The 144,179-nt window shown below is 39.2% G+C and overlaps 2 protein-coding genes and 1 pseudogene across 2 annotated transcripts; 1 reads left to right on the top strand and 2 right to left on the bottom strand.

Moving 5' to 3' along the window:
* Positions 1-1,024: 1,024 nt before the first annotated feature.
* On the bottom strand, positions 1,025-12,811 carry Nxt2 (nuclear transport factor 2 like export factor 2). The gene is made up of 5 exons (XM_090326307.1): positions 12,684-12,811; positions 10,582-10,666; positions 9,343-9,429; positions 5,296-5,440; positions 1,025-2,954 (listed from the first exon to the last, which is right to left on the bottom strand). Exons 1-5 carry the CDS (start codon positions 12,779-12,781, stop codon positions 2,767-2,769), a joined length of 603 nt encoding a protein of 200 aa, XP_090182433.1. The 5' UTR covers positions 12,782-12,811; the 3' UTR covers positions 1,025-2,766.
* A 22,157-nt stretch (positions 12,812-34,968) lies between these two features.
* Gucy2f (guanylate cyclase 2F, retinal) lies at positions 34,969-141,174 on the top strand. The gene is made up of 18 exons (XM_090326943.1): positions 34,969-35,698; positions 55,359-55,660; positions 79,429-79,783; positions 81,125-81,209; positions 84,391-84,487; positions 93,855-93,986; positions 106,152-106,241; positions 107,134-107,310; positions 110,767-110,923; positions 117,255-117,404; positions 121,354-121,502; positions 123,652-123,815; positions 124,863-125,055; positions 128,755-128,929; positions 131,903-132,001; positions 136,320-136,414; positions 140,909-140,997; positions 141,087-141,174. Exons 1-18 carry the CDS (start codon positions 34,969-34,971, stop codon positions 141,172-141,174), a joined length of 3,327 nt encoding a protein of 1,108 aa, XP_090183069.1.
* LOC150041329 (mesoderm-specific transcript homolog protein pseudogene) lies at positions 61,185-62,335 on the bottom strand (annotated as a pseudogene).
* Positions 141,175-144,179: the final 3,005 nt, after the last annotated feature.

The raw sequence follows: 144,179 nt of genomic DNA, 5'->3' as shown, positions 1-144,179 counted from the left end.
AGAGGTCCCTGATTGCCCTTATCAGCTAGGTACCTCATTTTTTGGGGGGGGGGGTCATAGGGCTTGAACTCTGGGTCTGGGTGCTGTCTGGGTCCTTGAGCCACAGCCCCACTTCCCATTTTCTAGAGGTTAATTGCAGAAAAGAGTCTCATGGACTTTAGGACCCAGGCTGGCTTTGAACCGTGATCTTCAGATCTCAGCCTCCTGAGTAGCTAGTATTACAAGCGTGAACCACTGTGCCCGGCTGTGTTCTACCTCTTTAAGGGTGCTGGCAGGATGGCTTGAGTCAGGGAGGCATGAGTACAGCACATGTGCCATGAGTACAGCAAAATGATGTGGTTGCTCTGGCTGAAACTAGATCAGGTGGAACTGATCCTGCCACCAGTGACTCTCGCCTGTAATCCTAGCTACCGAGAAAACTAAGTTAGACTTTAGCCATTGTACAGAACTCCACAATGGGATCAAATCCCATTGTGGTCACTAGAGTTCCTCTGAAAGAAGTTGGCGGAATTGCCATTGACAAGTGAGATGCAGTAGTGGCAGAGGTCTGTCTGAGCTGAGTTTGAAATGTAAGGAATGGGGGAAAAGCGCTATTGGGAACTAGGCATGAGGTAGTATACTCCACTCATTCTTTTTCTGGTTTTGTTTCACTGACTTGAGAATGACAAAGCTAAGTATCTTTTTGGATTTTATTTTACCTTTCCCCCCAATATTGTCCTTACCCTTGAACCTCACTGGGCTTTACTTCTTACAGAATATAGCATGCATATTGCCTAGTTTCTCAAGGCTAAGATTTTCAACTACTCACCAAAACTGGCGCTGGTACATCAAACAACTTATTCTTAGCAATAAGAATACTTGGGAGGAAAAAGAAAAAATAGGGTAGGTTACAGTGAGAATAAAGTCTAAGTTGTCCACTATTGTTTTCAACATCTTCATATGATGGTTTAAGTAGAAAAACACTTACATTTTAATAAATCAAATATCTTTTGAACTCTTAAAAACCAAAACACCCTAGAACACATGAGAAACAACAGTAAAATTTATTTTTAAGTTATAAAAATATATGAACATGTCAAAAATACAGTAATTTACAAGTTATACAGAGTTTGGAGAAAGTTAATTTACAAGGATGCACATCAGTTCTTTATATGCAGCTTTTGACTGTTCTCCACAAGGAAAAGGACAGTATATAGGCATTTTGATTGTTGTTGCTAAAATGTGGCTTTAAAAACACAAAACAATACATTTTTGAATAAAAATTTGAGTACAATATCTGCACAACTTTCAGTGTGACAAGGTGTACTTTGTCAGGTCCACCCCCTTCTTTTATTTAAAAACAATTTTAATAGTATATCAGAATTGGTGTAGTTTGGAACAAAACAGTATTACTGATTTTAAAATTAGTTGGTATAAAACATTAATAAAATATAAAGGCTTTTACAGTTTAACCAAACACTAGTTAAGATTTTTTCCATTTCTTTTCAGAAGTTGACATATAATGATAAAATTGTTTTTTTAAAGTTTACATGAAAATCTACTGTTTTTTACCTTTAGCAAACAGTAGCCACACAACAGGAATATTTTTCAAAATGTATCTATTTGCCCAATGTCACATGGAAGAACAAATAATTTTAAATTTAAATGATATATAATATAGTTGAGAGTACAAAACCTGGGGACATTCACTCTCTTCATGGGTGGGTAATAGAGTATTTTGGCCTAAAGTTCACATGGAAGACTTAGAAGTGTATGGTGTCAAAGAGGAATGGCTTTGTTTCCAACTTTCCTATTATGCCCTGTCATACGGTTAGGTTTATTGCTGATATTTATCCCTACACATCGTGGAATAAATTGACATATGTTGGTGACAACATGTTGGGGCAAAAATGACATTCATGACTACTTGGCAAGGTAATAACAATTTAAGTTCTAAAAATAGGCTAACATTTTAGGAGGTAGGAAACAAATTACAAAACTGTACCATTTGGTCAACCCCCTGCAATCCCTTACTTTTGGCTTCAACCTTGGATTTCTATATTTGCCATTACCCATTCTCTCATTAAAGCTATTATTCCTACTATCACTCATTTACCTAAATTTGTAGACTTGAAGCTGCCAAGAAAAGTGGATTTAAGAAATTTTGCTTTTAAGTCACTAAATATACCAAATATTCAAGGTATCAACTACTAACATTTTGCACATCTCTAGTCAACACAAGAAAATATGAAAAGACTACCAAATAGATCTACATGCAACTCAAATATGTCAGTTCTTATACAAACCTATACTGACTTGATCTTTAAAAAAAGTATATTATATATTAACTCTCTTACCAGTGTTAACTGAAAATAAGTATATATTTCCCTGTCAAATTAAGATAGTAACAAAAAATTCCACTTTTTCCCCAGAGATCTATGTTGTGCTGATATTCTATTACAAAAAGATTCCATTTTTGAAATAGGCTGGATTCACAGTGAATATGTTAGTACCAAGATCATGTTTAATACTACCTGTAAGGATGTCATTAGTGGAATGTGCATATAAGGCATGTAAAAAACTAGCATTAAAGCTCTGGAGGGCAACAATGCAAACTGGCAGCTGCATCAAAAAGTGCTGCTAAAAATACAAAAATATTAAAGAAATTTAGTTAAAGAACATATTCCTAGTGCTTTTACAAGTAAGATTTTTTAATAAAATGTATTATTTTGGATACAAACTTCTGTTACTTGAATGAATGGACTCAATAAAGCATGAACTTGAACTCTAACGACTATTAGACCAATCTTGAAAACGGAAGCAATCACTGGCAATCTTCCACACAGTGTTATTATTAGAAGTGGTCTGAGCTGTCAGCAGGAAATTCTGGTTAAAGTAGTGTTGTTTGTTCCCATCAAACTTCACGGTTCCACTGGTCACAACAAGAACTGTAGAGTGGCACTGTGAAGCATGCTCTTTATCCATAGAAAAAGCAATGAAAGAGGATCAGTTTATATTTCTAAATAAGCATATTTTAGGCTGTACTGCCTTTGATCTAACACAAGAAATTCACAAACATTCTTTACCTTGAACATATACACCCAAAGCTAGAAAACTACTCCTTTCGAAAATATCAACATTATTTTCCATTCAAAAAGCTTGAGGGTGGGGGAGGGAGTTTGGCCTAGAGGTCGAGTGCTCACCTAGCATACACGCAACCATGGTTTCGATTCCTTGGTATCATATACACAGAAAAAGCTGGAAGCAGCACTGTGGCTCAAGTGTCAGGGTACTAGCCTTGAGCAAAAAGTGTCTAAGGACAGTGCCCAGGCTCTGAGTTCAAGCACCAGGACTGGCAAAAAAAAGCCTGGGGGTATTCTAAAGTTTCAAAATAACTTACACATCTATTATTTCATTAATTTCTAACAGTTTTTCCACATTTTGCATGTTTTACATGTTATTTTTAAAATTGCTTTGTTATTATAAAGATAACATACAGAGTGGTTATAAGGTATGTAAGTCAGGTCATGAGTGTATTTCTTTTTTGACCTTATCACCCTTCTTTCACTCTCTCCTGGCATCTTTTGTTTAAGCTATCTTTCCAGAACTAAAAAGGAAAAAAAAATAACACTGAAAATTGACTTTAGGCACTCAGGACTACACCTAGAGTTAAATTTTGTAATTTTACTGAATTCTGAACCAATTTCTTCCATCCCCAAAATGAATCCTTCACATAGCAGGGAAAATTCCTGTGAAATTCTAACCAGTTTGAGATACTATAAAACATTAATAGTGATATGGTACAATTTTTTTTCTGGAGATGCTCTCCTCTCCTTTCAATTAACAAAAATCAAATTTAGTCTCATACAATCTTTTTTTTTTTCAAAATCAAGGGATTGAATGAGGCCTGTGCCAGTAATCCTAGCTACTCAGGAAACAAGAAACAGATCTGTGGATCAGTTCGAAGGCAGTTTGGCATGAATGCCCATGAAACTTTTTAAAAAATTTATTTTATTGGTATTATAAAGGTGATATACAAAGGGCTTACAGTATGAAGGCAGATAGGGAGTATATTTCTTTTTGAGCCATGTCATCCCTTCCCTTGCTCTCTCCCAGGTTCTCCTTCCTGTCCTCACCCACCAGTTGTACAATTCATTTTCCACATAATGTCTAGTAAGTACCACCACAGTACTTGTTCACTTTTTGTCCCACCTTTTCCCAAAGACAAATAAAACATTCAGAAAAGGAAAAGAACATAAACAACAGCAACAACAAAACATCCCTTGTTTTCATTTCTTGGAGTTTCTTTCTTTTTTTTGTGGGTCATGGGGCTTAAACTCAGCCTGGACGCTGTCCCTGAGCTTTTCAGCACAAGGCTACCCTTGAGCCTCAGCTCCACTTCCGGTTTTCTAGAGGGTTCTTGGAGATAAGAGTCTTAGGTTCTTTTGTGCCCGGGCATACTTGGAACCTTGATCCTTAGATCTCACCCTCCTGAGTAGCTAAGATTACAGATATGAGCCACCACACCTGGCTAGAGTTTATGTCTTAAAATATTGTTTTACATGATGATTACACATAGCTACTGAGCCTTTGTATTCCACTGCTATGAATATCCTCCTTTGGTCCCATTGTGTGAATGTCATGATAAACCTTACAGGCCTGTGAGACTCTGATCTCAGATTCACTAGCAAAAAGCCAGAAGTGGAGATGTGGCTCAAATAGTAGAGCTCCAGTCTTGAGTAAAAAAGCTCAGGGACAGAACCCAGGCTCTGAGTTTAAGGCCCAAGACCGGTACCAAAAGTACACACATACATATATGCATAAAAATTGGGGATTGAACCTAGGGTCTTGCATATGCTAGACAGGTGTGCTACCATTTTAGCTACATTCTTTCCACTTTTAGTCATTTATGTCACATTTATGTGGTCTTGACCATGACCTTCTTATTTATGCTTCCTTTGTAGCTGAGATGATAGATAGCCTCCACCATGCCCAGCTTTTTAGTTGTTCTAATAGGGTCTCTTTAACTTTTGGACTGCATTGGCTTCAAATGCAATCCTTCCAGTCTTTGCCTACTGAGTAGTTAGTTAGGATTACAAGTGTGAGCCATCAAATCTAACTCAAACCATTTTTTTATTAAACCATAATCACACTTGCACCAAAATTTACTACTGGTTCTGTGAAGTGATAGGCAACAAAAGGAGTTCATTTGGACACATGAATTTTACAACTAAAAGTTTCTTGCTGCTTTTGGTGTCAAACTCACTGATCACAAAAAATAAAATAAATGAAGCATCTTAAAGAACATAATCTTACCATGAACTGGTTGACAATCTAACATATTAACCTGGAAATGACTAGATGGCAACATTTCGAAGAAATGTCTTAGCTCACTCTGCCCGGTAACAACATTTCCATTCCAAATTAAAGTGGCCCTGTCCAGATACAGTCGGATAAGTGCCTACAAGAAAAAATACAAGTTTTAAAAGATTTTTTTTTCTGGATAAGCACTTTCTAGAAAGTCAGCCAAAGGTTAAAATGGTATATACATATTTCCAGGTCCTATATCTATTACTACTTCCTTTACCCCCAAAAGTGAATACAGTATCTGTAATAATCTTGGCCTTAAAAAGACATGATCCAGGGACTTGGCCTAGTGATAGAGTGCTTGCCTACCATGGACGAAGACACAGGTTCGATTCCTTGGTACCACATATATAGAAAAAGCCAGAATTGGTGCTGTGAATCAAGTGGTAGACCTCTAGCCTTGAGAAAACCCAAAGACAGTGCTCCGGCCCTGAGGTCAAGCCCCAGGACTGGCAAAAGATATGATCTTTTATACACAGTGCAATTGATACCTTTTCATATTTCCATTTTAGCTAAAACATAAATTTGCATACAAAACAGAAAGGGGCCAAGAGTTTGGCTTAGTGGTAGAGTGCTTGCCTAGCATGCATGAAGACCCGGGTTCAATTCCTTGGTACCACATACATACAAAAAGAGCTGGAAGTAGTGCTGTGGCTCAACTGGTAGAGCTCTAGCCTTGAGAGAAGTCCAAGGACAGTGCTCAGGCCCTGAGTTCAAGCACTACAACTGGCCAAAAAAAAAACCAGAAAGGGTTTTAAAGTTTTGCCTTCTGTTGTACAGTAAATTAAAATGATCTCAAATTCTAAGTAGAGACAAGTTCTAATTTTTAGGAAGTAGGTTGCTTTTGGGGGCCAGTAACGCCATTCTAATAACTTTCTGCTGAGACCTGTAGTAGGGGTAAACAAGTGGACCTCCTTATCCTGCCCACCTGTTGTGCTGATAGGCTCCCGCACCCAATATAAGGAGGGGAGTTTTAGAGAGAGAGAGATTCCTGCCTTGATGAAGCTGCGTGGCGTTTCTGTTCGTGCTCCAGAGAAGCAAGGCTGAGTGCGGGAGGACAGTGGGCCCTCTCCTCTCGCGACTTGGACTGGTTGGTGTGTACTTTTCCCCATCCTTCCTCAAGAGGGACTGGGGATGAAGGACCCCGACAGGTTGCCAATTAAGCTCTACTATGTTTTAAGACAAGTGGGTACATATATGTAAATCATTTGATGTTTGTATTTGTTAGGATGAAACTGTTTGTTTCTATTTTTTTCTTCTTTCTTTGTCAGTCATGGGGCTTGAACTCAGAGGCTAGGTGCTGTCTCTGAGATTTGCACTCAAGGCTAGTACTCTATCACTTGGAGCTACAGCACCACTTCCTGAAATTGTTTATTTCTAAATATCAGCAAATTTCATTATAAAGAATTATGAGCACTTGCAACGTCTTTAAAAAAGTGATATAACTAATATCCAAAGGAAGCAAAATTCAACAATTCACTCTACAGAGTTAAGGAAGACTTTAATTTGCATTATTCTGAAATTTATCTTTAAAAATATGAGAAGGGGTATCAATGTGTGAGAAGTAATGCACCTACTATTGGCGAATGTAACTACAACTCCTCTATACATTACCCCAACAATAAAAAATAAAATTAAAACAGGTCAAAGCATACTTTGATACTGCTAGTAAAATGTGTTTTATTTGATAGTGTTTTATTTATTTGTAGAATTGTGTTCAAACCCAAGTCTTCATGCTTGCTAGGCTGATGCCATATCCCAGAGCTGTAACACTAGCCCTGTTTTCTCTTGTTTCTAGGATAGAGTCTTGCTACATTTTCCAGACTTGAGTGGCAACTCATCTGCTTACAGGCTTTCCATTGCTAGGGTCACAGGCAACACACAGTCTATTTTCCCTCTATGGGGCAAGTGAAGATTTTTTGCCTGTGCTGGCTTGGAACTGTGATCCTCCCAATCTATATAACTTAGGATGACAGGAGTGCACCAGTGCACCAAGCTATGGGTTAAGAAAGGGTCTTAGCTCTGTATGACACCTTTGTAACAACGAAAAAGTTTAAAAAATTCAACTAAGAAAAAAAAGTGTCTTAGGAACTATTCTGTCTGGGCTTGCCTCACATCTTGGTCCATCTATTATCAACTGCCCAAGTTAGCTAAGACTACAGGTACAGCCAGAAATACACACGTTGTTACTTCACTTTTGAAAGTAATGAAGTATAATAAAATTCAATACTCTTCTAGCCCATTCTCTTACATCATCAAATACTGGTTGCATTTTAACTTCTGCTTTAAAAAATAGGTTACAGCCAGGCACGGTGGCTCATGCCTGTAATCCTAGCTACTCAGGAGGCTGAGATCTGAGGACCCAGGTTCAAAGCCAGGACGGGCACAAAAGGACTTGAGACTCTTGTCTCCAATTAACTACTAGAAAATGGGAAGTGGGGCTGTGGCTCAAGGGTAGGGTGGTAGCCTTGAGCTGAAGAGCTCAGGGATAGCACCCAGGATGAGTTCAAGCCCCATTACCCTCCTCCTACTTCCCCCCAAAAAACCAACAGGATTTTAGCTTCCTGGGTGCTACTCTGCAGGCTGAGATGTGAGAATTCAGATACAAAACCAGCTTGGACAGAAAAGTCTGTAAGATTCTTATCGCCAATTAGCTATCAAAAAGCTAGAAGTAGAGCTGTAGCTCAAGTGGGTAAGTTCTCACCTTGAGCAAATTAGCTCTGGGAAATTACCCAGGCCTTGAATTCAATCCCCAGGACTAGCACAAAAAAGTATAAGTAAAACAAGCCAGGCAATGTTGGCTCACATTTGTAATCCCACATACTCAGCAGACTGAGGTCTGAGGATCACGGTTTGAAGACTTACAGGGTAGGAACATCTGTGTGACACTTATAACCAAAAAATCAGAAGTAGATCTATAGTTCAAGTGGTAAGGCACTATACATGAGCAAGAAAGCTCAGAGTGCACAGGGCTTGAGTTCAATCTCCAGTGGCTGTAACCATAGCTATACTGGGTGCTGAGATTTAAGGATCATGGTTCAAAGCCAGCCCAGTGAGAAAAGTCCATGAGATTCGGGGTTTTTGTTTTGTTTTTGTGGATCATGGGGCTTGAATTCTGGGCCTGAGTGCTGTCGCTGAGCTCTTCAGATGAAGGCTATGGCCCTACCCCTGGAACCAGAGGCCACTTCCTATTTTCTGGTGGTTAATTGGAGATAAGAGTCATAAGGACTTTAGTGCCTGGGCTGGCTTTGAACCTCAATCCTCAGATCTCTGCCTCCTGAATAGCTAGGATTACAAGTGTGAGCCACCGTGCACAGTTCCATGAAATTCTTATTTCCAATAAATGACCAAAAAAGCTATAAATACAGCTATGGCTCCAGAGCTAGAGTGATATATCCTTGAGGAAAAGAAGCTCAGGTGATTGCACCTAGGCCTTGAGTTCAAGCCCCAGGACTAGCAAAAAAAAAAGTTTGAAAGAAGCTAACAATTCACCTAAGTCTATACAAGTAAGTAGAGGCAAACCTACAGCAAGATTTCAGAGCTAAAACTCCCCTTAATACCATAGTAATCTCCTATAAGCAAGTTGCTTTTCCTTCTTTTTTGGTGGGGATTGGACTCCGAGCCTTGTGTTTGCTATATAGTTGCTCTGACACTTAAGCCACTCCTAGCCTTTTTGTTTCACTTTGTAAAGATGTTTTAAGTAATAGTCAAAGGGAATACAATGCAAAGTTTTGCCTACTGGCAAAGCTTTGCTGACAGGTACACACCAGTTAGCTTAGCTTTTTATTTGCTGACATGTGTTTCACAAACTTCTTGCCAAAGATGGGCTCAAACTCTGATCCTCTGTAGTAACTAGGATTATAGGCAGAAGCCACTGTGCCATGTAGCAAGTTTGTTTAAAAACATAAGGCCATAGTTATCACATATGCCAACAAGCTAAATGTCTTAATAAAAATGAATTGTACTTGAGAAATAGTAGAGATCACATTAACTTACCCTTCTTCTTTTGTCCATTGTATCATAGTAAATACTGACAAATTCCTCAGCAGCTCTACATGCTTGATCCGCGTAAGTTTTAAAATCCTATGAGAAAAATTTCAGAAATGAGTATTACCATTCTATTGATAAGATAGAAAATAATTTACTTGTGTCACTATATTCTATATACGCAGCACAGTACATGCTTCCATGTAAGTTTGGATATGTTAAGACATGTTAAGTAATATCAGGGCTCCTAAGCTTCCAAGTTAATTTTTTTTTTACTATTTCTACGTGCATGTCTTTAGGAAATACGTCTTTCATTAAAGTACTTATTTTTCTGTGCCGGTTTTGGAGCTTCAACTGAGAGCTTTCAGGCCACATGTCTATTTCCTTGATTTTTATTTTCTTTCCCTTTGGACTTGAACTCTGGGCCAGGGTGCTGTCCCTGAGCTCTTCAGATCAAGGCTAGTGCTCTACCACTTGATCCACAGCACCACTTCCTTCCTTGATGTTTTTCACATATCATCTTATTATTTTCGTTAGCATCTAAATAAAGAGATCTTTCAATATTTTACAATACAATGACCTCAAAACTACGCGGTATGAAAAAAATCATACGGTGGAATGGAATTTTCAGTGGGTAAGGTTAAAATGCTGGGTGCTCCTTTTGGATCTAGAGGTTATGAATTAGCACAAAAGTTTAAGAAAAAATGAAAACCACCAAGTTAACAAGCAATTTCAATGGACTTCCTGTAGCTTCGCTTTAGCAAAGTTAAATTCTATAAATTGAAATTGAGTAAGGTTAGTAAAACGCTAAACAGAAAATGGAAAAGCCAAGCTGATAAAATTCGGGCAAGCATGCAAGATTAAGTTCACTCGTCCAAAGCCGTTCAGAGAGCCAAGGATATTAGAGGACTTAAACACAATGAATGGCCACTGTTCATTTCTTTGTGATGTTATCGAAATTGACTTTGCCAGCATGAGAAAAGTGGAGCTTGTAAGCCATTAAAATGCAGATACCCAACTCGACCTCCGACCTTGCTCCAGGTACTTACGCTCTCTAGCGTTGAGGACAACTGGACAGCAGCAACTGGTGGGCGTGTAGCAAAATGGAGCCGGCCTCAGAGGCCGGCGGGACAGACCCTGATTCGCCGCTTTTTCACGTGACTAACAGCAAGCCCGGCTTGCCGCGCCTCCCGGGTTCCCAAGGTTTAGCGTCCTGGAGCTCAACCGTGGCGCCAACCAAACACTTACCACAGACATTCCTGATGGCGGTCCGGAATCACACTTTTTCAATCGTGGGTGCTTGCTTTCTCTCCTATTCGACCCGTTCTTCGGGCTGAGTGAAGACAAGATATTCACCAAGAAAGCGAAACCCGCCAAACACACGTATTGGCCCCGCCCATTCTTATCCGGAAGTAGCTCGGAGCGAGAGGGATTAATACGCTGAGTTCCCAGCCGGAAGTAACATTTCCCCTCAGTTCCGGCCGATGTGTCACTTCGTGTTTTATTTTTTTACGTAGTATAAAACAACTGTGACTTTTGGGAAACGGACACTATATAAAATCTCCTACTTCATGACTCTACTAATAACCCTATTCCCAATCCAGACCCTTCCCCGTGTCCTTAGGCTGAAACGCCTTGCCCTCCCTAGGCGGAAGCTCAAAAGCCTGAGTGCCAGTCCCGCCCTCTTTTGGTGAAAGGATCTGGTCACGCTCCTCCCACTCCTCGCTCACGCCCCAGAGCCCAGGCTGAAACGCCCAGTTCCCAGCCATCTGGTTTCCTCACGCCTAGGGCTGCCTCCTCCCCCTCCCCCAATTCTTTTTCCAGTTCCCCAAGCTGAAGTTGAAAAGCCGGGATCCCCATCCCACCCTTCTCGGGTGTAAGGCTCCTTCCTGGCTCCGCCTCTCCAGCGCCTGAGTCGACCAGCCAACATTCGAACTGAAATGCTCTAATATCCGCCCCGCGATACTTAGTTGAAAAGGCCCACCTCCACTGCGACCCCAGCCGTGGAACCCAGGGTGAAACACACAGTTCCCCGCCCCGCACTTGTCCCCCTTCCCACCCCCCCTAGTGTTTACACAGTCGTCAGAACTACGAAGACTCGCTCCTCATCTGGTCCCCCACTAACTGAAACTGGTCTCCCTCGTCCCTCCCCCTGAAATGCCCAGCTTCCCCACTCGCCTCCGTCCCGCCCCTCCTGCTCCTTGCTCAATCCTGGGAACCAAAAGTGAGATGCCCGCCTCTTCCCTTCCCAATCTCCTTACACCTCACGTAAAACGCCCCTGCCCCGCTTCCTTAGCCCCATTCCCCCGTACTTCGCACAGTTCCCAGAGCCAAACTTAAAAATTTCGGCTCCCCTCCTGCCCTGTACGGGTATAAAAACTTGGCCCCGACCCTCTAGCTCCTCGCCCAGGATCCGAAGCCGAAGTTGAAATGCCTCGCTCCACGTTCCCCAGTCTCATCAACTTCCACCCCCCCTCCACTGAAACGCCCTCTACCCCGCCCCCTCTATTAACCCTGCCCCTCAAGCCCAAGCGGAAAACCCTGGCTCCTAGCCCCGCCCTCTTCATAAAACGACCCGCCCATATCCCACCCACTTCTCGATCCATCCCTGAGCCTAAGCTGAAATGCCGCACTCCTCGCCCCGCCCTCTTCTCCACGTAGTCCTCAGCGCTGAAAGTTACTCACAGGAGACTGCTTACTCCAAAGGAGGGGGAGGGGTCCAAAACACCCGTTAACAGCTAATGGCGAAATTCCCTTAAGCCACTAACGGAGATGGAGCTAGAGCTTCAGGAAAGGCACAGAATCTTCAGGAAAGTACTTAAGGCTCCGCGAAAGCGCTGAGAGAAACCGTTTAGAGTTCCACAGTCTCCTCAGATAATACCCACTTAAACTCCTAGCATATGATCACAACGTCTAAAATTATTCACCATTTAATTTTTACCCTTTTCAAGAATAAACCCGACCCCCCTCAAACCAGTCCCTCTTTTCTGAGATAACCTCCATCACCCTCCCAGTTATACAAATCTTTCCCCTTCACTGATTTTAGAAAAGAACTTAAGGATACTTTAGTTTCCTTAAAAACGCTGTAGCTTAGTTTACCTCACAAAAACGATTTGAGAAGTATTTTCTAAATATTTCATTCCACATTCAGTTGCTAAGACAAATATTTTATCGCTACCAAATTAACCTCAGACAATGATTACCCTCCCAAATCACAGAGATTCATAATCAAGAAATGAATAATCAAAACTAGGCTCACTTCCCTCCGTATGCAATACCTCTCAAACATCGCTTATCTGAAAGCAACGAACAACATTTGGCCCTTTCATTCAAAGTTCCTGTAAACGTACCACTCGTACGTGACTTCTCTTTCCTTCCGGAATCTGCTATACCTTTCTTCTTTTTCTCCCTCCCAATCATCTCTTGACATTTTCCCCCTTCCACTCATGCTTCCGCTCCAACTTATACGCAGCTCTAACCTGCCTTCTCACCAACCCTCTTTCAACGTTCTCTGCCCCCCTTATATAGGCATTAAAGTCTGACATCACTTCCGACGACCTTCCAAAGGTCGCGAGATCTCAGTTGTTATTCTGATCTTCTGTACTCGACTCCTTTCAGAGCCGCAGTTGCGCATATAAAATTTCATCCAAGTATATAATACGCTTCTTAAACTATTACGCCCCAAAAGTAAACTCATTATTTATGCTTTACCTCGAATCGATATTTTCTCATACACTCTAAATAAATCTTTGGAATTTTTTTTTGCCAGTCCTGGGCTTGAGCTCAGGGCCTGAGCACTGTCCTTGGTCTTTCTCAAGCCTAGAGCTCCACCACTTGAGCCTCACCACCACTTCCGGCTTTTTTCTATGTATGTGGTACCGAGGAATCGAACCTGGGTCTTTATGCATGCTAGGCAAGCACTTTAACCACTAGGCCAAACTCCCAGTCCCATCATTGGGATCTTTAATTTCGATTACTTCTCTGCATTACCCTAATTCATTCAATAGATATTTACCAAATATTAACTATATGCTAGGCATTGTGCAGGATTTTAGATATTTGATATCACAGTAACCAAAATCGACATGATCTACATATTCATGAAGCTCACAATGTCTCAGCAATAGCAGACAATATACAAAATATGAATGACTTTCAAAGATATTCTAAGTATTTAATTCTGAATAACTTACTTAATTACATATAGTTTGAATATGTGAATATGTTTTGAAGTTTTTGTTTATTTCTTTAAATATATTAAGCAGGATTATTTATGATCTGATAACCTCAAGATTTCAAGTTTTGTTAGTCTAATAGTGTATTCTTTCTCATCCACAACGTATTTTCCTTGAGCTGCTCATAAATATTACGAAATGATTTATTTTGTGCCGGTTCTGGAGCTTAAACTCAGACGCTAGCTGCTGTCCTTGTTAGCATTGTACTACTTCAGCACTAACCCCACTTCCTGCTTTTGGATGGTTTATTCACATAAAAGTCTCAATGTTCCATGCCTGCCCTGGCTGCTATCTTCAGGCCCCAGCCTCTTGGGTAAGATTACACTGCTGGAAAATGTTCTTGTGCTTTTAGTTAAAGATGTGTTTTTCCTAGGATTAGTCTGCCAGATGCCTGAGAATACTACTTTCCCGGTTTATGCAGTAATATAAATTGTGGGCAATCAGCCAAACTAGTCCACTGGCTACTAAGGGTATATGCATACTTTCACAGAAATGGTCCTCCTCCTCCTCCTCCTCCTCCTCCTCCTCCTCCTCCTCCTCCTCCTCCTCCTCCTCCTCCTCCTCCTCCTCCTCCTCCACATAGCTGTGACAGACAACCAAACAATAATTATTTCATTTACTTAGATGTTTAGCTCTTGCCCACTTTCTTTTGGATACTAGATTATGAGTGTAGGGGCTTCCATTATACATTTCTTATTTGGAATAGTTATTCACTTCATTTCTACTTGTCCTTCATAGGTCTGGGTAGATGGCTGTAGACCATTCTGGGTCTCCTATTGTATTCTATTGGTCCTTGGGGCTATTTTTGTGATACCATGCTATTTTCATTACTCTAGTTCTATAGTCAATAAATATGAGAAAACAAGGAAATACAACACTCATAGAAAGCAACTACCACACAACTGTATTACTATTTCTTAACACCCTTTCCCCCCCAATCCCATTAAAAAATCTAGTGGGATTCATTATGCTATTCTTATACATACACATGATTTACTTCTATTGTATTTACTCCTATTACCCTCTCATTTTTCCCTCTAACATCCTGCTGGTTTTTATCTTCTCCTGGCATACAGTGCCCTTTTAAAATCATGTTGTATTTTTTTCCAGTCCTGGAGCTTGAATTGAGTACCTCAGCACTGTCCTTGAGCTTTCTTTATGTTAGGGCTCTACCATGTGAACCACAACACCACTTCCAGCTTTTTCTATGTATGTGGTATCAAGGAATCAAACCCGGGTCTTCATGCATGCTGGGCAAGAACTTTACCACTAGGCCAAACTCCCAGTCCTCATGTATTTTTTAAGGACTGGATTGTGCATTAGTATAAACATGCAATATTTATTTCCTGAGCTTGGCCTAATACTGCACACTTATTTGTGTATGTGAATGTGTGTGTGTGCATGCACATGTGTATGTGTATGTTGCTGGGGCTTGAACCCAAGGAAAGTGCTCTATGAATTTTTAAACTATACCCCAACATCTCTTGAGTACATTCCTAAAAATATATTATTATAAACAATACTGCAGTGAACATAAATGGTTTTATGAGGCACTATCCTTTGGTATATAGCAGCATTATGCATAATAACCAAGTAATGGAAGCACAGATGTCCATAAAGGGGTGAATGGATAAACTGGTGCATATATAAAATTCAATATTCCATAGCCTTAAAACATACCCTGATCCAGGCACTGGTAGCTCATTCCTGTAAATCCTGGCTATCCAGGAGGAGGAGATTTGAGGAAGATGGTTTGAATGGGAAGGGAAGTCCATGAGATTCTTACCTCCAATTAACTACCAAAAATCAAAAGTGAACCTGTAGCTCAAGTGGTAGTATCAAACATAAACTCAAAAGCTACAGGACAGTGCCCTAACCCTGAGCTCCACCTCCAGTACTGATACACATAAGAATGAAGATAGTACTATTTACGCAACATGAGTGATCCTGGAGGTTATTGTGCCAAGAGGAATCAACCAAATTCAAGCAGACAATATTGTATGTAACTTTTATGTGGAATCTGTAAAAAAGGTCAAATTTACAGAGAGATGTAAATACTGGGTAGAAAAATGTCAGGAGATGTAAAGTAGAAGATATGTGGGATGAATAAGTCTAGAGATTTAAAGTAATTAAGAATCTAGTGTGTTATATTAGAGATTGTTTGCTAAATGAGTAGCAAAATTTTTGCTACAGGAGAAAAAAAAAGGTAATCTTGTGAGATTATGGCTGTGTTAATTTCATGTGTATGTGTATGTGTGTATATGTCTAAACACATATATAGCCTATTATAGCATGCTCTATATGTAAAGTATACACAATAACATTTACTTTAGAAAGACCACTGTTAGATTGGAGGTGTGGCTCAAATGCCTAGCAAGTACAAGGCCTTGAGCTCAAGCCCTAGTGCTGCCAACAAAAAAGGCACTGCTATGGTCTGCCTCTCATTATTTATGTGCTTTAATTTTATTTTGACTAGGTTTGAAGTTCCCAGGAATAACATTATGTAATTTTTATGCACTAAATACTTATGGAAACCACTGAAATGGGATAAAAACCATGCAAAATAGGTAGTTAAAATGAGTGACTATGTCCAATTTCCTTCTTCTTGTAGCTTACCTAGGTACCCATTCTAAATCCATTCTGAAGCAAGTGAAGGTGTGAATTAATTTCCTATAAAGGAAAGTTTTTTTTCCCTGTGACTCAAAAGTGAGAGCATACTCCATTTTCACCCTATTACATTTCAATTGCCTCCTCTATGGGGTATTCACAAGTCTTATCTTCAAGGGAGAGCAATTCCCTCAACTCCCTGCTGGAAACTTTTCTTCAAGTAATTATTTTCAGAATCAAAACACGTCGTAATAAGACTTTTGTATTGGTTGAGCTTTCTAGTTTCAGAAAGTCCCACTAAGACTCTGGTGAATCCAGTTTGCAAATTTCTTTAAAAAATGATTATGGATATGAAGACATTTTAATGTCAGTTTATAGCAGAGACATACATTTAATTAACAAGAAGAGGAAGAAAAATTGTCAAGTTTCTCCTTGTCTTAATTGGTTCTACTTCATATTAAATACCAATCTGTCTCTTAGTGGCTACCTCCCATTTAGGCCTAAACTTCATCCTCTTCCAAGAACAGAACAAAACAGAAAAAAAAGAAAAGTTTATAACCCCTACACCACCCCGTAAAAGAAATAAAATAGTGTACTTTATATGTAGTGACTCAGTTTACCTCTGTTAACCTAACCATTCTTCTAATTCAAACATAGACCTATTAGCATTTGTAGTTAGTATGTGTCTAACATAACTATTCAATCATTTTCCCTTCAGTCTTTTTTAGTCCTTACATTAACTTGTTTGGCTTATACAAATTGCATACAGTTTAATTTTCTTTGGCCATAAATTATTTTTTTTCCGTTATTATGGGGCTTGAACTTAGGGCCTGGGAATGAGTTCTTCAGTGCAAGGCTACCACTCTACCACGTTGAGCCACAGCACCACTTCTGGTTTTCTGGTGGTTAATTGGCAGTAAGAGTCTCTTATACTTTCCTGCCTTGGCTATCTTTGAACCATTCTTCAGATCTTAGCCTCCTAAGTAGCTAGGATTATAGGCGTGAAACACTAGCAGCTGGCTTTTTTTTTTTTTTACAAAAAATGTCATGGATAGATATTTGAGCTCCACAAGTGTTCACAAAGTTGCAATGTATAATTTGAACCCATATAACAATTAACTATATCAAAAGAGAATAATTTCAGTGTACTAGAGTTCTTCCTGTTCTGCCCCAGTCAGTATCCTCAAAGTCAACCAGTGATAACTATATTCTCTAAATACAGCAAAACTTTTGCCTGTTACTGAAATTCATGTTATTAAATAGTATGTACATCTGGACTTCCAATTCAATTTTTAATCAACAAATTAAATACACATATGATATATAATATAAGATTTTTATTGTAGGGATAATGTATAGAGGGGTTACAGTTATATTCATCAGGTAGTAGGTGCATTACTTCTTGCACATTGATACCCCTTCTCATGTTTTGGTACCTGTTTCCCTCCCATAATACAATATTTTAATGTCTGTACACATTGTAGAATGATTATATTAAGCTAATGAACATATCTATCACCTCACATGCTTCTTGTTTTTATAGTGCAAACATTTATTATCTTCTTTTAGTTATTTTGAACTATACAATATATTGTTTCAACATGCTGTGTAACTGATCTTTACAAATATCTGAGTATTTTTACTCAAAAGCAATGTAACATTCTCCCATTTTATTGGTTAACTACTTTTTATTGTTACCATGCCTTTATTTATATGAATATAGCATAGTCTATTTGTCTATTTCCCATTGATTATTTGCATGTTTTTGGTTTTGGATATTTTAAATGAAGATGTCATGAATACTTGGTGTGTGTGTGTGTGTGTGTGTGTGTGTGTGTGTGTGTGTGTGTGTGTGTGTGTGTGCATGTTGGGGCTTGAACTCAAGGGCCTGAACATTGTCCCTGAGCTTTATTGTTCAAGGCTATGCCTCTACCACTTAAGCCACAGCTTTACTTCTGGCTTTTTGGTGGCTAATTGGATATTAGGGTCTTACAGATTTTCTTGGCCAAGCTGGATTTGAACCACAAGCCTCATATCAGTTCCTGAGTAGCTAGGAGGATTACAGGTGTGAGTTAACAGTGCTTGGCTCCAGATTTCCTTTTGACAAATTTCCTTTTGACAGATTTGCTAATTCTGGTGCTTATACTCAGGGCCTAGATACTGTCCTTGAGCTTTTTGCTCAATTCTAGTGCTCTGCTACTGGAACCACAGCTCAATTCCAGGCTTTTGGTGGACAATTGGACATAAGGGTCTCACAAACTTTCTTGCCTGGACTGGCTTCAAATAGCAATGCTCAAGCTGGGCACCGTGGCTCATGCCTATAATCCTAGCTACTCAGGAGGCCAAGATCTGAGGATCAACGTTCAAAGCCTCACAGACACAAAAGGACCTGAGACTCATCTCCAATTAACCTCTAGAAAATGGGAAGTGAGGCTTGACTTAAGGGTAGGGTGGTAACCTTGAGATGAAGAGCTTGGGGACAGTGCCCAGGCCCAGCGTTCAAGCCACATGACGGAAAAAAAAGGGTCTTGCTAACTATTTGTTGCATTGGCCTCAAATCACTATCCCCTTGATTTCTGTTACCCTGCTTGCTAGGATTACAAATTTGAGCCACTGTCCAGTTTTATTTTATTTCTGTGAATAATAGCATAGCTATTTTGATAAGGGTTGCATTGGAATTATAGATTACCTTAGGTAATATGGGAATTTAAAGAATATTATTTTTCCTAACTCATAACATATCATGACTTTCCATATATTTGTGTCTTCTTGCTTCTTTTGCCAATATTTTGTACTCTGCCGTGTTGATATCATCTACCTCATTAGCTAAATTTATTTGTAAACATTTTTATTTATAAATGGGATCCTATCATCTGCAAATGAGGACAGTTTGAGTTTCTTCTTTCCAATTTTGAGGCTTCTCATTTATTTTTCTTGCTTAAATGCATTGGGTAGTATTCTCTGCAATGTTGAAGAAAAGAAGTAAAAGTGAAAATCCTTGTCTTGTTCATTATCTTTGAGGAAAAACTTTTCCTCATTCAGGATGACATTGTCTGTGTATGTAATTTATGGTCTTTATTGTGCTGAGATAATTTCCTTTTATACCTGATTGCTTGAGAGTTTCTTTTGTTTTTAGTAGGTCATTGGGGCTTTAACTCTGGGCCTGGGTGATGTCCCTGAGCTCTGCAGCTCTACGCTACCGCCCTACCCCTTGAGTCACAGCCCCGCTTCCTGTTTTCTAGTGGTTAATTGGAAATAAGAGTCTCATGCACTTTAGTGCCTAGGCTAGCTTTGAACTATAATCCTCAGATCTCAGCTTCCTGAGTAGCTGGAATTACAGGTGAGAGCCACCGCGTGTGTTTGGCTCCCGGAATAGCTTACATTTCCAAAGGTTTTGTAAAATAAGGCACTGCCAGCACTTAGGTCTTCTGTTTCCATGAAAAGGGGACTGGGAAAGTACAGAACTTGTCCCAATCTGAAATACAAAGCATCTTAATTTTCTGATCCAAATAATTCATACCTTTCTGTAGAAATATGGTTGTTTATTCTTGCTTGCATAACATTGCAAAAAGTTAGAGGTTATTTCTCACCTGCACAGGAAAGTAAGATACATTATGAATAATGACATCACAACGTTCCACACATAAGCTGCTACTAATGCCAAGTACAAGTTGAATTCTAGAGGTGATACTTTTTATAAAGGTAAATCAATGTTCCTTTAGGCTCCTTGTGTGAAGCTAGTCATATGGCACATGCTTTAGCTTCCCATTCTCTCAAAAAATGAAAAAAGAAGCTGAGAACTGATGGCTCATACTTATTATCCTTGCTAATTCAGAAGCTCAGATCTGAGGACTATGGTTTAAAGTCAGCCCAGGAAAGAAAGTCCATGAGACCCTTATCTCCAATTAACTGCCCCAAAAGCTGCAAATAGAGGTATGACTCAAGTGCTAAAGTGCTAGCATTGAGCACAAAAGTTCAGGGATAGTGTCTAGACTGAGTTCAAGCTCCAGGACCAGCGTGTACGTGTGCGCGCACACGCGCGCGCGCGCGCGCACACACACACACACACACACACACACACACACACACATTGAGAGAGGGGGGGACATGCATGTAAGAGAAAACGCTCAGGGACAGGACCCAGCTCAAACTCCAGTACCAGCCCTCAAATAAAATAAAATTAAAATTAAAACAGAGGTGGTTGTATATCTTTACTTGGTTCCAGAGCTATTTCAGCTGTCCAGTTCTTTATAATAGTATGGTTTATGGGGAACTTGACAGTCTTGATAGCCCATAGAACATCACTCCTGTATATTATAGTGACGATATCAAAGTAGGAAGAGGATAATTAGAGAGTAAAAATAAAACTAGCTACAAATGTATGGCAGAATATTGTACATATAATAGAGATTATTCAGGATCCTGGAATGTAGATGAAGTTTCTAGGGGTCCAATATGGAGTTTCTTGAAATGTCTTTGCAAAAGGAAAGAAAAATTGTTTTCTGCCTTGAAGAAAAAGGCATAATTCCTGGTGTCTTTTGATTTTGGGAGCAATACACACTACATTTGAACTTGTTTAATTAGATGATTGTGTGTGTGTGTGTGTGTGTGTGTGTGTGTGTGTGTGTGTAGCATGTTTCAGGAATAGATAGGAGTTCAGACTGTAGGGCAAACTCTACAACCACGTTTGCTTCATGATGGGTAGAAGAGTCATGGCAGATAAAACTGCTGAATGGAGTTCATGGAAAATTCCCACAAGAAAATCTTATTACACTTGTGCCTGATGGTTAACATCTTTAATCCCAATTATTTAGAAGGCAGAGATTGTGAAGATAGAAGTTTGAGGCTAGCCTGGAGGGGAGGGAAGTAAAATATTGGGTATTTGGGCATATGGCTACAATTCCTGCTTCACAGGAAATGTAAGTAGGAGGAACTTATTGTAGGTTGGCCTAGATTTAAATGTGAGATTCTGTCTAAAAGAACAGAAAGACCTACAGGTATGCTTCTAGTAGTTAAGAAAACATACCTAGCAATCACAGGTCCTTGAGTTTAATCTGCAGTACTGCCTGTTTTTTTTTTTTTTTATCACATTACAGATTCTAAATTTGAATTAATTCCATAATTTTCTCTTTTTCTTTCCTTTTGAGACAGTATTGGGGGCTTGAATCCAATACTTTGAAGATTTGCTTGACTTTTGGTTAGGATTTGAAGATATGTCATTGTGCCTCCAAAGCCTGTGCCCTTAAATAGAACTTGTGCACATTGTAATGTTAAATTGGGGGGGGGGATGTTTACAAACTTTTATACCTATTTGAATTATAATTTTGGAAAGTTACAGTAGTCAAAGGAAAGACTTTTTGATTTGCACTGTTCTTCGTTTCAAAATTTTTTTACAATGATTTTGCCATATTTTAATTAATTAAAAAAATTGATAGGTAGGAATGTCAATACTTAATGGTATAATAGTGACATCCTGTGGTTATGTGTGGTCATTATAGCCTGTACCTTAATTTCATTTTCAGAGGTGATCACTAGAGGGAAGCACTGAGCTTGATTTTGGCCTAAATATGGGAGATACCTGGATGAATAGTTCATGCAACTACTTGAAAGCACAGACAAGTAAACCTATTATAATATAAATACACATATATAAATAAAATACCATCTAATACATTTTTACAACCTGAAGGAAAATGGAAATGTTAATAAATGCCAACCTCTGTAGCCATGCTGAGTTTGAGTCATGATTATACATTTTTTTTTGCCAGTCCTGGGCTTGAGCTCAGGGCCTGAGCACTTTCCTTGGGCTTTCTCAAGGCTAACCCTCTACCACTTGAGCCTCAGCACCATTTCCGGCTTTTTTCTATGTATGTGGTACCAAGGAATCGAACCCAGGTCTTCGTGCATGCTAGGCAAGCACTTTAACCACTAGGCCAAACTCCCGGCCCATTGTTATACAATTTACCAATTATTGAATCATGGCTAAGTAACATAAACTCCTTGGGATTTATCTTTTTCTTTGTATGCAAAGTGAGGATAAAAATTGTTCCTGCTTCTAAGGGTTTCTGTGAGAAATAAAGAAAACAGTATACTTGCAGTACTAGTTTTCTGTTTCCTCAAACTATACTAGTTTTAAGAACTGATATATCTTTGGAGGTACTGAGGTGTGAACTCAAGACTTCATGTTTGCTGATGTGATACACTGTCCCATACTTGTAGTCATGGTTTTTACTAGTTATTTTGAAGATTCAGTCTTGCTTCTTGTCCCAGAGCATGACTGGAGAAATGTCTTCTATTGGTTTCCCATAGCTGTTGGGTCACAGGCTTTTATCAAAGCATCCAGCTTTCATTCTGTATAGAGTAACGTTTGTGAACATTTCTGTGTGAAATAGTCTGGCTCCCCAATGCTCCTAATCTCCAACCTTCTATGTAGCTCCAAATGACAGGTCTGTAACACTGGACCCAGATATGAGTTGTGAAAGTCTCCAGGATGTTAGAGCCTGGGCTGCTCTAGAACACTGATCTTCATATTCTCAGCCTCTCAAGTGGCTAGCATTGCAGCTGTGAACCTAGATGGAGACATTAAACTTATCAAGAGGGCGAGTGATCTCCTAGCTAAACCCACAGGCTGGTGGCCCTCTCAGGCCACATTGGTCTCTACCCGTGGCTCCTTCAATTCCTCACTTTCAAGCATGACTAGGAGGACCCAGAGCCTAACAGCAGCCTTGGTGGAACTCTTGTGCATCACTTGGCATTAGGGACTCAGCCTGTGCCTCTCCTTCTAGCTACTGAGCCACCTCTTGAGTAATCACCACAGAGCCCATTCCAAGTCTTGAACTACATGAAAATAAACCATATATTGTTTTTCCTTTTCAGAAAAGAAAAACATCCAAACAAAACAAACCCACCAAAAATCCCTTTGCATTATCATGAGTCAATACATATAATCACCTAATTATCTTAATTCTCATTTAAAAGATGGGGAAAATAAAGCCTACCTTCATAGTTGTTATGGATATAAAAATTTAAAAACTGGGGCCAGGAGTTTGGCCTAGTGGTAGAGTGCTTGCCTAGCATGCAGGAAGACCTGGGTTCGATTCCTCGGTACCACATATATAGAAAAAAACAAGAAGTGATGCTTTGGCTCAAGTGGTAGAGTTCCAGCCTTGAGAAAGACCAAGGACAGTGCTCAGGCCCTGAGCTCAAGCCCAGGACTGGCAAAAAAAATTGAAACCTAAAATAAGAAGTGATAACTGTCATGAAGGATTTAAAGAAACATGTACCCTTATATATTGCTGACCGAAATATAAAATAATGTACACTTTGGAAAACAGTTTATCAACTCTAAAACTTCAAATACAGAGTGACCATATATCCAGCGATTTTGTATATGTATGTCCAAGTGAAATGGGAACAATGTATCATACAAAATCATTTACATAAACAGAAGCACTATTCAATAGCCAAAGAGTGAAAAGATCTCAACTGATAAAACAGATATGCAATAAAGTGAAATACTATTTGGGCACAAAAAGACTGAAGTGCTAATGAATAGCAAAAGCCACATAAATTTTGAAGATATTGTTATGCTAAGTGAAAGAAGCCATTTGCACAAAATATATTGAATGATTTGGTTTATATGAAAGGTCTAGAGTAGGTAATTCCTACACATAAGACAAATGGTTGCTTGGGGCTAGGAGAGGGGTAATAGAATGAAAAATTTTTCTTTTTTCTTTTTTTTTGGTAAGCACAATTTTTTTTATTTTTTATTTTTTTATTTTTTTATTGTAATTAGTAAAAGGGTTACATGATATTTGCCAGATAGAAGGTGCATTAATTCATATACATTGATACCCTTTCACATGTCTTGGTAGCCATTTCCCTCCCCCCCCACACTCCCCACTCGTCTTGGTTTTCCCCCCTTCCCTATCAAATTTCAAATATCCAAATACAAATAAATTCAATATATCAGATAACAAAGTGAGATACTATACCAATATGAGATAACCAAGGGACAGCAAAGGAGATGAGAGACAACATAGTACATTAAGGACAACAATCATTCATTATAATGAATGGTAAGCACAATTTTTAAAATCAATTTTTTGTTAAATATTGTTGAAGTGTGGTTACTGATACACTTTTGTTGTAAGCACCCACAAAAGGTACTTTGTCAAAAGAAGACTAGCTTCCAGAATCATTGCTTGAGAAAGGATGGGGAGGGGAGGAGGGACTTTAGCACAACAGAAGACCAAAAGACCCATGATTGGCACAAACATTTTTCATTTGCATAACGGGCTATAGCATAACTGAGACAAATTAAAGGAGATTTTTGATTAATGCAAACATCCTTCTTCCTTACTCTTCAGGTTATATGTTCAGGCTTTCCTATCTTGCTTTCTGAGCAGTTGTGAAATACCTTCCTTGTAGACTTCCTGATGTTCTAACAGCAGGTTTCCATGAACACTTTCTCTTTAGTGGTGGTGCCCCTTTTGTGAGCTGGTAACACAGAGAGGAGACAGAAAGGAAGTGCATTTTGCAACAGGGCAGCACTAACGTTTGCATGCTGGCAAAACTGACAGCAGCAATGGGGCAGATCATGCCTATCAGCAAAGATTACCAGCAGGCAGTGGAGAGCTGTAACACTTACAGGCTCATAGCTCCTGAGGTACAGGATCAGTTGTCAGAGAGAGCTTACTAGCCACAGGAGCTGTAACACTTAGGGTCCTGATCCTTGTGTTGTCACTCTAACTGCCAGGAAATCTTAGGCCCCAACCTAGAGGCCCCAAATCCTGCAGGCCCAGAGTGTGCTTGGGAGAATAATGAGAATGTTTTGGGATAGGAAAATGATGATGGTTGAACAACCTTGTATATATATTAGACATCTCTCAAATGAATACTTTAAACGGATGAATATGGTAACATAATTATATCTCAACTTGGTTATTATAAAAATATTTCTCATATAGTAACCCTTACTTATAGAAGCTATTTTTAGCCACTAACATCTCAACTTTTAATCTCAGCCATGTAGAACAGGGTTTTGAATGAATAGGACCCAGGAAACAGAACAAGAGAAAAGAGATAGATCTGAAGTGCAGTAAGAAATCTTGTGTGGAGAAGTTGGGTGCACTTCCACTTTTTCTTTCTTTTTTTTGGTTGGTTGTGAGACTTGAACTCTGGGCCTGGCATTGTCCCTTAGCTCTTTGGTTCAAGGGTACTGACCTACCCACTTGAGCCACAGCTCCACTTCTGGTTTTCTGGTTGTTTACTGATGATAAGTGTCTCAGGTTCTTTAGTGGCCAGGGTGGCTTTGAATCAAGATCATCTGATCTCAGCTTCCTGAGTAGCTAGGAGTACAGGTGAGAGCCACCACACCCAACAGTGGGTTCACTCCTTTTTTATCATATATTTTTATTATAATTAATAGAAGAAGGGTTACATTATATCCACCAGATAGAAAGTGCATTACTTCAAATACATTGATACCCCTACTCCCCTCCCCCCCCCCCCCCCCCCCCCCCCCCCCCCCCCCCCCCCCCCCCCCCCCCCCCCCCCCCCCCGCCACTGGGTTCACTTCTTTTTTTTTTTTTTTTTGGCCAGTCCTGGGCTTAAGCTCAGGGCATGAACCTGGTCCTTGGATTTTCTCAAGGCTAGAGCTCTGCCACTTGAGCCTCAGCACCACTTCCGGCTTTTTTTCTATGTATGTGGTACCGAGGAATTGAACCCAGGTCTTCGTGCATTCTAGGCAAGCACTCTACCACTAGGCCAAACTCCCGGCCCTGGGGTTCAATTCTTGAAAGGATAAAAAGGCAAATGCTCACAGGGAATCAAAGAGGGAAAAAAATTGCACCTATTTGGAATTTTGCAGAGTGACATCCCAGATCATCATTCATATCTTAGGTCAGAATCATAGCTGATGAATATTCTGGCATTGAGAGCTGTCCCAGAGAAAGTGCAATTTTTAGTTACTAGACAAAAAGGAAATAGGAAGAACATAGGAGCTAAAGGCAAATTCCAATGCTGTGTGAATCTGATCTGCAAGTTACAAAAAAGGAATTTTCTGGGAGGTGAAATGGAATCTCAGTATTCTTTCATTTTTCAATTATTTTATGATTCATGACATTGAACATTTCTTCATGTATTTTTTTGTAAGTTATGGGCCTTGAACTCTTAGACCTGGGCGCTGTCCCTGAGCTCTTCAGCTCAAGGCTACCGCCCTACCCCTTGAGCAACAGCCCCATTTCTTGTTTTCTAGAAGTTAATGGGAGATGAGTCTCAGGGGCTTTGGTGCCTCGGCTGGCTTTGAACCTTGATCCTCAGATCTCAGTCTCCTGGGTAGCTAGGATTACTGGCGTGAGCCACCGTGCTCAGCTTCTTTATGTATTTTGTTTCCATTTGTAATTCTGAGAACTGTCCAGTTCATTTGCCAATTTATTAATTGGACTGTTTATTTTGTTGCTTAATTTTGGAACTCTTGTTACCCCAGGTATAATGACTATTATTAAAAACTAAACAATAATAGATGCTGGTGAGAATGTGGAGACAAAGGATCCTAATACTCCGTTGGTGTGAATGTAATCTATGGGATAATTATGGGAAGAAACCAAAAGTAGAAAAATTATATAATCCAGCTGTACTGTTTCTGAGCATATTTTCAAAAGATTGTGAATTAACATACAATAGACATACTGCATACCCATGTTTATAGTAACAATAATCACAGTAGCCAAAAATGTGGAACCAGCCTAAATATCCAAGAACCAATGATTAGATAAAGAAAAAGTGATACATGCAGGCAATAGAGTATTATTCAGCCATTAAGAATGGAATTATTTTGCTAAACAGAAAGTGGGCCAGGTGCTAGTGGACTCATGCTTGTAATCCTAGCTATTTAGGAGGCTGAGATGTGAGGATCAAGGTTCAAAGACCAGCCTGAGCATTAAAGTCCTTGACATTCTTTTTTTATTTCTTTTTTTCTTTTTTTCATATATTTTTATTGTAATTAATAGAAGGGTTACATTATATTCACCAGATGGAAGGTGCATTACTTCACAAACATTGTTACCCTTTTTCATGTCATGGTCTCCATTTCCCTCCCTCCTCCCCCACTCATCTTGATTTCCCCCCTTCCCTATCCAATTTCAAATAACCAATTAAGCATATATAGAATATATCAGATAACAAGGTGAAATATTGTAACAATATGAGATAACCAAAGGATAGCAAAAGAGATGAGAAATAACATAGTACATTAACGACAACATTCACTCATTATATAAGTCCTTGACATTCTTATCTCCATATAACCACCAGAAAACCAGAAGTGGTGCTGTGGCTCAAGTGGTAGAGCAGTAGCCTTGAGCTGAAGCCATGAGGGACAACACCCAGGCCCAAAGTTCAAGCCCCACAACCGTCAAAAAAAGTAGATGATCATGTTAAATGAGATGTGTCAAGCTCAGAAAAACAAATACCATGTTTTCATTCATATGTGGGATCTAGACCTAAAACAAAATAAAGCATACCATCATTGTGAAAAGGGACATCAGCAGGATGAGAGAAGATGCAAGAAGGGCAATGGCATGAGGTGAATATTATAGAAATAAACAATGTATATGCACATGATCTATAAGTATATATGCACATATATGTTCAACATACATACATACATAAAAATAACATTAAATCCATGAAAATCTCTTAGAAGGAGGGGAGATGAGGAAGGTTGGTAAAATAACAATGGATGAATTTGAAGAAAGTATATATGTAACAGTAAAAATCTTAAAACAGGAGGGAGGCGGCCATCGAGGGTTAAGTTAAGCAAACATTAATACAGAGAGAGTAATTTGATTATAGTAACTTGTATATAGGTATATATATATATATATCTCACAATAAAACCTCTTTGTACAATGAATTTATACTACTAAAATAAGAAAATAAATATTATTTTTAAAAGAAGATAGCATTGTCTGTGGAGGATTCTAATGTTAATCTCTAGGTCAATGCATTTAGGTCAGCTCTATCTCAGCTACAGGTAGGATCAATTTAAAGGATTAGAAGTGTCTATCTAAATCCTAATCCAGGGCTTGGTTTGGAGACACTGGAGTGATTTTTTTTAAAGGATCTGATCACCCTCTTTATTATTTACACCTTGATGAAATTTCTCAATAGACTGGAGTCCTTGCAAGATCACAATTGTACAGTGGATGCAGAAACGCACAACCAAGGCAGCTATGAAAGAGATTTGCATGTACAGGTGGGAAACTGAAGATATTTTAGCGAGTGCCGAGTCCTAAGCACTAGACCACCAGGAAGCATGCCAACTGAAAACATTTGAGTGGTGAATTATATGGTGAGTAGTTGACAGCTTTTGTTTTTAAGAATGATTGTCCTATGAGACTAAATGAAATTAACTCTAATATATGGAAGCAAGAGGTTTATCTTTGTGATTATTGTTCTTAATATACTGTGTGAAGTTATTTCTTTTCCCTCATGTTGTCACTGTATCTGACTTTGTTACCTGGTATATTGTATATATGTTTATTTGTTTATTTGAAATAAGGAAGGGAAGGGGCAAAACAAAATGATAGGAGGTGGAGGGAGAGAAAGGGGGACAAAACATGAGAAGGGTATCAATGTTCAAGAAGTAATGTACCCACACTTCCTGATGAATGTAACTGTAACCCATCTTTACGTTACCCTGACAATAAAATACAATAAATAGAAAAAGAATGATGGTCCTATGAGCAAACAGAGCTCACCCTTGAGCTCAAACTCTACCTGAGATACTTTTTTTTTTACTACCCTATATATTTTTTTAAATGAAAGAATGAAAGGGAAAGAAGTAAAGAAGGGGAGAAAAAGGCTGGAAGACAGTTTTAAATCAAGAGTTGGGCTTCAAGCTTTTCTTTTTCCTTCTTTCATTTTTTCCTTATGCTCTTTTACACTGTTAACTTGATTCGGGCTGTAACAGTAAAGGTCAATCACTCATAGAAGTCAAGTTAGAATGAGGAGCCATTTCTCTGAGAGCCATTTGTCATGGACTTTCTTGGTATATGCTTAAAGAATAGAGCTTTCCTTGTGAAATCAGGCTTTTTTACTAGATTGTAAAAGTTACCTGAAATGAAATGATGCATCTCTGCTCGCCCACTACTGCCCATGGAAGCTTGATCCTAGGCAGCTGTTTGTACCCATGTTACCTAGGCAACAGCTTCTGAATAACTGAGGGTCAATGGTATTCTATTCCCCAAATTTCATACTTTTCACATTTTATTTATGTCCATGTTTTCAATTAACCCGAAGGAAGCCTTCGACTAGCTTCCTTTGAAGTCAATAGACAATGTCTTTTATATAAAAGCTTTATCATTTTATCTTGAAATACAAACCAGCAGATGAAGGCTTAGGACATCCTTTTACTTTTCCTTCTGTTTTCTACCCTTTCCTTCTTCTCCTTCCCTTTCCCATTCCTCTTTTCCTTCCCCTTCCCTTTCTCCATCTTTTCCTTCCTTTTCCCTTTTCATTCATCTTTTCCTTTCCTTTACCTTCCTTTCCTTTTCCATTCCCCTCTCCTCCCACCCCCTGCTCTGCCTTGTCTTGCCATCTGTCTTCCTATCTTTTCTGTTTTCCCGAAAGGATAAGTTTTTTTTCTATAAAATTGCTCCCTTTCTATTAAAAAACACTGTCAATTGGGAAAAGCCATGAAAAGTGTTAAATAATATTATTTATTTACGAAACAGTACAGATTATTTAAGAGTGCTTTTTTTTCTACAGATGTTTTTCTCTCTAGTAATGGAGAGGGCAGAGAAAATTAGGATAGAACTTTGAAAGCAAACTTTACTGACTGAACAATTTTGCCAAGTGAGTTCTGATCAAGGTCTAAAACAGCCTTGTCAAGAACATAGTATTTTAACACATTCATCTGTGTTCCAAGCTTCGTTTTCACCACTTGTTCAACAAATGCTTATTGAGCACATATTATGTGCCAAGTAGAATGCAAAAGCACCAGAGGCAGAATCATAAGCAAAAGCAAACAAGGAACATACAAATTTCACCTTACACACAAACGTGTGTTGATTCTCCCTTCCTCCTGAAGTAGATGATTGATTTTCCTGTTGATACTTCTTGGACAAGTCACTCTATTCCTCTCCTTGTAGTTACTGTCCTAGCACAGATCACATTCTCAATATGTAGTTCATGAACAATGAAAACTTCAGGTATACAGGCTTTCAGTATGTCGTAGTTCCATGATTGAAGGAGAAAGTGGGCCTTCTATCATAGGGTCTTTACAGAAGATTATAGGTCAAAATTGCAATCAGAACTAAGTCGATCAGAGAGAAATAAGTGGAAATGACTTGGGCATTTCTAACTCTAGTAAGAAGCTAATTAGAGGAGAAAGACCAGGGAATGTTGAATGAACTTGGAAAGTAGTTAAGAGGGCAAAGGTTTTCAAAAGTAATTTCCTGGAAGAAGTTAGAAGTCCTAGATCATGATATATCTGAGAAGGAGGAGATTTATAGCTCTTAGCATAGATTTTAGGGGAAAGAAAAGACAGACCTTATGGTGGAGGGACCTATGAAGTGAAGTCCTATGATGTGACCTAATAGAAGGGGATTCAGGACCCTCACTTTCTTTCTTTTTTTTGTCAGTTGTTGGGCTTGAACTCTGGGCCTCGGTGCTGACCCTGAGTACTTCAGCTCGAGGCTACCATCCTACCCCTTGAGCCATAGCACCACTTCTGGTTTTCTAGTGGTTAATTGGAAATAAGAGTCTCAGGTTCTTTAGTGCTCAGGTTTGAACCGAGATTCTCTGATTTCAGCTTCCTGTGTAGTTAGGATTACAAGTGTGAGCCACAGTGCCCAGCTTAGAACCCTCACTTTCTGATTCCCAGTGCAATCCAATCAATTTCCAAAGAGCAGGGAAGAACCAGAAAGACAATTGTGTACTTAGCATTATAACTTCTATAATCCCCTCTCTCCAAAGGATCACATTTACCTCCATTTTACAAAAGAAAGAGAAATGGAGAATTGGAGGATGTCCTCCAAAGACTGTCATTCTCCAAACTGTATTTACCATTGTATTGAACAATCTTCATTTTGCTGTGCATAGGGGTCTGTTCCTCTCATGGGGTTATCCTCCCTCTAGCCCATTTTAGTGGCTTCTAGGACCTTATAAGGACAGATATAATACAGCTCAATACCTTCAGTACTTTTGTTACAGTATACGTTGGGAACAGAGACCTCTCCTATTGTGGCTACCAACTTTGGTCTTAACAGAGAAATGACTGCTGCTGGAGAAAGCTGGGAAGAGAAGAGTGTGGCTCTTCACTAGAGCTCAGCTTGTGGTCCCCACCATCCATGTTATCTTGTATCTCACTTACATGCTCTCAACCCTGCATACAGGTCTGATCTGTTGGGGTTTGTTTGTTTTTTGTTGGTCCTAGGGCTTGAACTCAGGATCTGTGCACTATCCCTGAGCCTCTTTGTGCTCAAGGCTAGCCCTCTACCACTTGAGCTACAGCACCACTTTTGGCTTTTTCTGATTAGTTTATTGGAGATAAGAGTCTCATGGACTTTCCTGCTTGGTGTAGAACTCATCCTTCTGAGTAGTTGGGTGGTGGTGGCTCATCCCTGTAATTCTAGCCACTCAGATCTGTTTTGGGGAAGAATAGTTACATTACCTTTTACACCACAGTTTTCTTTGAGTAAAGTGGAAAGTTATCATTCCAGTCCACACAGCCATTAGTCTCTGGGTTATATTATTTTTGTGGGGTTGTTTCCTCCTCAAAAATTTTGTTGTGTCTCATTAAAACCAGCATTTACTTGTATGTAAATGTTGGGCATCTTATTGTGATGAATCTCTAAGATTTCACAGATGTATTCAGGATTGGTTTTTGAGAAAGAGTTTCTTACAAAATTAGGGATGATAATCAAGATAAGATCCAACAGGACTTAGGACAGGATAGAATTGTTGTTGACAACAACCAGATTGGGTCTTGACTAGTGTGTACGTGTGCTATCAACCCTGAAGGGAGAACTGCAGTTATTTGGGTATTTGATTAGAATTAAGTATTTACTAAGGATTTTTGTCACTAACATCTCTCTGAAGCAATTGTTTCTTATTATACCTACTGAGGTTATTTGTAACCTTGGGTCGAGTTAAAGTGTGTTATTCATTTCACCTACAATCTGCAGGGCATTTTGCTAGTCATTAGGGCTATAAATAGACTCTCTAGAAATTCCTACTCTAGCGAGCTCTGTTCTCCCAGAGTTCCCCCTCATTGTTGGTCACTCTTGTGGCTGGAAACATGACAACCTAGAACTTCAGAGCTATTAAATCATTTTGTAGCCTTGAAACAACCTATTCTAGAAATACAATTTATTATCAGGGAAACATACTCTAATGATCTTATGTATAAAACAAAGATAAAGACCCAAAGAACTCATTGTAGAGAAGCTAACTAAGGCAGCTAAAAGCAGGCAAAACCTCATTTGGGTCTTTAGGGTCGAGTTTATCAAGAGAATGTGGAAGCAGAGCAAGAGAAAAGGAAGGAGTGAATTCCAAACAACAGAAACAACACTTTCCAAGTAATAGAGTCAATACATAATAAGTAATATGTATGTCTGACAAACTAAATTAATTTTATTGTATCATAAGAAAAGTGGAGTTGCAAAAAAAAGTGGAGTTGCAAAGTAAAGCAAGGGGGGCAGGAGCAGGGACTAGTGGTAGAGGGCTTGCCTAGCATGTGCAAAGCCTGGGGTTCAATTCCTCGGTACCACATACATAGAAAAAGCTGGAAGTGGGGGTGTAGCCTAGTGGTAGAGTGCTTGCCTAGCATGTATGAATCCCTGGGTTCAATTCTTCAATAGCACATACTCAGAAAAAGCTGGAAGTGGCAGTGTGGCTCAAATGGCAGATCACTAGCCTTGAGCAACCTGTGTCCAAGAACAGTGCGCAGGCCCTGAGTTCAAGCTCTAGGCCTTGCAAAAAACAAAACAATACAAAACAAAAAGGAAAACAGAAAAAGAAAAGGGTGGAAGTTGAACTGTGGCATAAGTTTTAGAGCTCTAGCCTTGAGAAAGCTCAAAGGACAGTGCCCCGGTCCCGAGATCAAGCCCCAGGACTGGCAAAAAAGAAGGAAGGAAGGAAGGAAGAAAGGAAGGAAGGAAGGAAGGAAGGAAGGAAAGGAAGGAAGGAAGGAAGGAAGGAAGGAAGGAAGGAAGGAAGGAAGGGAGGAAGGAAGGAAGAAAAGTAAGAGTTAGACAAAGGATATCATAGGTTACCTAAAGAAGTCTCTTCACTGCTGACTTCATCAATTCCCATTTATTCTTTTGGTTATTGTGATATTATAATCCATGAACTTCTAGCTTTGTACTTTCTGAGAATTTACAGTTCAGCTTACTTGCCTTCTAAGTAGAATTTGTTGTTGATCATTTACCATCCTTAAAGTTTCTTTCTTTTTTTTTTTTGCCAGTCCTGGGCTTCAGCTCAGGGCCTGGGCATTGTCTTTGGGCTTTCTCAAGGCTAGAGCTCTACCACTCCCGGCTTTTTCCTATGTATGTGGTACCGAGGAACTGAATCCAGGTCTTCGTGCATGCTAGGCAAGCACTTTACCACTAGGCCAAACTCCCTGTCTAAGTTTCATCTTTTAATTGTAAAAGATTCTTGTCTCTTGGATATTTTTATTTTTCTGAACTCATTATAACCTCTTATATTGCTGACTGACCTTTAGGTATGGTGGGTTCTCAGCATTTTCTCTTTTACATAATTAATTCTGGAGAAATTTATCTTAATTCCTCTGGGTCTCTCATCATTTTACTGTTGTGCCTCCAAACGTGTCATCTTGCTTTTAGTCTTGCCTTATTCCAGTACATTCTCCACATTGTTCCTAGAATGATCCTTTAAAATTGAAATCAAATAATACTTTCTCTTTTCTTATAATTGCCATCTATAGGATTAAATGCTGATATCATGGCAGATATCATTGACTTAAGCAAAATGAATGATCTGCAATTCTGAGGATCTAACCTTGCACATATATCTTAAGCTCTGGTCTTTTTTTCACACATATTATTCTTTTTGTCTGGAAGCCTTTTAGTGCTCCTGTCTCCTCTCCCCTCTCCCCTCTCCCCTCTCATTTCTCCTCTCTCCCCTCTCCACTTCTCTCCCCTCCTGTCTCCTCCTCTCCCCTCCTCTCCTCTCCTCTTGGATCTGGATTTAGGTAATCTTTCCTGCCTGCCTCTGTCTGGGCTACCTCTGTCATAGCTATTCTTATTCAGCATTGCCATTATCTGTTTTCAGCCCTCTCTTGCTAATAGGACAGTACAGGGGAGAGAATGGGCATATTGAAAACTATAATAATGATCATAATATGACTACTACAATGCTCACATAGTCTTCCCAACACTATGAAGTGGGTGGATATTACTAACATTGAATCAGCATGATTTGTGGTGAATTGGATATGGGGAGCAGAGAAGGAGTTTCAATTTCAAGACTTCTTACTGAAGCAAGGGTACAAACAATGGATGGAGGTGACATGTATTGAGAGGTTTTAGCTGGGGAAAACTTTCAGTTCAGGAAAATGTCATTCTTTCATAAGTTCTATTTCTCGAAGCTTCGGAAACAGCATGATTAGCATCTAATCTTGCAGTTAGTATGCAGCACTTACAGAAAGTACTGTAACAAACTTTTTTCTCTGATTGACAGGCATTTGGAAACACCATTATTCACATCAACAGAGCAGAACAACTTTCCAGTATCTCAATATTAGCTTGCTGAAAGCAGGAGGGTTATGTTCCTGGGACCCTGGCTTTTGCCTCGCCTTATGTTCTGGTTTGTGGTTCCCAGAAGATTGTCGGGAAACTATGGCTTTACATCTTCCAGTCTCCAGGGATTCTTGTGCCTCCTGGTCCTTCCATCTCTCTTGCAGCAGGTGTGGGCACTGCCCTACAAGATAGGAATAGTGGGCCCTTGGACCTGTGATCCTTTGTTCTCCAAGGCCTTGCCTGAGGTTGCTGCTGCATTGGCAATTGAGAGAATCAACCGGGACCAACTGTTTGACCAGAGTCCCTCATTTGAATATGTGATTCTCAGTGAAGACTGCCAGACATCGAGGGCTCTCTCCAGTTTCATTTCCTACCACCAGATGGCCTCAGGATTTATTGGACCTGCCAATCCTGGCTACTGTGAAGCAGCCTCGCTCCTAGGAAACAGCTGGGACAAAGGGATTTTCTCCTGGGCTTGTGTGAATTATGAATTAGACAATAAGAATAACTACCCGACCTTTTCTAGGATACTCCCTTCTCCGATCCGAGTGCTTGTAACTGTCATGAAGTATTTCCAGTGGGCTCATGCTGGGGTCATTTCGTCGGATGAAGACATTTGGGTGCATACAGCCAATCAAGTGGCAAGTGCTCTTCGGAGCCGTGGCCTACCTGTAGGGGTCGTCCTGACTACAGGACAAGACAGCCAAAGCATTCAGAAGGCTCTTCAGGGGATTCGCCAGGCAGACGAAATTCGCAGTGAGTGTTTGCTCCTGACAGGGGTTTTAAATGCCACTTTGGTGGAAAATATGGCCATCCCAAAAGGTTTTCTGCATTCATGTTCGAGGTTAATACATGATTCCTTAATTCCTTATGCATTTATTCTCTTTCACACACAGTTAGACCCTAAAGCCCTGATTTCCATAGAGTATTTTAGAGATTCAATAGAGGTACAAAGCACTCAGAGGCAAAGGTAAGCCCTCGGTTGCTAGTTCTTCCTGTAAGTATCTAGGTGTGGAAGAATGGCATTAAAACTAGGTTAGCCACACATCCTGCCTGCTCTGAAGACCTCAGTGGTTTCGGGCTAGCCAAAGAGGGCCACTATCCTTGTGAGTTTTTCCTCTGTCCTGGTCAGTGAAAAGAGATTACCCTTCCCTGTCTTCTCAATACTTTCCTTTGTAGGTGCCCAGTGCTGTTGTGTAGTCACATCTCACTTGGATCCTGTCTTCTTTGGGAATCCCAAATGCCTCCTGTTTCATCCCTCTCCACAAAGCAGGGGTTTTCTCTCTGTAACATGTGCCTAATTGACATGGAGGGTACCTAGGTGATAAATGAAATCATACCAAAATCATAAGACTGACTAGACATTAGGGTATTTAGGGTATTTCCCTTTCCATGGAAGGTTTTATATTCAAAGAAGATTCTTGCATAAGGCATCTGGTTACACAAAAATATTTAATTTTCTAAAATAAATATCTCCAATGAAAGTTTGGTGGATGTGAGAGAGCAGTGTCCTTCCTGATTCTCTAGAAGGAGAGATTTTTTTTTTACTTACATCTATGGCAAGCCCATGTGACACTTTTTTTGGGTCAGTTGTGGGGCTTGCACTCTGGGTCTAGGCACTGTCCCTGAGTTCTGCAGCTCAAGGGTACTGCTCTACCCCTTGAGCCACAATGGACACTTCTGGTTTTCTGGTGGTTAATTAGAGAGAAGAGTCTCATGAACTTTACTTACCCAGCTGGCTTTAAACCATGATTCTCAGATCTCAGCCTGCTAAGTAACAAGGATTATAGGTGTGAGCCACAGCACCCAGCTTACACTTGCTTTTAATTATGTTTCTCTTAATTTTTATCTTTGTACCAGTACTGGGACCTGAACTTAGGGCCTGGGTGCTAAGCTTTTTGTCTCAAGTTTAGTGCTCTACCACTTTAAGCAGAAGCTCTACTTCTAGGTTTTTTTTGTACTTAATTAGAGATATGACTCTTAGGGACTTTCCTACTGCATGAGCTGGCTTTGAACCACAATCCTCAGATCTCAGCTTCCTAAGTAGCTAGGATTAGAGGTGTGAGTCATGAATGCCTAGCTGACTCTTAGATTTGTTAAATCTCCACTTTATCTTCCTTCAGAAGGGGCAGCAAAATTAATGGGGAGGCTGCTCATTTCCCCACTGCAGACACCCTACCACTTTAGGATAGATAGCTCAGAAACTACTTGTCAAACTGCTTGAATGATTAGTCTTGGTTCTAGTCATTTCCTTAACATAACTAAGGACTCCTTAGAGATCAGTACAACTTAGGCCTGGCTTGTAGTGAGAAACTCATTTTAAGTTTCAAGTGTTTCTAATATTGGACTTTAATTATGATCATTATGGGAGGATGAGGGCAAGAATAGTTTTAGAAATTATAGTAGCCTGCTTCCAACTCCAGTCTATAAGATCCTATAATGTTAAACAATCAGCATGGCTATTCAAAGCAGAGCACCAAAGTATGTAAACTATAAAATTATTTCCAGAAAGTATTCATCCCAAAAATAGGTGATCATATTGAGGATCATAACTTTATAATAAGTTATAAAGCTTTATGAAGCCCAAGTGTCTCTAGCAAGTTTACATTCCATGAGCGTTTCACATCCTTCCCTTTTAAAATAGTATACTTCAAAATGACATCTTGGCCCCCATGAAATTTTAAATAAATCTAGGCCCTGGAGCACCTTGGGCTGTCAGACAGAGGAATTAGTATCTAACACTTACCATCCGCAACACTTTTGAGGCAGAGAAGTAGGAAATATGCATACTATTGTTCTATCATTAGGAATCCATCCTTTAGACCAAGGGTTCTCACTCTGGCCATATACTAGAATTATCTGGACACCTTTGCAAAATAACTAGCTCCAGGGATTGTCATTGTCTATGCTGGAGTCCCAGCAAAGCTATTTTAAATCCCTTCCTAGGTGCTTATAAACCCCAGCTAGGTGTAAGATCCACTACTTTTGAGCTAATGAGACTGAATTTAAGTGTTGCCTATTTGACATGATCAGTTATTTTTCTCTTAATATATCTTTGTTTAGTCATAATATTTTCTTTGTAACAGTATGGATCAGTTCACTAGGGGATGGAAATTTTGTCCTTGATGGGCAAAAATCTAGAATAAAATGATTATGGAGCAAAGAAAGTCTCTGAGTTGTAAGGATTGCCCCACAATTTGGAGGAGGGGGGAAAGAAAATACTCTGCACAATAGGAATTTATAGTTCCTAAGAAAACTATGTATATTCAGGTGAGGCCTGCTGGGATCTCAGTGGTGTAAGTAAGAATGTGATTAGAGACGAGAGGGCAGGTAAACTGAGTTGTAGGTTGGTCTGGAACTGAGCATGATCTCAGGTAGCTCTTTATGCAACAGCCAAAGGAGTGTGTGGTACTCATAGTTGGCACTGCTAGGTGTTAGTATCTGAGGGCATGTCAACTTATGAGGAAGGTGTGGCAGTAGATGCTAAGGAAACCAAAATAGCTGTTAAAGAAAAATAGCACTTGTCCTCATTGTCCACTTGGTTATTTATTAAGGTCAAAGCCTTAGCCAGTAGAAACATAAGGAACAGGATCCAAGAAATGAATAAAAATAGAGTGCCGGGGTCTCCCGGCAGCAAATTGGGGTTCCTGAAATAAGGGGCAGGGACTGGAAAAATTAGAAGAGAGACAAACACATCGGGTCCAGGAGGTCTGCAGCCCAAGCAGAAACTGCCCCGTTTATTCTTAACACAAGGTTTTTATCCCCTCCGGAGACCAGGGCCCTCCCAGGTGTTACATCCAGATCGTTAATCAGGGAGCTGTTGAGGGTTACATTCATATGGTAAATCTCAGATCAATTGAACAGGAGAAGGCCAAAAAACAATGAGACAATCAAGCAATTATCTGATGCAAATCAAAGTACAGTTTGTTTCCACTCTTGCTCCCGACATATCCCCCGCCTTTATTTTAAAAGAAACACAAGTGCAATTTCTATTCTTTTCACTATCTCTAATATCTCATATCCTGTCTCACTTTCCAAAAATGACTGGTCCCTTCATCTAAAGGGGATAGATGGGCGGAGATTCGGCTTCTGTGACTTCTTCAAGCTGACTCAGGGGCGTTGTCTCTGTGCTTGACCAGGGACCTTAAAAAGCCTAGCCTGTTTATTAGGGATTGCAAGGATTAGATATCAGGAATAATAATTTACTCCAAACTAGAGATCATATTTGACATTTAACAACTGCACAAACCATCTTTGGCTACAATAGTGTAGTTACATAGCACCCATTTGCAAAAGCCTTTTCTTGATTGTCTGGGGAACTAAATTTCTGCAACCTTAACAATGCTTCAGTTGTCAGATCTAAACAGATTAATAGAGACACAAGTCTCAAATCCACAAACTTTTCCTGAATTTGTGGCTGGTGTCAAAAATAAATAGATAAATAAATAAATAAAAATTTTGCTCAATTAGGGCTTTAAACTATCCACTATCACAGAAGATTGACAAGTTCCTGCCCAGTTATGAAAGGCACGGGCATTAGTAAGGCATGCTTACAAACTATTCTATGACCTCCCGGCTCTGATTAATTTGATCGGCCAAGCACAAGTGACTAAGATCTGACACCATCTCTGCCATCCAAGCAGAGGCTTTCTGCGTCGTGTCCCAGTAGAGTTTCCCCACACAGGGATAAATGTCCCATTGGCAATTCACTTGCTTAGTTGCTGGACTTGAACTCAGGGCTTGGGCACTGTCCCTCAGCTCTCCAGCTCAAGGCTAGCACCCTGCCACTGTGAGTCCTGAGCTTGGTGCTTGAGTGCTGTCCCCCAGCTGTTCAGCTCAGAGCTAGCACTCTGCGGCTTCAAGCTCCAAAGCAACTCTGCCTTAATAGCACTCTGCTGCCAGATTAGACACCACAATCTCACAGGGACTTTGCTTTGCCCGGGGTTGGCTCAAAACTGCAGTTTTCAGATCAGTGAGTCCTACGAACGGCCATGTATCTCCAATAGAGCAACAAGGTGGTAGACACAGAAATAGTCTCTAAGCATGAGCTTACCTAGAACCTGGAAAAGGCCAAAGTTACATCTGAATAAGGATTGCTGTTCTTCTCCAATGGGCTAGCTGGAAGTTACAAGAGCAAGCTGAAATAGCAATTAAGCAATTACTTTGGTAGTCCTGATTTTCCTTTTCTCTCTTTCTTTAAACATATAAGACAACTTCACTTTCAAATATTGTTTAGAAACCCATTTCCAATGTTCTTAATAACTTTTACTGATACTGGCTTAAACAATTAACACCTTAGCCTTTATTTGCAATTGAAAAACCTTTAAGGGCACAAAGAGCTCCTGCCCTCAGGCCCCCTAGGGCCCAAGGCACTCCTCTTGCCTTTTAGAAAAAAGGGGCTCTTATGCAGTTTAGATTACTGTCTAAAACTCCAACGACAGTTTAAACTCAAATAACAGTTTTTCCCTAATGCAAGAACTATAGACATCAGTGCACCAAAAGTCCAAGTCTGGACTTAGTTTTCTTCCTTTTTAACATTCCTTTAAAATACTAATCACATTATCCACATTTTACCATCAGATTTCTAGTGTCAGTTTGCAAGAAAGGACAGGCAAAGTTTCTGACGTTAATGAACAATTTTACATTTAAATCTCTAATACATGTTTCCAAACTTTAACTTAAAGTAATAAATCCCAAATTCCCTAACACCTCTGAGCTGAACAGGATACAATGTTTACAATGTAAACAGCTGTATGCCCTGCAATAAAATGCAGATTTCAGGATCTAGAAAAATATTTACCAGTTTTTCTTTAAGACAACACAATAATTCTTTGAGACATTGTAAAACATCCAAACCTAATATTTTTCTTGAAGTTTTAAGCTTAGATTTACCCAATTGTCTTTGTGTTTAAGTATAAATTTATCCTTTTTTTTTTTTTTTTTTTTTTTTTTTTTTTTTTTTTTTTTTCAGCATGCTGACAATTTAACCTTGAACATGTTCACTCACTCATTCACACACATTCATACTCAAAGATCATAAAGCGCGCAAAATTAATATCGGCCGTTCAATTTCCGGAAGTTTGTGTCAAGAGAGTTTTGCCAATTTTACTCTTACAGGTGAGAACCAGGTTCGAAACAAAACTTTTTGCAAGGCAGCTTAGCTGGAATTTATTTTTCCAGGGCTTGTTACAACTGCAGACATGGGGGAGCGGCCATGCTAGGCCCAGAAATGTTCAAATAAATAACAAGGATGTGTGCTTGAGTACGCACAGAAAAACCATAAGGACCCACACTTAGAAATGGTACCAATTTTAAAGACAAAAACTGGACAAAGAAAAATATGTAACATGAACAAGACAGAGAAGCGGAGACTTTTAAATAATCAGACATTGACATATAACAAGAAAATTGGACTCAATCAGATACACTTAACAGCTAATTTTAGATTTAGACATGTCTTGCTGGTGGGACTCTCAGGTATGCCTTGATATTGACAAGAAACTCAGAAGGGGAAGGGGGGTCAAGGCGTCCCTTGACCACCCAGGCCTCTATTTTAGGCCCACAGTGCACCCCTTTTTTTTTTTTTTTTTTTTTTTTTTTTTTTTTTTTTTTTTTTTATAAAATAAAATAAAATAGAATAAAAAAATAAAACAAAACACAGACATACAGGGGGTCGGCCGACTTCTACTTACCTCTGGAGGCCTTTGCTTTTCACCTGGGCATCTTTTACAAAAAAGGTTATTAAGAAGAGGGATGGTAAAGACAAAATAATGTCACATATTAAATTGTGTAGAGTCAATGAATATGTTAAAAGGTCCCTACATAATAGTAAAAGGAGGAGAAACACAGCTCATATGAATGTGTGGAACAAGTGGATCAGTAGCAGTCCCAATAGACATGCACAAATAACTCAGGTCCTTTCCACGTCGCAGGATGCACCACTGGAGGGTTGGGGGTGTAGGCCCAGTGAGTCGCTGCTTGGATGGCCACTGTCACTCTCCACGATCCGAACGCAGCGTTCAGGCAGCCAGCGGGCGTCATTTTCTCCTTGTGAAAAAACACATACATGCCCTCGACCCCAGGTTAGAACAGGATCGGGTCCATGCCAAGCACCAGTTAGGGGATCCTTCCACTTTACTAAGGCAAAAGCACGCTGCTCTCTTTTTTCCCAGAATCGCTGAGCAGCAGATAAATTATTTGAATCCAAATTCAAAAAATTTAAAACAAATAAAGCATGATTAAGTATATTCACAGGGGTAGCGGGATACGACTCCCCTTTCTGTATTTTAGCAATTTGATGTTTTAATAATCCATTAGCTCTCTCCACGATGCCTTGACCTTGAGGATTGTAAGGAATGCCTGTAATATGAGTGATATTATAGGAACGGCAGAAGGATTGAAATGCTCGGCTTGCATAGCCAGGGCCATTATCTGTTTTTATTTGCGAGGGAATCCCCATCACAGCAAAGCATCGAATGCAGTGAGAAATACAATGTTTAGTGGCTTCCCCAGCAAGGGGGGTGGCCAAGATAAAATTAGAATAAGTATCTACAGTAACATGAACATATTTTAATCGGCCAAATGATGGAACATGCGTGACATCCATCTGCCAAATGTGATTAGAAAGCAGTCCTCGTGGATTTATACCTAAATGGGGGGCTGGTGAAAAAGGGACACAGTTGGAACAAGTCTTAACTATTTGCCTCGCTGCCTCCCTAGATAATTTGAACTGTCGGCGCAAGGCTCGACTGTTTTGATGGTGGATGGCATGTGACTGCTTAGCAAGTTCAACCTGAGTTAAGTAAACTCTGGTGGCAGAGTCAGTGACCGCATTGCCTTCACTTAAAGGGCCAGGAAGATTAGTGTGAGCTCGAACAAAGCCAAAAAAACAGGGGTGGTTGCGAGAACAAAGCAGAGTTTGTATTTGGCGAAATTGGGTCTGAATATTGGAGTTAGTAGTTCCAATAAAGGGAACAGTTTCTATGACTTGAAGAGCACGAATTACATATTGACTGTCTGAGTATAAGTTAAAGGGCTCGTCTTGTAACAGGACGAGTGCCTGTAAAACAGCCTCTAACTCCACCTCTTGGGCGGAGGAAAAACCTGTAGCCCAAGATTGAGTTTTCCCATTAATGGTCAAAGCAGCCGTTCCATTTGAGGATCCATCTGTAAATACCAAAGCGGCAGAAGATAAAGGCGAGGCCTGTACTGTGGAAGGAAATAGAAACGTATGACACGCAGCAAATTGGAGAAGTTTGTTAGACGGGTAGTGATGCAAAATTTTTCCCGTATAATTGGCCCAAGCAATGGCCCAAGGATCGCAATGGGCGAATAGCCAATCTTGTTGTTGTAAATTATATGGGACACAGATAAAATGAGGTTCCTGACCTAAATATTTACGGGAATCCACTCGGCACATGTGTATCAGATTAGCTACCAATTCGTAGTAGGGGGTCAGCACTTTGCCGGGTGTTGATGGTAGATAAAGCCATAAAAGTGGGCCATCCTGCCACAATACAGCAGTTGGGGAGTGAGAAGTAGCTAAAATGTAAACTCCCCAGGGTTTAGAATAGTCACAATAGGTCATTTGTTGTTGGGAAATTGCCTTTTCTACAATTTGGATGGCCCTCCTGGCGTCAGGATTTAATTCGCGCAAGGATGTAGGGTTGGTATCTCCTTTTAAGAGATCAAAGAGGGGTTTTAACTCTCCTGTGGAGAGCTTTAGATAAGGCCGAAGCCAATTTATATCTCCTAAGAATTGCTGAAAATCATGAAGAGTTCTTAAGTGTGAAGTTTTTAATTGTATTTTCTGGCTTTTAAAATAGTGTGGGCCTAATATATGGCCTAGATATGTAAAAGGCGGGTGTTCCTGAACCTTTTCAGCTGCTATTACAAGGCCAAAGAGGCTCAGATCCTGCTTTAGTTGTCCAAAGGCTTGTCGTACGACGATAGGGTCAGAACAAGCCAGCAAGATGTCATCCATATAATGAACAATATAAACAGAAGAAAATTTTTCACGAGTGGAAGAAATGGCTCTAGCCACAAAACTTTGACATAAAGTTGGGCTATTTGCCATGCCCTGTGGGAGCACAAGCCAGTGATATCGCTTCATGGGTTCTTTAAAATTAACAGAGGGGACACTGAAGGCAAAGCGCTTACAGTCTTGAGGCGCCAGGGGTATAGTATAGAAACAATCTTTCAAATCTATAATAATCTTATAAGTATCCTTTGGGATTGCCATGGGTGAAGGCAAGCCAGGCTGTAGGGCCCCCATCAGTTCCATTGTGGCATTTATTTTTCTCAAATCCTGTAACAGCCTCCATTTACCTGACTTTTTCTTTATAACAAAAATTGGAGAATTCCATGGAGAGTTAGAAGGGGCCACATGCCCCAAATCCAGCTGCTCCTGTACCAGCTGCTGTACTGCAATGATCTTTTCTAGTGAAAGAGGCCACTGTTCAACCCATACCGGTCGTTCAGAGAGCCAATTTATGGGATCAGCATGAGGGGGAGGGCAAACGACAGCTCCCGTCAAGGGATACCCCAATCCTTGTCTCGTAGGGTGAGACTGGGGTTGGAGTGGCTCTAGCTCCCCCTGTGCTGCTCGGCCTAGTCCCCTAAAGGGGAGGAGGCCTTGATCAAGTAACTGCTTAGTGACCGCAGCACTAGGACTAAACATATACACTCCCATTTTTTCCATGATATCACGACCCCATAAATTAATTGGCAGATGATCCAAGACAAATGGCTGAAAGTGACCAGAGTGCCCTTCCTCATCTCTCCAAACAAGGATCGCACTGCTCTGCTGTGGGTCAGTTGCTTGCCCAACCCCCTGTAGGGAAGTCATAGAGGTTGTCAGGGGCCATTGGGCTGGCCAATGTTTTTTAGATATCACAGACACATCTGCTCCAGTGTCTAATATTCCTTTAAAGGGCTTTTCTTGTATAAATATAGTCATCTCAGGCCTCTCTTGTTTTATGCTTTGTACCCAATAGATATCAGAAGATCTAAATCCTCTCTGTCCACATGGGGAATTAGCAGTCTCCCCGGGAGGTAAAGGCACAAGTATTAATTGTGCTAATTTTTGACCGGCTGGGATCGATACCACGTGTTTCGGGGCAGAGGCCATAACTTTGATTTCTCCAGTAAAATCCTGGTCAATTTTGCCAGGTGTAATCTGTATCCCTTTAAGGGCTGAGCTACTTCGCCCTAACAGCAATCCAGCCACTCCCGGGGGAAGGGGGCCGAAGACCCCCGTGGGGAGAGCTTGTGTCCCCATCTCTGGGGTCAATACTGAGCAGGTGGAGGAACAGAGGTCCAATCCTGCACTTCCTGGGGTGGCACGGAGGAGGCCGGAGACTGATCTTGGGGGGTTGTTAGAAGATGCACTTGTGGCCGAGAAGAGGGAGGGACTGCCCCATGGTTTTGCGGGGCCAGGGGCTGGCCCCTCCTCCAGTTTCCCGAAAGCGGGCGGCCATTGCGATCTGTTCTTGACCTGCAATCTTTAGCCCAGTGCTTCCCTTTACCACAGCGTGGACATGTGCCAGGTGATTTTTCTCTCTTTTGCCTGGCCTGGCGTGGGCATTGCGTCATCCAATGTCCTATTTGTCCACAAGAAAAGCAACGCCCTGGGGGTCTAGCATCCCGAGAATGCCGCTGACCTCTATATTTTAGAGACTCAGTAACAGTCTTTCCTTGAGGAGCGGCGGCTAAAGTAAGGCCTTGTACATGGGAGGGTCCAATATCAGCACACAGTGAAATAAAGTCCGTGATTCCTCCCTTATTCCTATGGGGTCTGATAGCCGCCTGACAGGCGGCGTTGGCATTTTCATAGGCTATGTGTCTAACTATATTCTCCCTTGCATTCTCATCTTGTACTAGGCAGTCTGCAGTCTCCATTAATCGAGACAAAAATTCTAGATAAGGTTCATTCGGTCCCTGTTTAACTTCTACTAGATTTTTTGTACGATTGGAATTGCGTAACTTTTTCCAAGCCTCTCTCGCCGCAGCATTTATTTGTAAATAGGCCTCCTTTGCATAACCCAATTGATCTTCGGTGTTTTTATAGGTTCCCTCTCCTAACAACTGATCAACAGTGTAAGGCAGGTTCTTAGACCTATTTGTTTCAATTTTAGCCCGACACTGTGCAGTGAACTCTGTCTCCCATAATAAGTACTCTCCTGCACTAAGGCATGCTCTGGCAAGCCGCTTCCAGTCATTTGGGCATGCAATACCAGCACATGCGGCCTCCAATATTACTTGAGTAAAAGGGGCAGTTGGCCCATATTGGGAGCAGGCATTTTTTAAATCCTGTAATAGTTTAACAGGAACAGGCTGATGGTGTACTTGTTCATCATGATCAACTGAACTAGGGAAGCATCGAGGCCCTGAAATACCTTCCCTCTCTCTAGCAGCCTGAGTCAGGTTTAATTGCGATGCACTGTGCCTGGTTGTAGTGCCTGTTAAAAGGGACTTGTTGCTAGGGCCTTTAGGCTTGCCTAAAGGTTGAGAAAGGGGTTGAGGCCGTAAGGCTGCAGCCGGAGGCGGTGGGTGTGAGGGGTAAGGTTTAGAATCAGACACCATAGTGGCCTGAGGGTCATATTTCTTTCCTACTTCTGAGGGGGCTCTCTGCTCTGTCCCCATTTTCGATAGAAAATGTAGGATTTCTTCTAACTTCTTCTCCATCGTAGCCATTCGGCCCTCCATTGACTCATCATAACTTTCCTCCTTGGTATTCAAACCTGAATTCTGATACTCAATATCTACTGGTTGTTGTTCCGTTTGCAAGATCTCATTTAGACTCTCTTGGGCTGCGGCATATGGCTCAGCCTCAGGTTCTTCAGAAGGGTCCTTTAACTCATAAAGTTCCCTTAATTCAAGATTAAATTCAGCATCCTCATGTAGAGGATCTATGTATTTACTTACTAAATTCCATACAGTAGTAGCCTCTATTGGGGTCTTTTCGGGGCCATATACCTCATAATAATCTTTAATTCTTTCTCCTATCCGCTGCCAGGCTTTTTGGAATGCCTCCTCTACAGACCTCGGGCATGCTTCCTCGAGAAACTGTAGGAAGCTCTGAAGCACCCCCTCTTCCACCCACGTTCCGTGGGCTTCAAATAGGCCTGTTAAGATCGGTAGAAATAACTCATGGCTATTAGCTTGACCCATAATTATTACTCCTGACTATACTCTCTTAATAGTCCTACGATGTGTTACTCACCACAGGGAGGGGTCCTTCACCTTCGTCCCAGATTTTCAGGGTCCCTGTTCAGGCGCCAGATGCCGGGGTCTCCCGGCAGCAAATTGGGGTTCCTGAAATAAGGGGCAGGGACTGGAAAAATTAGAAGAGAGACAAACACATCGGGTCCAGGAGGTCTGCAGCCCAAGCAGAAACTGCCCCGTTTATTCTTAACACAAGGTTTTTATCCCCTCCGGAGACCAGGGCCCTCCCAGGTGTTACATCCAGATCGTTAATCAGGGAGCTGTTGAGGGTTACATTCATATGGTAAATCTCAGATCAATTGAACAGGAGAAGGCCAAAAAACAATGAGACAATCAAGCAATTATCTGATGCAAATCAAAGTACAGTTTGTTTCCACTCTTGCTCCCGACAATAGAGCATTGAGCATGTCAAAGGACACAACCAACAAGCTAAAAGACAGCCTATAAAATGGGAGATGCCAGTTATGCATCAGACAATAGCCCAATATTCAGAGAACTTCAATATTGAAGCTTAAAAAAACCCTCATTTGTAATAATTAGTACACATGTAGGATTCTCCTAGCAGAGAATCACAATAGCTCAAAAGCTATGTTCATAAAGGATGAAACTAAACGAATGAACTCTAGGATATGAAACAAGAGGTTTATGTTTGTGATTGTTGTTCCTAACCTACTATGTGAAGTTATTTCTGTTCTCTTTATTTTCCATTTATGGTTAATCTCATGTGGTTACCGTATCTGACCTTGTTACCTAGTATACTGTATATACATTTATTTGTATATTTGATATAGGGAAGGGAAGGGGGAAAACAAGATGATTTCGAGGGGGTGGAGGGAGGGAAAGGAGGACAAAAACATGAGGAGGGGTATCAATGTGTGAGAAGTAATGCACCTACTATCTGGCGAATGTAACTGTAACCCCTCTATACATTAACCTAACAATAAAATACAATAAAAAACCCTCAACAAATAAAAAAGAAATAGAGCATCAGGACTCTTGCCAAGTGTCCTATGATCCAGGGTACATTAGAAAACTGGAGATCAGGTGAAAAAGTCAGAAGCCAGTGAGTGTAGATTGGACCAACATCACAATGAAGGAGGCTGCAAAATACCAGGCACAGCATATATCAAATCAAATCTCTAGCAGAGCATCCAACTCCTCTCAACTGTTAGGGTTAAAGCTGCCAAGTATTCCTAGCTGTTATCTATTCTGAGTGAGAACTGTAAGGGTACTGAGATTTTTGTTATCTCCACTAAGAAGGGCTGAGGAAAGCAAAGCTTAACTTCGTCCTATTTTGATAGCTATGAGGCTACTTCTTATCATTCTAGATGCCCATGGAAACTTTCATAGAAGGAGAAGAAGAACAGGCCATTAGTAGTGGTTGGTGTGTGGCTTCTGTTATTGAAAATCAGTGTTTTCAATTCAGATATTGTACTGATACTTTCCTAATGTTACAGGAAATACTTTTCTTAGCAATAAGACTAAGTACAAAAACAATAGTAAATAAATCATAATAGCACCAATAATAAAGTTCCAAACTCTTGGGAAGGAAAGCAACAGAAACGTTATTAGATATTGGGCCATAGAGACTGTTAGGGGGGCCTGCTCATTTGTTCTCTTTCTGTGCACCACTGCAGGAGGCTCTTCCCTAGAAGTTCTCGCCCAGCACCTGAAACCCAGGGGCAGTGGGAGATCACCAGGCTCTGAAGTCACTTCCACATCCCCCTCATCTACACCATAAGCCCCATCTCAGCACACCTCCATCTGGTGTGGGCTGGTGGTTTGGTTCTCCTAATAAACTCTCTTCTGCCTGAATAGCATGGAGGTCTCCTTTCACTGGACCTTACAGAGACTGCTTCTCTTGTGAACAGCACTCTACAGAAATGTACACACGCTTTATCTCCTTTGTTATATCTCAAGATTGTCCAGGATATACTTTAATGATCACATTTCACAACATTGATGAGTCTCATAATAAGTAGAGTGGCGTAGGCTTTATTAACACCAGAAAATAAGTAAGTGAGATCTCAGAGCAGGGGAGTTCAGCTTCTTCTTGGTTGTCGTAAACCTTTGGATCAATTGTCAATTGTCATTTCAGAAAAAAAAATGACTTAGGATAGACATTGGTCAAAGATAAAAGCCTCAGCTTCCAGTCAGAGCAACTATATGAAATTATGTAGGTTTTGCCCTGCATAAAGAAACATGACTGAGTGGGCATGAGGGCCCAAATCCCTTCCACTCTCTGCTCCTCCAACCATAAGTCCTGCTGGAGGCTTTTGTCCAGTTGCACAAAGGAGCATTCACTCCCCAAGCAGAGCACCTGTGGGATTGCATTCATCCAGGAGGGGTTACTTTTCTTATTTTTACAAAGGCTAGCAGGAGGCCCTACCTCCAGTTCTATAGAGAACTTTTCAAATGGCTATTTCAAGCCCTCCTGTCTTCTCACCTTTTTCCCTATCAGCCCTCTGCTGGGCTGATTGTGAATTCCTTTCAATTTGAGCTTCTCAGAGTATTGGACCATGTGGGGCTTCATTTAAATCCTCCCAAATTGGAAATACTTCATTACAATGTGACATAGAATTGTCTTTTCTTTTTTGTCTCCAAAATCAGATACCTTATTCCTATCATAATATTGGAAATTAGGCTAACTTCTTTCTACCTATCCAAAATTCTTATCCATAAACAACAATGATAATAGCTAATATTTACCAAGATTTATTATATGCTAAGTCACTTTGCAATGGTATTCATGGGTAATTTTATTCAATTCCTGCAATGAATGCTGCTTACCAATTTTATAAATAAAACTTCTAAGGCCAAGAGGTCAAATAATTTTCCCAACATCACACAGTTAGGGAATGGGAAATATGGGATTATATAGTCAGGTTGGTCTAAAGCATAGCTCACAAATCAGAGTCTGTACTACAATTTCCTGAAGGGTTTTTTAAAAATGTATCATTGGTTCTCCAGAGTTTCTGACTCAGGTGGGGGTGGGGTGGCGGGAGAGGGACTACAAGATTTATATTTCTTACAATTTCTCAAGTGATATTGATAGATTAGGGACCACAATTTGATAACTGGATTATTGAAAGAGCTATACTCTACTGCATCCTGCCCTTTTGGGAATATGCTGTTAAAGTATGCTCACTTGAAGCCAGGCAATGGTGGCTTATGCCTGTAGTATTAGTTACTCAGAAGGATCATGATTTAAAGCCAGTCCAGACAAGAAAGCCTGTGAGACTCTTATCTCCAATTAACCACCAGAAAAATCAGAAGTGGAATTGTGGCTCAAGTGGTAAAGTGCTAGTCTTGAGTGAAAGAGCTCAGGATAAGTGCCCAGGCCCTGAGTTCACACACCATGACCAAAAAGAAAGGCATGGTCACTTGAGATTGTGTGTTCTCTATATGACACATAATTCAACCCTTCTGTTTTTCTTCATTTTTGGGTCTGAAATTCTTACTGATTAATTTATTTGAAATGCCTTGCGGTAAACTAGGCATAGGTTCTGTTTTACTGTAGTAATACCAACAACAACAACAACAATAATAATAATAATAGTAATATTATGGCCAAAAGTCTTAATGTTTATGAAGAATTTGATGTAAAAATTGGTATAAACAAATTTAAGTAAATACAGAGGATGACAATTCGTTTTGTTTGAATGGGTCCACTATCAGTAATGATCAAACTATTGAAGACTCAGTATAAGAGAAGCCTCTAAACATTGAGGCTTCTTTTACTTAACAGGGTTCATCAATAGTAGCAGCCTAGGAGAAACTGCAGAGGCCTATGTTGAAAAATATGGAGAAATATTTAAAATTTATTCAATGCTGGGTAGAAATGTGCATGCAATAAATGCAGTTGGAATACAGATTTTACTAGGCATGGAAAAATAAAAACATGTTCTCTTACAAGCAGAATAGTCATGGAATGTAATAATGTCTGTTTTCTTTCTGAGCTGCTTGGACCAGTTCAACACTGGCAGAAGTGGACTAGTTCAACACTGGCAGAAGTTGAGTAGTGGTAGCTACAGAATTTCAGGCTGAATATGTGTGGGACTTCCTCAATTGACAAAAAAATGGCATGCGTTGCTTAGTGCAATGCTTTTAAAATGAATTGACTCACACTAAGGGGCAGGAACTGGAAAGCATTTATATGCCAGAGTTTCCAACACGCATTTTACATAGCCATTTTATAAACAAAGTGAAAGAACACTGAGGGGAAGAGGATATGAATCTACTTTTACAATATGGATGGATAGAGGTGAATTCTGGGAAAAGAGAGACTTAGGGAAAAAATTGTATATTCCCTCATCCCTCCACTGATCTGTCCTCTCTTCACTCTCAGCAATTTTTAAAACGCACTTCAGTGCAAGTACATAAAATGTTTAAGAAGAAGATGAAGGGCAATTAAAATGGAGGGTTTCTATACCAATGCAAGCAATATTGAAGGCCAACAAGTATGAATATGACTCTTAAAGAAAACTCTTCAGCTCTAGTGAAACCATTCTATCTCACAAGGTGTGAGACCAGGCACAATTTCCTCTGCATGGGACTCCATAGGAAAAACTGTGAGAGAAAAAAATGAGTTTTGTACTTTGAGGAACACAAGTCATCTGTCTTAAGGAAATACCAGATAGAGTAATGAAATATAGGAAGAAAAATAAGAGTTGAGTGACTTAGGAATTGCGTTTTCCTGGAATTTCATGACATTTCCTGCTAGTAGTATTGAAGATGAAGACATAACTGCCAGACAACTCAAACGGGGCTCAGGTAGCCTAGAGAAATTGTGAATATCATATCCTGGTGAGAAGCAATCTTAGGAGTGTGTATTTCCTAGCCCTTGTTTTGGCTATAGAACAATTTGGCTGTTAACAATCAGAAAAGGAAGTTACAAATTGGTATTATTTGGTGACCACCTGTTGACCCAAGCCTTGTCTAAGATTTAAGGTATCTGTCTATTAATCCTTTCCTGACAATAACAAATCCCATTTTAATGAATGTAATTTTCAGATAATAAAGCTGTTTAGTAACACCATCTTGTAGAACAGATGAATCCATAAATCCTTGTTCATGAAGCATTCAATCTTTTAAATTAAGATGCTGTTGTTTTAATTCAGTATTTATGCTTTCTATTTTAATTATGCTCAATGGCTAGATCTTGCCATGCCAGAGAGAGAGAGAGAGGCAGAGAGGGGGGGGTTGGGGGAGAGAAGGGAGAGAGAGAGAGAGGTTGATCATTCAGGTTGGGGTAGATAGTCTCAAAGAGTCTTTCCAGTTATAAAAATGTAGGGCTGGGAGCTTGGCCTAGTGATAGAGTGCTTCTCTAGCATGCATGAAGACCTGGTTTAGACTCCTCGGTACCACATACATAGAAAAGCCAGAAGTGGTGCTATAGCTCAAGTGGTAGAGTGCTAGCCTTGAGGAAAGCCCAAGGACAATGCTCAGGCCCTGAGTTCAAGCCCCAGGACTGGCAAAAACAATGGGACTGTTTATCTAAAATGATATAAGTATAGGGCAATAAAAGAAAAATTAAGAGGAGAAAGGTCTTATGTAAGTTACTGAACCAAACATCTCAAGATGTCTATGAAAAACACACAAGTACAAATCTCCTCCTCCTAACAAATCTGTTAGCATGCAAGAATTTATGTAAATAGCAATTTTGTGTGCATAATGTATACCAGGATGCAGAGATAAATACTATATCTGACTTCAGGAAGCTCATAGTTTCATAGTAGGAACTCACATAGATAAATGCAATATATCTTGTCGAGGAAATGATAAAAGTTATTTCAGGGAATAGTGAGGACTCTAATCCAGTTTTCCTGGAAAACAATGAGTCAGATGGAATCATGAGTTCAGGAAATTTATTGGTTGAATACTTTCAACGGTAATACCTGTGAGGGAGAGAGAGTGGGCAAATTGGGAAGAAAACTGCACTTCAATGCTGTCAAAACAAAGACTTCATCTAATCCTACACAGAGTTCTGGAGTTGACATGAGCCTTCAATATTGTCCAGAACGGACATAAGTCTTTCTGACTCCATGGAAAATAGTCACTAGGTACAGTGAAACCCAAAGAAAAGGGTACAGTGTGGTAATAAAACTTTAACCACCATCTCCCTCAAGGGAGGGGTTTGTAGTGTTTGCTGATTTCCATTGTGTAATCATTACTCTCACGACCAATTTCAATCCACTAAAATGATACTAACATGCTCAAAGTACCCTGAAAAATTAAACACAGTCTCTTATGAATCAGCTCAAGCCAACCCTAGCACATGGGTGAAGACATGTGACCTTGGGCAAGACAAGTCTCTTCAGTTGAGGGTAATTCTCAGTGAGTTATTTGCTACTGGTTGCTAAAATTCCCAGCAGGTAGGGGAGTGAGTGCTTCAGTGTGTGTCTGAATGGTACATTGTAGTAGCATCCTCTACGCACAATGAAGTATTTGCTATATTTCAACCAACACAAAGGACTTAGCTCTATTTAACATTTTCCACACAGCAAATAATTTTCATATCCTCTAAGGAAATTGAATGGCATTGTATTAAGTAACCTTGATCAAGTCATTTAATCTGCCTAAGTAGAAGAAGTATGTGAATACTGACTCACATGCCAAGAATGCTATAAGATAAACTGGCCGGTGAAAGCATACTGCGTAGCTCATTTGCTCTTCTTAACAGGACTGTGACTAGGCTACTATGACCCAGTTCACGTTTAATTGTATAGCCTAGTACAAATAGTGACACCGCAGTCCTAGCTTCTTGTTCTGAATCTGACTCTTGCCGTATAAATTCTCCCTGACATTACCTCTTCCCGTTTTACGATATGTCATTATGAACAGTTGAGTTTTAATACTGTTTGGCTCATAGACTAGCTCCAAAGATATCCTTAGAGAATTTTAAAGTATGTCTAAGCATCAGAATGCATATGAAACCTCTTACGGTAATTATTTTGAAGGAGCTAATGGTCATTTGAAAACTCAGTTTATGCTGTGTTCTGGGATGGAGAGGGTGTGGGTGTATGTGTGCTATTTGAAGCAATTTTATAACTTACTAGTTACTTTGAAAAAATAAATGATACCAGCCATTGCTCCAAAAGGAAAGTTTTTCAGAGTATTTAACAAGTACAGAAACAGGTTTTTGAAAATAGATGAAGCAATATGCCTAGGACTACTCAGTGAATGTACTTGGGCACCCTTAGCTCCTGAGATTAAAGGTTCCATGTAAGCATGTATAATTAATATTTACCAATGGCAATAGGACTTTTGCCTTTCTTCAAGGAGCTCAGAACAGTTGCCAGGCATTATCTAATTAAACTACTCAATGTACCTGTGAAATGCACTGGAATCTACGTTTTAAAGATGTGGGCACTGAAGCACAAGTAGGCTTGTACTAAACTCATTTAGCATGCCAAAGAAATTAGATATAAGACTTTCAGTCTTATGATCTAGCTGCCATTCTTCAACCGTAGCCCCCTTAATCCACTCTATTCTAGCATAACTTTGCCAAACAACATTACTTCATAAGTCTAGAAAGAATTAAATTGAATGCAAAGTAATTCCAATTATAAGTAAGTGAGATTTTAAAAAGTTGAACCTATCACCCATAATATGAGTAGCATTTACAAATGAGTATGATTTCATGTCAAAATATATTGGAAAGCATATTTTAGGATGTGGAGAATATAAAATAGGGGGCTAAGGGAATCTCTCCCATCTTCTTCTAGTTTTCTTATCCTTAGGCCCATTAGTTTCTTCTGTTTTGATTGCCATGTACGAAGTCCCTTATGTTTATCGTTTCCTTGAATTAATCACTACTCCATGAAGTTCAGCTTACCTCTCTACTTGATGGCTGAAGCAATTTACAAATTTAGTCAAGGCTATTCAGCTAATAGGTGGTTATATTGGGATAGAAGCCTATTATTTCTAATCCCAATCCCTCTTTGTTATGCTACCTGCCACTTAGTATACTAGTTGGTTCATGTTCCTTTCTAGGCTCTGTACCCTGTTGGCAGGTCTCTCTGTCCTATCCTGGACATACCTCAGCCTCAGGTCAGGAACTCAATAATAGTTCTTCTTGGACGTTTAGCAAAGAAATCACTTATAAATTCATTTATTCATTTATTTTCCTCATCCAGAACTTTTGCTACTGCACTTTACTACCAGAACCTCCTTGCTTTGTTTCTTACAGTAATCATCATGTGTATGCATTCGGCCTTGATTGGGGGAGAGACCCAGACACGCCTCTTGGAATGGGCTCATAATCTGAAAATGACTGATGGAACTTATGTCTTTATTCCTTATGATGCCCTGCTCTACAGTTTACCTTATAAGCACACTTCCTACCAGGTCCTAAAGAACAACAAAAAGCTCCGGGAAGCCTATGATGCTGTGTTGACCATTACAATGGAGTCCCAAGAAAAGACCTTCTATCAAGCCTACACAGAAGCAGCAGCTAATGGTGAAATTTCCAATAAACTGGAGTCACATCAAGTAAGTGCAGACTCATGTTTTCATGAGCTGAAAATATAAAAAATTGGGTCATATGTTGCTTTTTCCTATCTATAGATTCAATTGCAAAGAAAACCCAATCAATAGCAGATGACCATATACAAATTAAAACAACTTTTCTTTTTTCATATATATTTTATTGTAAATAAAAGAAGGGTTACATTATATTCACCAGATAGAAGGTGCATTACTTCACATACTTTGATACCCTTTCTCATGTCATGATTCCCATTTCCCTCCCCCGCACCACTCATGTTGTTTTCCTCCCTTCCCTATCCAATTTCAAATAACCAATTACGCATATATATAATATATCAGATAACAAGGTGAAATACTGTAATAATATGAGGTAACCAAGGGACAGCAAAAGAGATGAGAGATAACATAGTACATTAGGACAACAGTCACTCATTATATGGCTTTTGTTTCTATATCCTGGAGGTCCTTTCATTTAGCGTCATACTATATGGCCTTATGTATCTAGGTTTTGCCCTATTGTAAATCTCTGCTAGGAGAGCCCAAGGTTTCTACTGGTTATGACAAATGAGGGAAACCATTGAGCCATGTTCCTTTGAGTCTGGCTTACTTCACTTAATAAGATTTTTTCTAACTCATTCCATTTCCTTACAAATGGGGCAATTTCGTTCTTTCTGACAGCAGCATGGAATTCCATTGTGTATAAATACCACATCTTGTTGATCCATTCATCAACTGAGGGACATCTGGGTTGGTTCCATATCTTTGCTATTGTAAATAGTGCTGCAATGAACATCATTGTGCTAGTGGATTTAGTCTGTCCTTGTTTCTGGACAATTGGGTAAATGCCTAGTAGTGGAATTGCTGGGTAATAGGGGAGCTCTATGTTTAGTCTTTTGAGGAACTGCCATACTGCTTTCCATAGTGGTTGAAAGAGTTTGCAGTCCCACCAACAGTGTAGTAGCGATCCTTCCTGGCCACATCCCCTCCAGCAACTGTTGTTATTAGTTTTCTTAATCCTGGCCATTCTAACTGGAGTGAGGTGGAATCTTAGAGTTGTTCTGATTTGCATTTCTTTTATGACCAGAGATGTCGAGCATTTCTTCATGTGTCTATAGGCCATTTTTGTTTCTTCTTCAGAGAAGACTCTCTTCAACTTCTTGGCCCATCTTTTAAAGGGATGGTTGTTTCTTTGCAGATTAGTTTTGGAGTGATTCAATTTTTTGAGCTGTTGATATAATTTAGATATGAGGCCTTTGCCCATTGTGTGATTAGTGAAGATCTTCTCCCACTCTGTAGGCTTTCTAGTTAACTTTCTAGCTATTTCCTTTGCCATACAGAAGCTCTGCAGTTTAATGCAGTCCCACTTATCCAGCCTTTCTCTGATTTGTTTTATTTCTTGGTCCTTATTAAGTAAGTTTCGACCTGTGACAAGGAGACCTAGTGTATCTCCTATTTCTTCCTGTAAAGTTTTCAGGGTATCTGCTTTTACCTTGAGGTCTTTGATCCATTTGGAGTTAATTCTAGTACAGGGTGACAAAGAAGGATCCAAATTTAGTTTTCTGCAGGTGCTTAACCCGTTCTGCCAGCACCACTTGTTGAAGAGGTTGTCTTTCTTCCATTCTATTTTTTTGGCTCCCTTGTCAAAGATTAGGTGGCCATAGGTCTGTGGCTCAATATCTGGGTCCTCAGTTCTATTCTATTGGTCTCCAGGCCTGTTCTTGTGCCAGTACCAAGCTGTTTTCGTCACTATATCTCTGTAGTAGAGTCTAAAGCTTGGTATTGAAATTCCTCCTGCGCTGTTCTTTCTGCTAATAATTGTTTTTCCTATATGGGGTCTTTTATTATTCCATATGAAATTTGGATGGCCTCTTCTATTTCTTTAAAGAATGACATTGGGATATTGATGGTTATTGCGTTTAATTTGTAGATAGCCCTTGGCAAGACTGCCATTCTCACGATGTTAATTCTTCCAATCCAGGAGCATGGGAGATTTTTGCATTTCCTCAGGTCTGCTTTAATTTCCTTCCTCAGGGTTTTAAAGTTTTCATCAAAAAGGTCCTTTACATTATTAGTTAATTCCTAGATACTTTATTTTCTTTGAGGCTATCGCAGAGGAGTTGCTTTCCTGATTGTTGCCTCGTTCCTCTCACTGTTGGTATAGAGGAAGGCGGTTGATTTTTGAGGGTTAATTTTATACCCTGCTACCTTGCCAAAGTTTTGAATCAGCTCAAGCAGCTTGGGAGTGGAGTCTAGGATTCTTTAAAGACAGAATCATGTCATCTGCAAAGAGGAAAATTTTCAATTCCTCGTTCCCTATTTGGATTTCCTTTATGCTTGCTTCTTGTCTTATTGTTCTGGCTAGGAATTCTAATACTATGTTAAAGAGGAGTGGAGAGAGTGGGCATCCTTGTCTCATTCCTGATTTTAGAGGGCGTGGCTTTATCTTTTCGCCATTAAGTATAATCCTAGCTGTGGTTTTGTGATACACAGCCTTTATTGTACTGAGGAATGTTCCATGGATTCCTAGTTTCTCCAGAGCTTTTAGCATAAAGTGGTGTTGGATCTTGTCAAATGCCTTTTCTGTGTCTATGGAGACAATTGTGTGATTCTTGACCTTGCTCCTATTGATGTGTTGAATTATATTAATTGATTTGTGTATATTGAACCACCTTTGCATCCCTGTGATGAATCCTGTTTGATCATAGTGTATAATTTTTTTGATGAGTTGCTGATGACGGTTGACCAGTATTTTGTTGAGAAGTTTTGCATATTCATCAAAGAAATGGGTCTATATTTCTCTTTCTTTGATGAATCTCTGTCTGGTTTTGGGATGAGGGTTATACTGGCTTCGTAGAATGAGTTGGCACAGAGCCTTTGTTTTCAATTTCATTGAAGACCTTTAGGAGTATTCGTGTGAGCTCTGCTTTGAAGACCTAATAGAATTCAGCTGTGAATCCATCTGGCCCTGGGCTTTTCTTAGATGGAAGGTGTCTTATTGCCATTTCTATTTCAGTGCTTGAAATAGGTCTGTTTAGTTGGATTAGGTCTTCTTGGTTCAGTGTGGGTATGTTAATATTGGCTAGAAATTCATCCATTTCTTCTAGATTCTCAAATTTCTTGGCATAAGGGTTTAAAAAGTATTCCCTTGTGGTGCTCTGGATCTTGGTAATTTCTGCTGTGACATTACCATTCCCATCTGTGATTTTTATTTGGGTGTGCTCCCTTCTTTTTTTGGTAAGATTTGGTAAGGGTCTGTCAATTTTGTTAATTTTTTCAAAGAACCAGCTCCTTGTTTTGTTGATTCTTTCTATAGTTTTTTGGACTCAAATTAATTTAGTTCTGCTTTGATTCGAATAATTTGCTTCCTTCTACTGGGATTAGGGTTGTTTTGTTGCTCATTTTCCAGGAGCTTAAGGTGAAACATTAAATTGTTGGTTTGAGATTTTTCCAATTTGTTAATGTAGGCACTCAGAGCTATAAATTTTCCTCTGAGTACTGTCTTTTCTGTGTCCCAAAGGAGCTGGTATTTTGTGTGTTCTTTTTTGTTCAATTTAATAAATTGTTGAATTTCTGTTCTAATCTCCTTGATGACCCATTGGTGATTCAACAATGTGTTCAATCTCTATGAGTTACAGGGTTTTCGTTGTTGGAAATTGTTGTTCAGATCCAATTTGATGCCCTTATGGTCTGAGAGAATAAAGGGAATAATTTCAGTGTTTCTGAATCTGTACAGGTTTGTTTTATGCCCTAAAATGTGATCTATTTTGGAAAATGTTCCATGTGCTACTGAAAAAATCATATATTGTGATATTGCTGTGTGAAATAATCTGCAGATGTCTGTTAGATCTAGTTGGTCTATACAGTTGTTCAATTCTGAGGTTTCACTGTTGAGTTTTTGCCTGGTGGATCTCTCCATAGGTGAGAGTGGTGTGATAAAGTCACCAACAATCACTGTGTTTTGATCTATGAATGGTTTTAGTGAAAGTAAAGTTGGCTTTATGAAATTTGGTGCTCCAGGATTAGGTGTGCAGCTATTTAGGATGGTTATATCTTCCTGGAGGAGAGATCCCTTTATTAGTATGTCTCTGTTGATGTCTCTTCTCACAAATTTTAGTTTGAAGTCTATTTTATCTGATATGAGGATGGCAACTCAAGCCTGTTTACGGGGTCCGTTGCTTGATAAAATTTATTCCAACCTCTCACTTTCAAAAAATATTTGCTTTTTGGCGCAAGATGTGTCCCTTGAAGACAGCTATACGATGGATCTTGCTTTTTGATCCAGCTAGAGACTCTATGCTACTTAATTGGAGAGTTAAGTCCATTGATATTGAGAGTTATGATTGAAAAATGTTTATGAGTCCCTCTCATTTTTTAAATTTTAATTAGTAGAAGGGTTACATTATATTCACCAGATAGAAGGTATATTACTTCACATTGATACCCTTTCTCATGACATGGTCCCCATTTCCCTCCCCCTCCCCCCGCTCTTTTTTTGTCATGATTCATTTTTATTAATAGAAAATAAACACTTATTCCAGTTTCAAAGTTGTTAGGCTTGAAGTTCTTAATTCTAAAATTAAAAAAAAAGAATTTAATCACTTAATTCTGCTTCTACTAACGCAATGAAACTGTGGTTTAAAAAAGTATTCAGCACCATTTGCTCATAGGTCTTTCAAAATTTGTTGTGAAAATATCTGGGGACTTTACTGTCTATAAGGTATAGGAGTTGCTCAGCTATGTGAGGAAGCCTCTCTGGGACAGACAATAAGGAGTTAATAAGCATCATCACAAAAAGAGTCATTGTATATTCAGTACAGTAACATGCTCTGTAACAACAGTCCCCTCCCCTTCCCTCCCCTTTCACTCTGGAGGGACATGCTTGTAAGCACTGAGGTATGAGGAGTCACATTATTATTGGCTTTCCAGCTAATAACAGTAAATATCTGGCATAAATGCAATTGTTCCTTAATATCCTCTGATTAGGATTTAGGAAATTCTGTAAATAATTTGGATTTAGTTCAATTTATTGGGAAATTACACATTCTTAATAAGGTTTACTACTCTAGCAGGGGAAGGGTCTGCTGGTTTAGTATCCTTATGAAACATGTACATGTGTAAGCAAATCATTGTCTTAAAGCATACTTATGGTACTACATTATTTAGGGAAGTTATCTATTTTAACAAAACATCCACAATTAGAATAGCTGATGAAACTAAATCCACAGTTAGGACAACAGATTCTCTCTGTCTCATTTAAGCAATGTTAAACAACCCTTCTCATTCTTTACTGTGGGACTTCACTTGGGGTTGGGACAGAAATTACCATTTCTAAATATTTCAGAAAACTCCACAGGAATATTTAAATGTCTATTATGTAAGGTAGTAATATCGTGCCTACCCTCCTGCATCAGTAAGAATGCAGATCAGAATTTCCTTTTAACACAAAGGCACACCCACATACTTGATCAGATGTCATAGGACTGAGGTGGACTACTATGTCATCCTCAGTTGGAGATTTTGCTGCCTTTTTCTATATTCTGTTCAGCAATGTGAGTAAAATGGACTTTTGTTAAGAGAATGGTATTTGGTTGCCAGAACCTGTTTTGGGCATTTCTTCCTAAGTGGAATATACAACAGGTAAGGGAATGGGGAGGTGATACAGGGAAGCTATTCTTTTCAGCTCAGAAGGAGTTGATGAAGCCCATATATGCATTCAAGAAGCCCATGGGATCCTCTAGCTGTGGGTAGTGGCTAATGTGGTCATCCAGAATCGACACCGTGGACCGCGGCAGTGTTTTCCTGTACAGCTCCAAAAACTCTGGGTAGGGATTTATAGGATCCAATGGCCCATAGATAAAATGAATGGGAATAGTTACAGAGGCAAGCTCTCCCACCCAGCGTCTTCTAAACTTCTTCCTCTGATTAATGTACTGCAAGAGACTGTCAATGACCAGGTTCCCATCATTGTTGCGGATTCCAGCCCACATGTCCCACAGCTCACCCTCAGAGGGTCGAGTATATGGTCCAAATACAGGAGTGAGACCTCGAGAGAACACAAAGAAGTTCATCAGCCTCGTAAGGATGGGGGAGAGTACACGTCCATCCCTGAGTAGCTTTTGGAGAAGAAGAGGACGATGAGTCTCAGGAAAGATACCATGGAGACAATTATCTCCATTGGACAGACAGAGACTCTTAATGGTAAGCCTGCCAGATCGATTCTGCTTGTACCTGTACAGCAGCTCTTGAGCAACAATATCTCCATAATCATGAGACAGCAGGTTGATCCTGCGGTTCTGGAGCCCCAGGTGCCGCAGAAGTGCTTCCACAATGCTGGCCTGGCTCAAAGATGGAATAGTGATGTGGTCTCAGTTTGTCACTGAAGCCAAAGCCTAAGAAATCAAGTGCAATCACTCGATGAAACCTAAGTGTCAGACCTTCCCAAATCTTGTACCAATCATAGCTGGATGTTGGAAAGCCATGCAAAAGCACAACTATCTCAGGACTTCCAACCACACCCACAGAGTCTTGGTAGAAGATGCGCAGTCCCTTGTAAGTAAAAAACTTGCTATTAGTCTTCCATGAGTGCAGTGCAGGGGAGAGCTGAGGGGGCGGGATGTGCAGATACGCTGCCAGGAGGGGCACCGCCAGCAGCCCCACCTGGAACCACCATTCCCTCATCCTGATTCCCAGGTGAGATCCGGGCTACATGACTCCAAGATGGGGGGAGGAAGCCCAGCACGCATGCGCCTTTTGGGGCCCGAGGGTCTCGGCCTGAGCCCAGTCCCCTGGGAAGCCTGGAGTAGGCCACCGAAAGCCCCCCCCACTCTTTTTGATTCCCCCCTTCCCTATACAATTTCAAATAACCAATTAAGCACATATAAAATATATCAGATAACAAGGTGAAATATTGTAACAATATGATATAACCAAAGCATAGCAAAAGAGATGAGAGATAACATAGGGACATAAGGCCAAATAGTATGACACTAAATGTAAGAACCTGCAGGATAAGGAAACAAAAGCCATATAATGAGTTCCATTTTTAAAAGCTTTCATTAGGGACTGTGGCTTGACAGTTCTTGCGGTACTTAGCTGATATGATTTTTAGGTGCCATTTCTTTGTCAGTATTACATTTGTGTTCATTTTTCAATGTGTAGAACATCTTTGAGAATTTCCTGTAATGCTGGTTTGATTGCTACGTAATGTTGCAACTTTTCCTTGGAATGGAAGGTTTTTATTGTTCCCTCAGTATTCTTGTTGGTAGTTATTTGTCTTAAGGGCATGACATATGTCCTTCCAATCTCTTCTTGCTTGCATGGTCTTTGCAGAGAAATCTGTGGTTATTCTGATTGGTTTTCCTTTGTAGGTGATTGTTCTCTTCTCCTTGGCTGCTTTTAGGATCCCTTCTTTGGTCTCTCTTGATCCTGTACAGATTATAATGTGGACTTGTGATGTCCTTTTCTTGTCAGGTCTGTTTGGGGTTTAAAAGCTTCTTGTATCTGGATGGGCCTGCCCAAAACAAATTTTCTTTACAGAAAACAAAGAACAAAGACACATTTTGGGATTTTTTTTATCTTCAAGCAATCAACACTAACAAGATATAGCCATGAAATCCAAACAAAATATATTTAAGAATAGGGCAAGAAAAATTTTAATATATGCCAGTATTGTTCAAACGAGCCTCTAAAACAGGAGTCTTATTTGTAACCAAGGTTCTGAAGCAATTCAACAATACAACAAGAAAATGACAACTTTATTATTGATAAAGCCACTATTGAAGGGTGGACCTTTTATTTGTAGGAATTTGACCTTCCCAATACTGAATTTAAGAATTTAATTGTTTTGTCCTAGACATTAGCGTTGCTAGACTACCGGAGGAGGAACATGCTTCTTGTAGTTAGCCCACTCTAAAGGAAGATAGGAGTGTTGTGGGGGGGGGGAGCTGGGAGTTTGGCCTAGTGGTAGAGTGCTTGCCTAGCATGCACGAAGCCCTGGGTTCGATTCCTTAGTACTACATACACAGAAAAAAAGCTGGAAGTGGTGCTGTGGCTCAAGTGGTAGAGCACTAGCCTTGAAAAAGCCCAAGGAGAGTGGCCAGGCCCTGAATTCAATCCCCTGGACTGGCAAGAACACAAAGATCATAGGAGTAGTTTGATGTACACATACTTAATGCATCTTACAAACCAAGCAAATTAAAAACTTATTCATTTCTTTCTAGGGATGAATAAATAAATCATTGGGTAAAGACAGCCCAGAAATAATTGGTTGGTAAAGCTATCTTTGTATGAAAGGAATAATTTGGGCTGGAAAAGAAGTCTTCCTTTCAATACAGAACAAAAGTAATTTTTGTCCATGTATATGTGCACCTGAGTATAGATATATTTCATATTTAGGTAAGCTATGTTCAAATGATAGCCAGTTGCAATTCAGATGAAGATAAAGAAGTATGAGAGGAAGAAAACAGAAAAGGGTGGCAAACAAAGACAAAAAGAGGAAGATTGCAAACAAGACAACGTGAAACATAGGGAGGCAAGAAAAGACATTTGGACTAGGAAATGCATATGGCAGTTTCTTTGGTTTTCTTGAGACAGGACCTTTGCATGGAGCTCAGTCAGGTCTCAAACTCTCTATGTTCCCCAGACTGGCCTCTAACTTGTGATCTTCTTGTCTCTGTCTCCCAAGTGCTGGGATTATATGAAGCACTAACACACTCAGCTCCCGTGTTCCAGTTTATAGTCTAGAACTCAGATGTAGAACACGAGCCTTTTTAGAAGCATTTAGTACACATACATAATATTAAAGTTCAGGCATGTACTAGTATACTGTATCAGTTCTAGTGATTCTGGTTCTTAGGAGCGCAACACAAACTGGCTTATATAACAGTTCATTTTCAAGAGGGAAGGAAAGGAGCTTCAGGGTTGATTTAACTCAGAAATTCAAAAATATCATCCATGAATCAGGTTCTTTTTAGCATTATTTTTACAAAAAAGTATTATATTAGCATTCCCTTATAAAGCTGGCTTATTATGGTTTCTAAATGATAGTTGTAGACATTATATGCAAGTGCAAATATCCCCTCTTGTTCTCAGTTCAAGAATGAGAAAATCTTTCCCCAAGTGGGCTTCTTCCCACAACTTGGTCACAACTGTGCCCCTTATTTATGCCTAAATAAGTTGGAAAGATGCATGGGATTATCATCACTAACCCTGTAACCTACAAACAGGCAGTAGATTGTGTATAATATTCATGTTCTCCATCATATTCCTTTGTGTGTGTGAGTGTGTGCCACTCCTGGACATTGAGCACTGTCCCTGAGATTCTTTTTTTCATTATTAATTTATTTTTATTATTGTTTTAAAAATATTGTCAGGGTGATATATACTGTCATTACAGTTACCTTTGTAAGGTAGTGAATATACTACTTTTCTAACATCGTTACCCCTTCCCATGTTTTTCTCCCATTTTCCCTCCCCCATTCCCTCCCAAGTTGTAAAGTTAATTTCCAACACATTGTCTTGTTACATTGCTGTTACATTGGTCCACCCTTTGTCTTTTGTCTCTGAGGTTATTTTTCTCAAGGCTAACACTACCACTTGGGAACAGTGCCACTTCTGGCTTTTTCTGAGTAGTTTACTGGTGATAGGAGTCTCACAGACTTTCCTGCCTGTGCTTGCCTCAAACTTCCACTCTCAGATCTCAGCCTCCAGAGTAGATAGGATTATAGGAAGCTAGCCGATATTCTTGTTTTTACTTATCTTTTATTCATCTTTGAGTTGTTTTTTTGCCTGAATAAGTGATTCAAATGAAATTTAGGTTTCATATCATTCTCATCTGGAATAGCAAATATTTTGCTGATTCTTGTTTTAGTAAGAAAAGTGATAATGAAAAAATATTAGCATTGTTAAATCTGAATTTCCTTCTTAGGGGTATGTCTATAGTCTCTCTTTTAGGAGACACACAGGCACATATAACCAGAAACAACTGGTCCATTTAGTCAAGAATTGTTAAGGATCCTTGAATTGCTAAGAATTGTTGATGAAAATAGTTTTTGCTCTATGTTTATAAATAGTATCTTTATAAGTGGCATCTTTGTAGCTTTTAGCCAATAATATGGCATCAAATAATGTCATTTTTCTACTTTTTTATATTAATACAATTGAGGGAAGGAAGTATGTGTGTGTGATGCATATGTATGAACAGATATGATATAAAATCTCAGACCTTGCACTCTATATTTGATTCAATCCCTTTGAGCCTGTGGAAAACATAAGGTAATTAAAGCAAAAAAGAGAGAGAGAGAGAGAGAGAGAGAGAGAGAGAGAGAGAGAGAGAGAGAGAGAGAGAGAGAGAGAGAGAGAGGGAGACGCCATTAGCTTGGTTGCTAGGCAGCATGTACTCTGCTTTAGACAAGGAAATAGAGAGCTACAACAAAGAATCCAGAGCTTATTTAAAAAAAAGCCTGCCTGGATGCATTTCTACCCCCTCTTTGTAGGTGCCTAGGCTAGATCGTCAATCAATGAATGATAAAAGTGTGACAATTATCTTCATGTCTCAGATAAAAAAACCCTCATTTTCTGACTTACTCTGATGAAAGGTATTTTCTTTTGTCCAGTCCTGGGTTTGAGCTCAGGGCCTGAGCACTGTCCTTGGGCTTCTCAAGGCTAGAGCTCTACCACTTGAGCCTCAGCACCACTATGTATGTGGTACTATGTATGTGGTACTGAGGAATCGAACCCTGGTGTTCGTGCATGCTAGGCAAGCACTCTACCACTAGGCCAAACTCCTGACCCAAGATGAAAGGTATTTTTAAAGGCTGCTGGTGTAGCAGTAAGAACATATGATAAGTAGTTAAGCAACACTGGGTTTAAATGCCAGCTCTCAGGAGAAAGACTGATCAAATGAGTACTAGGTTACAGTTAAATAGGATAAGAAGTTCTGGCACACTATTGTATGGTAAGGGTTACTATAAATAATTTCCAAACAAAGAGGAAATAATTTTGAATGTTTCTGCCAGTGACATTGTGATTATTGTTCTTAATGTACAATGTGAAGTTATTTCTTTTCTCTTTTTTTCCCCTTATGGTTTATCTCATGTGATTACTGTATCTGACTTTGGTAACTCTTATATATATGCTGATTTGTTTATTTGAAATAGGGAAGGGGAAAAACAAGATGATTGGGAGAGATGGGGTAGGGAAAGCTGAAGAGAAACACGGAAAGGGTATTAATGCACCCACTACCTGATGAATGTAGCTATAACTCCTCTATATATCACCTTGACAATAAAATACAATTCAAAAAGGTAAATCAGGCATGGTTGAAGTGTTTATATGACAAAAGAATATTATGATTAACATTGTTAATCATATTTAGTGTATCACTAACGAGTTAGCAAATACATTAGCAAGATGTCTATGTTATTCTCTTATCCAGCAACTTTCAACAAAATTACAATTGTTATATATAAGCTACATTGGTCATAGCATGGTTTGCAATCCCCTGAAACTTATTTTTTGCTTCTTTAGAAACTAAGCTGGGAGGGCTGGGAGTTTGGCCTAGTGGTAGAATGCTTGCCTAGCATTCATGAAGGCCCGGGTTCAATTCCTCGGTACCACATGCATAGAAAAAAGCTGGAAGTGGTGCTGAGGCTCAAGTGGTAGAGCACTAGCCTTGAGAAAGTCCAAGGACAGCACTCAGGCCCTGAGTTCAAGCCCAGGTCTGGCAAAAAAGAAAGAAACTGAGCTGGGCAAACAGTGGCTCATGCCTGTAATCTATTACTCAGGAGGATGAGATATGATGATCACATGTAGAAGCCAGCCAGGAAAGGAAAATCCTTCAGATTCTGATCTCCAATTAACCACTAAAAAGGGAAGTGAAACTATGGCTCAACTGGGAGAGAACTAGCCTTAAGCAGCAAAACCAAATGGCAGTGCCTAGCCCCTGTGTTCATACCCTACTACTATCAACACACACACACACACACACACACACACACACACACACACACACACACACTCACACACACACTTTTTTTTTGCCAGTCCCGGGCTTGAGCTCAGGGCATGAACACTGTCCTTGGGCTTTCTCAAGGCTAGAGCTCTACCACTTGAGCCACAGCACCACTTCTGGCCTTTTTCTTTGTATGTGGTACTGAGGAATCGAACCCTGGTCTTTGTACGTGCCAGGCAAGCACTACACAACTAGGCCAAACTCCCGGCCCCCCACACTAATATTTTTTAACGTAAAATCTATAGTTAGTATTTTTAGCACAGTATATAAGTATCATGATAGAGTAAAAAATCAAAAGTTTATAAGTGGCATGAATTATAACCATTGTGTACATATGAATAGGAAAATTTTACCTTATACATAAAATAAACATACCTTAATTTGAATTTCTAATTAAGCTCACACTTTCTGACAAGGCATAAAATCCTCTCAAAACAATTTTGTACATGGTAAAAACCTGTTAAATCCATTATTAATTTTGTTTTTCATGGGGCTCTCTGTCCTGTTCTCATCTAAACTTATTCCTCATAAGAGTGTAGCGTCTATATTGTGCTGAAAACTCCATCTTCATCAACCTGGAAATTCCTGTTCTCGTTTTCTTCTGGGCAGAGTTGACTATTTCATTACTCTCATGACTCCCATTTTCCTGGTTTATTTTGTCATTTTTATGGAACACATTCTCTATTGGTTTCTCAGAAAGGTACACAGAAGTTAAAAATTTGAGATTTCTGCCTGTAAGAAAATCCTTATTCTGTCTCCACTATTGATTAATAGCTTGGCTGAGTATATAAATCCAAGTGTAAAATTGTTTTCCCCTGTCCTTTGATGACATGGCACATTGTCTCCTAATTATTACTGTTGATATTCAGAAGAGCTGTTATTTATACTTTTTTTAATGTGACTTGTTTTTATTCCTGTACTCCCACAGAAGTCTTCAATATTTTCTCTTTATTTTTGGTGCTATGAATTATCATGATGTCTGAGTCTTTCACACATAGTATGCTGCATCTTTGATGAGGCCTTTTGATTTAGAAGCTTTGCTCCTCTTTGGAAATTTTCTTATGTATTTTATTATTTTTTCAGTAACATTGTCTTTATTCTCTCTACAAATACTATTATTTAGATATAAAGTATCTTGAATTGATAGTTTATATAAGGAAGTAGCAATATTTGTGAAAACAAGTGGACAAGACAAAATAATGATATATACTGGTTTTCTGTTTTTTATTATAAATATTTATATACTAATGTATTTATATACAAATTGTAAAATGTAATGAAATTTATTGTGATTTTCCATGCATACATTAATCATGTCCCGTTTCTCTTCTATTCTTGGCCCTATTTTATCTTCCCTTTCCTATAGTATCCTTCCTAGTCTTTAAGTATCCTTTTAAAATTTCTTCTTTTCCACTACCCCTTCTCTAGTGTCACTGTTTGATACTTTTATGATGTTACTTATTAGTTTCCTCAAATGAGTGAGAACATGTGGCATTTGTCATTCAGTGTGTACCTTATTTCACTCAACATAATGTCCTGTTTTACCTATGTTGCTATAAATGATAGAATTTTGTTCTTTTTACGGATGTCTAGTATTCCATTATGTAAAGCTACCACTTTCTCTTTATCCATTAATTTGCTGAAGGACACCTAGGGTGATGCCATATTTTGGTGATTGTGAATAGAACTATAATAAACATGGAGGTATATCTGATATATTGAACTTATTTGTATTTGGATATTTGAAATTTGATAGGGAAGGGGGGAAAACCAAGACGGGTGGGGGATGTGGGGGGGGAGGGAAACGGGTACCAAGACATGTGAAAGGGTATCAATGTATGTGAATTAATGCACCTTCTATCTGGCAAATATCATGTAACCCTTTTACTAATTACAATAAAAAAAAAGAAAAAAAATAAACATGGAGGTACAACTATATTTGTACTGTAAAGATTTCATCTTTCTTAGGTCTATTTTTAATTGTCATATTATTTAATAAATTAAATAATTATTTGTTATATTAATTCTCTTGTACAGTTCATATCTATTTTTGCTTTTCTTCTCTCAAGCTTCTCCACTTTGCACTCTCAATTTTTACTATTGAAAAACCTTTTAGCTAGTATATTTTTTTCTTAAGAATCCATTTGATTTTAACAGCATTGTACTTTTGTGTGATCAATAAAATACAGTTGCCCCTTGGTATCTGTGGGACATTGGCTTCAGAACCTCCCCCTAGAGATACCAAAGTCCATGAATGGTGATATCCCTTATATAAGTGATGTAATATTTTCATGACTTACATACATACTGTGTATTCTTTAAATATGATCTAGATGACTTTTAATACCTAATAACGGAAATGCTACATAGAGTTGTTATGAAGCATTATTTCAAAAATGGTGATCAATAATGTATACATATTGCAATTCAGATATATTTTCTCTAAATATTTTGGATTTGCACTTGGTTGAATCTATGCATGTAAAAGAAATTTTTCTTATTTCCCTGAATATACTAATTATAGCTTCTTTGAAGTCTTGTTGATCTGTTTTATCACCTTTTCCTCGTTTTTTTTTTTAATGCTTCTTTGTTTGGGGCTTTCTATTTCATATTGGAGGCTTTCCTTGGATGTCTTGTATTCACGGCTATCTGTATTTAAGAGTATTGCTTTAAAAGACATATTTGAAGTGCCTGGCAGGTGCCTGATGTGCATTGTAGGTGTTTGTCTAGTGACTTTCAGTGCTTGTTTTTTTTTTGTTCTATATGTATAAGTTCTTGAACCAGTCACTCTTTTTTTGTTGTTGTTATTGGTAGTGGTGCTTAAACTCATGGTCTTGCCACTGTCCTTAAGCTCGTTTTGCTCAAGGCTACCGCTCTACCGTTTTGAGCCACAGCATCATTTTCCACTCACTTTTTTCCATATAATTTTTATTGTAATTAATAGAAGGGTTGCATTATATTCACCAGATAGAAGTGCATTACTTCACAAACATTCCACTCACTTTCTTTAGAGGGGTGTCTCTCCATCTCCTTGAGAGTGATCATCTTTGCTGCAAATACTGAGATTCTCACTATAAATCATGGGGACTTTAACTTTATCACAGCTTTAGGTGTCTTAAGTCACTTCTCATTTTCTTTGTTTTCTGTGTCCCAGTTCTGGAGTTGCTCGGAATCAATTTTGCCTATTTCCTTCAAAGGTCTGGCTTTTCTTAGTGGAGGTGAAGATGAGCTTGTCTTGTTGCTCATTATACAAATGTACAAAGAACAGTCCCTTTTGTTTAGTGTTCAGCCTTACTCCACTTGTATAGCACTTGGATTATCTAATTACCAATCCTACATAGGATTCTGAGAGGGCATATTTACTTGTTACTTATCAATATTCTTCACTGTAGGTTTTTAGGTTTGTGTGGCCTCCACTCTACAGAGTCAATTACCACTTGGACAGCAGCTTTCTAGCTTCATATTGTCTGGTTTAAGATTACAGATACTTCCTGTCATCATTAGTTATTAAAGCTTACTTTTTTCTTTGGTCTCCTTATTGTTTGAGAGTGATATTTAATGAAAATGTCTATAAAAAATCATGAAGTAAAAAAATGGTGACAAAGGAGTTTGTATGAAAGTCTTTTATTAATGAATTTACCATAACCCATCAATTGATTTACCAAGTTTCTTTTTTTTGCCAGTCCTGGGTCTTGAACTCAGGGCCTGATCACTGTTCTTGGGCTTTCTCAAGGATAGAACTCTACCACTTGAGTGTCAGTGCCACTTCCAGCTTTTTCTATGTATGTGATAGTGAGGGATAGAACCTGAGTATTTTTGCATGCTAGGCAAGCACTCTACCACTAGGCCATACTTCTGGCCCCTAAGTTATGCAGAATTTTATTAAGTTAAAATATGAGCTTTGAAAGCAGAGTACCCTGTTTATTTAAGTTCTCTGTAACTTCTGTCCATTTTAAGTTGGATATTATATGGTACCTAACTTGCAGAGTTGCTGTGAGGATTAAATGAGTTAAGGCCTGGATGGGCTTCTTTGGCAACTAATAACTTGTCAATAAATGCTATTATTACTAAATATTATTACTAAAGTTGTATTTTTGTTTTTACTGTGAGTTAGACACTTTGGTGGGCATAAAATTGGAGAAAAATTATATATGTTCTCAAAAAAATGGAACAGTTTCACCATTCAGGATACTAAGTCTAAATCTGGTCACAGATTCAAGACTCAGAGAAGGGACTTGAATATCATACTTTTAAGATGTTATTAGATCTCTATGGTCTTCTGAATTGCAAAGAGTAGCAGGCAAATGTATTTAGTTGCTGTAGTTGCTCTAACTTAGGAATTGAATTGTTAAGACAAGCCTACTTATTAGATATATTATTGATAAAGAAATAAAGGATCTAAGGCCAGGGGTGTGGCCTAGTGATATGATGATTGCCTAGCATGCAGGAAGACCTGGGTTGGATTTCTAGCTACCACATACACAGAAAAAGCTGCTTTGTGCCTCAAGTGGTGGAATGATAGTGTTGAGAAAACTCAAGGACAGTGATTAGGCTCTGAGTTCAAGCCCCAGGACAGGCAAGAAAGTAAATTAAGGATCCAAATAATTTTACACAGTCATATATTAGGTAGTTGGCAGATGTAGATTAAACCCAAGTCTGTTACAAGAAAATGACCACTCAATGCATCAAACTTATTATATTTTATTACACACTGTGCTAGTAATATGTAATGCTGATGTTTTAATAAAGCAAAGTAAAATTAATAAGTTATTTATGTTTTGATTTGAATGCATTTCTTAGATAGAGGGGGCATACTAAGCATTAAGGAAGGTCTCTAAACACAAAAACAATAAAATCAGAATGGATAGAGGGGGAGAGGACCAGTGACCAACTTCCTAATGTAGTTTCAGGATGAGTGCAAAGTACAATCACTTTGGATCTTTGCTTTGGCATATTATAGACACAGAAATTAGGTTTGAAGCTTTAGAACTTCCTTTGTCTTGCATCTCAATATACATTGAGATGTATATGTGTGTGTGTGTGTGTGAGAGAGAGAGAGAGAGAGAGAGAGAGAGAGAGAGAGAGAGAGAGAGTGAGACAGAGAGAGAGAGAGAGAGAGAGAGAGAGAGAGAGAGAGAGAGAGAGAGAGAGAGAGAGAGAGAGAGAGAGAGAGAGAGAGAATGAATGAGACAGAGAGAGTGTTCTGGCCTGGGTGCTTTCCCTGAGCTTCTTTTGCTTAAGACAAGCACTCTACCATTGAGTCATAGCTCCACTTTTTACATTGTTTTTAGTTGTTTGTTGTAGCTAAGAGTCTCATGGATTTCCCCACCCAGTTTGAACTTTGATCCTCAGATCTCAGCCCCCTGAGTAGCTAGAATTATAGGACTGAGCCACTGCTTCTTTTTATTAAGCATCTATTGGCTACAAGTGTATATTTATGGAATACACAAAATTTTCTCCAGATGTAGCCTTATTTGACTAAGGAAAGGAAACTTTTTGGAGATTCTTAGCAAGTCTGAAGATCCTCAAACTCCTTACTCTCATTCTTTTCTATTATCCTAAATATGGTGCCTAGTGATGTGTTTGTTGTTAAGCTGAAAGAGTTGTGGATTGGACTGCAGAAATTAAAGAAGAAGCTCATTAGACAGGTTGTCAGGAAAGATGGTTCAAAGCTTACAGTGTCTAAAATTGTCTGACCCCATTCTATACAAAATAATAACATTGTGTTTATGAGCATCATATTAAATAGAATGTCCTGTTATCCTTCTCCTGGTCAATGTTGCTGTCCTACATTAGTGAAAATACCATTTTTAGTAACAAAAATACAATTACCATTTGGTTTCTCATTCTCTGTAGGTGCCTGGCTTTTTATTGAAAATAATGTCCTACATGTGTCAGCTTTCTAAGTCTGACATTTTCTTTTACTTTTTTGTTGGTTGTGGGGATGAACTCTGGGCCTGAGCGCTGTCCCTGAGCTCTTCAGCTCAAGGCTATTTCCATACCCCTGGGACTGGGAGCTGTCCCTGAGCTCTTCAGCTCAAGGCTACCATCCTACCCCTGGACCCACAGCACGACTTCCAGTTTTCTAGTGGTTAGTTGGAGAGAAGAGTCTTGGACACTTTAGTGCCTGGGTTGGCTTTGAACTGTGATCCTTAGATCTCAGCCCCCCGTGTAGCTAGGATTACAGGAATGAACCACTAGCACCTGGCTCTGACATGTTTTAATGTACTTTTCTGGATTCAAAATTCTTTGGGCGCCAATTTTATGTTTTTCTCAATGATAATCAACGTAGCAATGTGATCCATTAAACTGAACAAACTGAAATATCACTGCCTCCAGCTTGGACCTTATTTTCACATTTAAAAATTCTAAAATGCTTAAGGTATAGGTATCTGATTCCATTCAATGAAAATTAGTGAGGTATTTCAGTTACTTCAGTTATTCAGTTATTTCAGTTATTCACAATAAATGCATTCCTTCAGGTTCAGATCTCCACAGTAAGCAAATTGACAGACTGAAGTATGATAGGTCTCACCATTCTAGGGAGTGATGTCAAGAAGGTCATTGTTCAACAGTTCCTCCCAGTTCTGTCTTACTTCTTTGAAGCTGAATGGGTAGCCATAGCAGAGAGCTATAGAGAACGTCCCATTTTCCTTTGTTCCATCCTCTACCTCTTCTCATTATTTGCAGCAAGTGCAACTAGATAACTTTTTAGATGACATCCACAGAATATAGTTTTTACTTATAGGAATCCCCATTGTTTTAAGGGTGGAAAATACAAATTTAAGCCCTTATGTGGATGTGTGAAGAGTGGGCCATTCTGATAGTCTCTCTTTTGTAAGGAAATTTTGTTTCTATCACTATGCTGTGTCTTTCTACCATACTTTGTGGTTATAAGTGTGCGTGTGTGTGTGTGTGTGTGTGTGTGTGTGTGTGTGTGTGTGTGTAATATATGGAGGAGGCAAGAAAGTTTTAAAGAGCAGGATTCGTTTCCATCATCTTAGGGAACTACTGTCAGTCAGTTTCAACAGGGATCAGTCTGAGAAACAAAAGGCAGTATAGGTTGACTGCTAAAAACACAGTGCTGTCGATTAACTATTAGAGAAGGGTACTGTTTTTAAGATTTTTAATATTTCTTTATGATATAGACAGATATACTCATTTTCCAGACTCTGACTTTCAAAACAGAACACTAGCATTTTCTTTGCTTTAAAGATCTTGTTGCCTCGTGATTTTCCACTCATTTGTTTTACTAGAAGTGATTTTGTACTCTACTTTTGTCCTTTACTTATTTTCCTAACCTACTTTAATACAGAAAGAAGTCAGGCTCTCCTAGACAATCAAATGGAGAAATCCAAGGCAGATAGGGTGGAAAATCAGTAGAAACTTATTTTTTAAATTTTTATTTATTGTAAAGGTGATCAACAGGGGGACACAGTTACAAAAGTAAGATAGCAAATACATTTTTTTTCAATCGTATTTTACTGTTGGGGTGATGTATAGAGTGGTTACAGTTACATTTGTCAGGTAGTGGGTACATTACTTCTTAACATTGATACCCCTTCCCATATTTTCCTCCCTCTCCCAATCATCCTGTTTTTCCACTTCTCTTTCTTATTTCCAATAAACAAAAAAAACTTACAAACAATATAGCAGGTACCAAAGTTAGATACAGTAACAACATGCGATAAACCATAAGGAGGAGACAGAGAGAGAGAGAGAGGAGAGAGAGAGAGAGAGAGAGAGAGAGAGAGAGAGAGAGAGAGAGAGAGAGAGAGAGAGAGAGAGAGAGAGAGAGAGAAGGAGGGAGAGAGGAGAAATAACTTCATACAGTAGATTAAGAACAACAATCACAAAGATAAATCTCTTGTTTCCATATCCTGGAGTTCATTTCAGAGTACATTTATTTATTTGTTTGTTTGTTTGTTTGTTTTGTGGGTCATAGGGCTTGAACTCTGTAATTAGGCCCCATCCCTGAGCTCTTCAGCTCAAGGCTACCACCCTGCCCTTGAGCCACAGCCCCAATTCCTGTTTTCTAGTAGTTAATTGGAGATAAGAATCTCTTTAGTGCCTGGGCTGGCTTTGAACAGTGATCCTCAGATCTCAGCCTCTTCAATAGCTAGGATTACAGGCATGAGCCATCATGGCCTGTTCAGAGTATATTTTTTTTTGCTAGTCCACTGCTTGAGCTCAGGGCCTGAGCACTGTCCTTGGACTTTCTCAAGGCTAAAGCTCTACCATTTGATCCTCAGCACCACTTCTGGCTTTTTTCTATGTATGTAGGACCAAGGAATCTAATCTGGGTCTTCTTGCATGCTAGGAAAGCATTCTACCACTAGGCCAAACTCCTGGCCCACATTTTTTTTTATTGTAATGTATAGAGGGGTTACAGTTAGATAGTAGGTACATTACTTCTACACATTGATACCCCTTCTCATGTGAGTACATTTATTTTTAAACACTGTGACCCCATCCCTCATTTTCTCCTTATCCTTCCCTAGCACCCCCAAATTGTAAAGTTCATTTCCCACATAGTGTCTAGTAATTATCATTGTTGCATTAGTTCATCATTTATCTTGCTCTTTCTGTGATTCTCTTTCTCTTCTACAGATCACATAAACTTATATGCAAGACAAAGGGTGGAGAAAACTAAAATAGAAAAAAATAGAAATAACTGCATACAGGACACAAAATGAACAAATTGTTTCCAGTTCTTGGAGTTCATTATATATTGCCCTATGAACTTAGTGATTGGGATATTATGATTCCAAGCTAAGAATATCATAGGCATATTCTAGTTATTACAAATGGAGGGAGCCATTCAACCTACACTTCTTTGGGCCTGGCTTGCTTTGAATCATATAATTTTTTTCCAGGTCTTTCCTTATCACTACAAATGAGGCAATGCAATTCTTTCTGATAGGAGCATAGAACACCCATCTTTTTGTACCATTCATCTACTGAGAAGCATCTGAGTTGGTTCCATATCTTAGCTATGGTAAATAATGTTGGAATGAACATGATTGCTCTGGTAGCTTTAGAATGGCTTTGTGGGTTGTTTTGGTAAATGCCCTGGAATGGAATTTCTGAGTCATAGCAGAGCTCTATATTTAGTCTTTTGAGGAACCTCCATCCTGCTTTCTAAAGTGGTTGAACAAGTTTACACTCCCACCAACAGTGTAGTAGTGTTCGTTTTTTTGTCCATATCCCCTCCAGCATCTGCTATTATTAGATAAGAAACCTTTTCTTTTTTGTCAATCCTGGGGCTTGAACTCAGAGTCTGGGCACTGTCCTTGGGCTTTCTCAAGGCTAGCACTCCACCGCTTGAGCCACAGCACCACTTCCAGCTTTTCAGTGTATGTGGTACTGAGAAATCAAGCCGAGGGCATCATGTATGCTAGGCAAGCAGTCGACAACTAGGCCACACTCCCACCCCAATAAGAAATTCCTTGAGACCCTAGTGTATGCTAGTCAACTAAGGTTGATATCTTAGCAGTATCATCATCTATTGGTGAAGGAAGATCATTGGAATAAAATGCTGGAGGCTGAGGTATGGACTTCAGCTCTACTGCTAATTTTCTTTGTAATTTGGGTAAAATGGTTAAGATGACTCATTGTAGATAAAACATAAGGATTGGGTATGGATATCAATTCTGGGTATGTTGACATTTAAAATTTAAGTTGTGATCTCAGAGCAGATAATTGATATGTGAGTCTGGAGTACAGGAGAGAATTCTGAGCCAAAGTTACAAATATGAGAGATATAGCATAAATATGCCATAGTAAAAATAAATAAATAAAACCCATGAAAACAAAACCATCACCAGGAAAGACAGCACTGATAGAGAAGAGGACTAGGAACTGGCCTTTGGATCACGTCAATATTATGAGGTCAGAAAGATAAGTAATTCAGATGTATGTCAAGCAAAAGAGATGCCTGCATGCTGAATTTGGTCCCAGGACCAGTAGAAGAGTTAGAAGTTAGCCAGGTGCAGTGGCTCATGCCTGTAATCCTAGCTACTCAGAAGGCTGTGGTCTGAGGATCACTGTTAAAGCCAGCCCAGGCACTAAAGAACGTGAGACTCTTATCTCCAATTAATCACTAGAAAATGGGAAGTAGGGCTATGGCTCAAGGGGGAGGGCGGTAGCTTTGAGTTGAAGAGCTCAGGGACAGCATCCAGGCCCCATGACCCACAAAAAAAGAGAAAGTTTTAGAATTCAGAACCATAAAGAATCATAGAGAACACATACCTCAGTCCAGAATGGGAAACTGAAAACCAGGAGACCCGAAGACCAGTGAATTTGAGAGATTGCTTGATTTATACAAACCTCTTTTTTCTAGCCATAGCTATAGACCAGATGACTTAGAAGATTGAGATATTCACAATTTTGTGCTCTAAGAGGAAAAAACTGAAGCTCAGAGAGACATGCAAAATGACTTGCTCAGAAATTCCAACCCTGGGGAGAGATCATAGGCCATTATGCCAACTTTTATAACATTGGTTTTGAACTCGCAAAAAGTATTAGAATATTTGCAGAACTTATAAGAATGATTGCTAGATCCTCTATTTGAAGTATCTCATTTTGTTGGTGTGGGTTAGGTTTGATATTGATGCTTTTAACACTTCTTGGGTAATTCTAATAGGTAGCCAGGGTAGGGGAAGCCCTGCTCTCTATATTAACAAGTCATGGAAGTGTCTTACAAACTATTACATCTTTTGACATACTCACTTTGGATTTCAAATACAAAACTCAATTTTAAATACAACTTACTCAATTTTAAATATTTTTTTTCTTTCCTCACAGGAAGGAGATAAGCTTTCTAGACTTAAAGCAAAAGTAGTAAATATCAACTTTTCTTGAAGCTTGGTAAAACTGCTTCAGTAATAGCTTTTGGGGACTCCATTCTAGAAGTGGATTTTATAGAAACATCTATGAGGCTCTGACTGTGTGGTGGGGAGATGTTACAGAGGAAAGAAGATTGTTTGACTATCCTTTGTACCTTTTGGAATAAAAGATATAAAGTTTGGACCAATCCTAACAGGATGTCAGTCAGCAGTGCATAAGACCTAGTGTACAAATATTGTCGCTTTTCCTGTATTTATTGAGCAGGAATACCCAAGTAGTCTATTGTAGAGGTTCTCTACTTTGCACACCAATAGCGTATGGACTGTTTAGATTAAAACCTACATTCTTTATGCAGTGCAACATTGGAGTTTATATGTGTATGTGTTTAACACTGAATTCTACTGTTCACTTTCTCTGGGAAGTATGTGCCTAGGAGAATAGATAATCTGAAGTAAGACAAGACAGACATCCACTGCAGAGACACACTAGTTACAGTATTTCCATATATACCTATCATTCTTGTGCCATACATAATGCACTCATAAGTAACCTGGTACATTTTCTTTGAACTACTCTTGTCTATTTTTGTTTGTTTGTTGTTGTTTCTTGGTGTGTTTTATAATCCTAAATCACTTTCTAGTTTAGGAGCATAAAATGTATTGTGTATGACTTGGTTTGCTCATATAATGGTCATATTTGATATATTTAAATATGTGAAGGCCTGGGGGGAGGTGAGAAACAGAAAAATTCAGGAGACAAACCAAGTCCTCAGAAACATTCTTTTTTCCTCTGGGTCTTCATAGTTTACTCTACTCAGACATGTAGCACATAATAATGAACGCAAGCTTGGAATATATTCTGACATTGCTCTAGTACAGCAAGGGCTCAAGATGATTGTAATTTTTAAAACTAGGTCTCACCATTGTTTGGAACCATCTACAATTCAATTTACTTTATCGCACAAGCCATGGATAATGCAATGAAAGAAAATGGAAGGGCAAGTGCCATCAGCCTGGTTCAGCATTCCAGAAACTTGAATTTCTACGGATTCAACCAGTTGATAAGGACAGATTCGAATGGAAATGGAATTTCGGAATATGTAATCCTGGATACCAACTGGAAAGAATGGGAACTCCACAGCACCTACACTGTAGACATGGAAACGGAGCTGCTTCGGTTCAGAGGGACCCCTATTCATTTCCCTAGTGGCAGGCCCCCTAGAGCAGATGCAAAGTGCTGGTTTGCAGAAGGGGAGGTCTGCCGAGGAGGTAAGGAATGGAAAATCACTGGTGGTCAATTTAACTTAGCTTGGGTTACTAGGTACAAGACAAGGCATATTTGAATATTGCAGCAATCATAGACTCAGGCATTTAGTAGTCAGGTGGCATAAATATCTTGGTACTTCATCTTTCTAATTAAAAGAACAACAACAAGAGGTAATTTCCATCCAGAAATAATCATCCACAATTTAAAAGCCTCTCCATCACTCATTTTTGAAAAGATCCAATGCTTTCCCTGAGATATTAGTCTAAATATGAGGAAAGAATTTGCCTTCTCCTTGATCTTTTGTAGCGTATGACCTGTGGTTGTCTCCTACGAGAAGATCACCTGTCTGACTTTGCTGTCAGTCAGGTCCTACAACAGAAATAGCATATTTAACACCCTCTCCTCTCTGAATTTCCATTGCAGTAAAAGTCTATGCCTTACAGCCTAGCAAAAAATTGCTTTTCAGTTCTTCTTGTGTACTTGTGACTCCCCATTTCCCAAATATACTGCTCCTTGAGGGCAGGTACTATAGCTCATAATTCTTATGCTCCCCCAACTGCTCAAAACAGCAGGAATCCAGTAAATTAACTTGCGGTTTGATTAACCAGTAGGAGTCGTCATCAAATATCTGAGGGTCAGAGGGTAACTCTGGGTATGACATATTAAAGCAAAATACAAATCAAAGCACATTTTGCATCTATGTATTTGGGTTTAGAAGGGTACAGTGCACTACATATCATACCTAACCGTCTCTTCACTCATATTATCATATATTTCCCACTGAAATCTTAGTAATTGACTCAACTATTTGACTTATACAAAGAATAATTTGCATGATGATTAAAACATAATTATTCAAAGCAGCCTTGTCCTCATCCCTGAAGGAAGTATACCATGTTTTCATCTGTAATCCCATGAGATTTGTGGACTCTGAAGAATTAAAATGTCTTTTATTTTATGAAGGCAACATAGTATTCACACTTCACAGGTGAGATAACATATTTTTCTCTTTTAAGAACTCTATTGCTGTCCAACTTAAATTAAGGTACTCAAAGTTTTCCATTCACGGCCTTTTTTTCTCCAAAGAAACACCCTGGTCAGTCTTAATTCATGTGATTTGTTATTGTCGGAGTGGTGAGTGGTTTTGCTTCAGAACAGTGAATTGCTTTCTGTGTCCATAAAGTCAACAAGACAGACTGTGCTGTAGAAAAATAGAATTAGGTTAGGTAGATGTGTCTTGATTTTAGAATCACCAGAAAGCACGTGGAGTCGCTCTGTGGTGCCTTTTATTTACTGCTTTTCTCTGATAATGCTATTGGTCCTCTTCCTCTTACTTTCTGCAGGCATTGACCCCACCTTTGCCATCACGGTCTGCCTTGCTTTGCTTCTAGCCTTGCTGTCTATTACTGGATTTGCTTACTTTATAAGGTACATTTTTGGGTTCTTTTTATATATACAAAACACAAGCCCATAATAGCCTTGTTAATATTGATTTCCAGGAAGTCATGTTTCAGTACAATTGCCTCATTACATGACCCACTGATTTTCTTTTCCATCCCTACCGGTCCCATTTAGAGTGAAGTGTTTTTATGATGCCAAGAATAACTTTCCGAGCTTTGTTGTCAGTGTCCTTGCCTGTGCAGAAACACAGTGAGGAAATAGGAGAACTAGTACTTTGGGGCCTGTTTACTCCCTACCTGTACTCCTTTTGCCCCTGACAGTGCCTTGTAACCATCTCCTTCCCTAAATGGGATGGTAGGGGATGGAGTTGGAATATTTTAATGAGTCCCAAGGACTTTGACAAGAAACCAAGCTTTCTGTATAGTGGTACTAACTCACAGGACTGAAATAGAGATGAAGTAAGTAAAATAACTGAAGAGTATAGACCAATACTTGTCCGGCATATTATTACCCTAAGAAAAAAGGCCTAGATTATGTTAAATACTTGCACAAACTTGGACAAGCCACTGAACTCTCTTGACCAGAATATTTTCATTAATACAATAAAGAAATTGGATTATATTATGCTCAAGTATCCTTTCATCTCTGGATTGAAATCATAACAGTATTATCCTTAGTGTTTAATATGCTGCTATCATTATGCAAACTTCTATTATCCAATCTTCCCAGTATTAGAAACTTGATAAAGCCACAGAGTAGTCAGCTTTTGAAATGTTAAAAAATATATTTGATAAATACATATAATCAAATGGAAGCTTTTTTTGTCTAATTTCAGTGACTGGAACATATCCCTGCCAAGAACAGATATTTATTTGCCAATAGGAATAAAATATTTAATGTCCTTAGACCATTTGGAAAAACAACTACCCAAATCAACAGTCCAATCCCCTGAGGAGGAATGTCAGAACATAAGGTGGAAAAATGGAGACTCACTCAGCTTGTTATATTACTAGTCAATCTCGGCAAATGACAGTCCTTGCTGATCTTTTCCACTGAATGGACTGATTCTTTAGGCTTTCAGCAAGTCCAAGGAAGAAAAAGGAAAAAAAAACATGGGGGTGGGGGTTTTGTTTGGAGTTTGTGGGTTGAAGGGCAAAGAAGACTGGAGAGGAAAATGATTGGAGAGGGACATGATTAGAGAGGAAAATGATTGGAGAGGAAAATGAGTTTGAGACAATTGGTACTTGAAGTGGTCACAGAAAACTCAGAGATGGAAGAGAGGCACATCATTTCCCAGAGTCACTTGGTTCCTGGTTCTTCAGCTAACAAAGCACAAAAGATGCCCCCTCTTTGCTGCTTTCCTCCCTCTCTCTGCCCACCACGGCTGCAATCAGAAAAGCTGAGCGGCTGATGAGTTTCTGTAATAGATGGTGATTACTTGCAGGAGAGTGACTCTCTGTTCCTTCCTTTTCTGTGTGTTTTGATTGTTTAAGTTTTTTTTCCCAGAGAGAAAGATGTGCAAGGAACCCAACCACCCCAAAACAAAGGATTCTTTGAACTCCTCTTTTCTCCCTACTCCTCTGAACCAGATTGCATTGCCTGTCTATAAAGCTCTTCCGTGCTTTGTAATACTAATGATGATAATGATAATAATGAGCCCTTATACTTTCATAGTGCTTCACGCTTTTCAGAGCACTTTCACATACATTATCTCATTTGATTTTCAAAACAACTCTATAAAGCGGGTAATGCAAGGACTATTATCCTGCTAGGTAGGAGACGCTGAGGCATGAAGAGGTTAAATTATTTATCCAAGGTCACTTGCACCTGGCTAATTAATGACAGGATCGTCACTGCCCCCCAGGTCTCTGGATTGGGAGTACATCCAATTTGCTTTCTGCTACATTGTATTCTGTTGCATGATTATTTTTGCAGGTGTGCCTGCTTTAAGACAATTTTCTACGCATATGAAACAGATAAGTTAGGGAGAGTGATGTTTTACTTTGCCAAAAGATTCATACACTCTACCCAAGAATTCACTACAGGACTCTTTTAATTTTCTCTGCAGGGCAGCAGCTCCCACCATGATAAGGGACATATTTGTTGGCAGACAATTAGAAACACATTAATTGTTTGTTTATAAACCAGAAAAGTCACTGAGAAAAATTGACTGGATTGTTGGTACTTAAAGATACAGTGACATTATAGATTTTTCCTTAGAACAAAGTTGTAAAAACGTTTTGATTTAGTACTTGTTTTCCCCACTCTGGCTTTTGAATTTAACACATTCCAGAGACTGACCATTACAGAGTTACAGAATAAACAAAGCCAAAATGTGGCTGTCCAAGTCCCTAGAACAAAAAAGAATAAAATATCCACACTGACTAATCCAAGCTTCCCTGTAGGTCCTCAAATTATCTGGTAAGACCCACCTGACTTTGTGGGTAGACATCATAATCTCCTATGTGTCTAGCAATTGATTCATAGAAAATAATTACATTCATAGCAAATTAATAGGCATGTTTGGAGAGAAGCATGTTTAAACTGTGTCTATGTAATGCTCAGACAAGAGACCAATTCAGCCCTTCTGTTTGGAATCATGTACACAAAACAACCAACTGATTGAATTTTTCCACTTTTCAACCTGTTGCTTTGGCAACGCATATATGCAACTTTGTAAGACAAGTGGTCTTATGGGCAGAAATCTGGGCCTACAGCCAAGGACCAAGGATTCAAGTTCCAGTTCTGCCTAAGGCTAGGGGATCTCACACAATTTGCTTAATTTTGTTTTGTTTTCATAATGTTTTGTCTATAAAATGGAGATTAATGATTCTTGGCCTTGAGAATATTAGATGAATACAGTGGTAAATGAGAAATTATATTGAGTTATTTTCAAGTTTTCAATTATTCAATTAAAGTTTTACATTTGCCCTTAATGTGCAATCACCATTTTATTAGTCTAAATACTATCTTCATGCACTGCCCTCAACACTTTTTTGATGCCTCATCAAGAGAATTTATCTTTTTTTTCATTTGATATTTGCAAATTGCAAGTTTTGAGGCCTAGAATTGTTGCCTACCTTTGGCGCAGGTGTCTGATAACAAATAATGTTGTATATTCTTTAGCTACTATCTAGAGTAAACCAAACCTGGCTTTTGCAAAAAACATCCAGGCCTCTGTGATATTCTGATTTCATGCTGTTTTCAGGCGTCGGATAAATAAAATCCAGTTGATTAAAGGAACCAACAGAATTCTACTGACTTTGGAGGATGTGACATTCATTAACCCCCACTTTGGCAGTAAGGTAAGAAAAAGCTTCTTTTCTTCTTGCCCTGTCCCAAAATGGTAGCCACAAGCAACAAATGTCTATTTAGCATATGACTTATTGCTAGTCTGAATTGTGATGTACTGCAAGAACAAAGTACACATCAGAGTTAGGCTTACTACAAAATATGTGTAATACCTCATTAAAATTTAAAAATGTTCATATACCAAAATAATACTTTAGATATGTTGAGTTATAGTTATATTTTTTATGTTTTTAACTATGATGATAAGCATGCTTAAAATTTCATACATAAATTTTTGGGCATTTTCTTTCTCTTACTTTCAAGGAGTTTACAGTCAAGTTAGAGAGATGTAAAAGCTATAACAAAGAATAAAATATTTCCTGAAGTGGTGCTTTTGCTCAAGGGGTAGGGCAGTAGCCTTGAGCTGAAGAGCTCAGGGACATTGCCCAGGCCCAGAGTACAAGCCCCATGATTGACAAAAAAATTTCCATTCACATTAGTATGGATAGAACTGGAGGAGATTAGGCTGAGGACATAGGCCAGGCACAGAAAGACTAGTGCCACATGATCTTACTACTATGTGGAATGTAATAAAAAAATCAGAGCAGAATCATAGTCACTAGACGCCAAGAAGGGGAAGAGGAGAGGGAGATACAGGAAACATAGATAATAGGTCCAGGTATATATGAGAAAAATTTCCAATGTTTCATATATCAATAAGATGAATATATTTTACAATAACATGAAATAAGTTATATGTTCAGTAAAACACTAGAAGAAAGCAGTTTTTGAAATTTATCAACATAATAACTAATTCATGGTTTGGAGATGGAAATGGTAATTTTCTTGATTTTTGTCATTAACATTATGTATATGCCTAAAATTACCATACTGAATGATGCAAGTGTATATGATTTTTGTCAATTAAAATGGCGTATGTGACTCATGTAACATTTCATTATATAACACTGAATTATAACCATGTTGCAGAAATTATTTCAGTGTACTTTGGGCAATAATCTAGCTATGACTTCATGTAGCCCTTATTATATATCTGGACTTAATAACATTTCATTGTTGACTCCTCAAACGCAGAGATACTTTTAAAAATATTAATGATTGTTGGGCTGGGAGTTTAGCCTAGTGGTAGAGTGCTTGCCTAGCATGTATGAAGACCTGGGTTTGATTCCTTGGTACCATATGCATAGAAAAAAGCCAGAAATGGTGCTGTGGCTCAAGTGGTAGAGCCCTAGCCTTGAGAAAGCCCAACGACAGTGCCCAGGCTCTGAGTTCAAGGCCCAGGAGTGGCAAAAAATATTAATGATTGTTACCTGACATGGTGCTTACAGTAGAGAAGATGCTTGTAAAGTTGGGTAAATGAATCAATTAACAAAACAGGATTAAATTTCAGCAAGAGCTTTGTACTGTAAGAGCTAGCTACTAAGTCCTAGCTCTGGGTTAGTCTTTTTTTTTCAAGTGCAAGAGACTAGTTCTGAAGTATAATTATGTGGATTTTTTGATTAAAAGATTTTATTAACACTAATTTCTACATCATGTTTCAAATGTCAAGTTTAACAAATAAGTATTCAAGAAGGGAATCTCTATATGCAATCACTGGCACATAGATTTTAGAACATAATTAAAATTACGCTGAGAGTTTGTATGTCATAGATACATATCAATCTATATAATATAATATTATATCTATAGAGTATGTATCCCATCATAGATTTTTATATCTATGTAGTTATGTTTATTTCTCTAAGACCATGTTAATAACCTTGGGTACCTGTATATTGAGTCATCGCTCTTTTACTGTTTGAATCTAATATCCACATATCAAGGCGACCATGGGTCAGGCTTTTTGAGACATGACATGTGTTCCTTACCTTCAAGGAGATTACAGTCAGGTTAGAGGGACTAATCATACAACAAAGAAGAGTTCTTAGGCAACATATTGCATAAAAGAAGCTCAAAATACAGTAATACTTCAGAGGAGGCAGGTGAGTAAAGTGAGGCTTTTTAGAGCTCCAGAATCTAAGCTGAGTTTTAAAGAAGAAAGGAAGGAAAATCAGATTAAAAGCTAGTTTTCATTGTTCTTGATCCTTATAGTTATTTAAAAAGTCAGAATTTAAAAATTGTGAAAGTATACACAAAAATACTTAGTATCAGAGTTTTCTTTGAAAATTATGATTTTAGTGTATCTATTACATGAGGATGATTATAGATAACAGTGTTGTAGCATATAATCCAAAAATGGCCAGAAGATAAAAAGTTGAATGCTCTCATCAAAAGTAATGATAAATAGCCTAATTAACCTGAGCTGATTAATATACCGTATATAAATATACCAAAATATCATATTATACTTCATAAGGTTGTATTTGAATGCATTTTAAAAACATAATATCTAAAAAATTCATTGTGTCTCACCATGATAATTGGCCAAAACTCTGTGGTAGTTGTCATTTTTGGAAGAAGCATGTTTTCTCTGCACAGTTTGATAGAGTTCTCATCACTCTGCATTGTCTCAGACACAGTCTATTTCATCTATTTTAATTAACTTCTTGTCCTGTATAGAGACCCTAGATAGAGCAAGCTGCATAAACAGAAGCATTAAAAAGAGAAAATGTGAGAGAAGGTCAGAGGTAGCTCATGTTTGCTTATGCCAGTCTGGGTGGCTGCAATAATGACACTAGTTTTTGGAAACTATTATGTAGTGGTGTGAAGATGTAGTGAGAGGATCGAAGCATATGAAAAGTCTCCATGTGCCATTAATTGTTGCTATACCACTGTACCAGGTTTGAGAATTAATTATTTCAGTAACCAAACTGGTCATTTGCTTAAATGTGACACTGAAAAGTATATTTAATTAGTTGGCTGAGTGAGAATGGATGCAATTGGAGTCAATTTAATTATTCAACCATTTCATTTAATTTCCTCGTACACCCCTAATTCTTATTTAAAATCATCTGATTATTTTTGTAACACTTACACCATGCTTCTGGAAATGTATTGCTGGAAGCCAAAACTATCCCTGTGGCCCCACTTGGAAAAGGGTGGCATTATCCTAGAAAATCAGAGCTCTCATCCTCTAGAGCCTTTTGACATTTAGTTTGTATCAGGGATTCTGATTAGAAAAGACAGGGGGAAAGACTCCACCTTCATTCCAAAAAAATTATAGTCCTCATTTTTTTAAACTAGTAGAGGACACTATGTCTCATGGTGATGGGATTTGTCTGCATTTACTGTATTCAATATGCCTTGTATGAAGTTTCCTATCTCAAGCAGTAGGAAGTACAGAGGCTGAAAAACAAGCTGTGAAGCTGTCCTACTACAGAAGTCAATGCTGAGAAAAATGTATTCAATTCTGTGTAAAATTTTTCTCCCAAAATGAGTGATCAATAGTAAAAATCATTGTTTAAATATAGCAAAATATAGTAAAGTTTTGGCCCAAAAAACTTACTCTTAAAAATCCCCATTTCTGGAGTTGGGAATGTGTATTAGTGGTAGCATGCATGAAGCCCTGGGTTTGATTCCTTAGTACCACATAAACAGTAAAATCCAGAAGTGGTACTTTGGTTCAAGTGGTAGAGTGCTAGCCTTGCACAAAAGGAAGCTCAGGGACAGTAACCAAGCCCTGAGTTCAAGCCCCACACTGGTTTGGTTACTTGAAATTGGACAGGGAAGTGGGGGAAAACCAAGAGGGCACCGGGGAGGGTAATGGGACCAAGACATGTGGAAGGGTATCAATGTATGTGAATTAATGCACCTTCTATCTGGCAAATATCATGTTACCCTTTTATTAAATACAATAAAAAATAAAATATAAAAAATAAATAAATAAAAAAAATAATTCCAATTTCTTTGGTGTTATTCATATAAATGACAGTTCATATCAACTGTCTTTATGTTTGGCTCTAAAATTTTGAAACAATAATCATAGCTTAGTTTTGGACTGAATTAGCCTTTTCTTTTTTTCTTTTTTAAATTTTTTATTGTGATTAATAGAAGGGTTACATTATATTCACCAGATAGAAGGGGCATAACTTCACAAACATTGATACCCTTTCTCATGACATGGTCCCCATTTCCCTCCCCCCTGCTCATCTTGATTTCTCCCCTTCTCTATCCAATTTCAAATAACCAAATAAGCACATAAAAATATATCAGATAACAAGCTGAAATATTGTAACAATATGAGATAACCAAGGGATAGCAAAAGAGATGAGAGATAACATAGTACATTCAGGACAACAATCACTCATTATATGGCTTTTGTTTCCTTATCCTGGAGGTCCTTACATTTAGTGTCATACTATTGGCCTTATATCTCTAGATTTTGTTCTATTATAAATCTCTGCTAGGAGAGCCCAAGGTTTCTACTGATTATGACAAATGAGGGAGACTATTGGGCCTATGTTCCTTTGAGTCTGGCTTACTTCACTTAATATGATTTTTTCCAAGTCTTTCCATTTCCTTACAAATGGGGCAATGTCATTCTTTCTGATAGCAGCATAGAATTCCATTGTGTATAAATACCACATTTTGTTAATCCACTCATCAACTGAGGGACATCTGGATTGGTTTCATATCTTTGCTATGGCAAATAATGCTGCAATGAACATCGTTGTGCTAGTGGATTTCGTCTGTCCTTTAGTGGAATTGCTGGATCATAGGGGAATTTTATGTTTAGTCTTTTGAAGAAGTGCCATACTGCTTTCTATAGTGGTTGAACGAGTTTGCACTCCCACCAACAGTGTAGTAGTGATCCCTCCTGGCCACATCCCCTCCAGCATCTGTGGTTATTCGTTTTCCTGATCCTGGCCATTCCAACTGGAGTGAGGTGGAATCTTAGCATTGTTTTGATTTGCATTTCTTTTATGACCAGAGATGTTGAGCATTTCTTCATGTGTCTATAGGACATTTTTATTTCTTCTTTAGAGAAGACTCTCTTTAAGCCTTTTGCCCATCTTTTAATGAGATGGTTGTTTCTTTGCAGATTAGTTTTGGAGTGATTCAATTTTTTGAGCTATTGATATATTTTAGATATGAGGACTTTGCCCATTGTGTGGTTAGTGAAGATCTTCTCCCATTCTGTAGGCTTCCTAATTAATTTACTAGCTATGTCCTTTGCCATACAAAAGCTCTGCAGTTTAATGCAGTCCCACTTATCCAGCCTTTCTCTGATTTGTTGTGTTTCTTGGTCCTTATTGAGAAAGTTTCAACCTGTGCCAAGGAGACCTAGTGTATCTCCTATTCCTTCTTGTAAAGTTTTCAGTGTGTCTAGCCTTTTCTTTTTATCTATCACACAAAAATGGTATTTGGAGGACTGAAGAATATCTGTTTTCATGAATTCCCCACAAACAGCAGAGAAATGCTGTCTTCCAGTAAGAGTGCCTAGGATTTAAAAATCTTGTTTATAATGACAGTTATGCATGAGTTTGACTTATTGAGAATAAAAACAGATCATCATTTTTCATCACAGGAGTGAGAAAAATGAATCACAGCAAGAATTGGTAGTCTTATTGGGAATGTTTTTGTTTGTTTTAATATCTTGGCCCACTGGAAAAGGATGGTATTGCCCTAGAGAAACATAAGTCTCATCTTCTAGATTCATTTGGCATTTGGCTTGTATCAGGGATGCTGATTAGAAAAGATAGAGCAAGTATATATTGTCTTTAATTTCTGTGCAGTCACAAACTTGCAGCTGGGTCTGTCTAATCAGTCAAGAAGCCAAGCCAAGAATTCCAAAAGAAATGTTTGAATGTGGAATCTCTAGGAGAATATAAAATTAATCCAGTCTAGAAAAATTGGCAGGTCAGGAGAAGTCAAGTTAGGAAAGGAAATTTTTAAAAGAAAGTGAATCTGAAGTCCAAATGTATGTAGATTTTGGCAGATTCTATGACTTTCTCCTTTGTCCTTCCTGGAGAGGTCCAGGTCTCCATATTACAGAACTAGGTACTCCTGCTGAGACAGGAAAATAAAAAATGAAAGGGAAGTAGGTTCCCCTGTGGCCTTACACTGTTGGAGATGGTTCAAGTTGATGGAAGGGTTATGTGAAGAGTCAAGTTTTACATGTTGTTTGAATCTTATGCTATTGAGGTTGCAGAACATTGGCGACTGAATATCGCTGAAATTATTATTATTGTTGTTCAAAAAGGTGCTTAAGATGAAGTCCAATATTGATCATCGATTAGACAAAAGCTAGTAGAAAGTACCTAAGATTATTTTTTTTTCTTTTCATATATTTTTTATTGTAATTAATAGAAGGGTTACATGATATTTGCCAGATAGGTGGTGCATTAATTCCCATACATTGATACCCTTTCACATGTCTTGGTCCCCATTTCCCTCCCCCCACCCCCTCTCCTCATCTTGTTTTCGCCTGTTCCCTATACAATTTCAAATAACCAAATACAAATATATCCGATATATCAGGTAACAAAGTGAGATGTTGGGAGCCAGAGTGGAATCAAACTGTACCTTGACTTGCATCAGACGATGGCTTTATTGTCTTATTGCTTTCTGGCCCTATTCTATGTAAATGACCTGAGAATTACCATATGAATGTAACACCTGGAGGTTCCCTGGGTCTGAAGGAGGGAAGAAGCAGGAGTGAAAAAAAAACGCAGCAGTCTTTACCTGGACTGCAGACATCCCGGACCCGGTGTGTCTGTCTCTCTTCTATTTCTTCCTAGTCCTTGTCCCCGATTTCAGGAACCCCAATCTGCGAACCCTGGTTTGCTGCCGGTTGGCCCCGGCAGTGAGATACTGTAACAATATGAGATAACCAAGGGACAGCAAAAGAGATGAGAGATAACATAGTATATTACGGACAACAATCATTCATTATATGGCTTATGTTCCTTTTACTGGCATGACTTTGAAGTAAGAACAAAGGACTAGGAAATATAGAGACAACATTCTTGTTTCTTCCCAAATGTAATTCTGTAGGTATCGAGTTCTGCATTATAAAAATGAGAACCCATGGGCCGGGAGTTTGGCCTAGTGGTTAAAGTGCTTGCCTAGCATGCACGAAGACCCGGGTTCGATTCCTTGGTACCACATATATAGACAAAAGCCAGAAGTGGTGCTGATGCTCAAGTGGTAGAGCGCTAGCCTTGAGAAAGTCCAACGACAGTGCTCAGGCCCTGAGCTCAAGCCCAGGACTGGCAAAAAAAATGAGAACGTTAACTGAGTGCTGGTGGCTCATGCTTATAATCCTCAGGAGGCTAAGATCTGAGAATCACGGTTCAAAGCCAACCTGGGCATGAAAGTCCATGAGACTCTTAGCTCCCATTAACCACCAGAAAACCAGAAATGGTGTTGTGGGTCAAGTGGTAGAGTAGGGCAAAAAACAAAAAAACAAAAAAGAGAACATTAGAGTTGGAGATGAGGCTGTCCTAGATGGTATCAAATATGTCTGCTTGTTCAGAATCACAATTGGTTTTGTAAATTATTTAATTATTTTATGATCTTTAATTGTACAAATGAGTTACAATTTAACAGAGTAATAAATAACTACAATTCCTCTTGATCAATATCATCCTTTCAATAGTCTTACTCTAGAAAAGACAATTCTAGAAATACGGAAAATTAAATTATGTCTTTATGTGAAGTAAGTCTATTAGTTCAGTTGACATTTTTGGAAGTTCAATTTTAAAGATTAACATAGATTGCAGATAAATTTTCATCTTGTCTTCCAATTATGAAGCTCCTGACACTCTTATTAGACTTTGTGTACAGTTAAAAATCAAAGATTGAAATTTTGGCCAATATAAACATCAGATACATAAATCATGGGCAGATGATCTGTTCACTCTCTACTATCTTACTGTTTGCTAAGTGAAACACTACTTTTACTTGCACCAAAAAGATGCCAACTAGTAGAGTATAAGTCAGTATTGAGATTCAGTCATATGGATGGAATTGTGTATTATTTCTATTAAAAATGTTCAGAATTTGTATACAGTATTTCTTACTACTAAGCTATTAACTATATGATATTGGAAAGCTTATTTCACAATTTTTTTTGTCAGTCCTGGGCTTGAGATCAGGGCCTGAGCCCTGTCCTTGGATTTTCTCAAGGCTAGAGCTCTATCATTTGAGCCTCAACACCATTTCCAGCTTTTTTCTGTGCATGTGGTATTGAGGAATTGAACCCGGGTCTTTGTGCATGCTAGGAAAGCAATCTACCACTAGGCCAAACTCCTGGCCCCTCATTTCACAATTTTTAAAATACAATTTTATTGTAGTTAATAGAAGAATTGTATTATATTTGCCAGATAGAAGGTACATTACTTAACAAACATTGCTACCCCTTCTCATATTTTTGTCCCCATGCCCCTCCCCCTCCCCTCATCTTGTTTTCCCCCTCCCTATCCTATTTCAATTAAATAAACATATATACAATATATAAGATAACAAGATAAGATATTGTAACAATATGAGATAACCAAGGGACAGCAAAAGAGATGAGAGATAACATAGTACATTAAGGACAACAATCACTCATTATATGGCTTTCGTGTCTATATCCTGGAGGTCCTTTAATTTAGCGTCATCCTATATGGCCTTATGTATCTAGGTTTTGCCCTATCGTAAATCTCTGCTAGGAGAGACCAAGGTTTCTACTGATTATGACAAATGGGGGAAACCATTGAGCCTATGTTCCTTTGAGTCTGGCTTACTTCACTTAATATGATTTTTTCTAACTCTTTCCATTTCCTTACTAATGGGGTGATGTTCTTTCTGATGGCAGCATAGAATTCCATTTTCATAATCTTTTGTAGATTGTAGGACTTGAACTCTGGGACAAGGTGCTGTCCCTGAGCTCTTTCAAGACTAGTGCTCTACTAGTTGAGCCATAGTGTCACTTCTGGTTTTCTTGTGGTTAATTGGAGATAAGAATCTCACAGACTTTCGTGCCAGGATGGCCTTGAACCACAGTCCTCAGATCTCAGCCTTCTGAGTAGCTCGGATTACAGGCATGAGCCACTGGGGCCCAGCTTCATTTCACGTTTTTACGTCTAGGTTTCTAGTCTAGAAAATGATGACCTGGGTTAAACTATGGCAAGTGTTCTTTCCTACCTTTCATGCCTATGATTAAAATTCTGTCTGGGAGATGGACATACCTACAAAGCTTTAGCTTTTCTTGGTGGTAGATGGAGGACAATCAAGGTACCAACCACAAACTAAGAAAGTCCTGAAGGACAGAGAAGTTTAATCAACCTCATGTCTACAGAGTTCAACTTATGTAGTTACTCTCTTATGAAGAAAGAAAAACAAATAACCGCAAAATTTATACTATAGTTCCATGTTCTATCTTAAATAGTGAGAATTTTGTTCATAACCTTTTCCCCCCTTATCTTTTCACAGAGAGGAAGTCCTGCCAGTGTAAGCTTCCAGATCATCTCAGAGGTTCAAAGTGGGAGGTTCCCAAGGCTTTCTTTTTCTTCAGGGAGTCTAACTCCAGCGACTTATGAAAACACTAATGTAGCAATCTATGAGGTAGGCAAACCAACAGTTATCTAATCTGTTGCGCTCTTGCATTTTAAAATAAGGCAGTGATTTAGGAATTATTCTTTTGGTAAAAATCAGGGCTCTTTTAGGTTCAGTTTTTTGTTGGTATTCACTTATAGCATTTTTATTTTTTTTTCTTTTGTGCTGGTCCTAGAGTTTGAACTTAGGGCCTGGGCACTGTTCCTGAACTTCTTTTGGTCAAGGCTAGTGCTCTACCACTTAAGCCACAGTGCCACTTCCAGTGTTTTCTGAGTGGTTTATTGAAGATGAGTCTCACAGACTTTCTTACCCTGACTGGTTTTGAACTGTATTCTTCAGATCTCAGCCACCCGAGTAGCTAGGATTATAGACATGAACCACCAGTGCCCTTCTTGGTTGACATTTTTGATGATATATTTCATCTGCAAATAATCCACTTACTTATAACTTCATTGATATTTCAACCCCATGTATTTGTTATGTATGTGGAAAAAGAATCAAACGCATAACATATGTCACTATTTACACAAAATTATATGTAATGAAAATTAAAAGACTATACTAGTAAAAGAAATGCGTCCCAAGCGTCTTATTTGGGATGGGATGCCCAGATATAAATTTAGGCCAGGAAGGGTTTGGGTATTCTTTTTCTTCAAAGTCTAGTTGTTATTCCCATACTTGTTATTGGCTGGTATCACTGGAACTTAAAATGTAATTGTTTTCCTGCACCTACACTAGTTTTTTGAGTAACAGATTACTTTCAATTGCATAAATCTTTTTTATTTCACTGAAGTTTCTGTTTTTCAAGATTTAAGGGGTCAGACCTTACCTCTGTTCTAAGATATTGGAATTTGGCAACTAGAACAAATCTTGCATCGGTTGGAGAGATGAACTGTTTCTTCTCAGCAGGAAAGAGTTAAGCAGGGGGTAAAAGGGAAACTAGACTGTCCTTCTGTCCCTCCTATGAGGCCTTCCCAGTGTGGTTTCTTTATCTTGTTTGAAGATACTCCCAAGAGCAGCAAACACGTTTCAACTTCAACATTAAGTACAAAGAAGCCCTAAAGAAGGAGGAATGAATTTTTAGATTGTTAACCACACTGGACTCTCCAAGTAAATATTCTTTTCTGTTGGATAAATAATTCACAATGGCTTTTCTTTGGTCTGAAACTATCACTTCCAAAATTCAGGTGTAATAATTTAATGATCAATGTGATAATATTAAGAGATGAAGCTTTGAAAACGTTATTAGACCATGAGTGTGCTTCCCTCAAGAAAGTGTTAAAGCCCCCATGAAATGGACTTCCTGCAGCATTTGATTAGCTCACTCTTCTAACTTCTCCCAGGTGAGGGCACAAAATTGTCTCTAGACAATACAGAAACAACATGCCATTTTGGAAAGAGACAATAGCTCTTATTAGACAACAAAACCTGTTGTCTTTTGGTCTTGGACTTTGCACCCTCTAGAACTGTGAGAAATGAATATCTGTTCTTGACAAATTATCTTGTACTACACAAATGGATTAAGAAGGGACTACACACCAAGAATGGCATGAAATATTTTTCAGTACACTTGAGGATTTTGACTTAAATCTGGATTTAATTTCTTCAAGAGGAGAATTGTTCCAAAATGTATGCTTAAAGTTTTGAAAAACTGCCATCTTTATTCTTTCAAAAACTGAAGAGAAGGTGATCAAATAACTCCTGAACATCAAATAGATGGGCTGATGGCTTTACAATTATAGCAATGCATCTATGATTTAGAAGTATATATCAATAGCCTTTATTTCTTTAATCTGCAAAATGAGGGTTTGAGGTGAGTTCTTAATCCTGAGTGTTCATTAGAATCTCCTTGGGAAATTTAGGCTGCCATTCCTTAAAATTCTGATTTAGTTGATACAGAGCAGGGCCCTGACATTGATATTAATTAATTAATTCTTTAATATGTGCAGCCAGGCTTGATAATTGCTGCACTCAGACTTCTAAGGCCATTTCTGACATGCCGTATGCTATATCCTTTGTTTCTATGAAAGAATTTAGGTGTTTAAGAATTATGGCATGTTTTATTTGGTGTTGTTGGAAGGTTATAGTATAGAGTTGAGAAGGAAAAAATAAACATCTGTATGCAACTGATCTTTAAAATTCTTGTTGGTATTTTCTCAGTTTTAGAAGGCAGGGATCTGAGTTAATTCCCAGGACGACTATTGATCAGTCACATGGTGAGAGGGGGATATTTTTTCCTTAAAAAGGATGCTGTTAGAATAATACTACACAGTATAGTCAAGATTAAGCATACAGTGGCACTGTGGCTCAAGGGATAGAGTGATAGCCTTGAGCAGAAGAGCTGAGGGACAGCACCCTGCCCCAGAGTTCAAGTTCCACAACAGACCAGAAAAAAAAAACACCAAACCAACCAAAACAAAAAAGATTATTATGCTGGGCATGGGCTTACACCTGTAATTCTAGGTACTCAGGCTGAGATATGAGGATCACGGTTCAAAGCCATTCCAGGCACTAAAGAACATGAGACAGTTATTTCCAATTAATCTCTAGAAAACAAGAAGTGGGGCTTGGCTCAAGGGTAGGGTGGTAGCCTTGAGCTGAAGAGCTCAGGGACAATGTCTAGGCCCAGGGTTCATCTCCCACAACCCCCCCCACACACAAAATGATTAAGCAGAGGGCAGAGAGGGAAGGGATAAAGGGACAAATGAAACTAGAAAATTGCTGGCTCAAGCTCAAGATGAATGATGAAAGAAGTCCAGTGTATCTTCTCAAATGGTACTTTATTTGGACTCATTATCTACATTCTGTTTTAAGTAAGTCATATTTTCATAAGAATTTCTTTTGGAAGTCCAGATAATGTAGAAGATACCCAAGAGCACAAACAGATTTTCATAGTTGTGCTTCAAATTTACCCCTTGATAATATGTATATAGAGAGACATAATTTTCAAATTGAAAGACAAAATTATCCCTTTCATGGATATTCTTTGAAATATGGAAATGAAAGCCAGATATGCTGAAGGAGCTTTGATGACAGATTCAATGTGTGCCACGCCATGATCTTTTTAATAACCACAGAGTAGGAGATTGCAAACAGGGTGAGAATCACTCTAATTCTTACATTCTTGGGAAGAACCTACTAAGTTTCTATTCATTTTTATTTTCTGAATCTTGCCTCCCAGTCTCCTCCTGTTTTCCTCTTTTCTCACTTTTTCCCCTTTCTATTCATCTTCCTAAGAGCCTTTTTCCTGTCTCCACAACTACTTTATCACATACAGAGATCTCTCCCCCTTTCACTTCTACCAACCATCTTCTCTTTCTCATTACAGAATCATAGGTTCGCAAAACTGAAAGGTAACCAAGAACTCATTAAGTTCATCTTAGCGCTCAGGCTGATGAAGGAGAGGTAGTAAGACTACCATTGCAATGGAAGCAGGGCCATGTCCTAGGATCTTGTTCTCTTGCTTTTACTTTAACACACAGTGGCCTGAGTAGAAACTTGATGAACTTTAAATTGCTTCTGAAAATTTACTGAATAGAGTTTGATTTTTCCTTTTCTTAATTAAAAATTGAGTGAAGTATTTTATCATTCTCCTTTAAAAGAAGAAAAAAAAACAAATAGTGAATGCATAGTGAAGATAAACTTTGCCTATTTCCTCCCTTTTCATCATTATTCAAGAAATAGGATGCACATAGACTCAATAAAAACTCGATTACAAATTTTGTGAGAAATTTCAAATACCCCCAAAACCCATAAGGGGAAAGAGCAACAAACTAGGAGTTGGAAGACCATGATTTAGATTTACCTCTGCTACTGTCTGTCTAGTCGTTTGAACTTAGGCAATTCAGTCTTTGAGACTGCAATTTCTTTATACAAATACAAAGGAATGATTTAGGGATACCTAAGGTCTACTCCAATTCTCAAATTTACTGAATTGGCAGGAAAAAGCTATTCTTAGCTACTAGTGTTAATTAATGATCTAGAAGAAAGGCTGCAGTAGGACTAAGTCTAGTAAGGCCATATTAGGTACCAGAATGTATCAGTAAGTTAGGGCTTCTAGCAATGATGTTTACATTGTACTCTTTATAAAGGAACCACAAACTTCTATTCATAATAAAGATATATCCTAAAACAACTTTGAAATTCCACCTCACTCCAGTTAGAATGGCCATGATCAAGAAATCTAATAGCAACAGATCCTGGAGGGGATGTGGCCAGGAGGGATCACTACTACACTGTGGGAGTGTAATTCATTCAGCCACCCTGGAAAGCAGTATGGCGATTCCTCAAAAAACTAAACAGACCTCCCCCATGACCCAGCAATTCCACTACTTGGCATTTACCGAATCGTCCATAATCAAGGACATACTAAAGCCACTAGCACAAAGGTGTTCATTGCAGCACTATTTAACGAAGCTAAGATATGGAACCAATGCAGATGTCCCTCAATAGATGATTGGATCAAGAAGATGTGGTACTTATACACAATGGAATTCTATGATGCCATCAGATAAAATGACATTGCCCCATTTGGAAGTAAATGGAAAGACTTGGAAAAAATCTTATTAAGTGAAGTAAACCAGACCCAAAGGAACATAGGGTCAATGGTTTCCCTCATTTGTAATAATTAGTACACATCTAGCAGAGGAATACAATTGCATAAAACCTAGACACATAAGGCCATATAGGATGAGATTAAATGAAAGGGTCTTTAGGATATGGAAACAAGAGCTTTATCTTGTTTGATTGTTGTTCTTAATGTACTATGTTATTTCTCTTCTCCTTTGTTGCCCTTTGCTTAATTTCATATTGTTACTGTATCTGACTTTGGAACCTGGTATATTGTATATACGTTTATTTGGTTGTTTGAAATAGGAAAGGGAAGCTGGGAAAATAAGATGATTGGGATGGGGTGGGAGGAGGGAAGTGGGGACAAAACCATGAGAAAGAGAATCAATGTGTGAGAAATAATGGACCTACTACCTGGCGAATGTAACTTTAACCCCTCTACACATTACCTTGATAATAAAAAACAAAATGAAAAAAATACAGATATATCCTGAATTAAATGAGAGTTGTGTACAAGTGGGAACAGAAGTTCTAGCCGCTCAGATTGGTTCTGGAATAGTGTGGAGTACAGTGCTTTCTGTCATCTAAATCTATACCAGCAAAGCAGACTGTGCACATACAGAGTTATGGAAAAATACATATGAACCTAGTTATGCATGATCTTCACTAAGCTCTAGAAGTTCATTGGGTTTGCTGCTCTGTGATACGTCATATTCTTAGAGTCCCAAGTGTAGCATTTTACTTTGGCAATTATGTCCTGACTTCAAAGAACCAGAATATTCTGGTAATGTGATGAATATCCTGTTGATGACAAAATGTGCTCTTGTGTGTGTGTGTGTGTGTGTGTGTGTGTGTGTGTGAATACATGTGAATGTGTAACAAGCATGGCATGTATGTTGCCTAATATTGCAAGAATATACAATATACTCACATAATTATTTCTCTTATTTGAGAGCGAACACCCTTTTCTGGTGGGTGCTAAGTACTGACTGTGGGTGGCATAATGTAATTGCAAAGGGTATAGGATGATAGTTTTTTTATTGTATTTTATTTTCAGAATAATGTATAGATGGGCTACAGTTACATTCTTCAGGTATTGGTACATTATCTCTTGAACCTTGATATCCCTTCTCATGTTTTTGTTCCCCTTCTCCTCCCAGTCATTTTCCCTTCCCTATTTTCAATAAACAAATAAGTGTATATATAGTATACCAGTTACCAAAGTCAGATATAGAAACCACATAAGTGGAAAAAAAATAAGAGAAAAGAAATAACTTCACATAGTGCATTGTCCATCAGTATTGTCTATGCATTGGCTGACTTTTGTAAAATCCCAGGTAGAATTTTCAGTTTAAAACTTACCCTCTGATCTCTGTACAGGAGAATGTCCTCTTACTGGTAAAACATCAACTTTGTGCCAGTCCCTACTGTCTTCTGTGAGTCAGTTTTAGATTTCTGGATGACTGCAGAGCTGAATACAAATAACTTAGTGCGAGTTGAACAGGGTTGTATGAGTGAAGGAAGTAGAGGCAGATATGAGGCATGCAGAAAGTTGGGAGTGTTAGGTCTTAGATTGAACATGTATAAGCGTTACATGGAAGACTTAGTAAAATTCAAATTTCTAGTGCCACCCCCAGAATTTCTGATTCCATAAGTAGTGTTAGCTGGGACTTCACTTTTTGCCTTTCTAAATAGTTTCCATGTGACACTGATATAGCTGTTACAGGAGCATAACATAATTGGGTGGATGGATAGATAGACAGGGAACTATGTACATAGGTAAGTAGGTAGGTAGATAGATGAATGGACAGACAAACTGACTGATAGACAGGCAAATAGAAGGATGGATGGAGTGACAGACAGACAGGCAGATGATGGATGGATGGATGGTCAGACTGACCACTAGACAGAGAGAGACAGTAAAACATTTAGACGGATGGATAGGTGGATGGATGGAGGGAGGGACAGATAGATCAATAGACAGTGAGAAAGACAAAAAGAGACAGACAGATACATACACAGGCACACATACATACAGACAGACATATGGATGGATATTTAGACAGACAAACAGACAGACAGGCACGGAAGTAGGTAGATAGTTAGGTAGATAGGTTGGTATGTAGTTGGATTGATACATAGACGGATAGATGGATAGATGAATGGATAGATGGATGGATGGATGGACAGACAGTCAGATGGCAGACAGACAGATATATAGGCAGATATATAAACAGATAGATGGATGGATGGATAGACAGACAGACAAGCAGGTAGGTAAGTAGGTAGATAATAGGTATGTGGATGGATGGATGGATGGATGGATGGGTAAGAGGGTGGATGGATGGATAAATAAATAGATATATTGGTAGATGGATGGATGGATGGAGGGAAGGACAGACAGAATGATAGGGGAAAGACAGAGAGACAGACAGGCAGGCAGGTTGATAGGTAGGTAGGTAAGGTAGATAGATAGATGGACCTATAGACAGACAGACAAATGGATGGATGGGTGGATGGATGCATAGATGGTTGGATCAAGGGACAGCCAGACAACAAAAAAAACCAGACAGACAGATTGAAAGACAGAGAGACAGATAGATACATAGATACATAGGAAAACAGACAGACAGATAGATAAATGGACAGACAGGCATAGATAGGCAGATAGAGAGATAGATAGACAGATGGATGGATGAATGGATAGATCAACAGGCGGAAGGACAGACAGAGATAAATAGAAAGATAGATAAATAGATGGACAGATCAATGAGCAAATGAGCCGGTGGATGGACAGACAAACAGATAAACATAGATCGGTACATAGATAAATGGATGAATTGGTAGATGGGATGATGGACAGATGGATGGGTGGATGGATGAATAGAATGATGGACAGACAGCCAGAGAGACAGAGAGAGAGACAGGCAGATAAATAGGTAGATAGATAGGCAGTCAGACAGACAGATAAATAGATAGGCAAATAGGCAGACAGACATACATGTGGACAGATGATGGAAAAACAGGACAGAAAGATGGACAGAGAGGCAGACAGATAGGCAGAAAGACAAATATATGCACAAATGGACATATGGAGGCTAGACAGTCAGGCAAATAGATGGGCAGATATAGGGGCATACCAAAGGAAAGACAGACAGATGGAAGGATAGACAGGATAGGCAGACAGACAGACAGATGAATGTAAGGAGGATGGACAGAGAGGTAGACAGGCAGGTGGATGGATAAAAGAAAGGAAGGAAAGATAGATAGATAGATAGATAGATAGCTAGATAGATAGACAGAATGACTCATGGACAGATGGATAGATGGATGGATGGAGGGAAGGGCAGATGGATTGATAGATGGATGGACAGACAGATGGATGCACAACAGATGGATGGACAGATGGACAGACAGATTGATAGTTAAGTAAATAGGTATGTAGATAGGTGCTATGTGGATGGATACATGGACAGATAAGTAGGTAGGCAGATAGACCAATAGACAAACAGATGGACAAACATATATATATATATATGGATAAATAAATGGAAAGATGGATGGGAATACAGATATATGGAGAGAGAGAGGGACAGAGCGATAGATAGGAAGATAGAGAGAGATAGGCAGGCAGATACATAGGTAGTCAGACAGACTTATGAACATACTGACAAAGATAGATGGACAGATAAACACACAGACAGTGAACAGGCTGGCAAAGACAGATGGAAAGATAAACACACAGACAGATAGTCAGGCAGAGAGACACTCAACAGACCGACAGACAGATGGTTGGACTTATGGAGGATAGGCAGACAGACAGAGAGGTAGATAGGTGGATGGATGGAAGGATGGATGGATAGATAGATGGAAATGATGGATAGGTGGACCGAAGGATGGATAGATAGACAAGAGAGATGGGTGGATGGATGGAGGCAGGGAGGGAGGGAAGGAAGGAGGAAGGGACAAATGGATTGATGGATGGATGGACAGGTGGACAGACAGATGGATAGATGGATGAATGGACAGATGGACAGACACTCAGACAGACAGGTAGGTAGGTATGTGGTTAGGTAAGTAGTTGGATGGATATTCAGACAGGTGGGCAGATGGACAGATAGATAGGTAGATAGATGGACTATGGATGTATATACTTATAGGTCGATAGGTAAATAAATATATATAGATAGATGAACAGATAGGCAAATAGACAAAAAGACAAGTATACAGCTGGATATGAAGAGGATAGACAGAGACATAGGTAGGTACATAGATAGGTAGGTAGGTAGGTAGGTAGGTAGGTGGATAGATGGAGGGAAAGATATTTAGATAGATAGGTAGACAGATACACAAATAGATATATGGATGAATAGTTGGATTGATAGACAGATAGGCAGATAGATGGAGAGATGGATGGATGGACAGACAGACCAACAGACAGACAGACTGGTAGGTACTTAGGTAGGTAGGTAGGTAAATAGATAGGTAGATACAGACAGACAGAAGAACTGACATACAGACAGATAGACAGACATAATAGGTAGATGTATGAATTGACAGACATACAGATAGTTAGATACATACATATATAGTTACATAGACAGATCGATTTATTGATGGATCTATGGAGGATCAACAGACAGAGAGGTATGAAGGTTGATTGACAGAAGGAAGGACAGTTAGATTCATGGATGGATACATGGACAGAAGGATGGACAGAAAGACAGGCATATAGATTGACAAATGAATGGATGGATGGATGGACAGATGGGTTAATAGGCAGATGGATAGATGGACAGCGAACAGACACAGACAGGCTGGTAGGTATGTATATAGGTAGGTAGGTAGGTAGGTATGTGGATAGGTAGGTAGTTGGATGGATAGATAGATGGATAGACAGATAGATGGACAAATGGATGAACAGACTTATAGTCAGATAAGTACATATACTTATGTAGATAGATGGATCAATGGATCAATGGATGGATGGAAGATCAACACAGACAGAAGTAGGTAGGTGGATCGATGGAAGGAAGGATGGATAGATAGATAGGCAGACGAACAGAAACACAGATTGACAGACAGATAGATAGATGGACACATTGATGAACAGACTTACAGATAGATAGGTACAAATATATTGTTATGTAGATAGATGGATCAATAGATCAATGGAGAATAGACATAGAGATGTAAGTAGGTAGATGGATGAAAGGATGGATAGATAGAGACAGGGAGAGACAGGAAGGCAGGCAGATTAACAGAAAGACAGGCAGACAGACAGACAGACAGATAGATGGATAAATGGACTGATAGATATGCAGATAGACAGTGAGATAAATATATAGATAGATAAAAGATAAATGTGTAAATAGATGTATGGATGGATAGATGGACAGATGATGTACAAACAGATAGATACATAGATGGATAGGCTGATAGACCGATGAAGAGGCGAATGGATGGACAGAAGAGATAGACAGATATATGGATAGATGGATGGATTGTCAGATGGATGGACAGAAGGGTGGATGGACAGACAGACCAAGAGAGAGAGGGAGAGGCAGGTAGACAGGTGAATGGATGGAAGGATGGGTAGATAGAGGGAGAGATGGATAGATCTATGGACTGATATATGGACAGAGACTCAGACAGAGAAAGAGAAAGTCAGACGGATGGACGGATGGATGGATGGATGGATGGATGGATGGATGGATGGATGGATAGATGGATGGATGAATGAATGGAAGTGAAAAGACAGATAAATAGATAACTAGATAGGCAGACAGACAGAAGGACAGAGACAGACAGATATATGGACTGATATATGGACAGAGTCACAAAGAGGATTAGACAGACAGGTAGGTAGATAGATGGATATGTGGATGGATGGATGGATGTAAGGAAGATAGAGAGGTAGGTAGGTAGATGGATGGATGGAAGGAAGGATGAATGGATAGATGGACAGATGGATGGAGAGACAGTCAGATAGACATACAGGCAGATGGATGTATGGATTTATGGATGGATGGGGAGATGGACAGGAAGATAGGTGGATAGAGAGGTAGGTAGATATATACATACAGGGACAGAGATAGACAGACAGACAGGTAGCTAGGTGTATGGATAAATGGATAGATGGATGGGTGGGAGGGTGGGTGGGTGGACAGACAGACAAACAAGCAGAGAAAGGCTTCAGCCATTCTGCAGCAGACAACTAGTCTGATCTCTATGACCAGTGAGCTGGGCTTGTACACTTTTGTTCTTTAGCTGAAATCAGTTGGAGCCATTTGCTGGCTTAACAACTTTGAGCTTCGTGGCTTAGATTTTTTTCTACCTTCTATCTTGCAAATATAATGTAACCCTTCTATTAATTACAATAAAAAATTTAAAAAAATTAAAATAAATTTTTTTTCTAACACAGAATGCTCAAGCGTTATTCAGCTGCCTTTGGCTCCCATTAGCTTTGGCTTCTGGAAGATTTGCAATTGTGCTGCTCCAGCTAGATGTGTTTCCTCAATAAGAGAATGGGTACCTTCTCTTATTGTCAGAATTTGATTGCACCAGAGCTCTTTGCTTCTTGCTCTCTACTTGATGACAACTTGGTACAGTCTATAATGGAATCTCCAGGCTCTAGATAATAGATGCAAAAGCATTTTGAAGAGTAAAGAGTATTGTGCAAATGTATGGGGTTATTGTTATTACACAGGAAAAGGAATCTATATTCATAATGCTTTTTAAAATTTTGGAGTTGGACAGAACGAAACAAGGCTTGATGATTGATGAATACTTGAGGCTATGCACATAGAAGAAAATTCCCTACCAGAACTGATGTTGAAGTGATGACCATAAAATAAGTGGTTTTGATTTGACAGCAGCTTAAAAAAAGCAATTTTGCATCTCCAAAGTTAAGATTAAATGCTAATTACCCATATTTGATCATTATACACATGTGGACATATATCAAATTCTCACACCATGATCCATAAGCATATAAACATGAAACAATAAAATAGTTTTGAATGAAAAAAGTTGGCAATAGATTTGGAACTCTACTTATATTACTACCATTGTGTATTTGTGCATTGAAATAAATAATGCGTAATTTACATTTACGCCAGCCAGTTTCTGATTAAAGCATAAAGAGTTCTTCTGCCAATAGCCTGTCCTAAAAGAGAAAAAAATGATTGAGGGAAAAGAAAGAAACATTTGCTGCCTTACATCCCCAACACAGATGCCTCAAGGCAGTAGGAATTGCAACTTCCAACCATCACCATTAATCGCAGAAAACCTGATGCTGTATCATTTAGCTAAGAATAAGTGAAATGACCCAGAACGTTCTGCACCTAGTTAAGGAAGGCATTTCTAAGAGTAGCATCATCCTTGATTCCTTTTTTTGAGATCTGCATACCCGAAATGGCTTCCACCAGTTAATTGGCATTTTTAGCTTTTTCTCTTTGGCCTCATCTTAGCACAGAATACAGAAATTCAGAGTTAGAGGGTGGGAGTGGAAGGGAGAAAAATCAGTTTCGCTTGGGGAAGTGATATTGATTTCAAGTTTCCGGTAACTAAATCTCATCATTATTTTCTACCTTTTCTTTCCAGGGTGATTGGGTATGGTTGAAAAAGTTCCCTCCTGGAGAGTTTGGAGATATTAAGTCCATCAAATCAAAAGCAAGTGATATGTTTGAAATGGTATGCAACATGTTCACTTATATATATTTCTAATAAAATTATAATGATTTTGTCAAAGTTATTAATATCAGCTAGTTAGTTCACTTAAGAAACCAAAACAGAGCTGTGCATGATGGCTCATGGCTATAATCCTAGCTACTCAGGAGGCTGAGATCTGAGGATCATGGTTCAAAGCCAGCCTGGTCGCTAAAGTTCGTGAGATTCTGATCTGCAATTAGCCACTAGAAAACTGGAAGTGGCGCTGTGGCTCAAGGGATAGGGTGGTATCCTTGAGCTGAAGAGCGCAGGGACAGTGCCCAGGCTCAGGCATAGGGTGGTAGTTTTGAGCTGAAGAGCTCAGGGATAACATGAAGGCCAGAGTTCAAACCCCATGACAGACCTCCTCTCTCCCCCACAAAAGAACTAGTAATCTATGTATGGAATTTAGGTAAGGCTATTATATAGCAGTTTTAGTTGCATTTTACTTTTTTGTTCTCCCCTATTTCTCAGGCATATCCCTGTAAGAAAGGCAACCTATTCTTCTCTTTACTGTACTCTCAGTCTTTTTGGATCATTGCACTCCATTCTAGAGAGTTTGAAAGGAATTGGAAGAAGATCCCAGGTCTAGCATTCATTTAAAGAGTGCTGAGAGAGATCCTTTCTTAAATTTCCTTCTTTGGCTATTGCATTCATTTTCTATTGGTGCTGTAATGCAATTAGTACATACTTAGTTGCAAGTTGTGATTTCACAGTTCTGTAGATAAGAAGTGTAGGAAGACTCAGGTGTTATGTTCAGCATTTCACAATGCTGATGTCAAAGCATCATTTTTTTGTCAGCTGTGTTGGGTTCTTTCCTGGAAACTTTTCTTGGGAACTCATTTCTAGTCTTATTCTCTTTTTTTTCTGTGTCCAGATGAAAGATCTGCGTCATGAGAATATTAATCCTTTATTGGGTTTCTTCTATGATTCCGGGATGTTTGCCATTGTGACAGAATTCTGTTCTCGAAGGAGCCTTGAAGATATATTAATAAACGAAGATGTGAAACTTGACTGGATGTTTAAATCATCACTCCTGCTGGATCTCATCAAGGTTAGCAGAAAGACTAAGGAAACTGAAATTTCCCTGTAGATCAGAACTCTAATGTTTGGGGATGCTTTATTTTCCTCAGCTCCTGCAACCATTTCACTCATCAATTTTTCTTTCTGAAGTCTGCCTCCTTAACTTCCCCACAAGTCCTACAGTCCATATGTGTTATTTTGTTGTTGGTAATGGTGGTAGTAGTCATGGAGCTTGAACTCAAGGCCGGGATGCTGTCCTCGCGCTTTTGTGATTATGTCTATCACTCTACCACTTTGAGCTACAGCTCCACTCCTGGTTTTGGGGTGGTTAATTGGAGATAGGCATGTTACAGACTTTCCTGCCTGGGCTGATTTTTAACGGGGTTCCTCAGATCTCAGCATCCTAAGTCACTGGGATTACAAGCATGAGCTACCAGTGCCCAGGCCCAGTCTGTGTTTGTTATAAGGTACTGATACAGAAACTGTTTGCTGACCTATGTTCTCAGTTTAAAGGCCAGGTTTTTCTTACTTCCTGTTTGCTATTAAGCTCTTTCCTTTATCAAGCAAACTTTTCTTCCATCTCATTTGTTTGCTTTATGGCTCATTAGACAGTATTGATTTCTAAGATTATTAGTGATACTTAGCCCTTACTATTTTTCTTTTTTTTTTGCCAGTCCTGGGCTTGGGCTCAGGGCTTGAGCACTATCCTTGGACTTTCTCAAGGCTAGAGCTCTACCACTTGAGCCTCAGCACCACTTCCAGCTTTTTGCTATGTATGTGGGGTACCGAGGAATTGAACCCGGGTCTTCATGCATGCTAGGCAAGCACTCTACCACTAGGCCAAACTCCCGGCCCCAACCCTTACTATTTTTCACCTTCTAAAAGTTAACTCAGTGTAGAACTAGAGGAGTCTTTTCGTGTGTGTGTGTGTGTGTGTGTGTGCACGCGCGCGCGTGTGTGTGTGTTTGTGTGTAACTCAGCAAATCTATTCTCAATGTTAAGAACTATCACAGCAATGAAGGTTCATGAAATGAGTGCATGAACTCCATGAAATGGTATGTCAAATTATATGCATTTGCATTTCTAGAGAGCTGGTCTAGATAATGAATTACCTGTTGAGTCTTCTGCCCATTGATCACATTTTGATTTTTGTATAGTCAACTTTCCTATAGTGGGCTTAGAAGGGGAAGATATGACTTCATTCAAATTCTCCATAAGATAGATGTGATTACCCCTCTTTTACTGAGTCTCAGCAAAGCTAAATGAGACTTTCTTTGTTATACATTGACTAGCATAAATTGTAGGTAGTAATACATGTTGATCAGTGGCAGAAGTGATAATAGAATTCAAATCTCCTGATTCCTATTCTAGTACTCTTTCTGCTCACCCTGTAATCAAAGCTCAGTGAGTTTTATGATTTTCAATGACAGTTTTCTCAGGCCTGTGATGGATTAGGCAACCTGAGAAAAAACCTTCAACCATAGTAACCTCTGCTTTGGAAGTACTGCAGAGGTGGCTTCTCTGAAAACACAAGATATAAAGCATCCAAATAAAAAGCCGAGCCAGTACCTAAAATGACTCTTGGCATAAGCAATTCTAAGACAACTGCACTAGAATACAACATATTTATATGTAGAATGATTAAATCTTTTCTGACAGAGAATCTTGGCAGATTGCATTCTATGTGTCATGTAAAGGTGCCAAGCAAGCGCAGAGGTCAGAAATGCTTAGCTTTCTTCTCCTATTCGTCATCTATTTATAACATAAAAAACCAATATATTAAATTGACATTTAAAATCAAGTGATAAATATGTAAGAAACAGAAACTGACATTTGTTCAACCCTCTCTCTTCATATCTTTTTACCCAGAGTTAACAAATGCTAATATTTTGGTGTCTTGAAATTCATTTCAAGTATATTTATGCTCTAGATGATATTTCTTGTTGTTGAGGCAGGGATTTATTATATAGTCCAGGGTGGCCTGGAACTCACAATCCTCCTGCCTCATCCTCCTAACTAGTGGGATTACAGAAGTGCTCTATTATGGTATGGCTAGGTATTTGTTTGTTTAATAGGCATTCTGTCACATAGTTCTGTTTGGAGTTCTGTCTTATGGTGGCACATATAGATTTATCCTTTTTGTGCTAGTCCTGGGCTTGAACTCAAGTCCCGGGCACTGTCTCTCTGAGTTTTTATGCTCAGAGCTAGTTCTCTATCACTTGAGTGACAGCTCTATTCTAGCTTTTTAGTAGTTAACTGGAGATAGAGAGTCCCACGGACTTTCCTGCCCAGGCTTGCTTTTGAAACTCAGTCCTGAGATCTCAGACTCCTAACTAGCCAGGATTACAGGCATGAGCTACCTGCTCTGGGAAGATGGATCTTAGTTTTTTTTGGCAGTCCTGGGGTTTGAACTCAGGGCCTGAGCACTGTTCTTGGACTTTCTCAAGGCTAGAGCTCTTCTACTGGAGCCTCAACAACACTTCTGGCTTTTTACTCTGTATATAGTAACGGGGAATCAAACCTGGGTCTTCGTGAATGCTAGACAAGCACTCTTCCACTAGGCTGAACACCCGGCCACGGTGTATATTATTATTATATTTTTGCCAGTCCTGTGGCTTGAACTCAGGGCCTGAACGCTATCCTTGGGCTTTCTCAAGGCTAGAGCTCTACCACTTGAGCCACAGCACCACTTCTGGCTTTTTCTATGTATTTGGTACCAAGAAATTGAACCTGGGTCTTCGTGCATGCTAGGCAAGCACTCTACCACTAGGCCAAACTCCTGGCCCCTGATGTATATTATTTTTAAGTGCTGCAGAATATTCAAGAATGCATGGTGAATCTAGCCACTTCTTTTTTTTCTTTTTATTGTAGTTAATAGAAAGTTTACATTACATTCGCCAGATAGAAGGTGCATTACTTCACAAACTTTGATACCCCTTCTCATGTTTTTGTAACTTTACTTATATAATGTTCTAAAAGGAAAGCTACAAGAATCACTCTTCTGTCTCTTTTGTGCATGGGGCTAACAGATGCTTCTCAGGAGAAGTAGAATCCCTTGTTCACAGAATATACATGTTTAAAATCCTTAACAGCTCTTGCCAAATTACCCACCCAAAAGGTAATAACAGTTTCCACTCCTTGCCAATAATGGATGAGAGGTACATTTGACTTGTTGAGGAAAATCATAATTCCCTACTTCCTGGCAATTATGGATCTATGGATCCATCTTGTGTCTGAAATACCAATCAATACCCCAGTAACACATATTTCTCAGGAACTACAACTATGATTCTTCATCAAAGCTTCACATTGAAAGGGAGAAGGGATCTAAAAATCTTCTCAAAGGTTTGCATTCCCTGCATATTAGAGAAAAAAAGCTCAATTCTGGATCGTAATAGCTCATGCCATTAACAATTTCAGAAAGTGGCTCTAAAAGCACAAAATAGTTACATAAATTCTTAAATAAATTCTTTTGTGTTATCTGCAGGGCATGAAGTACTTACACCACAGAGAGTTTGTTCATGGGAGGCTAAAGTCTCGAAACTGTGTTGTAGATGGACGTTTTGTGTTAAAAGTGACAGATTATGGTTTTAATGACATTTTAGAAATGCTGAGACTTTCTGAAGAGGAACCTCTAGTGGAAGGTAAGCAAAGAATTGGACCCTTCTGATGCTTGCAAGGTACCTCCAAGGTTCAAACAAAAAATATGCATTGAATTAAAGCTCCAGGCTGATTTCAACTCTTCACTTTTGTTGAAAATCCAGCCTTATTTCCAAGCCAAGGGACTTGAATAAAGTTTGCATGCTGTAACCTCAGCCCAGCCTCTCCTTCTAAACAAAGGCTGTGCAATAATGTGCAGTTCCTGCTGTGGCAGGATTAGGCTGCATTGTTTAGAGACCCCAGCAGTCCCTAGAGAATCTTGCTGAGTGCTAGGCACACAGTAGGTGCTCAATAAATACTTGTCAAATTGAATGGAGGGTAATTTGGAAGCTGGACTCCCACAAAGTGCATTCTGGAATGGGATGTCCCTAGAGCATACCAGCACTGTGTCTTTGACAGAAAAAAACAAGGAGTGACCCCCAGAAAATAAATGCTCTATGTGTTGTATGGGTTGACTAGCAATGGACAGAATGATAGCTTTGTAGTAAACAAGAAGGCATGTATAGAATGTCCATTTTGTGTTTTTGTCTTTTTTCTAGGGCACCAGTGACAGCGTTAAGCATCCTTTAGGGATCATAATGGATCAAAGCAAAAGGGGAAAATCTGAGGAGGGGGAGGGAGAACCATGGGTAATGAACTGACAGAAGAGGGACAGAGGGAAAAGGAGAAGAGGACAAACAGGGTGAAATCCATATAGGATACTTGGGCATTGCAGCTTTTAACCAAAACTGTGAAAGTGAAGAAGAGATATCTGGACAGGAAACCACAAAGAAGCAGACATAACAAAAAGAGAGTGAGTGAGAGATGCAAAGGTGCAACATTTATTCCTATTCACAGAAGAATCTTTAGCATTATAATTTTTTTTCAAACTGCTAATTGTACCACTCAGGAAAAAAGAATGCCCCATGCAGTGCAATCATCAATGGCACCATCTTGTTCTGTAGAGGACTGTGGAACACTAAATTTTAGGAAGAAATCTAGTCCAACTCTCATTTTACATATGAGACAAATAAGGCTTATTGATTTTTGGAATCATGCAGCTACTTTGCAGCAGTTCTGGGCCTTTCATTGAGGGTTTGTGAAACCCGGCCCCTTCAACCCATCCAAAGGGGAAACCTTTAATTTCCTTTTTCTTTGCTCATTCATGCTTTGGAAGAGTTGAAGCTGCCAATAATCACAATGGAATGCATGGGATATTGCCACTCTCTCTCTTCTGGATCTATTCTTGTTTTTAGTTGTGCAGCAATTGTTTGGCTAACTGTAGTTTGAAAGCTTAGAATACTTGTCTTGTGCCTAGTTCTACAAGAGGATTTTAAGACAACAGCTGCAGAGGTAACAAGTATGTAGCATTGTGTCCAAATTATCATGCAGAAAAACATGGATCACCTAGCTTTCCAGAGTTTCATTTAATTCACAGACTGGCTACTTTCTTTTTTTTTTATTTAAGATTTTTTTATTGTAATTAATAGAAGGGTTACATGATATTTGCCAGGTAGAAGGTGCATTAATTCACATACATTGATACCCTTTCACATGTCTTGGTCCCCATTTCCCTCCCCCCCACCCCTCATCTTGTTTTCCCCCCTTCCCTATCCAATTTCAAATAACCAAATACAAATATATCCGATATATCAGATAACAAAGTGAGATACTGTAGCAGTATGAGATAACCAAGGGATAGCAAAAGAGATGAGAGATAACATAGTACCTTAAGGACAACAATCATTTGTTACATGGCTTTTGTTTCTATGTCCTAGAGGTCCTTTCAATTAGCATCATACTATACGGCCTTTTGTATCAAGGTTTTGCTCTATTGCAAATCTCTGCTATAAGAGCCCAAGGTTTCTACTGATTATGACAAATGAGGGAAACCATTGAGCCTAAGTTCCTTTGAGTCTGGCTTACTTCACTTAATATGATTTTTTCTAAGACTTTCCATTTCCTAACAAATGGTGCGATCAGACTGGCTACTTTCAAACTTAAGGACATCTGCTTGTCATAAAGGATATCCTCTCTCTCTCTCTCTCTCTCTCTCTCTCTCTCTCTCTCTCTCTCTCTCTCTCTCTCTCTCTCTGTGTGTGTGTGTGTGTGTGTGTGTGTGTGTGTGTGTTTGTGGTTTTCATTGTCTGTATCTTCCTGTCTCCCTCTCCGTCTCAGCCTATTTCTCCATTCTCCAATTTGCTGTCTGTTTTTCATACCCTGCAGCCAGGGGGAGCTTTCTAATCTACAAATTGGATTGCTTTACTGCTGGGCCTAAATTCATTGAATGACTTCTCATTGCTCTTAGAACAAATTTCAAGTTATGAGCCCTGGTCTAGTCTTTGCTGAGTTCTCATGCTTGGTCATTTGCTTTCCATTTCCATGCACCAGCCAGGCTGAACTTTCAGTTGTTTATTTACAGTCGGTAGGCTTTTTCTTCATTCCCAGACTATTACATATGCTGCTGTGTCCTCTGCTTGAATAGTCTTCCTTCCTCATTTATCCTAGCCTTATCTAGCTTTGGCTAAATTCTACTCCTCTTCTAAACTTTTTTTTTGCCAGTCCTGGGGCTTAAGCTCAGGGTCCAAGCATTATCCTTGTGCTTTCTCAAGGCTAGAGCTCTACCACTTGAGCTAGAGCACCACTTCTGGATTTTTCTATGTATGTGGTACCAAGGAATTGAACCCAGATCTTGGTGCATGCTGAGCAAGCATTCTGCCACTAAGACAAAGTCCTGGCCCCTCTACTCCTCTTTTTAGACTCAACTTCAGTATTATTATGTTGCCAGGTTTTCCTTGACCCTCCACACTCAGTTAAATTGCCCTCTTTGTGCTCCTTTATGGCCTCAACATTCCTTCAAATATACTTTGCTAGTATTATTCATGTAATTAGCTTTGTTTTCCCTACACCCAAAGGATACATTTTGTGAAGGCCCCAAACAGGTGTAATTCACTTTGTGGTTTTACTGTACATGACATAGTAAATATTTGTTGAGTAATAGTGAGTAAAATAAAACAAAGGAACTTGCTCCTTTCCTTTAGATGACAAAGCTCACAGTATTTGATGGGAGGAAGACCTAAGGAAGTCAGTTGGCTTAACTTCCATTTTCACATAGGGAAACTGAGGTTCAGAAAGACAAGGTATACAGCAGTCAATGTGAAGCTTTGACCATAAGTCTCTTGACTTTCAGTTCTCTGTTCTTTTATACTATACTGCAGTATTTCCCCAAAGTTAAATTTATTACCACAGTAAAGCTCAGCTTTAGTACTGGCTCCATCTCATACCAAAAAGCCAAAGTAATTTTTCTAGCTTTTCTGAGAATTCAACCCTAATGGTAGCTAGTGGCTTTTACTTGGTTTTGGAGTGGGGATGAGGCAATTGGAATGGGTTATAAGTGAATTCATCACTATCCACACTATCAGCTAGGTAAGGATAGTGCAGATACAGCCTCATTTTAGCCATTAACAACATACATGTCAGTGCTCTCTGAAAATACTATTTGGTTATGATTGTCTTTAATTAGTGTGCTTTTTACCAGAGAATTTTGCTCTTTTCTATTCTTATGCTTTTAAATGTGCAAGGAGAGGATGCTGGGAGAAGCCAGATCCACACAATTTTCTAGGCTCTAAAATACCATTTCTGCTGCCTGTCCAACCATGGAGCTTGAAGTCACCACCAAAAATGTAATTTTAACTACTTTTATGACCCAATCTTTTAAATTTGATTTGGAAACGGCAATTCTTTTAGGCAGCGAGACATATAGTATCTAGAGCAAAAGCACTGTAGTGAGTTTATCAAACTTCCATAAGACATTATTTTGTGGAAAGTCAGAGAAGCCTGATAGGATGACAAAGGATGCGATACCTGGATGAGACCAGAATTTCTGTATTTCTGTGTGTGTGTGTGTGTGTGTGTGTGTGTGTGTGTGTGTGTGTGTGTGTGTAATGGGGCTGGAACTCAGGGTCTGGGTACTGTATCTGACCTTTTCCCCTTTTTCTTTTTACTGTTCCTGGGGCTTGAATTCAAGGTGCTAACCCTGAGCTCTTTTGTTCAAGGTTAGTATTCTTCCACTTGAACCACAGCACCTTTCCTGACATTTTTGGTGCTTAATTGGACTTTCCTGCTCTATCTGACTTCAAACTATGATCCTCAGACATCTCCCTTCTGGATAGTTAAGATTATAAGCAAGAGCTACCCACATCTAGCTGTCTTTGACACATTTTGTTCAAGGATATTGCTCTACCACTTGAGCCACAGCTCCATTTCTGACTTTCATGGTAGTTAATTGGAGAAAAGAGTCTCATGGACTTTCTGGCCTGGGCTGACTTTGAACTGGGATTCTTAAATCTCAGCCTACTGAATGACTAGGATTAAAAGTTTGAGCCCCAGCCAGACTTTCATTTTTTATATTGTATTTTTATTATCATTAAATAGTTATGCAAAGGTATTGCCATTTAGCCAATTTATAAGAACAATGCATCTTGAAGATCAGAATTTCTTTGCCAATCATTTTGATGAGAATTGGCTGAATATAAGAATTCAGAAGGTGGATTTATCTTTACTGGATTTCATTAGTAAACCAAAATAATCACTGATCTTTCCCTCACCTTGCTTCATGGGAACTTGCCCCCTGGGGTCCCTTCCATATTTAATAAGATGTCATCATTTTCCTCCTGACTCGCCCCATTCTTATCAGACACTCTTCAGCTTCCCAATCTGGATGTCACTGTGTTATTTGCTCCAAGTCCCTCCCCTTCATAAAACCCAGTCCACTTATCCCTAGCCTAGTCATTTCCTTCTCTGTTGTAGCCTTCCAATGTATCTGGTTCCCCTCCCTGCTGTTGTTGTCCCACCCCCACTCAAGCCCCTTTCACTTCAGCACTCTGGCTCTTACTTCAATAACTTCCTTGCTGGTCTCCCTGACTCAGCCTCTCCCCTTCAATCCTGCTTGTACAGGTCACCAGATTAATCTTCCCGAACACTGCTTTCATCAAATCCTTCTCTAGCTCCAGCACCCCTACTGCCTTTTGTATTCAGTCCAAATGCCTTCATTTGGCTCTCAGGGCCTCTCACCTTCTGCCCCCATTCTTCCAGCCATCCTCCCTCCCCCACTTCATCAAGCCCATTTCTCCTTTCTCATTATTCCTTAACAGAGCCCTTCTCCTCAGCCAAGCTAATCTGCTTACCACCCTTCCACCACCCGCAATTTGCTCCTTTCTGCCTCTTGTTCTTTTGCACATACTGTTCTTTCTCCCTGCAAAGCCCTTCCCTTCTCAGCTCCAGAAAGCTACATCCTTGACCTTCTTAACAAGCACATTTATGATTTAACTTTTCCAGGAAGCCTTCCTGGGTTAAGTTGGTCAGCACAGGGTTCTTGTTTTCATTTGTTCAAATCTGAGAAAATTGCTAATATTCAACCATTTCAAGTGCACAGAAATGGCAATTTTATATGGCTCAACCTTTTAACTATCCTTTTAACACAAAAATAGTTTTTATATTATTGTTTAAGTTGCTCAGTACAAAATTTTCTAATGTTCTGTCATAAAAGCAGAGATAATTTTTGTTCCCTTAGGGTTTTGAATGCAGCAGTGCATATTAACAATTGTCTTTTAATGGATTCGTTTTTGTGAGCTACATATGGGCCCTTATCATTATCTTTCCTTTATTGCCATTAGATGTATACATGGCTATTTTATCTACTAGTCTGTAAACTCGTAGAGGGCAAAGCCAAGGTCTGATTCACTTCTGGTACCACTTCTACATCTAGCTTAGTGCCTGGTATATAATAGACACTCAATAAATACTTTGCAAAACTGAATTAAAGCCACCACTGTACCCTTTTGTTTTGCAAGGAACAGAGAAGTCTGAGGATCCTCTAATCCTTTTAGAGTAGACCTGGAAAAAGCAACTTGTGAATCCCTGAGCCCCGACACAATCAAATTACCAGACACATATAGATCTCAGTAAACAGCAAATCCATGGCAACCAGTCTGGCAAGTGCACTTGCCTTTTCCTGGAAACCTGCCAGCCACTACTTGCAGGCTCAAGAGAGCAAGAAAGCAAGCACTAGATAGTGTCTCTACTGCAAGCTTCTTGCCCTTCCCCACACCTCTGCTGTGTCTGGCTCCATGGCCCCAGGGGTAGAGAGAATAGTATGTTTTCTCTGCATGTAATTCCTTAAATTAATAGATTCAGATCCCAAGGGGAGGGCACTATCATGCCAGTCTGTCTAATAAAAATATAAAAGTCAATAAAATTGCACCCTTAGTGCCCTTGAGGGTATTGCAGATGTCAGTTAATCTTCCTGGCATTCATTACACAATTCTTTCTTCACAGAGTTGCTGTGGACTGCCCCTGAACTATTGAGAGCCCCAAAGGGCAGCAGGTTGGGATCTTTCATGGGAGATGTGTATAGCTTTGCCATCATCATGCAAGAAGTGATGGTCCGGGGCACCCCATTCTGCATGATGGATCTGCCTGCTCATGGTAAGCAGGAGGTGAGAAAGGGGCACTAAGGTCCCGCTGTGACCCAGATCATCAAGGCCAACCAGGCTGTTATGATTTGCCAGAAGACTGTGCTCACAGCCTGCTAGTCTGCAAGCAGCCTGTGCTGTGTGCAGGTGAGGCTTGAAGCCAGACAGCTTTTAGGAATCTGGGTGAAATTTCCATATCCAAGAAGCCATTTTTTTTAATTTCTGAAGTAAGCCAAGTGCCTTCAGAACCTATGTCTTTTTTACTCTTGGCAGGCCCCTCTTTTAATTTGAGATAGTTCTTGTAAAATATTTCACTATCCCTCATGATCTTGAATGTCAGTCACTCTCTCCCTATGGAATGTCACAGGGGTTCATTTGTATCTTCCACCTAAATACATAATTCTCAGGAAAGGTTTATCAGTGGATGGTCAAATAGGTAGGGAGACAGGATATGCACATATTCTAAAAGGCATACTTGAAGCACAATGAAAAAGTCAAAAAAGCTTCCTTAGACATGGTGACAGGAGTTGGATGAGGCCAGGTGGAGAAGAGAAGGGGGAAATTCTCAGCATTTTGAATAGCATGTGCAAAGGCTAAGACATAACAATCACATGTAGTATGAGATCTGGAATTGGACTGTAAAACAAAGAAAAAGGACATTAAGAGAAATTGGATCAAATTCAAACAAGGACTCTATGCTTTCAGAGCACTGTCTGAATCTGTGTGATTCTGTGTGAATCCTCTAGATACCTACAAGTTACAAATGAGAAGTATAGCAAGCTTACAGATGGAGTCTTCTTGCTGACAGTGCCTTAACCAGGAGATTAGTGTGACTCTCATCAGTAATAAAACATAGTGACATCATATACTCCTAACAGGATGTACTAAGAAAGGGCTCAATATTAGTTCTGTGATGTTCTTCTTGAAAGAAGAAAATATAAGCTTAATCAAATTATGCAAATTATGAAAACAACAAGAGCAATAACAATTCAGACAAACCCCAGTAAAGAGGTAATCTACAAAATAAGTGTCTAGTGCCCATTTAAAATCATGTCTACCATGAAAGATAAGAAAGGAATGAGGAATGATTGCACATTGTGGAGGAGACTAAGATATAACAATCACATCTAGTATAAGATCTGGAATTGGACTGCAAAATATAGAAAAAGGACATTAGGAGGAATTTGATAAAATTCAATTAAGGACTCTATTAATAATATACAAATATTAATTTCCTTTTTGCTGTGCTGATATATTACTAACATTAGAGTAAGCTGAGTGAAGGGCACACAAGCAATCATAGTACTATTTTCACAAGTTTTCTAGAAGTCTAGATTTATTTATTTATCTAGTATTCTGTGGGGCTTGAACTCTGGGCCTTGGTGTTGTTCCTGAGCTCTTCAGCTCAAGGCTAGCACTCTACCACTTGAGCCACAGCGCTACTTCTGGTTTCCAGTGGTTAATTGGAGATAAGTCTCATGGACTTTTGTGTCCAAGCTGTCTTTGAACCACAATCGTCAGATCTCAGCCTCCGGTGTAGCTAGGATTATAGGCATGAGCCACCTTTGCCAGGTTAAGATTCATTTAAAATATAGTAAAAGAAGAGAAAAAGAAATCCACATGGCTATCTTTTACTACACTCAAAGTTCCATATCAATCCTCTACTTAAATCCCTCCAAGTAGTTCCCATCACTTGATAAAGGAAACCTAGACTCCTCACATGACATACAAGGCCATTCACAATCATTGCCTTTTCCATTTCTCTACATAGAGTATATGTTGGCAGTACTAGGAAAGCACCATGGCCTCCCCTATGTCTGTGCCTTTGCACATGCTGTTTATAATACCTAGAATTCCTCTTTCTCTCCTCCACTATCTTCATTCAACCTGGCCCCAACTTTGGAGAAGCTTCTTTGACTTTTCATTGTTCTTCAAGTATCCCAACTGTGCCTATCTTCATATATCCCTGTTGAAGCATGTGTATTATTTTCTATTGCAATCTGACTATGAGCACTTCAAAGGCATGCATCATGCTGGCTGGACCTAAGCAGAGAAGTGACTCATTCAACAGGATATGTTCTGACAAAGGGACCAGGGAATTTACATTCCAAGGGTGGAAGTACATTCCTATGATAGGTACTGTACTGAAAGCAGGATGCTGTAATGGAGGAACCATTACTGGTAAGAAAGCTCTGGGTTAAACAAGGAGAACTTGTTATGTCACATAATGCTGGGCAATCAGAAGCAAGAACTGAACTTCTTTCATGGAGTCAAGACATGCAAAGATATAAAGCAGCACTGCTAGACTTGCGTAGCCAATACAGGGGTAGGAACAACATAGTGAGTCTAGCAAGATACAATTCATATGCAGAGGTTAGGAAGTGGCTGTGAGAAGAGGAGACTAGGGTGAGAAACGAGCTTGAAAAGATAGCCAATGGCCATATTAAGGAGCTTAGATTTTTATTCTTTAGGTTTGGGAGTCAGGAAGGGATTTTGAGCAAGAAAGTGACATTGGTCAAATGTACTTTAAGAAAGGTTTAGAGAAGTCCGTGCTGGAATCAGAGTGAGATGAGTTTAAAGCTTCATGTGTGTAAGTGGTGACATTGAGAGCTAATAAATGATTTTCTACTGCTGCCAGGCAGTCCACATTTGTTAAAAGAAAAAAGTCAATTCTTGTTGACTCAGACCTTTGGTTCCTAATGGCTTGATTCTGAACAAGAAGTTTAGAAACTTCCAGTTGATGTCTGTGATATCTGAAAGCAGAACAATTAGTAAGTGGACATTGCCCATATTTAACTCCAGATTCGGTTACTTATTAGTCATGGAACTTCTGGCAAGTTATTCTCTATGGTTCAGTTTTCACATTGGTAAAAATCAGAATGTGTACTTCATCTGCCTGTGTGAAAATCCAACAAGACAATGTACACAAAGTGTTCAGATCATAGTCACTTTCAGTGAAAGTGGACTTCATTGACAACAAACAGAATTCTTTTTTTTGTGTTTTTATTTTATTTATTTTTCCATATATTTTTACTGTAATTAATAGAAGGGTTACATTATATTCACAAGATAGAAGGTACATTACTTCATAAACATTGATACCCTTTCTCATGTCTTGGTTCCCATTTCCCTCCCTCTAGCCCCACCCCTCATCTTGTTTACCCCCTTCCCTATCCTTTTTCAAATAACCAAATAAACATATATACAATATCAGATAAATAGGTGAAATACTGTAACATTATGAGACAACAAGGGACAGCAAAAGAGATGAGATATAACATAGTACATTCAGGACAACAATCACTCATTATATAGCTTTTGTTTCTGTATCCTGGAGGTCCTTTCCTTTAGCGTCATACTATATGGTCTTATGTATCTAGGTTTTGTTCTATGAAATAGAAGAATTCTTGATAAGGCCTTGAACTATTTACTACTACTCTCAATTCTCTATGCCTAGAAGCTATTATAAAACCAGGAGCTGGAAGTAGCACTGTGGCTCAAGGGATAGGGCACTGGCTTTGAGCTGAAGAGCTCAGGGACAATGTCCAGGCCTAGAGTTCAAGTCCCACAACTGACCAAAATAAAAGCCAGGATCTGGGCCTATAGGAAGTGTTAAGTGGGTCTATTGTGGACATTGTAAGGCTTAGACAATATGGAAGCCTAGGCTAAGATGTTGCAGTTGCAGTATTAGAATTGACATCAAATAACTGCATGTAAACCCTAGCAGAAGCAGAAGAAAGCTATAACTAAATGATTCTAAGAGCTCAATTGATTAATTCTCAAAGGTGTTGTGTGGTTTTTGCTCAAATACAATCAGCATTCAAACCACCTAAGGAGAAACAAGGGATAGTTCTAGTCTTTTCTCTTGATCAACCCCTTTGTTGGATAAACTCAGTTGTTTCTGTTGAGTCTTAATGCCTTTTCTAAGACTTACAAAAATTTTACTTCTTGCATCTGGGCAGAAATCATAGAAAGACTTAAGAATCCTCCTCCTGTGTACAGACCAGTAGTTTCTCCTGAGTATGCTCCTCAAGAATGTCTCCAATTGATGAAGCAGTGCTGGGCTGAGGCTCCAGAGCAACGACCAACTTTTTATGAAATATTTAACCAGGTAAGGCTCAGTCAATGTTATCTCTGTCCTCATACCACCCTGAAACCATTCTACACAACAAGGACTGGGAGGTCATGTTCATGTTAGAAAAGGAATTCCTGGCAAGGGAAATGAAAACTCCATTTGGAAGAGCATTGCTTTGTGACTTTTTAAGTCTTTGGTTCTAAACTATAACCAGCATATCTTCCAAGAGCCCAAAGGTTGTTTCTGGTGTTTTTTTCTATCTGAATCTCTTCAATAAACTATCCAAAATCTAGCCTAAGCAATCTTTCAGTGATGGATATTAGGCATTCCTAAAGATTGAGACTATTGGAAGATGGGTACCTTAAAAGAGATAGTGCTCCTCATAATCCATGTTTTCTCTAGAGATTTTTGAGAATCCTGATGAGTATATCATTTAAGTAATGACCAGTTGTTGCTGGAGGGTGAGGAAAAACGTGTGTTTGAAAGGATGTTCACGTGGAATGCAAAAGGAGATTCTTTGGGTTCCCAGGAACTACTTGAGGCCATTGATATATGAAAAGAGATAACTTCTTTCCTTCAAAGATAATGAAATTCTAAAGAGGTTGACTGTTTCCCTCAAGGAAGAGATAGGAAGCGGAGGTAAACAGAGTTCCTGGTAAGGAAGCTAGGATATACTTCTGCCATTGGAGCATGCACTTTAAACTTTGTTGAAATTACAGAATTCCTAAACTATGGGTGCTCCCCATGAGTGCTGGTTCAGCGAGAGGCTTTCAAGTCTAACTGGAGTATAGCTCTGAGATGCTTTTTGAGTGGCAAGTATCTGAGGCGGAAAAGAGAAAGAGTTTGATTGAAAGCCTAAGGGGCCCCTCTGATGAACTCATCCGTGTCCCCAGTTAACAATGCCTCCATTAACCTGGCTGGGTTTCTTGAGGACTCTCAAACAGGTGTTCAATAGTATGGAAAAAGCAAAGGACCATAAAGGTCACATTTCTAAAACTTTACCATGAGACAGGAGAAAAAGCATTTGTCCTTGTGTTGATGCTAAAGATGCTATTTCAGAAGGCAGCACAGAAGCTGGTGATAGATTAAAGGAGGGTGTATTATGCAACTTTCAAACAAGCCCTTCTGGAACTAAAATGCTTCAGTGGAAGCCTGTCTGACAATAAGGCTAGGCTCCCAACTTTCTGCAATTAATGAAACTCAAAGGAGGAGAGGAAAAGGAAGGTTCCTAAATTAAGCAATAGGGGGATCATGAAGCATCTAAACTTACTGCTGAATTTACCCTTAGGACCTTGGAGGACAAATACATGTGACTGAGGCTCAGAATAAAAGAAAACACTTAGTACTTTCCATGTGGTAGTAGGTAGGAGGGAGCATGTTTATCTAGCTCTATATGAAGGTTCACCGAGATAGGGTCCTAGAAGTCTACTTAGCAAAACTGCTAGCACTCTTTTATTGTTGTGAATACAGCCATGTGCATGCTAAGTATAACATTATGATGGGGGCTCCTCCTCATGATTTTGATGGTATGTTAATCAAGCTCCTTGTAGATGGACAAGATCTCAGGAGGGTGAATGGGATATTTGTGACAAATACCCTCATCTGAGGGATCAGGACACCACATGGGGCAAGACCAGTTGAATTTCTCATGTCCCTGACTGACATGAATGGCTGATACTAAGAGACACATTATTCTTGAACTCCAATAAATAGGGCTAGATCGTACTATACATATACTGAACCATCTTTAGGTGATCCAGGAACCTGCCACTGTCCAAAACTTAGGGTAAGAATGATTTAGTAGTAGGTTGATAATTTAGAATAGTAGACTATTAGCTCTTATTCTTCTGATGCTTACCATGCTCACAATTGGCCTGGGCTTAAGACCAACTCCTATTATCTTTGAAGTGGCTACAATTCTTCTGATAGCATCTCAGAACTGAAAGGAGCCTGCCTAGAGCCTCTTCGCTCAGATTTGAAAGAACCAAACGGGTAGGGAACAAAGCACTTCAGGGGGAAAAGAGTCCTGTGAATGGGCCAGTGTGACAAGGGTGAGCGGTGACTTTTCTCATCTCTCTTGCCCTGGCATCTTAGAAAAAAAATTTTTTGATACGAGACCTATTTTAACATTTCTGAATATAAAGGTAAAGCATTCCATGGCTCTTTTATTCTGTTTGATTTCCAGTTTAAAACTTGCAATAAAGGGAAAAAGACCAATATCATTGATTCTATGCTTCGGATGTTGGAACAATATTCTAGCAACTTGGAAGACTTGATCCGAGAAAGGACTGAAGAGCTGGAAATTGAAAAACAGAAAACAGAAAAGCTTCTAACACAGATGCTACCACCGTATGTGTGAACACCTGAGGAGTGTGAATCTTTATAACAGTGTGTTTCATTAAAAAAAATGAGAAAAATTACTTATCAACGAACTGCTCCTTCCCCCTGTCCTGCGCCCTCTTTACTCCCAGTAGGTTTGAGTCACACCTTCAAATCAAAGTAGAATTGGCAACCAAGGGTGCAGAGTACAAATTCTAATTTTCTACTACCTGTGGCTCATGCTGGTCATTTCAGTTTTTAGAGCTTTGGCTTTTCTCTGGGTCACTTTGTGAGTTTACCAGGTGGTTGACCAATTAAAACAAGGCAGCTTTGGAGGTTGGGGGAGGGAAATGGGGGCAAAAACATGAGAAGGGGTATCAATCTATTTGGCAAATATAACTGTAACCCCTCTATACATTATAATTAATAAAAAACAAGGCAGCCTTTTGAGCTCATACAGGACAGTAGTAAGGTTATTTTTCAGGTTCTTATTTTTCTTTGCTGAAAATCTTATGTTTGGTATCATTTTCAAAGTTTTCAAAGTGCATTACATGCTGTACCATGATCGTTTAGGAAGTAATTGGGGAAACATGGAACAGCAGCCACTTGGGAACAGAACATTCTCCTGAGGAAAGTTAGGTAAGGTAGAAGTACAGAGAGGAGAGAAACAGAGAGAGAGGGGGGGGAGAGAGAGAGAGAGAGAGAGAGAGAGAGAGAGAGAGAGAGAGAGAGAGAGAGAGAGAGAGAGAGAGAGAGAGAGAGAGAGAGAAGCAGACAGACAGACAGACAGACAGACAGGGAGACAGGGAGACAGAGACAGACACAAAGATTAACGCACAGACCAGTTCGGTCTGTTGAGTGCTTTATTATAGCCCCTGGCACAGTGACTAACACATCGTAAACTCTCAATATATATTGGCAGACTAAGTGAAGAAATGACGATTTTTATTCAGGTGACAATTTCTTTCTCATTATTTATCTGGTGGTTATTCGGAACAAAATTATGTTTTAGAAGGTGAGAGTAGTAAGTAGTGACATTGGTATCCTTTTAGGAAATGAGGCATGTCTGCTTTTCAGATCAGTTGCTGAATCCCTCAAGAAGGGCTGCACAGTTGAACCTGAGGGCTTTGACTTGGTCACCTTGTACTTCAGTGACATCGTGGGTTTCACCACTATCTCAGCCATGAGTGAGCCCATTGAAGTGGTGGATCTTCTGAATGACCTGTACACACTCTTTGATGCAATCATTGGCAGTCATGATGTCTACAAGGTATGTTATCAGGAAAATGAGTTTCAAAGTCAACATTTTACAAGGCCTATCTATGTGCATTCTAATATTGAAGGATGTGATTTTACCCAATGTTGTTATTTAGGATTGAAAATGGTAAGCCATATAACACTTCTGTTGTTATCTCATTGGTAATGAAGGCCAGATAGAATGAAAGTATTGTTCTTAATTTACAGATTAACAATTCTCAACTCAGCAAGAATGATTCCTTTTTACCTAGACTTGGTATTAAAATGAAGTTGAGGCTGAGTGAGTTGCTGCAGTTCAACAATTCAATCCCCCAATGTAAGCTGTGTTATAGTAGGCTCTGGAGGGGCCATAGAAGCATAGATGTTTGGTCTGTTCTTAGGATCTTCCACAGAGTCATCTTGGTAAAGTTTGTGTTGATATAACACATGGTTTGGTTTCTTCCCTTAGGTACTGTTTTTTTTTTAATTTCATGAAGGAATGTGGCCTTATGTCAGGTTGCTATTAGACCTAGGACCCTTAGGATTGCTACAGGGTAACCCAAAGCCCATACATATATTGGTCTGAAGTTAGGAACATGTTGGTGAGCTTGAAAACTCTTGCTTTCATCTTCTTTCACTCCTCCAACTTATCTGTGTCCATGCTTTCTGTCAGAAATTACAGAAGATGTATACAGAGCTTATACTGAATTAGTTCCTTCTAGGCACAAATGTGACTGAAAACCTCACATCTATCTAGGGACATTTTCACATTGTTTGCACTAATGCTACTTGTTTTATTGATGGAGAAAGATGTCCCAGGCATACCAGAATTCAGACAGTTCCTCTGTCCTAGGAACCAAGGTAGAGCTGGAGAATGAGTAGCTCCATTCATTTGGGGCCTTCACAGTAGTCTAAAATATTCCAGCTTTCAAGTAAGATGCAGACTGTATGTTTATCTCAAATTAGATAGAGCCCTTTCAGGTCAGGTAGAGAGCCTCAGGGCTACACCAAGCTATCTAAATAGGGCTCAGAAATAGACAACATACATGTAAATCAGCAGGAGCTGCAAGCTAATCCAAAAACACATATGGAAATCATGGTGAAGGAAAAAATATCCATGGACTCAGACTACCTGTCTTACTTTGTTCAACTCAAGCAGCTTGTAGAGAAAAACACATCACTGAAAGCTAACTCAGCTGAAACTAAAATCAAAGATGTCTCTGTATGGTCAGTAACATAGCCACTGGCTCAATGAATCCAGCTGATTCTGTTCAGACAATTGTGGAGGGCCTTAGGGATGAGGCCATTAGCTATTGTAATACTTCATAGCTGCAATAGGGAGTTAGCAGCCTGCTCCCAAGACAGAGCAGCTCCAAAAATGGAATATAATTTGCAGTTGTGTTTATTATATGAAACAACAGAGTACTAACAAAATCAGAATTGAATTAGCAATGAATCACCAAAACTGTTTGTATTTTCATTTTTCCTTACCTGTAAAATTGGAATCGCTTCCCCTGGCACTTCATAATATGAATTATAAAATTGGTGATTTGTTTTCATTTTTAGTTCTCCTGACACCACCCCCAACTCAACAGACTCTTTTCTATACCTTCATTTCCCTTAGTATCCTAATGCTGGCTGATGCTACCCACCATTCCCCATCAGTCTACATACCAAACTCCAGCAGGGCCAGGCTCTCTGCTCTTCAAATGTTCTCGCTGATATGCTTGGGGTGCCTCCTGGATGACTAATTTATCAACCCTGAAATGTTAATCCTACCAGTCCAGCTGCTGAGTTTCTGCTTCCATGCAGTATTCACTGAACAGAAACAAGATGAGGCTCAACATCTAGTATTGAAAACAGATCATTGTTGCTGACATAGAAAGTTCACTTTTGTGTATTAAACTTGTTACTTTGGAGCTGAATCATAGCCTTTATTGTGTTTGGTGATGGTGATGATGATGATGGCAGTGGTAATGATGGTGATAGCTTGTACTTAATACATGTTATTACCCATTGGTCAGGTTTTAAGTGCTTTGACATATATTAGCTCATAGAAAAACCTCATGAGATAGGTGTTGTCATTATCTCTATCTTTACAGAAGAGTGCATTGAAACACAGAGAAATAAAATGGTTTGGAAACAGGAATATGGGTTTCTAACTAAGAGAGTATGATTCCACAGTTCCATACTGCTAAGGAATTTTGTGAGTAGCCATCTCAGGAAAACATGATTTTTTTGTTTACCAGTCCCGAGGCTTGAAGTCTGGGACTTGGCACTGTCTGTGAACTTTTGCTCACTACCATCTGAGAAGCAGCATTACTAATGACTTTTTCTGTGATTTAATTGGACATAAGAGTCTCAGACTTTCCTTCCCAGGGTGGATTCAAACTTCAGTCCTCAAATATCAGCCTCCTGAGTGGCTAGGATAACAGGTATGAGCCATCAGAACCTAGCTATCATGAATGTTTAATTGTATCCAAATATTGGAGTAGCTCAGCCTGACTGATAAAATTATAGAATTCCTTTCACTTTACTCATCTTCTGGATTTACCCCCAATGCTTCACTTTCCTGGCCGTCTAAAAGAGTGAGTATAGTTGTGGGAAAGATGAGAACACTGATTTGTCTTTAGTTTCAAATGTCCATCTCTAAATAGTTCCTACTGAGCAGGTGAGTTAGTATAGTTGGCCCTCAGCAAGACAACAGGAGGAAAGGGGGAGGTAGCTGTTGAGAAAAGATCCAGTTAACATACTCATAAAGTCTTCAAAACTAAATCCATCATATTAGCAAGTGAAACAGAGTGAATAGGTTCTTCCTTGGCCTACCTTTGCCATTCTCTAAATCAAGGCTGTCCTAAGCAATTTTACTCAAAACCATGTAGAGAAATATAGTTACTGGGGGAGCCACCATGCCTGGCTGCTGAGCATCTTTTATATTGTCTCCTAGGGTGGATCTCTAGGGACACTGTAGGGCTAGTCTTAGATATCCTTCCTTTCTCTTTCCACAGGAATTTTTTTTGGTGGGCTTGAACTTGGCCTGGGCACTATCCCTGAGCTCTTCAGCTCAAGGATACCACCCTACCCTGCGCCAAGCCCCATTTCCCCACTTCCCATTTGCTAGGGGTTAGTGGGAGATAGGAGTCTCAGGTCCTTTTGTACCCTGGCTGGCTTTGAACCTTGATCCTCAGATCTCAGCCTCCTGAGATGCTAGGATTACAGGTGTGAGCCACTGTGCCCAGCTTCCACAGGATTTTCTTGAAACCTGGTATTTCTCTAGATCACAGTTACAGTATTTCTAGGTGTGGCACTTAGATATTAGTAACATTAGTATTTTTTTGCCAGTCCTGGGATTGAGATCAGGGCCTGAGCACTGTCCTTGGACTTTCTCAAGGCTAGAGCTCTATCACTTGAGCCTCAGCACTACTTCCGGCTTTTCTTCTATGTATGTGGTACCGAGGAATCGAACCCGGGTCTTCATGCATGCTAGGCAAGCACTTTAACCACTAGGCCTAACTCCCAGCCCCACATTAGTATTTTTGTAAAGCTCTGTGAGTGAATCTAATCTCTGTAGACAGGACTATGAACTACTGACAACTCCTTTAGGCCTTCCTCATTTTACAAGAAGACCATTTGGTTTCCATCAGACCATCCTATTCCTACAACTCTATAAGAACAAAAGAAACACCAAGAGGTTAGTTACTTGCTTGCCAGTTCTGTTTCACTCGATTCCCAGGTGGAGACCATTGGAGATGCCTACATGGTGGCCTCGGGCCTCCCAAAAAGGAATGGCAGTAGACATGCAGCTGAAATTGCAAATATGGCCCTGGATATCCTGAGCTCTGTAGGTACTTTCAAGATGCGGCACATGCCAGAGGTACCAGTTAGAATTCGAATGGGACTGCACTCAGGTAAGAAAACCAAGAGAAAACTTCGGAGGTGCTTCAGGGAAGAATGCTAAAGAAGAATAGCCCTCGCCTGATTCCTAGCAGCAGAATTGTCCAAATGTCTAGGATTACTTAATTCCATTATGCCTACCTAAGTCTATGTTGGCACCAATGAAGTGACAGCATTTCTTGCTCTTTTTGTATGCCCTTCTGAATATTAATCATTATTTTCATGTTTTACTATCCTATCAAACCAGGAAATATTTATTGCATTCAGGATAAATTCATTTAATTAATTAAAATTTCAACTCCAAGTGTTTTTCTCCCATGCTTATCCCATCTTGGTTGACTATCTTCAAGTTCTTCTCATTCAGACATGTCTCTTGGTGTCACAGATACCTCTCTCTGATGGCATGCTCCTCACTCAAAATGCTGCTTCTCTTCTTCATTTTTTAGTTGACTTAGCTCTTCCTGCTCTCTGTCACTTTCTGCATATCCTTCAGTGTAGTGGCCTTACTTTCTCCTTATCCTCATCTCCAAATTTATTTCTTAACCCACTCCAACCCTTCTATTGTCTATTGCAGCTTGATATCTCCTTATGTTTATATCTGTCCTCCATCTGTGTTTCTATCCTCACCCATTTCTCTTTCTTCCCCCACCCCTTATTCTACTTGGTCATCTCATTCTCATCTAGGCCTTAACTACCACATTCATGCACATGGCTTTTAGCTCCATAAGTTTAGCCTTGAATATCAAGCTTCCTGCTGACATTTCCACCTGACTATTCCATATAGTTATCAGACTCAATATGTATAAAACAGAATTACTTTATTCCCATAAAACTCCCTTCTATTTCTGTATTATTATCATTGACCAGTTACTTCAGCTATGTAGAAAAGTCATCCTCAATTCCTGTTCTCTCTGACCTTGAATAGTCAACCAATTACTGACTCTTGAACATTTTCCCTTTGAAACATTTTTTTGAGTCTGTCTTGTTTCTGTTTGAGTCTCACTTACCCAAGTATAGACTGCCAGTATATGTTGTCTGGATCACTACAGTAGAATCATTTTGCTTTCACTGATTCACCCCTCTCATAGTAACTCGACTAAATCTACCCTTTTGTCAGTTTTTTTTCCATTAAGACTTCAAAGCTACCTGGCAATAGGAACCATATCTTACTCATGCTTGTGTACAAAATGCTTAGCACATAACAGGCACTTGGTAATTTTATTTTGCAAAGAAAATCCTTCTGGTCTTATTTGTGCTTCCCTTTCACATCTGTAGCATCCTCACTGTGCCTTGGCTTGGGTGATTTTCCATTATTTCAAAATAGAACTTATTTAACACTTCAGGTCCCACAAATTGGCATAAACTCATAAGCTCAGGGTAATCAGCTAGACAGCTGACAAGTCCACTGGTTCTCCTTTCATAATATCCCTATTATTCCTTCCTTTTAGTATATTTTGATGCCATCTCAGTCTTTCCAATACCTACTGCTTGCATTACTGCAACAGCCATCTAACAAGTTTCCCTGGTTTTCCTTTTCCCTGTTTCAAAGCATTCTATACATTGATCTAAAAAGAAATAGAAAAGAATATTCTCTCACACTATTTTTTTTGGTCGGTTGTGGGGCTTGAACTCTGGGCCTAGGCACTGTTCCCGAGCTCTTCACCTCAAGGCTACCAGTCTACCCCTTTAGCCACAACACCATTTCCCAAAAGAATATTCTCTAGTGCTTTAAAGTTCCTTGTACATAACTCACTTAATCCAACTTCATCTCACTTCTCTTAACTACTTTCCCAATGTTCGGTGCATGCTCCATCCCACCACAAACCTTTAACTTATGTCCCTTTTTATTTATTCAAATGTTGCTTACTAATTAAGATCCAAATCAGAATCCTACTGCCTTTTCAATGTATCCTTTTTGACTGAGTCAGTTGCTATTAAGTATTTCCTTACAGTTTCTAAATTACGATAATGTGATGTCTGTACTCTTTCTCTTAATTCGGGCATATTGTTCTGTGTGGTTGCTGACTTGCTTCCTGGTTACTAGTCTCCTTTGTTAATCATATTTTAAATTCCTGGAGAATTTATCTTATATTAAATTTCTTTTTATCCATTTCTCGCTTTGTGCCTTCTTCAGTGCTCAATATATCATTCTGCATGAGCAAAAAGAGAATTCAAATGAAAAAAATGTTTTGTAGTTCTTAATTATATTTCTTCTCAGAAGAACTCAATTTTTGAAGCAGAACAAATACTCTAACTCATGAAATGTCAACAACCAAAAACTAAAGCTCAAAATTTGAAGCATAGTAACAGCAAAGATCAAAAAAGATGAAAGTGAAGAGCTTTAGAGATACTGGTGAGCTGACTTTGGGGTATGAGTGTTGAAATTTGAAAATTGCCCTGAACATCTAACACAACCATATTAATGACAAAGATCACTGCAAGAACAGCTAGAAAATATTCTTAGATGATCTGGTTTACTGCTCTTCCATGCCCCTAATAGATAATTGAAAGTCTTGTTTTTCAGAATTTTCTCTCTGTAATAATTCTATTGATAGACACAGTGTGGGAGACAGATAGACCTATGAAATTCTTCCTTCTATCCTCAGGGCATAAGAGTTACATTTTTTTCTTTGCACCAAACATGTTTGGATTCTGAATCTCTGCCCAGGTTTTTCTAGTTTTTTTTTTCATACATTTTTTATTCTAGTTTGTTTTTTTTAAGACTTACTTGCATTTGTTGACAGATATAAGCATGTTGGATATGACTGTTATTTGAAATAGAAGCATAAATCAGAATGATAATCAAGTCTTTAATGTTTATGCACTTGTTTGGTCCCAGTCAAAATGTTCATTATTTGTTTGTCTTTCTTCTCATAAGGTACACAGAGCTATATGATCCAGATATGTTCTTTCCCCTTTAGGTACTCCTCTATTAACATTGAGTGCATTCTTGTTGACTATAATCCCTATCTCCTGTCACTACCTAGGGCCTGTTGTTGCAGGAGTGGTGGGCCTCACCATGCCTAGATACTGCTTGTTTGGAGACACTGTAAACACAGCTTCTCGGATGGAGTCTACAGGCTTACGTGAGTACCTCAAGGATGGATGGAATGACATTGCCCTGCTATGTGGTTCTTCTTCCACAGAGGGGAAAGAAAGCAGAATACTGTGTGTTATTAATGTTTTCCAGAAAAATGAAAGGTAATTTGAAAAGATTAAGATTTATCACATGTTTCCCTGATCCCTAATAGCAAACCAGTAGGGGGTGATGTTGTACTGAACATATCTTCTTACAGAAATAAAGCTGTAGCCAAATGACACTGGAACAGCCAGTCAATTTGATCAAAACAACTTGGGAAAAAGGTCTTTCGGGTAAAAGAAAAAATCGGCCAGCCTGGTGGGTGTGGGAGAGTCATAGGGAGAAAAGAACTAGGTAAGAGATTGATATTTTCAGTTTTTCAACCAGTTTGTGAAGACACACATGAGCCAGCTTCTTTCCAGCTGGCTGATGTTTGCTGTTCTAGTCCTCCTTTTGAACTAGTTAGGACCCCAGGAGTTCTGGCTTCACCAAATAGCCTCCCAAAACTTAGCAAGCAATAATCCCTCAATCTAAGGAGCTTGGAATTCTAAAATAATTAATTCCACCTTGCTTGTATGTAAAACTCTTAGTTTCCATCAAAACAAGCATAATATTAAAGATCCCACTTCTTCTCTTCTTTGAGAATAAAACTGTACAAACATTATACAGTTTGGTTGCTGCTGGCAAGAAGCTCGATCTACCTTTCTTGGTTCCTTACTGCCATTACTAAAACACTGTCACAAACACAATGTGCTTTTCACTTATATCAGGGTGGAGTAAAGTAATTTTCCATGCTATGATAGGAAGATAATAAACAACAACAACAAAAACATTCACACACAAATACACATATAGATTTGTGGACATTTATCAGAGAGAGTAAGAAAGACAGAGACAGAAATAGAGACAAAAAGAAAAAAAGGAAAAACAAGGAAGGAAGGACGATAGGAAGGAAGGAGCCATTAAAACGTTTGCCCTGTTTGCCCTGGCTTGGCAGCTACTAGGTAACACAAACTCTTTCTTAACTTTAGCAATATACTTAAACTAGTCCCTGATGATATGGTTGCCTATATCACAGTGGGTGGTGCCCTATCTGACCCCACTCCCCATCACTCATGTGCAGAAACAGTCTTACACAATGGGTCCAGTCTTATTCAATCTAGCGTGTGCAGCCATGATTAAGGAGGCAGCACGGAACTTACAAGCTGTTGTCAGAATAAATTTTCTAACATCTGGGAAAGACTTTAAACTCCACAGATATGTCAGAGGCCATGGAAGTAGTCATCCAGGAACTGCTGTTTAAATATGACTTTGCATAGGATGTTGCTCTTCAATTGCAACCTAAAATGCAGAGAAATTTATCATGGAACCACAACGCAGATTTGACACAATACTCAAGACTGATGTGAGTTTGTAGGAGGCTGAAGTCCTATTCAGGGCTGCACCCGGGAATCCTCCATATACATTGCCCATTGGAAATATAGAGTTCAAAACAGAAATCGACTTTTGAGGTTTAGGCAGCACCTTGTCTAGTGATCAGATACAGAGGAGAAAATGCACATGATCGCTGCACTGCACGAGCTGTTTATTACTGCTTTCCGAAAAGGTAATGACAGTACACCAAATATTGCACTGAGTGCTATACCAGACAGAAGATCTTTTAAGATCTCTCCTTATGTTAGATACATGAAACCAGGATATGTAACAAGTCTATTAACAGAAAATCAATTTCATCAATGTATCCTTTGTGTTTAGATGAATCCTTTGAGATTCTGTGATCTAGTTCTAGAGCTACCTTACCACAGAGCTGGCTGGTGGTTACAATCAGTTTTCTTTTGTGTTTCCCATAAGCAGGATCACCCTAATGAAAGGTTCCCTGAACACCACATGCTAATGGGTTGACAAACATTCAACTGGAAATAAGTACACTGGGTGGAGTTGTATCTATTATGAATACAATAGAGGCTTTGGGTGACCCTCAATGAGTCTGAGTTAGTAAGAAAAGGAAACTTTGCTGGATGCCAATGGTTTATGCCTATAATTTTGCTTCAGGAAGCTGAGATCTGAGGATTAAGTTTGAAGTCAGCCAGTCAGGAGAATCTTTTCTTTTTTTTTTTTTTTGCCAGTCCTGGGCTTGAGCTCAGGGCCTGAGCACTGTCCTTGGACTTTCTCAAGGCTAGAGCTCTACCACTTGAGCCTCAGCACCACTTCTGGCTTTTTTCTATGTATGTGGTACCAAGAAATCGAACCCGGGTCTTCATGCATGCTAGGCAAGCACTTTAACCACTAGGCCAAACTCCCGGCCCCTCTTTTTTATTGTAATTAATAGAACGGTTACAGTTAAATTCACCAGATAGAAGGTGCATTACTTCATGTACATTGATACCCCTTCTCATGTTTTTGTCCCCATTTCCCTCCCCCACCCCCTCCCCTCATCTTGTTTTCCCTCCTTCCCTTTCCTATTTCAAATAAACAAATAAACACACCCACATATATATGTAGATATATAATATACCAGATAACAAGGTAAGATAATCTAACAATATGAGAATAACCAAGGAACAATAAAAGAGATGAGAAATAACAGTACATTAAGAACAACAATCACACATTATATAACATTACAAGAATCTTATTTCAAATTAGCTAGCAAAAAGTCAGAAGTGGTGCTATGCCTCAAGTTGATAGGATGCGTGCCATGAACAAAAAAGCCCAAAGATAGTACCCAGGCCTGAGTTCAAGCCCCAGGATCAGCATGGAAAAAAAAAGAAAAGGAACTCTACTCTGCCTTCCTACTCATATTGTAATTAGCTTATTTTTTAAACCAAGCCTGGGGCTTGACTTCAAGGTCTGAGCTTTCCACTTGAAACACAACACTTGAGCTTGACCACTTGAGCCACAGCAGCACTTCCAGCTTTTCTATGCATGTGGTACTGAGGAATCGAACCCAAGTCTTTGTGCATGCTAGGCAAGCACTCTTATCACTACGCCCAACTCCCTGCCCTGTAATTAGCTTTTAAAAGAAGGACATCTTAAGCATGAAAGGAAGTCTTGGACTTTAGGTCTAATCTTAACAAGGTATCATTTCATACTGACAGTTGTTGGGAATGTTGAATTTAACAAGGGATTATACTTTATTAAAGAGGTGCACTGGCTGAGAGTGTGGTCTAGTGGCAGAGTGCTTGCCTCGCATGCACAAAGCCCTGGGTTCAATTCCTCAGTTACCACATACTCAGAGAAAGCCAGAAGTGGTACTCTGGCTCAACTGGTGGAGCTCTAGCCTTGAGGAAAGCCCAAGGACATTTCCTAGGCCCTGAGTTCAGGCACCAGGACTGGCAAAAAAGTAAACTAAAAGCTAAGTACCAATGGCTCATGTCTGTAATTCTAGCTACTCAGGAGGCTGAGATCTGGGATTCAGGGTTTGAAGCGCAGGCAGGACAGAAAAATCTGTAAGACTCTTATCTCCAATTAACCTGCAAAAAGTCAGAAAGGGAAGTATGTCTCAAGTAGTAGAGCATAAGCATTGGGCCAACACCCAGGCCATGAGTTTGAGCCCTAGTACTGGCGCACATGTGCACAGGTATGCACACACTCACACAGACACAAAGACACACACACACATAAACACGTACAAATGCACACAGTGTATACTTAGGCTCTAAATAATTTTAAAAGAAGTAAGGCTTCTTTGAAGGGTTCTTTTCTCAGATTGGGATTGTTGATTGGAAAATAGTACCATTCATGTAAATACACAGCTAAAAGCATCCACTCAAAGGATAGCTTGAATGTCAGTCCTTACAAAGTTAGTTGACAGTGGTCTTGGAGTGTTTCTCGTTGATGTTTTGTAAGTTGTAAGGATTCATATAGAATATGAATCATGTGGCTTTTTGTCTCTTAAGTAGGTTTTAGAAAACTTCAAGCATTATAAAATGATTTTCACCCTAGCAGTAAAGTAGCCTGTGAGGGAAGTTGCTTCTGGTAAATTTCCCTCACAGGAGGTCCCATTTCAACTGAGAGCACAGTCGTGGCTGCTGCTTTCTCCTTCTTAACCTTCATGTTAAATTAACACCTTTCTATTGCCCAGTCTTTCATCTGACCTACCATCTAGGAAGCTGATAGGTTCTATAGCTAACACCTTATCTTGGTCCTGATGAGAAGGCCATCACTCTCCCTTTCCTCCGGTGAACCCTTTACTAAAGCTCTCTCCCAGGTCTTTGCTTAGGGGTTAGCACATTTTAAAGTGCTGGCATATATTGCACTGACATTTTCTCATTGATTTTATTAATGAGAAAGGAGCTAAACTACTGTCTCTCCTTTGCTTACAGCATACCGAATTCATGTCAGTCTCAGCACAGTTACAATTCTTCGAACTTTGAGTGAGGTCTATGAAGTAGAGCTTCGAGGAAGAACGGAGCTCAAGGTATAAAGTATTTTTTTTGTTTTTAGACACAAGTCATTTGGACACACCTGCTTCTTGAGAGGTCATGGTCTGCTGAAAGAACTTATCTGGGAGCTTGAGACTGAGAACTACAATCTAGGCAGACTCTCTAGCTCCATTTGAGGTTCCCAAAAGGTATTTGTTTCCCTTCTGCCATTGTCAGTTTCTTCTCTTTGAAATATGACTTAAGTAGGTAGAATCATTGAGATGCCTTTCAACTTTTCTTTCAGACTATCAATTGTGTTTTTCTTTTCTAATAGACTGCTCAATAGTTAGCTTTCTAATGAGTTATATTTAGTTTCATTTACTAACTCCCATTTTGTTTGCTCTTCGTCCAATAAGCTACAGTACTGATGAGTATTGAGGGTTTTTGATTGTCAGCTCAATGGTCCAAACTTTCTGACCTCTCAGCCACACCATTGACTCATCATGTTACAAAGAAGTCAGAGTCTATGAAATAGAAACATTGTTATAGTCATCTTGTTTCCCTCTCTTCGGACTATCATTTGACCTAGGATGGTTTTCCTTCCTACCATTTACACTGAAATCCCTTTCTTTTACATGATCCTAGGACCAGTGACTAAGGCTAATTGCAAGAGATCTCAGGGATGTGATTGTCTAAATGAGTCATTTTTAGATGAAGAATCAAGACCTAGGAAGGTGAAGCAAATTGAGCAGAGCCACGTAGTCATTTGATAGCAGAATCAGGCTGAACTGAGGAAGCCTGACTTGTTTCCTTGCTACCATGCAGCATGAAGACAGTTCTTTTAGTCATTACCATTGGGCAAAGCAAAAGCAGGCACTGGATGATATATGGTTATTTTTATCACTGACCTATCTTCTCCTGGTGGAGGTAAATCTATATGTACCTAGATTCCAGAAGGCATGATTCTAGTTGATCACTTCCTTTTGTGAATTGTGTTCATCTTTTCCAATAGATTCTTAATATCTTCCAGTGAGTGGGATGAGTCACTCACAAGGGGAGAGAGGCTCTTTGCCGCCTCTGCAGAGAGCTCCCACAGTGAGACGATGGGGGCAGGGATCTTGCTTGGGCAGTAAATCAAATCGCCCAAGGCTTTTGTGATCTCTCTGTACATTCTGTCATTTCTCAGCAGAGCACAAAGGCAGCTTGGTTCCCTGAAGCACTTTCCTCTGTATTGCTGGGCACAGAAATTTCATTTAAAAGCTGAAGATCTAAAAAGGTACAATTTTATGAAGCTGAAAAAAAGAAAAAAATGGGCACCCATCCCCACTGTTTTTTATTACCCCACAAAGTCTAGACAGGAACATGTACATCTTTGGGATTTCAAGTACAAAAACAAGTCTTCAAATGGGCCCTTTGCAGCTTCATGGCTTCCTCTACCCTAGGTAATTTGGGTATAGGCTGCAGCATGTTGGAGGAAGAATTCTTTCTTTCCATTTCCTTTTTCTTGTTCATTTATTGCCAATCCTTCGGATGTAATACAAGGTTTGCCAGTTAAGTCATACTCCTAGCCCTTTTGTTTTAATTGTAAGGTCTCCCACTTCTGTCTGGTTAGGTTCAAATAGTAATTTTCATATCTCCACCTCCCAAGTAGGTGTGATTACAGGCATGTACCACTTCACCTGGTTTGGTTTCTTGATATATTGTTTTACTAATTTTGCTTAAACTCTGCCTCCTGAGTAATTAGGATAATGGACATGTGCCCCTATACCCAGCCCATCAAGAGCCCTAATATTGGAATGACAAGATGCTAATGATGAAAAGAGATTAAGAGGGAGATACTAAGGGAGAAGTAGAAAAGAAGTCCCTAGAGGAAAGGGGAAGCAATGAGAAGTATAAGAGGAAAGATTTAAAGAAAAGGAAGAAGCTGTGCACTGGTGGCTCATTCCTGTAGCTAAGTCTTTAAGCTACTCAGGAAACTGAGATCTGAGCATCATGTTTTGATGCCAACTGGACAGATAAAACTGAGACCCTCTTGTTTTCAATTAACTAGCAAAATGCCAGAGATGGATATCTGGCTCAAGAGGTAAAGTGCCAGCAATGAGTGAAAAAGCCAAGTGAGAGTGTGAAGACAAGTTCAAGCCCTAGTACTGGCACTTGCACATGCATGTATGCACACACACACACACACACACACCATGTGCATTAAAAACTGAACTGAGAAATAAATTGTATTGATGAGATCGATGAAGGTCACAAAGTCTTATCTCTGTTCTTGTTTCCTTAATGACTCAGTGTACGACATTGGACAAATCCAGTCCATTCTGCACTCTTGTTTAGACATGCAATTATCAGGAATGCTTATTAGTTTCACAACATTTAAAATTTCCAACAGTTGTGTTTTGGCCCTTGACGCAGTGTGTTGAAGGAGCTCTATATAGTGGAGAGCAGTATTTCAAACTTGGTTCAAGTCTCAGCTTTGCCTGCTATTGAAAAGTCAGGTGATCTCCATAAACCTCAGTGTCACCATTTGCAGATTAATTACTATTATGAGTCTAATAGTAAAACTGCCTTCCAGGGTTGCTTGAGGATTAAATAAGAGAAGCCAAAGTGTCTTAAAAATGTAATGGCAAAGCAAGGTGCTATTATTTAGGGGAATGCTTTGGACTGCCCTGGGACTGATACTGGGTCAAACATTTGCATTAAGCTTTTTGGAGTTGCTATACTTGTTTCCCTTCTGTTCATGTCTTCAGCACAATTGTGGAAGTGGAGTGGGTAAACAGAGAGCTAGGATTCTAAGAATTCTGGATGAGCTCCAAAACCTCAGAGAGCCCCTGAAGCTCCTCTTCATATGCTTTGATTTGGAAGCTTGCCTGAGCATGTAACACTCCCATCCTCTTTTGTAACCATTAGTTTTGGCACCCTAGTGTGTCCCAGGACCTACTCCTATCTCTGGATAATCCTGACCACTACAAAGCTCCTTTGGAAATTGGCGTGCTGTTCCACAGACCTCTAGATGACAAGACAAACAGTTAAATATGGCTATGGGATGGAATCAGGTTTGACTTTTAGCAATATGTCTTACCAGAGTGAGCTTCAAGGAGCTTTAAGTATTCCAAGTGCTTAAGGGTTGAAAATTCCATTTAGTGGAACAGTCTGATTATTTACTGAGAAACTGTGTATAGAAGACATTACACTAGGTGCTGTGAGGAAAAGAAAGAACTCTAGAGACAAAGGAGTCGTGCTAAATGTGCTTAAAATCTAAAATCTAGCCTGATAGTTGTTTTTCTCTATCTTGTAAACTGCTCAGGGGACAGAGCCAGATCTATATTCTTGGCCCTATTACAGGAAGGGTGAAATAAATGAGAGAGTGATGATGGACTGTATCCTTAAGTTATTGTTATTTTTGTGTGAAAACAGAGTAGCTCCAAATAGTCCCATTGTTTGAATGCTAAAATGAGTTGGTTGCTGGTTAATACAAGTTGGACCATAGACATATTCTTTTCTTACTCATCTTATGGAGGACATGTTCAGACCTTTGAGCAAATATTTGCAAAAAAAATGCTTTGAGATTCTCCATTTAAATGTGCCAATTATTATTGTCGCTATTGTCATTACTATTAAGAGATGAATATATGTAATTTGATCTTTAAAAATTTGATATTTAAATGTAACAAATCAAATTGGCATTTCTAAGTTAAACAATTTAGAACTGTTCCAAATGAGAGGCTACTTACTGTGAGACGATATTTCAGATTAATGAGCTGGAAATATATCCCATTGCTTTTCTTGATTTTAGTAAAGTTGGTTTTTTTTGTGGATTGGAGGAAATGAGAGAATTATCAGAAAAGAAGTACATCAAAAGGGAAATCCATCAAAAGGGGAGGGTAAAAGAGAGGCAGATAAGTTGGCTCCTTCTGAGACATTAGAGTGATGGCCCTGAGGTGACTAGCTTGGATTTACATTCCTTGACTCTTCCCAGACCAATGATTCTTGAGCAAAAATAGAGGCTTCCTTGGCATCTTGCCCTACCTCTAAGGACAAATTGGCAGGAAAAAAGATTACTGCAGAAATGTAGACCTCTCAAAGCATCTAGGATGCTCTGGGCTTCAAGACAAATTGTAGAGCTTGTTTTGCACTTGTGTTCCATTTTTGGATTTTATGAGAGCTATGGGATGGCAGAGTATATATGGAAAAGTAGACTTTAGATGTATATACTCTGGATAGAACACACAATGATTTGCTTACTGACAATGATTGGTGCAAAAATAAAAAATAACATCTTCAATTGAGCATCCAGATGTTTGGTTGCTATTATGACCAATAGCTACACATTTCCAAAGATATAGTTGTCTGGTGGTTGGTATTGGTGAGCTTGCCTCTACTGCAGGTACATATGGTAAGGAAATCCTACAAAAAGGAGAACTTTAGGGAATGGTGACAAGGGGAAAGAAGAGGTAGGTTGTGAGCTTGAATGCCTTACTAATGAGAATAACTTCTTTAGAAAAATTGGTTATACTGTAGTTAATATTTTTCATGTTTTCTATAATAAGGGCAAAGGCACAGAGGAGACCTTCTGGCTAGTTGGGAAAAAAGGCTTCACGAAGCCACTTCCTGTACCACCACCAGTGGGCAAAGATGGGTAAGTAGGGCTCATGTTTATCTGAATCTTCATATGCCCTAGTCTGACACACTCTGCTCACTACTGTTTTTGGCGGTCCTGTCCTGCAGGCAAGTGGGCCATGGCCTACAACCAATGGAAATTGCAGCCTTCCAAAGAAGAAAAGCAGAAAGGCAGTTGGTGAGAAACAAACCATAAGGTAATGGTCAGCAGAAAAACAGAGCACAAGAGCTTACCAGATTTTCAAAGCTGAGGCTCCCTTTGGCTCCCTTTGACATATGAACCAGTCATAGCCTTCATTCTTGGCAGAGTGTGATGGAGCTAGTGAACTTCCAAACTTCACTGAGTTGGGCAAAACCTTTGCTGTGGGAGGGCTGTTGTAGACTCAGCTACACTTGAGAGAAGTTGGCTACCCTCATCTGATAACATATTTGAATGCTAACAACTTTGGCCTTGTTATCCAGTTATCAGGCAGGTGCACCTGCCATGTTCATTGTTGAGTTCCTGGGCTACATGGTGCGCCCAGGTTCTATAGATGTAGGTCTATCTAGGAAATACAGACATATTGCAACTATATCTATTTTCTGGGATCTATTGGCAAGACTAGATTGAAGGGGGTACTCATATCATTTCTTCTGGAGACATTGATCACTTACAAGGTTCGTATTGTTATCAAAATAAGATGGCTACTCTTGAACTGCATGGCTTGGATTCAGATTTTCCTCATGATTTTCCTCATGCCACCTTCTCTTCTAAGAGTGTATAACTGAATTTTCAACAGTAAGCTAACTGTCATCACATATTTATCTCTAAGGGATTCATTGCTTTCATTGCTATTGCTTTCAGTTTCTCTTCACTTTGTGATTTCTATGCTCTATTCTATGGTAACTTTGATTGTATAGCCCGTTTCTCTCTCCCTGTATCTAGAAATTGCAAGATTTTAAGGTGAACATTAGGACATCAATATATATTCCTCCTCCTTTGCTCTTTACCATGTTCCAGAATAATCACCATCTTAGCAGCAATTATGAAAGGAACCCACACAGTTCTTATTCTCCCACCCGCCTCTCTGGACATCGTTAACATTCTGTGACTGATTCTTAAGAAAACCCCACCAAACCATCATTAATGCAACAATCACAGGTACTATGTACTAGTTGCTCATTTCTGCTTCAGAAAGACTTCTGTATTGAGCAAATAGCTCTTCTGCAGTTTCCCGTACCACCCTGTGATTCACTGCCACCTGGGGCCTGGCTTTGTTCTTTCCTGTTGACCAATGTAAGCAGATAAGCAGCTGGCACACACAGTCATCCAATTTCTAGAAACATTCTTTCCAATGGGTAAGGGAGCACAGTGACACTATCATTCACAGTCTCTGTCCATCTGTCTCCTCCCCACCCTCCAGTCTCTGTGTCTCTCTGTCTGTCTTTCCATCTGTCTTTCCATCTGTCTTTCCGTCCGTCTGTCTGTCTGTATTACCTTCTCTCCCTGCCCTGGAAAAGGTTTTGACAGATTTTGTTTGACAAGTTGATGACATTAGAGGTACACATCCATTTCTAAGCATGCATGGGACTTGGTGAATTAAGATACTGCAGCTGACTCACCGTCATTGACTGTATACTCAGTGATGCTCCTGTTGCATGCAAATGGTTGCAGCTTAGGCCATTTACAAATTTACTCATCTGGACTCCTTGAGAGAGAGCCAGCTTCTGTGGACTGTGGATAAATGAAACCTTGAAGCAAGTGATTCAAGAGGAGATTCCATTCCTGAGCCAGGGCTCATTCCTATTCGTGCTTTAATTAGCATGTTAATTGACCACAATGGCTGTGGATGCCTGTGAAACTCACAACAATCTCTTAATAAGAGCACCCTAGACAAATTCCCGAAAGCTTGGTTTAAACCCAAGAACTCCCAGACTCCTCATTTCAATGTTGTATGGTAGTTTTACCCAGCAAGACTACACAGTCCAGAATATTTCTAAAATTTCTGTGAATTATAGATTGACCCTTAATGGAACAAACCCAACTTCTGAAAGACATAATATCTATAAATGTCTCTGAAGTGCTGCTACCATCATAGCAGCTTTGGGGAAACATTAAAACCTTTGGAAAGCTCTTAGTGGTCAGACATGAAGGGAGAAAAGATGCTTGGGAAGACTGTACAGACTTGGTGAACTGATCACAGAGGCTGCCTGTCATCTTGAGTCCTCAAATATTCACTACTTCTCAAACCCACATTTACTTCATCTGTGTATTTTGCCTAATTTTTACCAACTGGGATTAATTTGAGGCTGCTAAATTTCTTCTTTTAATCATAGACAAGCATTTTGGAAGGAAGAAGCAGTTAGTAACCCATGTTCCTATGGAGGTGAGCTGAAGTGGCTGTTTGCGAGGGCCTAACAGTTTTATTTTGGCTGGGGCAGAAAGAAATGAGGAAGCTGGTAGTTTGAAAGATTCAAAGTCACAGTGGCAGGCTTAGGGGAATGGAAGAGCAAGGGATCCCTAGGAAATGGGAAGAAAAAAGGTGAAAAATAGTACAAAGGTAGAAAAGTCAGCTTATATTTCACTTGTTTCCAAACTTACTTCTGGACTTTAAGAATAGGGAAAGAGCATAACATTTTTTTCTGCTGTCAGGATTCCGGATCCTCGCAAGAGCTCTAATATAACTTTACCTACTCCATGTAGGTTAAATCAGCCTTTGTGTATTTATATTCAAAAAGCTGCTTATTTAATTGGCAGCACCTTAATACATTTGTATATTATTATGCCTCCTTTTTGTTCAATTTGTAAACAACCCTTACAAATAGCAATATTCAAACCTGGCAAATGTAATGTTTATTTTTTCAGTGATCTAGGACATTTTAGCAACTCACAGGTATGTATGGCGATAGTGGGGGTGGAATCATCTATATTAAAATCTTGTGGAAAGGGTAGGATGGAGAAGTTATGCTTACTGTTTTCTTTTTCTCCTGTTCTCAGGCTTACAGAGCTCTAGTAAATGACTCTGCTCTCAGTGAAGCAATGGAAAATCTCACTCCAGTTCAATGATTATTCTGACTGGGAAAGACATAGTGAATGATTATAACTCCAAGAAGGACCTGTCTCCAGGGATATTTAAGCCTAATTTCAGCCTAAGGAAACTCCTGGAAACTAACATTTCTCATAAGATTTGCCCATTACCCAGCTATCCCCAGAAGGGCTAT

Source organism: Megascapheus bottae, chromosome X (assembly GCF_031878675.1).
Source record: "Megascapheus bottae isolate mThoBot1 chromosome X, mThoBot2.hap1, whole genome shotgun sequence".
NCBI classification, from domain to species: domain Eukaryota; kingdom Metazoa; phylum Chordata; class Mammalia; order Rodentia; family Geomyidae; genus Megascapheus; species Megascapheus bottae.
This window is presented reverse-complemented; position numbering and strand designations above follow the sequence as displayed.

Bases quoted from the DNA above. Each gene is read 5' to 3' on its own strand.
- Nxt2 (XM_090326307.1), bottom strand. From the start codon at position 12,781: ATGAGTGGAAGGGGGAAAATGTCAAGAGATGATTGGGAGGGAGAAAAA. The intron at 5,441-9,342 runs GTAAGTTAATGT...TTTTTCTTGTAG, and splicing joins CAATGGACAAAAGAAGAAGG to GCACTTATCCGACTGTATCT. The intron at 2,955-5,295 runs GTAAGATTATGT...CTATGGATAAAG, and splicing joins AGATTGTCAACCAGTTCATG to AGCATGCTTCACAGTGCCAC.
- Gucy2f (XM_090326943.1), top strand. From the start codon at position 34,969: ATGTTCCTGGGACCCTGGCTTTTGCCTCGCCTTATGTTCTGGTTTGTG. The intron at 84,488-93,854 runs GTAAGAAAAAGC...ATCTTTTCACAG, and splicing joins ACCCCCACTTTGGCAGTAAG to AGAGGAAGTCCTGCCAGTGT. The intron at 93,987-106,151 runs GTAGGCAAACCA...TTTTCTTTCCAG, and splicing joins CTAATGTAGCAATCTATGAG to GGTGATTGGGTATGGTTGAA.